The 144,179-nt window shown below is 37.9% G+C and overlaps 2 protein-coding genes and 1 long non-coding RNA gene across 21 annotated transcripts in view; 1 reads left to right on the top strand and 2 right to left on the bottom strand.

The window, feature by feature from the left end:
• Window positions 1-1,509, bottom strand: part of LOC306801800 — a 4,663-nt gene extending 3,154 nt beyond the window's left edge. The window contains exons 1-2 of the long non-coding RNA XR_013774187.1: window positions 1,445-1,509; window positions 813-856 (exon numbers count right to left, since the gene is read on the bottom strand). This is a non-coding gene — a long non-coding RNA (uncharacterized lncRNA). The remainder of the gene's footprint in view (window positions 1-812; window positions 857-1,444) is intronic.
• Window positions 1,510-30,738: 29,229 nt separating this feature from the next.
• On the bottom strand, window positions 30,739-59,982 carry ETNK1 (ethanolamine kinase 1). Of its 2 annotated transcripts, XR_013773993.1 has the most exons (9): window positions 59,668-59,982; window positions 50,440-50,699; window positions 49,589-49,729; window positions 48,748-48,890; window positions 42,437-42,520; window positions 40,629-40,789; window positions 38,598-38,671; window positions 32,429-37,488; window positions 30,739-32,226 (listed from the first exon to the last, which is right to left on the bottom strand). XR_013773993.1 is itself a non-coding variant. In XM_079303845.1 (8 exons), the coding sequence occupies exons 1-8, from the start codon at window positions 59,821-59,823 to the stop codon at window positions 37,416-37,418; spliced, it is 1,092 nt and encodes a 363-aa protein (XP_079159971.1). In that variant the 5' UTR covers window positions 59,824-59,982; the 3' UTR covers window positions 30,739-37,415. The 2 variants fall into 2 exon arrangements, 1 of the variants encoding a protein (XP_079159971.1); XM_079303845.1 differs by having other exon boundaries at window positions 30,739-37,488.
• Window positions 59,983-82,683: 22,701 nt separating this feature from the next.
• C2CD5 (C2 calcium dependent domain containing 5) lies at window positions 82,684-139,037 on the top strand. Of its 18 annotated transcripts, none has more exons than XM_079303407.1 (28): window positions 82,689-82,903; window positions 85,798-85,884; window positions 87,403-87,574; window positions 89,472-89,567; window positions 90,074-90,229; window positions 92,391-92,589; window positions 95,141-95,292; window positions 98,075-98,266; window positions 100,570-100,655; window positions 105,953-106,061; window positions 117,819-117,933; window positions 119,637-119,765; window positions 121,468-121,659; window positions 122,361-122,547; window positions 123,517-123,681; window positions 124,001-124,141; window positions 125,835-125,898; window positions 127,643-127,704; window positions 128,143-128,241; window positions 128,672-128,761; window positions 129,001-129,088; window positions 130,113-130,199; window positions 131,890-131,940; window positions 132,699-132,752; window positions 132,947-133,048; window positions 133,864-134,054; window positions 136,843-136,989; window positions 137,643-139,037. In XM_079303407.1, exons 1-28 carry the CDS (start codon window positions 82,814-82,816, stop codon window positions 137,772-137,774), a joined length of 3,435 nt encoding a protein of 1,144 aa, XP_079159533.1. In that variant the 5' UTR covers window positions 82,689-82,813; the 3' UTR covers window positions 137,775-139,037. The 18 variants fall into 18 exon arrangements, 17 of the variants coding, with proteins under 17 accessions (XP_079159533.1, XP_079159523.1, XP_079159535.1 ...); XM_079303397.1 differs by having other exon boundaries at window positions 82,690-82,903; window positions 119,637-119,825; XM_079303408.1 differs by having other exon boundaries at window positions 82,701-82,903; window positions 119,637-119,732.
• The last annotated feature ends 5,142 nt before the right edge of the window (window positions 139,038-144,179 follow it).

Below are 144,179 nucleotides of genomic sequence, written 5' to 3'. Positions count from 1 at the left end.
AAAAGGGAAACTTCTGCCCTTACTGGCAGACACCTGTCCTTTCAAACCAGGACAGCAACCTGTGCCAGAGCCCCACCACTCCTACAGTAAAGGATTGCTTCTGCATATCTGACCTAAATTTTTCCTTTTTCAGTTTGAAGCTATTACTCCTTGTCCCATCCCTGCAGTTTCTGATGAAGAATCCCTCTATGGCTTCCTTGTTGGCCTCCTTCAGATACTGGAAGGAAGGAGTGGCTTTCATTGGGAGAGCACCCTTGACTCCCTGAGTACAAATACTGTCCTGACCGCAAGAACTTTTGTCTCTTAATGCAGAATTTATTTCTAGGATGTGGATCCAAAAATTGCAGGGAGAGGAAAAAAAAAGCAGGATTAATTTCCTCTGCCTGTACTTCAGCAACTGTTAATTGTCCATAGCAGCATCACTTCACAGAGAGGCTCCTTCTCAGAGCCAGCTCTGCTATGGCCTTGTTTTCCTCTCTCTTTATCCCCACCAGTTATTCTAGCACATGCAAAGGCACAATGTGCTTGTTCTCCTGGGAGACACTCCACCCCTTACAAGTCACTCCCTGTGTTATGGTTCAAGGTCAAAAGCATTTTTATTTTTTCAGTTTGGTGGGCTTTTCCCTTTGCACCTATTTCTAAGCTAAACCACAACCACTGGAACTGAAATCCGTTTTCTTTAAACCAAATGCCATGTACTGGCAAGACATAATATTCTTACAGAAAACTGTGTGTGTAACAGGAACGCTGCCAGACTCAGAAACTATGAACAAGCTCTTAAAATGCAAATCCAAAAGTCCTTTTTGTATTACCTGCAGAGCAAACAAAATATAATTTAAATTTCAATTCGTCATAACTGAAAAAGACAAATGTAGGCTATTATTGTACAGTGCTGGATTAATGGTCTGGTTATGCAATAATATTCTACATGTGTCTCAACTCCCAATGAAGCAACAATATAAACCCATTAAAAGGTTATTTCTATTAAATAAGCAATCCCATAATTAGGCTTACTTTTCCAATTTCTGTTCATTTAAGAGGATGTTTTAATAACTTGGGATTAAGACTGGACATATCTAGCCTGCCAGGTCATGTCATCACCCTCAGAAAATAACTATAACCAGCAGTACTGAGTTCTTTTTCTAAAGGTGTTTACACACTACTTTACACAGTTACTGAATAAACTCAAAGTGTCAGTAAGTTATTTGCTGTATCTGCGTACAATTAGCTCCCTTCAACAGCAAGCTTCAACTTGAGTTTTAAAGAAAATCCAATGTCACAGACAGAACCTGGTTACTTTCTTGTGGGTTTTTTTTTGTTTGTTTGTTTGGCTTTTTCTTTCCCGCAACCAGAGAAAACCTTCTTAATAGGAAATTTTGCAACAGTGTTGCTTGCATTGATGCCCAGGAAAATTTAAGCAGCTAAAGAACTCAAATACCCTTACTTTGTGCTTGCAAGTTGTGAAGGGTTCTTTCAGATAGTGCTGCCAATGCAATGAGAATTATGCACCGGGTTTTTGTGTTTTCCATTTGGGATGGAGGAGGCCTTCTACTCCCTTTTAAGCAGAATATGCTTTTATGCTTTTGGAATATTGCAATATTTTGCCCCATATTCCACAATGTCAATTGAAAACTCATAAGTGTGAGTAATCAGCAGTGAACTTGCTGTTTTTAAGAGGGAGAAAGTTGAAGAGTGTTTCTCCTTTCATAGAAATAATGAGCAGAAGTTCCCAAGAGCTTGGAATAACTTGGAGAAAGCTCAAAGACATTTTTTCCTCCTCTGCTACTGGGGAAAAGTAATTTGCAACTCTGTGAGAAGTTGTGAGTCCCAGCAAGTACCTTGGGCACTACAACCTAGGCCTTTGCAGCTACATCAGTGCATTTAAATCTTCACTCTGCAGTCATAACATTGTCAGCGAGACTGCTAAAAGAGAGATTCTTTTTCTCTCACTTAGAAGAGGTGACCTCAAGGCAGAACTTTGTTTTTATTCACTTCCAAGAATTACTCTAAAATTGTACTTCCAGTTTACTCATCTGAGAAACTGGCCTAAAATACGGGCCAGATCTTTAGCTCAAAATAGGTTCATAGTCATCAATATCTACCTTTGATGACTTGAGAAAAAGCACCATTTTTCACAGAAGAAGAAGAAATACAAGATCACAAACAGTAACCACATTATTTTAAGTATTTTGTGCTGGATTAGTTTATGGCTATGTCCATCATCTGACAGCACAGTTTTTTGTACCTGTGAAGAACAGTTTATTTGGAAGATAAATTCAATAGAATATGTCTTTTCAGGAAAAACTGTGTGCCATAAGCATTATTTTGTAATAGTTACTCCACTAAAATAAGAATTCATGGCAATTTAATTCACTGAGTTAAAGGGGAGAAAAATGTAAATGATGCTGCAAAGGTAACTAGGCTACCAAGAAGCAGATGGCTTTAATTACCTATTTGCAGGATTGTTTATACTGGGAATTTGAAGGAGACATGCAGTTTAGAAACAATACTCATTGTGGGAATACTCTGTACATTTTAATTAAGATGGATTTTAAACGGGAATAAAATGAGATTATTGAAGGCTATCCAAGCTCAAATTGAAACTTCAAAATCTAGTGTGCTTTGCACACAAACATTTTACAATACCAGATGTGTACCAGGATGCACAAATCTGTACATGCCAAGACTCACCCTTATTTTTGCTCCTCTTGTTTCCTGCTGCATCAGTCCTGCCAAGAGGCCAGACTATGTGGGGCAGCATCACTGCTTGCACAGAAGGACAGGCTCACATTTGTTTCTAGAACTCAGTAGAGCTGTCTGAAGTTAATTTAAAGTTCCATTATGAACTTCAGTGATCTGAGCCTGATCCTACTTGCCCTGAACATCCTTTCACAGTGCCAGAATCTGAAGCACTGCCAGCCTTGACCAGGTGACCACCTGCTGGCCTGGCCCAGTCCTAATTTGGGATAAAGTTACATTGAGCTCATCTAGGAGCTCACACTGCTGTCAGTGGAGGAAAAGGTTCCACCCAAATGTGTTATTGACTGTTGTCAGCCACTCTTCACATGGAGCACCAATCAATGGTGGACACATGACTGATGCCAGCATCAGTCCTTTTTATCTTAAAAACTTTCATACCTGTCCCTCTGTGAACTTCCCATGGGCAGCTCCACACAACACTGACTCTCACTCCTCTGCAGGACTGGCTAACTCTTTCCTCTCCCTAGCATGAGCACCTGACCCTGTCATCTGTCTTGCATACATCTTACCCTTTCAGTCCCTTGCACAACTACGTGGCCCTTCCTCCTCACAGCCAGTGGATTCCTACTGAACTAACCCACTCTTTTATAACATCCATTCTCACTGGACATGGCTGTGCCATATTAAGGGGCAAGGCTGTTCCCACTCTTTGGTAATTAGTACAGCTGCTCTGTACTATTTATCACTATCAGGGGTGAGATTGCCTTCAGCACTATGTCTATTCTCTTATAATCCATCATCCCACAATTGGCCTCTCTTACCTACTCCCAGATATTATCCATCTCCCCTCAGTAGGTTGTATTACCCCTTCAAGGAGTGTGAATCACTAAACAGACACAAAACTAAATCGACCAAAATAAAAGGGTTTTTGGTTTTTTTTTGCTGTGTAGCAAGCTCTCATGAGCCTCAGAGGCAGCAATGGGAGAGGGCAGGACCACACACCCCTCTGCACCCAGGCCTCCCTGCAGCAGAAGAAAGCAAAGCTGTTGCATATGAAACCACGTTTTCAAACCAAAATTTGAAAAGCAGTTTGAACAATAAGGCCCTTAAGGGCTGCCCAGTGTCTTGATTAAAGTATGTTTTCCTTCAGATCTTCTGTCCACTCATTCCTCACCAGGTGCTTTTGTGGTGCATACATAGGCACACAGACATGGGCACACAACTAAGTTGACAATAGCTACACCAAACAGCTTGAGACTGCCTAACTTTTGCACATCCCTTAGTACACTAAATTCCACGAAAAAGGTGTTCATTTAAAGCATTTCAACCTACACCACCTCTTACACCTCTCTGAAAGATCAGTCTAAAATTACTCTTTAAATTCAGCTGGTTAATCGATGCCAGGCATTATCTACAGCTCAGGACCAAAAAGAGCACTTTTTTATAATCAAGATCAAACATAAGTAGCATAAACACACTAATAATTTAAGTGAGCAAGTTATATCTGCAAAGAAAATATGCTTAAGGAAGGGCCATTCAGCTTCAGTGATTCAGTACAAACAAACCACTGGGGCAAAGAATAATTATGGTACACTGTCTACAAATGAATAGAATAACCAAGTCAAGACAAAATTCAAATGTATGGCAGAGGCTCTGAGCTGCTCCTAGGACAGAACAAGAAAAGACATATAGAAAATTTTGCATATGAGACAGAACAAGAGCAGCAGAAGCCCTACTTCTTTGTATTTCCTGGAAAAACTGAGAATATTCATGACTCCACAGAGAAAAAGCCTGAGATTATTAGAAAGAGAAAAGGTCACCAAGAATTTCCCTGACAGTTTGCAGTATGACAACATGCCCTCCACATATTCTGCCTGATATGAAAAAATTCCATCAGTCCTCAGAACAGTGGTGCACCACCAGTAAGAGATGGTAATAGTTCTTTGGGCCTTCACAAATCTGCATTGAAAAATTTCTCGTCAAGCTGCTAAATATTCTGGAAGCCATTAGAATAAAATTCAGTTACTTCTGGCTGTTGTCTCAGCAGGATAAATCCAAACTCAATATCCATGAGTTTTTCTGCCCTAACAAACTCTTTGAACACATCTTCATCTCTTCTCTGCAATGGAGTAAAGACCTTAGTAATGACACCACATCTATTTACTAAATGTGTCTACTCATAGACGAGGCTGTTACAACAATATGGATCGGAGATCACCTGCAAATTCTTCACAAATTAGGAGATTTTAATCTCATATATAAGCAATCAAACAAAATTAAAAGAGAAAAATAAGACTAACAGTAATTTGAAGATTAGCCTGGTATTTTTTCCACTGACAATAAAAGTGATTATAGCAACAAGGTGAATGAATTTTTTTCTTTGTCCTGTAAAGTTTGAATGGTCCACCTTCCTCATATTGATATGAAGGACTGCACAATGTGCAAAGCCTCAAACGGAGTCCATTCTACATTGTTAAAAACAAGTTATTGTTCCATGGAACACCGTAAAACTACAATAGCCTACTCCAAATGGGGGCCCATTGCACATGAACAAAAGATGAGGCAGAATTTCCACTGCACAGAGCAGGACTAGATTCTGTCATTAACAGTCTCATCTATTTTTTCATCAGTGACCAGTTTCCAAGGCTTACCTTTATCACACTTCTAGATTTCAGGTACAGGTTTACCATCCCATTTTATTTACAAACACTGGCTTTCTATAAATTTTTAAATATTTTATTCCCCCAGTCAAAACCATTTTTTGGCATACTGACTGCAGCCTTCTGGACTATTCTAATCCCTGAGAAGAGTGAGACACAGAACTAAAATTGTCTTGAAATAGTTTCCCATGCTTTTAATCTATTTCTACTGGCTAGGGCAAGATTTAATCCTCCAGTTATAAGGTTACGCCTTAGATTTTATTTTAAAACGTGTTAGAAACTTTTAAATATCTGTTTTACTGTGTGTATTTTCTGATGAGTGTTAGATAACTTCAAACCAATATAAAATTAGGAGACATGAGTTAGTCTTCAGCAAGCAGAAATACCACATAACTTGTCCTTTCCAGAAGGGTGCCTTATACTGAGTCTGATTATCTTCATGGTCATCCCTGGAGGACATCCATGTTTGTAATGCATGGTCACCATTCTTCTGCATTGTTGTTTATTCTTTCATTTTTCCCCACAAACTGGTTGCCCACAAGACCATTTGTGTCCACCTTATATTACTAGAAAAACCCAAATAATTATCGTTTTTAAAGATAAATAAAATTGCTCAAAAATTTGCTCTAGTTTCTGTTGGCTTTCTGTTCAGCTATGGCCATGGGTGAGAATAAAGATCTGCAGGAATATTTCAATAGCAATGTAATCAATTTTAGGATTATGTGGAGGATAGAGCTATCAAAGGGTATAGACAGTGATAGAAGTTATGGCACTCAAGCCTCTTACTCATATTTAAAAGTGCAGGCTTATTCTTTCTCAATGTCCAGAAGCCATATTTGGTTTTTGTCTTTTGGTTACCAAGCAGTAGCAATTTTGAATAATTTAATGGAGTTTTTAACTGAATTTTAGTGATTAAAATTTTCCCCCTGGACGTGACAGGACTGGATAGACATAAAGCCTATAATGTCTGATACAACATACCGAAAAAACAGCACTTCTACCGTGTGACTGACGTATTACTGGGATGGTGGGAGTGTTTTGTATGGCAGGCCTCACAGAATAGAATCTGGACATAAATTACAAGAAACTGAAATAAGAATTTTGAGACCTGCTCAAGGGCCCCTTACAACTCTGCAGCAGCAGGCAGGGGGAAATAGAAGGTGTCAAATCCACCAGAGCAGCAGCCTGGTCTATCCCACTCCTCCAGTGGTTGTTTGGCCCCTTCCCACAGTCCCCACAGATGCACAGAAATTCAACTTTGCAGGCTCCAGACAACAAAAGGGCATTTGCCCTGTGCCACAGGCCACCTGAGCTCCAAGGGCTGGGAAGCCAAACATCTGGCTTCCCCACTTCTCCAAAGCATTCATCAATGAAATGGTACAAAGAAGGTTCAGTTCCTTTTACTGTGGATTTCAGGATGAGAAATTGTGTTCCATTTAGATATCACATCAGCCTGACCTTGACTAAAGGGTCTTAGATTAAATTTCTGCTGCAGAGAGGGAAAGAGTAAAGTTTGAGACTGTATCTCATGGCTAGAAAAACAGCCCAAATAACAAGAACGTTGGTCTTCTGCTCTTGGCTCTGCACTTGGCTCAAGTTACAAAGCTCAAGTTTAATATACACGGATGTTTTGACCTGTAGCAAGAGATAAAGTTGGTTATTCTGAGCCTTACACACATAAATATCCTTTTTTGAGAGAGTTGTCCTTAGCCAACTTAGTTTTCAGTTCCTCCTCAAAGCTGGGGAGGTAATGCCAGCCTCTATCAGAAGTGTAACAGTGGCTCAATTAATTTTTTATAAATTCATTTGAGATGTCAGAAGTACTGCTTAAATATCAAAAGCTTAGTATGAGCAAGCCTATTAGAAGTGGAAAAGCAATTTTCTCTAGATTTGAGGAATCCTCTAGAAGTGATCCATAGCCAAAATTACGAGACATCAGTGATATCTACACAAATAATATGCAGGCAAACAAGCCCACAATTTTCATTAAATATTTATTAAGGTTTTCTTAATTTATAAGTACATACTCATTAGGAAAACTCCTACATTTCTAACATTTGACAAGCACTGCCTCTAGCATAACACTGTAACTGGGATCTATGATCAAAGATATCTGACTTAAACATATTGGATCCTAATAATAAAGTTAACTATTACAAACAATACCAGTTATTGAAACAGACTTTTAAATTAATCACTTGAATAACAAAAAGTCACTTACATGTAGGATATGCATGAGTCAAATATGTCTTTTTTCTGCAGCTACTTCACAAAATAGCAGGGCTGCTTCTACCAGAGAAGAAGATTTTTGCTTTATCTTTGTGTGGACCCGATTGCAATTTGACATCTTTTTGCAATGAAAATTGTCTCTTACACCAAATTCTTTCTTGTGAAAAAATCTTTTCTTTTAGAAACCTTTTTTCAAGGTCAAGGGATGGAAGTAAAGGTGTTTGTTCAGTTTTAGGGACAATTGATTTTTTTCCTCATGCGTTTTCCATTTTCTTTTTGTAATTGAATGAAAGAGGACTACAAGAAAACTTTTTTTAAAATGCAATTGCACAAAAATGCTGAGTACTTTATTTAATTAATAAAATGAGAATAATTTCATAATTTCTCAAAAACTGACAAAAATATTTGCTGTCTTATTTGCAAGTTCTGAAAGTGCCCCAATGGCTGCTGGGATACAGTTTAATCTGTGGGGTAGTTATAACTAAATATTCTGGAGAAAGCACTCAAAAATAGCTACTAGTTTCCATTTGTAGTAATGTAAACTTACCTGATTATGGAAGAGGAAAGCAACTCATAAAACATATATTAACTTCTAAAATGCAGCTAATTACTTACTAAAAGCAAATAAAAAGCGGATGCTAACATTCGTATGCTTTAGAAATGTCAAGCATTGCATACAACTAATGCCAAGTATAAACTTGACAATATTTGTCAGTTAAAAATGAAATAATAACTTTTATTTTTCCTATGTTTCTTTGTGAATCTTCTCTCATTGTTTCAGGTTGACACACTGCTTGTTTGAAAAGATAGATTGTAAGTAAGGAAAAATAAAATCCCTTCATTGCAACCTTAAAAATATACACATAAAGCATGGCCTCATGCAGGAGAACTTTCTTCACAGTGGATCACTAATAGGGACACACTTGGCATATGTGTTATAAGCATATATTCAAAAATCCATTTATTTTAGTACCTCAAAAAAATCTGATGTTCCCAGACTAATGCACCCATAATGATCCTCCCTAGAAAATTAAGCTCTAATAATTTAATTATTAAACTGAATCTGGAACTGTGGCTTCTAGATTCTCTCTCTTTCCCAGGTCTTAAAGTTGAGAAAAATAACCATTATTTGTTTATAGCAAGTTTCCAAAAAACAACCTCCCCAGCACACACAAACACACACAAAAAAACCCCCAAAAAACAAAAAACCAACCCACAAACAAAAACTTCCTTGTTTCCTCATTGGTTTTAATAAATGCAAAGCCACTTTTCTCACAACACACATTTTTAAACCACGTAATAATCAATACTGTCAGAAGTGACTGGCAACTCTGGTGCACCGACTTCAAGGTGCCTACATGGAGACATCCCCAGGAACTTGGCTTTAATAATGAGGATGTATTTAATCATTTTTTCCATCTAAAATCTTGTCCCAGACTTCTCTTAAGTGTCAATGCAATAGAAGTTGCACCCTGATTTCTTCCTGAGAAAAGATCCCTTTATTCTCCTGTGCAAGCAGGGACTGCATTTCCCTGCTGCTGGAATACACCTTCATCTCCTTCCATCCGTAATTAACGCTGACTTATCTTATGTGGGCCATTCACCTCTTATTTAACAGGAGCAGCCTGCAAAAATAGCTGAGAGGTTTACAGGAAGGAAGCAGTTAAATGATAAAAATGTGAAATGTTATGCAGCAAGCTGTGTACAATTACCTAGAATTCAAATATACATGTTGTTCCAATCCAAGCCATTTACAAGATAAAAATAGACTGCTAGAAGAATGTCATGATTAATGAGGTGAGACTCCAGCTAATTACTGTTTCCTCCAGAAGTAATTAGGTTGGCATTGCTAATCAAGATGAATGAACACTCTGACCCGCTTTTTTAAATGTAAAACTATAAGCTGCAGCAGCAATAACATCATTTAGTTCAAGCAATGTAGTCTTTATTAGGCTTGTAGTTTGATTAAATTCTTTTGTTATACCAGGCTTTCCACACATGAACAGATGAATGCTGTGATGTTCAAAGAGTTTGTCACCCTTAATTAAAGACTGAAAAGGCTTGTTCAATTCACGGGGCAGTACACAGGACAAGTCTAAACTGATAGCTTTTAAGTGGGGATAACTGAGGGAGTCACAGGATTTCCCATCTGCAAGAAGATCCCTCCTCCTTCCACAGTTTTGTCACAGCAGCTGGAAAATTAGTATCAGATATTTTTGTATTGATTCCATTAAGCAAAACTCATTTCATCAGAGCACCTTTTCATGCACAACAGCTTTACTTTTACAGGATGAATCCATTATAAGTTAAGAGAAAGAAAGCTGTAAGAAGTAAATTCAAAATATCAGGTAATGTACTGCACTGTGTCAGACTGTGAACTTTTGCACAACTACCAAGCCCCAGAACAGCCTCATGTCCCACCATATGAGAAATTCCCATAATGACTGAGGGACTATAATTCCCATAATGACTATGAGAAGGAGGCTAAGAAAGTGACATCTAAATGATATAGAGAGACAACATGTTATAATGCAGTTGACACATAAGTAGTTTCCTTTTTCTACCTCTTACTAGCAGATAAAGCACTCCCTTTTAACTAGGATTTATTTCAGCTAAACATTAGGTCCAAATTTTCACCTTAGAATTTTAATTTAAATCATAAATGAGTCTGGGTCAGAAAGTGACCCTCACCCTACACTAACTTGTTGGATGCATTTGTTGTTTGCAAGAAGCACAGCAAGTGAGCTGGGGGGCCTCAGGACCAAGCAATGGCACGGAGGGAGGGAGAGGGGATGATGGCACAGAAGACCTGGCCTGTTCCCTGGCAGCAGGGGCAGGTTTCCTCCCATTCAACATGATAAGTCACTATAAGTGTGGCAACACAAAGGGCTGCCTGAGCTGTCTGTCACCCATGTTCCAGTGGACATAGGCTCACCCAGGCAGTGGGAAGACACTTGGTACCAAGGCTCCCCAGTCAAGCCTTCTCCAAGACATTCCAGTGCACAACGGGAGGCACTTAACCTGAGCAACCTCAGGCCTATCAGCACTTTGCTAAGAAGCCCATGTGAAAGGCAGTTTCACACCTGAGTACAGCACACACAGGCACAAAGAATACTTTTTTCCCCGCTCTGTGAAGCTTCACTCAGCCACTGCCCGCAGCAGATACAATACCTGCCCCAGCAGGTAGAAGTTGCTTGCAGCTTCTCACACCTTCATCAAAACACTTGGTAGGATCAGGGTAGCCCCCCATTAGTCCCACCATAATGGACTGGCAGATAGCAGCTCCTTGAGAGAGCCTAGGCTTGTGGCTGTCCCCCGTACCTTGCTGGCACAGGGCTGCATGGCCCCTTCTTCATCTCCAGCTTTGGCATCCTGAGTAATTTCACAAAAATCCTTACCTAGACAGTAAGAATAATGCCTCTCTCCTTCCTCTGTCATCTGGTTGATGTTTCTGCTCACTAGATTGCAAAGTCCTGTTTTTAACCTGTTCTGCCCAGTGACACTGCAATGCCAGCCAGTGATTGAGGCACATCTGCCTCACACTGCTGCTCCTTCCCTCCACCTGGACTGGCTGGGCCAGTCTCACACATGGCTGCCTCGGGGAGAGAACAACAGCCTGGCCTTCACATGTGCCAACAAGAGAGCTAATTTGGGGGGTGGTGTCTAGGTTATAACCTAATTGAAACCTCTCCTTCCTCACTGCTCCCTGCTGAGGCCTCCTCACCTGCTTCAACTTACACCTAAAGCCCCTCAGGAGACGAAGTGCCATGGTCCTGGTGCTTAAGTGTCCCTTTTCAGGCTCAGGAATGCATAAACAGCAGGACCAGCTGTCTGGTGTGGGGGTATTTTATTTCTAATCTGTGTTACTTCTTTTCTTTGTTCTCTCTTTGTGGCAGGACATCTACATCCCCCCACACACAGATAATTGATGCATAAAGAGATAACCTGGGCTGAAAAGCCCAGCAGGGTGTCATCTCTGGTGCCAAAAGGTACCTGCTCAGCTAAGAATCAACATCTCAGTCTGGAGAGCAGATGTGGGAAGAGAAAAAAGAAATATTATTGACTGAGATACACTGTTTTACAAACTATGAAAAACACGAGTTACCAGAGAGGCAAAACCTCTTACACACACCCTGAAGTGTTTGAGATTCCTCAGTTTGGATACAGATTCTATGGTTACTTCCCTGGGGATTGAGGGAAAGGATCTCAATGTTTGACCCATCAGCTATTGGATGGTAAAATACACTGAATCCCAAGTAATGTTATTTCTTCTCTAGCTGGAACATTAACAGGTACATTTAACCTTGTGCTATATATACCTACTAGTAGTCTCTTTATGTCCTTATTCCTGTGTAGTATTAGTTTGTTTTAAGTGTTACATCTGTTAATCTTCTGTCTATTAAATAAATAATTCATTAAAGAACTTGTGAATGAGAGTAGGTTCTGGGTTGCTGGCCACCAATAAAGCTGCTGCCAGAAGCCTGGGCAAAGGGCAGTGACATATCTAAACCCCCACATCCATTTGTAACACTCTTCTGGAAAGTGTTGTGTGGTTTTGTTAGAATCAAGGCATCCTTGAGTTGGAGCCAAGATGGTGGAACTGCCATTCAACAGCCTTGACTTATTTTTGTTTCACTAACTGAATCAACTTGCTGGTTACAGATTCCTGCAATGATGAACTCACTAGGAAATGAGAAAAGGAGAAACATGTATCATTCCTAAGAGCTCCATTTCCCATCCCTGCAGTGCCCCTTCATGACTGTAGGCAGGATGTTGCATGGTCACCCCTGCCTTACCACTCTGCCTCCTTTCAGTGCTTGAACAAGAAAGTATAGAGTGCAAAAAATGCATATACAGTGCATTTAAAAATGCAAAACCAGTAAAAGACATTTCCTATGGTTGCACACCTTGTTTCTCAGGCAGGCATGCTGATCTCACAAATCACAGAATCACTTAGGTTGGAAAGATCTCTAAGGTCATCGACCATCCTTTAATCCACCACTACCCTTATTCACCACTACACCACAATCATAAGTGCCACATCCAAATGTCTTTTGAAAACTTCTTTGGACAGCTGGTTTCAGTGATTCACCAAAATTTCAGCATAGGAACTTTTCCTAATGTCCAATCTAAAACCCCCTGGTGCAATTTAAAGCCATTACCTATCATCCTATCACCTGTTACTCAGCAGAAGAGACTGATTTTTTCACTCTCCCACCCTGCTCCCCCCCCTTTTTTATAGGCACCTTCCAAGGAGTTGTAGAGAGCAGTAAGCTCTGAGGCTCCCTTTCCCCAGAGTAAGCACTCCCAGCTCCCTCAAATTCTCCTCGTAATATTTGTGCTCCAGATCTGTCCCCATCTCTGTTGTCCTTCTCTGGACACGCTCCAACACCTCAATGTCTTCCTTGCAGTGAGGGAACCAAAACTATAGTCAGGATTTGAGGTGCCCTGACTTTCTCACAACCCAGGGAGAGGTGTGAAAGGACAGACTTTAGATACTCTGCTCTGACCTGTGCTGACCTCACTAAGCAGAGCTGAGAATTTCTTCATTAATTCAGTTGATTCATGTGCTCCTGGGCCATCAATTAACTGTGTAGCCCCTAAAAGTGAAGCATGACACTTCTGAGCTGCTACATGCTACTGAAGCAATTCTAGTGATTTACTAATGAAAGTTTTATTGACCTGCCCAAGCTGTAGGAGTTCATTCACTTTTATTGACGCATCCCCTTAATTCCTGCTTTGAGAACATTGGTTAACTGACTCAAATTAAAAAAGGTGACCCCATAGAAGCAAGTGATTTCTAAATTTATTTTCCCTGGTCACAGCTGTGCCACAAAGGTGTTTCCCTTTCTCTCCACATATTATTTCCATGCACTCCTGCTGGATGTATTCCAGGGGTCTCCAAAAGGCCCTATTGCACAGAGCATGGGCAGCAGCTCTAGTGTTGCTTGAGCATAATTATTTCTATCTCCCCCAGCCTGCTGCTACCACAGTGCAGGGGTTGCATCAGTGTTCTTGCTTGGACTCTTTCAGATGCATCACTGTGGGCTGCTTCTTTCCCTGAGAAACAGTCTAGTATAGAGAGACTTCTGGATATTTTTTGGCTCTTCCCTTCCCTATAATCTGTCTAAATATTGTCATAGTGAGGTGTAATGTCTCCTCAAAGGTTTGCCAGGAAACAAACCTGGATAGACAGAGGGTGTTGAGGATGAAGTCTCATTTTATATGAGATGTGATTGGCTGCTTCTTTTTTTTTTTTTAAGTATTTTTTATAGTAGAACTACAAAATTCTTTGCCACCAAAGACTGATCTCTACCCTAGCAGAGGAAGTAAAATTATTCTTAGCTCCTCTTTTTTTTTTTGGGTGTTTTTTTTTTTTTTTTGGCTGATAAGATCCAAGGGTAGATTAATACTTAGAGAATTAAAGTTTTGGATGGCTAAATGAAAAACTCAAGTGAATAATCGCAAATGAAGTAAGAAGAATTAATAAGCCCATGAGGTCCCTGCTCGTGATCATCTCATGTCAGGAGGCAGGGAACTTGCAGTCATGCACACGGCAGCTGTCACCCAGAGAAAGGAGGGTGAGTTCCTCCACTCTAATCCTACACTTTCCATATTTTTGGAGCACAACTGCTGCTGTTTTAGCAGGAACTGAGCTCAGCCCTGCCAGCCAAGGGCTATAGGGGGTCAGGAATTTCCAGGCTGCTCCTGTGTCCAGCCCACCCCCCCAGCTGATGTCATTTATAAGTCCCTGTACTCTTTCTGCGTAAAGAGAAATCTAGATCCACCTACTCTCTGCACTTTCTGAGCTGTTGATGTATCAGAGAGATGAACTTGGCCAGCCTGGGAATCGGTCCCACACTGATACATGCATCGGTAAAAATTGGTTGTCATGGGTTATGAGTCTGTGGGTGACTAAACCAAAGGGCATATAAAAAAATCAGTCACATTTCTCAGACCCAAAGTGTATTAATCTGAAGTGCAGAAAAACTTGTATTGAGGGAGGCTCCCAGTTCTGTTCCCTACTACCAGCCAAAGATAAAATGTTTAATGTGCATTGTGCATTGCACTCAGTCTGGTTTGGACAGCAGATATCAGAGGGAGCTGGTTTTCCCACCTGCCTAAGCAGTGGAAGAGCTTGTCCCCATGCACAGATAAGGAAGACCAGCTTTTCAATATAGCAGCAGAGTGTACTAAAGTGGAATTGGTGTACAGAAGTGGGCACAAGAAACAACATTCTCTTCCCATGAAGTTTTTTGGGCTGGTTTGGGAGGGATGGCGGGGGAGGGCTTGGTTAGTTTTGGTCCAGCAGTTTTCCAGCCTTCAGAGCTTGCCAAGTTTATAAAAAGAACAGTGGGATCTGAACAAAATTGTTCCTGTTTTTTCTTAGAGCCCCTGCTTATTGATCAGTGATTGAGTGATCAGTGAGAGTACATGGGCACACAACTGCGCTTGTCTGCTGCAGGTTTCCTTCAGCTAATTCAGGTTTTGCAACTCTTGATGTGAGTTTTTCTCCCTGAAAGAGTAAAATAAAAAGTCACTTATGATTTGTTCTTTGGCTCTATTTTGGTGCCAGTGCATCATTTATCACTACAGCAATCATCAATACCCATTCAGCCACCATCACACAACATTTCCCTGACATTCATAACATCATTTAGAAAGTGATAAAAATCCCAGCTTAGAGTAGTTTATTCTTTTGTGGTCCCCTAGTTCCAGCAATCTTTTAAGGGACTGGACAAAATTAGCAATGAATTACTCTATGAATACCAATGCCTTTTGTTGCAGTGTCCTGAGAGTTTGTAATACTGTCAGATTTTAAATAAATGTAACAAAAATTAAGGTGCTGTGTGTGGCTGCTTGCTTAGACAGTGAGGAAATTATATATAATAAGGAGATCTGTTTAACAATTACTCCTAGTCACAGGAACCTCATACCACTATTATGCTTAACATGAAGACAGATTGTTATATTGTTTTGGAATGTGAGAAACCAAAATTAACAGTGGCACACCATGAACTTAATACATAGAGTAGCATTTTTGAAATTGCGGGCATCAGTGAATTAATTGTTACCAATATTTGATTTTTTCAGGGAGCATGGTTTGTACATGGGTTAAAAAACTGTAAAACTGTTTAGTAACTTGTACACTGTTCCTTCAGCAAAAATACCATTATGTCTAAGTTTTTGTTGACCAAAATAAAAATAACTCTATGGGTACTGTTTTTTTCTTGTTTTGAAAGGAGACAACAGCACAAAATAGTCATTGTCCTATCTGTACATCCCAATGAGATGTCATGGCAATAGTAACAACAAACATCTTGGAAGAGATATCTTCACCACTGAGTCCTGCCCCAGCAGCTCCCAGTGCCTTCCTTTAAGCCACTATGCTGTGGGCTAAGATAACTGGATTGTATGCTCCAGTTAATTTACAGTGACAGTGATTTTTTTATTTGGGCAGACTAATAGAAATTGAGACAGATACAATATTTGACACATGGCACAAGGGCTTTTGTTCCCCCTGCCTGAGCAGCCCTGAGGGCACACACCCTATTTACCCCAAAGAATGAAAAGGGAATTTTATAAATACTACTTTAATTTTTTTTCCTGTGTTGGTAAAGTGTCTTGTCCAGGGTGAGAATAAGCAGATCTATTTTGGGACTCCCCTTAACAAGCACATGGCATTTTAAACTCAAGGAAGCAGCTGGAAAAGAAAATTCCACATTCAGTTCTGTTCAAGACTGAGTTTTGAACCTTGGCTAAGTTTAACCAGCCAATCAAAGAATGTAAGTCAGCTTGCTGATCTGTGCCTTTGAAAAGGAAACAGCTCCAGCCTAACCACATAAAAGATAAACAGCCATGCCTTTGAAAGGGGGCAATACACAAAGCTATGAAAGCATTCTCAGCAGAGCAGGTGAAGAGCTGGGAGGGAGGCAGCACCAGGAAGAACTCATTTGTTTCTGAGTGAGTGGCTTCATGAAACATTTGAGACACATTTCAAAACTGAGAGTGAAAACAGAGCAGAAACCTCTCATAGGGCAGCAGCAGCCAAGTCAAGTTCCCAAACATCTCAAGTGCAGCTCCCACGCTGGGACTATGACACAAACCAGCAGCAGAACTATTTGGCTTCTTGGAAATCCAAAGGTCAATCTGTGGGAGAAAGTTATTGGGTGAGGAGGTGATAAGGCAGCCAGGAAAGGCACAAGGACACCAATAAAGAATTTCACTCAGGCACGAATTCACTAGTTATCACGCAGGAAAGAATTTGGTGTTACTGCATAGTGCCAATGGAATGTCAAGCCTGTGCTTCAGGAAGACTGAAAAGGCAAATAAGACACGGAGAGCCATGGGGAAAGGAAATGCAGAGAGAACCGAAAGGAAAATCACTGTGGTTGTGTTTACTTCAAGGCCCTGTTGTGACACTCAAAAATGACACAGCACAAATAGAAATAATGCAGCAACAGCTGGATCACATTTCAATGTAATATTTGTATGGGAAACAGAGGCACCCTGGGACTTTCCAGCCTGGAGAAGAGAAAACTTGTTCTTCCATGTGCTGTGGCTGCAGAAAAGGGCAGGAGGAGGAGATTTGTGGCTTCTCAGTATCTAAGACCTAAGGACATGAAATTAATTATCTTGCAACAGAACTGGAATGAGCGGAGGAAGCACTTTTCCATGTGGCACATAATTAAGCTCAAATACAGATAATTCTGGAAGCCAAAAGTATAGCATGGTTGAAAATGTAATTTGACAAATTCATGGAGGAAAATATATTATGGGCTGTGGAACACAAAGCCACAAGTCTCCAGCTCAGAATGTTCCTTAGTAATAGGGAGGGGAAAGTTTTATGACACATTAGACTCCTTCCTGCACTCCTTTTTATATTTTCATAGGAAGCAGAAAATGTTGTCTGGTCTGACACACTACTGATATTCCAGTGTTTCCAAATCAGCTACCCAACTTGCTGTCACTGGAGTATCCTACGACCCAGATGTATGGCTGGCTGTACCCTGCAGGATCTGTTGGGAAAGCTTCCTATCTCCTATCTGCAAGTACTCTCCCCATGTGTAGGGTATGCCCTGTGCCTTTAATATCCCAGTTGTACAAAAATTTTTCTACTCCATGAGGAAGATTATATAAATTACATTATAGAGTGGAATAAAATATTTGTTTGAAAAGCTTGATCAGGGTCATATCCTAAATTAAGTAGAAGGGAAGATTCCTGTCCAAACTTACAGATGGTTGGGGCTGGCATCCAGTCTGCCTCAGTTTTTAGTCTTATTTTCTTCAAGAGCACACTGAACTCATCATTTCTCATTGAACAAGCTTTAGCAGTGAGTAACTGCTCAAAACGCAGAGAAGTCTGCATGGATAGGAGGCAAAATGCAGTGTTCTTCCCCTGAGAGCAGAGCTATCCACGAAAAAGTGTAGAAGTAATCTAGACTTTCTCAAAAATAAACAAGGAAACATAAAACCCTCCTCTTTTCTTCTATAATAGTGATCTTTATATAATCACCTTTGGATGCAAAGCTGGCATGGAAAATTCCAGTCCAAATGGTGAAAGTTTGAGAAAGTTAGACACATGAAATAGATGAAACCAGGTTTTCAACTACCTCAGGAAGATGCAGTCTTCTCATTGAAGGGTGTGAAATCCATTTACTGAGAAGACAGCACAGTGCACCCAAGCTGAAAAACCCCTTTTCTTGTGCACAGCACCCAGAATATGCACATGCACCTTATCTGACACAAACTGCTGTGCCCACCTTGCTCTTCATCACATTTCACAATTGCAGGGTCTTATATATAGGTGTAATCAATATTTCAGATGGATTGAACTGAAAATGTCCTCTGAGCAACTTTTCACAATGACAGGTAGTAATAAGACATGGGGAATAGTTTTAAATAAAAAGAGAGGAGAGATTTAGATTAGATATTAGGAAGAAATCCATTACTCAGAGAGTAGGGAGGTACTGAAGGAATTTACCCAGAGAAGTTGTGGATGTGCCATCCCTGGAAGTGTTCAAGGACAGGTTGATGGGGCTCTGAGCAATCTGGCCTAGTGGAAGGTGTCTCTGCCTATGATAGGGGATTGGAATGAGATAATCTTAAAGGTCTCAGCCAACTCAAACCATTCTTTCACTCTGTGATTCTATGATTTGCAACTCCTTTCTTCTGTGTTCATCTGAAAATATCAGTTCTGCTTTTACACTGCCCAGAGACTAAGGGAGGACCTGGCAGACTTTCTACTTAGAATTAATTCTATATTACTGTTTCACACATTTTTTTGCTCTCCTTGGACAGAATCAACAGGCTGAAAGGCAGCAGAAACACTCTTTCTAAAAATACAACTGATAGATAACTGTGGTCTCCACAGGCTGCCTGTTGGGTCTTCTCTGATGTAGTAATGAACAGAATGGCCTTGCTGTAGAACAGCATTCTCCTGAAGTTTCTCCTGAATAAAAGAAGAAAATTGCATTTACCTGGTCATGTTACAGTGAGGATAAAGCACAGACTGAGTAATAAAAGAGATTCATATGTTTAATGCTTCCAGGTGTTAATGTGGTCTTCCTGGTTGAACTTCTTTTCTTATATTTCTTCAATATCTCTTGTTACATCACTGGCTTGTTTTGTTTAGGTTGAATGTTTTTTTGATTCTCTTCCACTCTTTGCTTTCTTTAAACTTGTTAGGTATTGCTCCAGGACACAAAATAAGCAGGAAATCTTGTGAGACACCCTTTTTACTTATTTCTGTAAAATGTAGTTTGAAAAACTGAGCTTGTGTCCTCATTTGATAGAGGAACCAGAGAAATGGTACTTGGCAATTATAAACTGCACAGTTTATCACTTAGCTCATGTATTCTGCTATCAGCACTGAATATGCTATCTTAAACACATAAATTCAGGCCCCTATCTCAAAATCTGTAGGTACTTGAATCAAAATCTAATCACTTTTCCTGTTCTATCAGTGTTCTTTACTGTCTGAGTGCTGTAAGCAAAGCATCTTCCTTATGCACCACTGGTATTAAAGGTCCTTCAAGAAAAAGTTAGGTTCTCCATTAAAAATGTGATTTATTTAATTTGCATGGGGGATATAAATAAAGTTTAGTACAATTCTCTTCCTGAATCAAAAGAGCATCTAGGTCAGTCATTGCTGCTGTTGCTCTGCAGTGTTAATGTTTTTTGTCACTTGGAATATGACTCAGAATTAGAGACAGATAATCGACTGATTAGGAAAGGGAGGAGTTGTTAATTTAATTAAGGAGTCACTTAATGAATTAAAATGATACTTTAGATCTAAGTATCTAAGCCTGTAAAAATTTTAGGAACACTATAAACTCTTGTATTTCAAAAGCAGGTTGGGTTAAGATTATTTATCCTTAAGGGATGATATCTCAGCTATGCAGATGGAGAGAGGACTTTGAGTTCTAGAGAGATTAGTCACTGCCACTAACATCATCGCTATACAATAAAGAAAGTATATTTTTGGGTACAATGTTACTGCTACACAGGGAGAGCAGTTCCATAGCTGAAGTAAAAGTTTGTTATTTTAATAAAAAATGTTGACAGAGTAGGCAATCAATTTTTTTTCTTAAATATTCTTTTGTCCAAAATTTCAAACCATAATGGTTTGGACATGTACAAGCTGAAACAATGAAGCTGAAGATAGCATATGCAATTTTTTATCCAAATATTTCATCAGGCTCGATACTTGGTGGCTATTATTAAAGAGTTTTAAAGTTTAACTGTACTTTGGAAATAAAACTTTTCTTTTTAAAGAAAAAAAAAAACCAAACACTTACTAAAAAAAATATTTTTTGCTGTGAAAACCAAAACAGTAACAGATTTAAGCCTTGTTGCATGATACAGAATTGAAAACAGACATTTTCCCTAGAAATGTCCATTTCATCAAATTTTCCACTTTGACCAAGCTGTCGTTTTTCTACACACAAGGTGGGGAAGGACCATTTTCATGACCACATTTCTATTACCTCTATTATAAATTCCTACTATAAATTCATATTATGCCTGCCTTTGAATTGTGTTACGGAGCTGCTGGCTGCCTCACCCCATCAGGTTTAGGTACCTTCCCCGTTGCTGGGAATCACAGAATAGTTTGTGTTGGAAAGGACCTTAAAGATCATCTTGTTTCAACCCTCTGCCATGGCAGGGACACCTTCCACTAGACCAGGTTGCTCAGAGCTCCATCCAACCTCTCCTTGAACATTTACAGAGCTCAGGCTGCTCTGGGCAACATGCCATGGTCTCACCACCCTCACAGGGAAGAATTTCTTCCTAATTTCCAAACCAAACCTACTCTCTTTCAGTTTGAGGCCATTCCATCCTACCCTGTCACTCCAGGCCCACGTAAATAGTTTTCCTTCATCTTTCTTGTCAGCTCCCCTCAGGTACTGGAAAGCAACAATGAGGTTGCTCCAAAGCCTTCCCTTCTCCAGGCTGAGCAATCCCAATTCTCCCAGCCTTTCCTCGTAGCAGAGCTGCTCCAGCTTTCTGATCACCTTGGTGCCTCCTCTGGGCTCACTCCAGCAGCTCCATGTCCTTCCTGTGCTGGAGGCAGCTCTGCAGGTGGGGTCTCATTTGAGCAGGGCAGAGGAGCACCCCCTCCCCTGCTGCCCACGCTGGGGCTCTGCCCAGCACAGGGGGGTTCAGGGTGCCAGTGCACACAGCCAGGGCATGTCCAGCTCTCATCCTCCAGCACCTTCAGGTACTTCTCCCAGGGCTGCTCCATCTGTTCATCCCCAACCTGGGTTAATAATGAAAAGGCTTCACTTGGAGCTTATTTATAACTTACTAGTTTTGGAGCAGGCTCTCTTCCACCACAGCTTGATATAAGCATTTCCTTCACACATTTATTAGCGAGCAGATGCCTTCAGCTCCTCTGCAAGAGTAAAATCTTCAGTCAACTCTTAACTCAATTTGGCCACTTAAAATGCCACCTTCTTCAGAGAGGCAGGTTCTAGATTGCCTAACATCCCCTCAATGTGCTTTTCCACAGCAACATGTTCTTATGCAGAAAGCTATTCCATGAGGGGCTTAATCTGATTTTTTGCAGCCATCCCTTGCAGTGTTGTGTTGCAGTAGAAGAGGTGACAGGGGATTCTTGGGCATCAACTATACCTGATTCAGACTGGGATGTTTCAGTTCTATGAGGGCACTCAACAGTGGAATTATTCTTTTGTCATGGGCACAAGCTCAGCCAGGCTGCAGCAGGGACAGGAGGAGGGAAGTGAAAGAGAAAAGACAGAGGAAGGCAGAAGCTGAAATTAAGAACCTACATGATAGCCTGAAACGGCAGTAAAAGACAGGATTGTGCCTAGCAATCTATTTTTAAATCAGCTGACAAAAATCCAATGTGTTGTTTGGGTAAGGACACTGTGCCAGTTTATAGTGGATCCAGTCATGGGAGGGGAGAATGGTGCAAATCCCCAGTTTTTGCTTCTGCTCATCTCTTCTGCTCAGACTCCCAAGCAGCAACACTGGCCTCCAGCTGCTGCACTGGGACTGAAGTGTCAGGTATTGGAGCCTCAGCTAGTCTGAATCAGTCAGTCTCCAGGGATTTTTGTGGTTGAATACAAGCTTGGCCCTTCGTTACAAAAACCGCTATGCTCTGTTAGCAATAAGGGGAGGAAAGACATCCAAAAAAGAGGGAGGGCTGAGAGGGGATGTCAAGCGAGCCAGGCTGCCTAACATCATCTGGAGCTTTGACACAGGCTCTCCATTGTGCCAGAATATCTTTTAATTTGTAATCATTCATGAAACGGGCTTTGGAAAATCCCCATAATTTTTTACCTCTCCTTACCCACATTTGAACTGCATAATGATAAACACTGTTCAACTTTGAGGTCAAGGGAAGCCTGCAGCTTTTAGCATCCACCTTGATTTGAAAGCTTTTCACTTGTTCCTCTGTCACACATACACAGATTAACAGATCTTTGAGGTGTCAATGGCATTTCAGTATTTCTGTGTCCTGAATGTGATGAGTGTACAGTGGAGCAGCCCAAGTTAAACCTGGGAATATGGACTCAGAATCATCCTGGTTCTGGCTATTGCTGTTCACTGTGCCAACAGAGCTGTGCTTGGAATATTTTTATATGATCTCAGTAGTTCCCAGGAATATTGCCACCTCAGATAAACTAGTATCTCTGCTCCTTCCCAAGAGACTTTCATTGAAAATGAGATCATTTTTCCTGACCTGAACAACTGAGATAAACTCAGCAGGAATTTCTGCCAGGGATACCTTTGGCTCACAATGTCACTACCCATGTCCTACTCAGAAGTCACAGTCTATTGTTGAAGCCTGTAAAAATGAAAAATGTTCAAACTCCTTGGAACATTTCTACCAATTTTATTCAGATCAGGTCCATTTTGTAGTGCTCAAAGAGGAGATACACCATAGAAGATCTGACAGATGGAGAGAATGGGAGCATGACAACTTTATCATGGTCCACATCACAGAAGAACTTTCCCAAAGCCTGTATCTGTGCACACGTAAACACACCTGATGATTAGTACATTGCAGATTTCTTCTTGAAAGATAAGTCTCAAATTAATTATCTGCAAAGAAGAATACTGGAACTTTATCTTTGGCTTCATGTATGACTCTTTTTCCATCTATTTTCTTTCATACCGCCATGTTTAATTTCTTTACTGTTATTCCTTCCATTTACAAGCCTATTTTGAACTCCATTCCTCATTCTTGATTCAATTTATTGTCTCTTTTTTCTTTTCCTCTTCCATTTTGGCCATGGACAACTTGGAAAAATAATTTTTGGACAAGTCTTTCTCTTATTACCCAGCTACTCATCAGAGGATACCTGACTTTGCCACACTGCAGTGTTTCATATTTTGGTGGCCAGGAAGCAGCACAGCAGCCACCATCCAAGTTACAGCCCAAATCAGCCAGAGACTGCTGCCCGAGAGCCAAGCCTTGGTCTCAGTTTTGGATCCCAGCCTCGCACCATGGCTTCCAGTTTGTTGGGTCCCTTGGCCACACCATAAGCTGGGTCAAGAAATGCTCTGGCTGAAAATGAAATGCACTCAAAATTTGACTTTTGATGGTCAGACTTCTCCTGCCCAGGCCTGCATCAACACCGGGAGTCTCCTAACAACCTTTGCTTGGAAGGCTCCTATTGATGGGAAGTGGTGAGTGGCACAGCTGGAGCCTCTGCTGCACATTGTTCATGTGTTTGCCAGAAAATTTGGGAGAGAGCTCCAGGGTTTTACTACTCCAGGTGTTTCACTGTAATGGACCTAATTTTGCAACACCTGGTCTGTAGTGTCTGTAACATGAGGCTACTGCTTCAACCTCTAAAACCATGACCCTTCAAGAGGAAGAACTGTAAGAACACAACTAGAATTGCTAAAACTTCAGAAAAAGAACAACCAAAACTATAAAATAGTTATTATTACAAAGTCACAACATCAGCTCACTTTAGTAGATGGAGTAATGTTATTATTGTAACTAAACCATTGTTGCTGCTTATCATTTACAGAGATCAAGATTGCAAACTCACCTTGCAGAAAATTCAAGGCAGTGGAGAGGAGCTGAAAAGGTTTTGAAATCAGAACAAAATCTTGTGACTTCAAAAACCAGTAATGGATTAAAATTTGCTTTCGGCTTAATTTAGAACAGGGAACATATTTCCAATAATCCATTTGTATAATGTTTATCCATCTCATTTGAGCTTCTCTTATGTTAGATATGATGTGTTAGTGATTGCATTTAATATGAAACATGTTAAAGATACTTGAAGATAGAAAAGAAATGAAAACATGTTAAAATCAAAACAATTTCATTTTATATCAAAAAATGTTTTGATATTATTAAAATAAATCAAGAAAGTAAAAATGAAATGTTTTGACTTCTTGTTAAAAATATTTGTTGAAATTGACACATTCTTGCAAAACATTTGGATTTCGACAAACAGAATTCTTTTTTACAGAAGAATAGTTTCCCTGAGCTTTAATTAAAAGCTGGCTAACTCACAGATCTCAAAAAATAGTTGTCAGTGGTGAATTATTACTGTGAGTCGACTACATGATGAAAAGGATTTGTTCATTGAAGAGTGTAATTTAATATTCTGATCTGTGATCCTGAAATAAATATAAAAACATTTCTGAAAAATTTCTTGGTGCTAAGGAGTTTAGCAGAGTGACCAGGGCCATCACAGTGTGATGGGGATCACTTTGGGAGCTCTGTAACTGAAATGTCAGCTGGTTTAAGTCAGGAATATTCAGATATTGCCCTCACAAACAACTCTGCCTTGTCAGGAGAGGACCAAGGGGTTTTAATGGATAAATAACTGAGCAGTAAATGAAATGCTGGGAGGAGACCAATGGAGGAAGGTGGTGTCCTGCTCTGATACCAACAACAGAAATTGTGAGAGTGGAAAAATACACTGAGGAAAGGATAAGTCAAGTTAGTGCCCTTTGTTATTTTACCCATCAAAGACTGAAAAGTGATGAGCAAAATGAGGATAAAAGGTTAGTGGGGTGTTTTTAGGGACAGATTTTTAGAAAGGAGTTTAAAGCAGACAAGTTCAGGGGAAAAATGAAGCAGCTTCTTTTACTGATGAGTCTGACTGACTGTAGAAACATGGTAATTATCAACAAGGTAAGCTCATCATTTCAGAATGTCTTTAAATCAAAACTTTACTGAAGGCACAAGTTATTTTGGTTCAGCCCAGGAGAAGAAGAGGAAAAATTATCTAACCTGAGTTAGAGAAAAGGACAGAATTAGTGCTTTTAAAATATCCACTGTATGTATAATCTATGGGAGTCTACACATCAATTATTTGCATATGGTGAGTAATCTGAAGATAGCCAAGATTTTTTAACTGAATTGAATTATGCCAAAAATCAGGAATTTGTTATCAACACTGTCAACAGTTGTTGAAAGTGGATGCTTGGATTAAAAACAACCTGGACATGGTTTCACAAAATTATTTCTAACTTGAAATTTTGGTACTAAATCTAATGAGACTGAACTTTTAAGCTTTATTTTAGGAATAGAAAAAGAGAGCTGATCTAGAATCACTGCCCTAGTGGCAGGGACACTCACACAGATGCAAGAGGGATACCTGATTTCTTTCCTAATTCAAAGCTTCCTTGGTGCCTCCTCAGGATCTCAGGATGTTTTCAGCAAACAGAACATTTCACTCTCAGCAAGCACTGTTTCCTTGATCAATGTAATATCAGCATTTAATTCCTGATCATGATACAAAACTAATTGTGGAGAAATAGGTTTGCGATTTATATTTCTATGGGAATCTGATCTTCTACCTTTATATCCATTGTGAAGTCCTTAGGCGGAAGACTTTCTCCCTCTGTGTGTGTACTTACACACAAAGTAAATGAGCATATCAGCTCATTTGTAACATAGATGATGCTTGTCCTTCTACTCTGTATTTATCTGCCATCCATTACTTGAATATTATATATTTAAATAAAATACTGAATTATATCAAGAAATTAATTAATTGCATGCCATGTGTTTCTTTGCAGGACAATGTGACAGTGGGATAATATTTTGTAATTTCAAATAATTTCCTATGGCAAGGAAATTTTCCAGCCAGCTGGCTTCTTTTACTTCATTTAATGCACTCATGATGGATACTGGTTAGTGTGTGACAAGAAATCCTGTTCACTCTAGCTCAACAGAAAGCACTCTGGGAAAGGCTCAGCTGACAGTGAGGTAAAAAGCAGGTCTTCTAACTAGAGAACAGGTTGTAGAGTTGGCATGTGCTTGCCTCATGCTTTTGGTTTGCTACAATAAACTATCTTCTTTGAACCAGCAAGAAGATCTGTGTCTCTTGGTTCCCAATTGCTACGGGTTAGGACTGAGGTTTTCACTAGAACATTGTCAACAACTAAGTCTAATAACTGATAAAGTGATAAAATTGTTGTATCATCTTCTGGTATTTTCAGCCTATATTTATAGATAGGTTTTCATTGTATTTATTTTTTGTGTTATAGTTGTTAAACAGGATTGTATCTCCCATTTTTTTCTCAAAGTCCAATTAATCATTTGCAGCAAACCTCTGATTTAATCTTGCCACTTTATTCATTATCTCTTCCCCATCACCTTGGGTGCTCCCTTTTAGTTCATGCCCCTGTTTTTAAACCCTCTACTGTCTCCTGTGTCAGTGCACCTTTTCATTAATCCCTTTTTTCCATTACCTGTCCCTTAATTCTTTCTTTGTCATTCTCATCTGTAGTGCTAGCTCCTCTTCCCAGAAGTGAGACAAATTTTTCTTTTGGATCCCTGCAAAATGAAGATCCCATATTTCAATATCCCTTGATACTGTTATTATTGTCATCTGTGATATATTAAGAAGTGACTTGGCACCCAGTGCTCTACTTTAGTTGACAAGGTGGTGTTTAGTAAAATTTCGGATTCAATGATCTTGGAAGTCTTTTCCAATCTCAGTGATTCTGATTCCATCATTTTACTCTTCTCCCTATACAACACTACCTCATACAACTCCTCTGTTTTAACCACAACCATTAGCATTCAGATAGGCCAAGATCAGAACAAACCATTTTCTTGGTCTAGCAGATAAGATAGAGAAAATGATTTTTCCTTATGCAGAATTATTAGACAATATTTCATTAGTTTCCTTTGGTTTAATCGGTTTCTGAAATCTTGCTTCTAGTCACCAGTCACAGTGAGAGACTGCACCTTTTGGGTCAGACTTAGAATCTCAGGACTATTAAGGTGGGAAAAAGCTTCCAAGATCATGGAGTCCAACTTTTGACAGAGCACCACCTTCTCAACTAAACCATAAATGCCATGCAGAGTAATTTCTTGAGCACTTCCAGGGATGATGACTCCACTACTTCCCTTGGCAGCCCATGCCAAGGACACACCTGTTAGTGAAGAAATTATTCCTGATGTCCAACCTGAACCTGTCCTGGTGCAGCTTGAGGCCACTTGCTCTTGTCCTGTTCGTGGTTGCCAGGAAGGAGTTGTGAGTCACCATGCATCAGTAGGACACACACAAAGGAAAAGCTTTTATTTCCTGCATAGTTCTACCACTCTGCACCTGCTTGACAAGTTAACTTGCAGAGGTGGGTGAATTAAGTTAGCTCTGTCTTATGCAGAAGAACCATGAAGGAGCTCCGAGACATTTTGGTGCAGATAAAACTCTGCCACTTACTTGTTACTGGAATTGCTAAATCTGGACAAGTGTGCTGGGACAGGCAGGAACCCTCTGTTCCTTCTGCAGCTTTTAAGCACAACCTGTTGCACAATCCAAAAGAGTAAAGACCAGGCAGTAGATGTCCAGACATCAATTTTCCAAACTTATTTTCAAGTTTTACCTTCAAAGCTTTATTGAATTTTGTAATGACCCAAGGGAGCCCAGTGAATCCACCTGCAGAGGCTGGATCAACACTGGGGCTTAGAGCAAGTTCAGAGTTCTCACATTGCCACCACAGCCCAGAGAAAAGTGGAGCAGCAGCTACTCACAAGCTGAAGCTTCAGCCCAACTTTTAGAGAGTATCTTAAGTATTTTAAAGTTTTATGTGTCTCCCTGTCTCCAGTCTTTTCTTGTCATTTCACTGATAAAACCTGGGGAGGACGTTCTGCTGTTCTTATAGTGCAACAGGATTGGCAAAGCTCCACTTTAGAAAAGTGTAGGTTGTAGCATGCGTGACTAATGATTAATGATGCTCATTAAAAAATGAAGTTCTGATGAAATTCATTAATGCTTGGCTTGAGTCTTGCTAAGTTATGCAACATTAAGAGCAAGGCAATTACAGATCTTGGCTGCAACTCACTGAGAGATAAAAGAATATCCTTTTTCCTGTTTAACTCAATGCATGACACACTGTGCTACAGAAAAGCACTGTCTTAAAAAAGCTTTTCCAACAATGAGACACAGCCTGCAGCTCCATTGCCACCTGTGGGTAAATGCTGGAGTCTACCGTCCTGCTTTATTTCCTTGAGCACAGGGTAAAAAAGGTATCCACAGAAAGGAAGGATGAAAAATAAAAGCCGTGTTTCTAACTTTTCCTGGGCAGCAGGCATCAGCCAGAGCCGATTTACAAGATGAATCCTGGGTACTGTGTGACTAATACCATTATGTAATCTAAAAATAGATTACAAGATGCTTATGCTATATAACCTTGCGTAGTTATCTGTGAGAAATGCAGCATTTTAAAAAACTTTTCCAACTGACACGAACAGAGAGTTGTTTGTAAGGTATTTTAAGGGAAATCCTCCCATTCGAGATCTGGTCTCTGGCCAAGCCCTGGCCCCTGCTGGTCAGGAAGCATGCCATCAAATCCAAGAGTTTCTGTGCTAAAAATATAATCAAGCCACTTTGACTTGGTGACTGGGGCTTATAAAAGCTGGATCCACTTTCAGGGTGAATTTGGAGACCTCCCCTATGGGTGGATAGACTGTGTAGGATTTTCCCAATTGCTGGGAAGGGTTCTCCAGGTCCTCACTATGAAACAGGGCTCTCCAGTGACTGCAGACTCTGGATGCTGGTAAGGTATTTAGGCAATTGGTGATGTATCTATCTTTCTCAACCACTACCCTCTCTCTCTAATACTACTGATTAGGTGCATTACCTTGCTTAATTGTTGCTAAAGCAAACAATTTATAGGATTTATAGGATCTATCATTTTACTTCTGTGTTGTCTTTACATTCATAGTAAAATAAGACCACTCTTTCCATTGGCATCTGTGTTCTTTAAATCACCCCCATTAATTAGCAGAACACCTGGTCAAGCCAGAAAATAGTTTCATGACATCACCTTCAGCCTCTCTAGCAAGTACTATTACTTCAACGATTTTATATATTGATCCTTTTACACTCCTAAAAATCTAAAAACCAGATGAGCAACTTTATTCTAAATAGCACAGCAAGAGACCAGGATGAGAGTAAACTGCTGATTGGTTGTAGAGAATATTAACAAGAAATGGGAAGAAAACATTTATAGATATAATTATTGTATCTATATATGTTAAATATATTAACCTATAATCCTAGATATACCCTTAATAACCTAAATCAGCTTTGTATTGTTATTAAGGCTAAATGTGCTATTTTGAATTCACTCAGGAAGACTCCTGGGAGTGCACAACTTTATTTAGTTGACATTTAAATATGTTAGGCACTGGAGTCCACTACACATGCCATTGTTTCCCCTCCTATTTTATGTCTGTACTTTGTTCTTCATCCACAGAAGAGCTAACAAACTATTCAGGACCATATTTTCTGAGGTGGCCTTAAAAACCTCACTGATTCCCATGGACAACTTCTGTATCAGTCAGAGGTTACTCTGAATATTCTGGTCAAACTGTGAATGAAGGATTTTTACTTAGGAAAGAAAAGAAAGATTGCAGTTACTTTGGACTGATTCATCAGCACAGATCTCCTGTCCCCTGAACTACAACAGTGAACAATGATTAGCCACAGATTAGCCCTCTCTATGGAACTTTGAGGATTTGAGCAGTGGATGCCAGAGAAAAACCATCTCTTGACTCTAAGCAGCAATACAGTAACCCCAGAAGCCCAGTCATAGTCTGAGTGTTTCCTAATAATTTTAAATCATAGAATGGTTTGAAGTAATCCTAAAAGGCCATCCAGTTCCAACTCCATTCCATGGGCTGGGACACTTTCTACTGCCCCAGGCTGCTCAGAGCCCCATTCAATCTGGCCTTGAACACATTCCAGTTGATCCCAAGCATCCAACCCTGTGCCACTGGCACTGGATGCAGAGCTTGTTTTCAGCATCATGGATCAGCCTATAAAATGGTCCCCCAGAGTTAAAATAGCACTTATGAGGCATAAATTAAACTTCAGTACAGCCCTAACTTTGCATGCTTTCCTCCTTTTCCTCAATGACAGTGATCCCTCCTGACAGCCATGTTCTATCTAATTCCCGTCTCCCACACTAAATTTCAGCAGACAATGACCAAAGCCTATTTAATATGCAAAACTGTTAACAGTTCACTTTGTGCAAGCCAAATTCTGGCTCAAAATACTTCTTTTCAGCTGCATTGTCAATCCATGGAGAGGTATGCATTCGGACACAAGTGAATAAGAAGTCTTGACTATTCTGTATTGAGAGTTTTCAAACCTGGGGAAAACAAAGTCATCACAATATGTACTAACAGTGCCATTAGAAACCAAGTTTATTGTTGCAGTTTGAAATTATTTACACAATATAAATCCCTTTGAAAGGTACATTACTTCATTTAATCAGTGGTAGAAGGCCTTAGAATAGTTTCAATCACATTTAGCTTAAAACAATTCACTCTAATGAATAAATGATGCACCTAAACACCACAACATACAAGAGGCATGGGGACTCTTTTGGGAGATGACAGTGCTAGAAGATGACAAAGGCTCTTTTATAAACTGAGCTTAATTTACTCACAGGACACAAGTGGACTTGTGTGCAAAAGAACACTGAAAAATCTGCAGTAAAAAAGAAAATGACACAAAATGGAATATATTCCTAATACGCTGTGGCCCTGTGACTGCAAGTGTTCAAAAGGTTTTGGTGAAGAGGCTTAGAACCAATGGCTCTATCCAACCTTAGAAAGATTGGATACATTCTCTGTGCTGAGACTATTCGAAGCACTTGTGTACAAAGCAGCAGCATTGACTACCACACTGTGATACAAAATGGTAAATGGAAACTTGCTACAAAAAAACCCAAACGACTCCGTCACACACAGAAACTGAAGACTTTTCTGAAAACACTTAAGAACTATTACGACCAAAAACTTAGAAATGTATACTTTTTCTCCAGTTCATGCTGTATTTTGTATTATATTTTTCATGTTTCTCTTCCAAGGTCTCTTTCATCTTGCATTTTGCATGGGTCTCTACGTGGGAAAAAAACCAAAACCACTTAATAGAAGAAAAATACAGTTGTAATGCCACAAAAATAGGCTGGTGCAGGACCTGAAGTTATTTCAACATTTAATGTCAAAGTTTGCTTATTAGATTTCAAAGTAACTTGTTTTACTTTCCTTTTTATTTCATTTCCATGAAGTTTCCCAGTGTCATCTCTCTATCAACATCAAATCAAAGATATTTGGCAAGTCCGTGAATTAAATTTCACATGACAGGGAAACTGTGATAGCAGCTTGGCAACTTTTGAAGGCTGCAGAAACAGAGTGCGAAACCTTGAACCAAAAATGTGGTCATCTGGTGACATCTGGCCATCTAAGATCCCAGTGGTCTTCAGAGCCATCCCAGTCAGTTTTCTGACATTTCCCAACAGTAATAAAACCCTTTATGGATGAATTCAATGCAGACCACCATCCACACTATTAAGTACTCAGAAAAGCCCAAAATACAATGTATTGCAAACTAATCAGCTACAAAGGTGCTTCCTTTTTTATAAATTATTTATCAGTCTCTTCCCTCTCTCCCCAGGTTGACAGGTTTCCTAGTTACACAGTCTCTACAGATCAGACTAAATGTGTCACTTTAAAAGAAAAAAAAAATCAAACAATGCCTTTTCCTGTGACTCAGCACTTCACCTGGATGGAGCACCTCCTTATAACCAGCCTGTGCAAACATTACACAGAGAAACCTTCAGCGGGAAGGAAAATAAGCCACAAAGTCTGGAGAAATCCAACACATTCCACCTGGAATGGCATGATTTTTCACTGTTCAGAGCCCCTTTCCTAAAGATCCTGTGTTTGGCTAACAGAACATCTACCTTGCACAAGCTCGAAGGTTTTGGTTTTTCCAACCTTTCACAGCTATTGAAAATAATCAGTTTGCCCCTCAAAGCCACAAAGAGGGAGGAAAAATCATCTGCAAAACTGGTCTATATCAGCTTTGCACTTCCCTTAAGGGCTGAAAAAAATGCTTTCTGCTCCACTACCATAATTACAACCTCCCTGGTGTGGAAGATGACAGTAGATAGCTGCCAAGTGCAGCAGTATTAGAACACAACAAAGAACAAAACCCATGAAAACAAGGAACACACAACCACCTACAACAGACATGTGAGACATGGTCAACCTGCTCTGTTAACTACAGGAAGGACTACCCCAAAGAACAGATAATAGTGTCACTGCAGTTTAGAACAAAGTTTTATTTAGTCAAAAAGTTACCCAATTTTAAGATTTCTTTTGGTCTGAATAACAAAAGAGTACTTGTGAGCTTCTGTTACCTACTGAAAGCTTTAAAAGAAAAAATCTGAACTTCATTCTGAAACAAACTGAGTCAACAAGCATATTCAATACCTTGCTCAGCAAAAACCTGAGCTACCAAGTGAGTGATTTCCTTTTACTTACATTTACCAAGCCCATCCCTCCTCTTGACTAGTACTTCTTGGATAAACTCACTTCCCATGATATTTGTAACCTCAAGTGTCACCACAGGTAAGGCTGAGAGGTTGTACAAACTGCATCAAGATCAATTTGTCAGATGGAGAACAAGATTTGCAAACCAGAATTTTCCAGCTGAGGTATTAAATACACCAGTGAGAAGAATAAGCTAACAGCTTGAAGGACACTATGGAGTTCATAACAGACAATGAAAAGCAACAGTGAGGAAATACAATCAGGGAAAAAACTAACCTTCATTATGTCTCTGTTTCCAAGGTTAAATTACAGGCCTCTTCAGAAAGGGACTTTTTATACAAAAAAAAAAAAAGAGTAGTCATGTAGTCACAAAGCAGAATATAATTTTAATCCAAAAGGAAATAATGATAAACCAAGTATGGAAAGGAAGATTTTAGATTCGTGTTTATCCTAAAAGAAGTAGGGATGTGGGCACAAGGAGAGGGAGGGAATCACACATAAGGAAAATATCTCAGCTATAAGTTTTAAATACTCTAAAGGGGTATCAATAGTTCTTGTGTTGAGGTAAACTAATTGACAGAACCATATGAGTGATTTGGGCATTCAGTATAAGCACTTACAAGTTAGCAACTAATCCTATTAGAAGGCTATATTCACCAAGAGCATTTGAGAGACTCCTATCACAGCTAGCTCAATCAGTGTCCCCAAGGGAGCACACACTTCAGGAGTGCTTCAATCCAACACCCTTGGCTTAGAAGTCAACGGCATTCAATAATGTATAGGAAATTTTTGGAAGTTTAAATTAACAATCTTAATACCTTTTCCTATCCCACTGGTATTGCATATACCTCTGACACATAGTTTACCCTATTATGAGAACTGATTTTTTCTTAATCTAAATCCTGTATAAATCTCTTTATTCCCATAATCATTCCCAAGAGCAAGATTTCGAAAACTAATGGGAGAAAAAAGACACTGGGTGCCCAAGGCTATAAATGGGTATCTTAACATGGAAGTACTATGCTCCTTTATAAATCAATTTAACAAAAGGAGTCCACACACAGAGTTAAATTTCTTCTTTACATCAAGATTTCTATAAAATAGGAGAGAATACAATGCAATACACAAGTCTATAAATGCAAGGTAGAGTACAATTCACACTAATTTACAAATGGTTATTTACACTGTTATATATACATGTACAGTCAGACCTGGTTAATGCAAATTTCGTACATTCTTTTAAAAAGCAAATCAACAAGTGTCAATAAAGGTATTTAAAATTATGTGACAGGAGACTGATGACCATTCAGAAATCTTCAGTGCTTCAGCAACCTAACAAATTAGAACTGGATTAGCCAGATCTGACTGCAGAAATGAGGGGGGGGGGGGAAATAATCACACTATTCTGCTTTACAAAAGCAACCAGGCCACTACAGTCTATTGACTTGATGCTATTTCTGCAAGAATGCCCAGATTAATAATCCTCTACATATTTACAATATAGCTTTAACTACAGCAAGAATTAATAATTTTGGCATTCATGCCCTTAGCTTAACAAAGGCAACAGAGTATCTTCTTGGCAAGTCACAGTCAAAACTACTACAGGATGTTTCTAGAGCTCAGTCACTTTTTTGTCCTACTTCAAATATCTTCATGTTGCTATTACAGAGACCAAAATAATTTAAGTGAAACAAGTACATGTTCTCTAGTACTTAACTTACATTCAGAATGTCCTGCATTCACAGTTTCAAGCTACCTTATCATCTGCAATGCAACTTACTGCCTCCAACTTAATGCATCTGTAGATATTCCTCAGGAAACAAGGATACCCAAGTGCTACTGGCTCAAACAGATGTGGAACAAGGTTCAGGGTAACTGGCATTTCATTTTGGGAGATGTTCTACAGTACTTCCTTAGAGATGATCACAAATGGATTTAGCCGGCATTTCTCTTGAGAGAAAGCTGATGCAGAGCAGTTTTGAAGTGGCTGAAGTGAATTCCAATGTGCAAACTTAAAGCCTTGACCAGTACTGCAAAGTCAACCACTGTAACCTGTGACAGTCCTTGTGCTCCTTCAAAGTGGCTCAGGAAAAGCTTGGACTGTTTGCTACCTGCTTCAAAGTGCTTTTACAGGATTCACTCCACAAGAATGAGACTGAGCTGCACTCAGGAAAAGCTTTGGTTCCGCAGAAGCAAACTTCCACTCCTGTAGTTATTGCTACTTGAGCTATACAAACAAAAATACTACTGACAAAAATTACAGTAACTCCAAACCTAAGTAGTACTGGTACCTGAAAATGGAATGTGTTTTGCCAGCCAATGGGAAGCTTAGGATCTGTCAAGTGTTGGATTTCCCAAAACCAAATGAACTTCACAGCCTTCTTTCAAAATGTTTTGTAAGTACAAAGCAATGCTGTCAGAAATAATGTCACTCTTTGGATGAAAATAGTAACAAAGAGTTCAAAAATCTTTAGCAATCTTAGCTCCAAGGACATCTTGCTGAACTTAAAGGAAACACAGGACAGCATTCATCAAATATCAATAAATCCATAGGGAGAAAGTACAGAAGATTAATGTCTTCAGCGCCTTCATGAGCTCTAGCAACATCCTTGATAACTGCTACAAAGTTAATTATAAATGTCTATTTTAGCTATTTGTTTCAAATCAAACAGAGTTTGTCCAGTATAGTAGCCTCCAGCTAAGGAAAATGGTTACCTCATTTCAAGTTACAAAAAAAATCCCAGTCTCACCATTTGTATAAGGATTTTAAAGGTTTTGACTGAATAAAAATAAAATTGAAACATTCAGAGATTAATATAAACAAGAGGAAAAACAAATCCTAAACCATGCTTTTGTAAAACAACAGGATACCATTGGAAATGGTCTTTATTGGTGAAGATTTGTCATTCACATGAATTTTCTTAGTCCTGAATCACTCCAAAGCTTTTGTAAAGCACATATGTATGTACTTGTGTACATACTATACACACATACACACACTCCCATGTGCCATAAAGCCATTTGAATAAATATCTTTGCTGGAGTCTGTACAACAGACTCCTCATATAAGTTTGGGTTTGCATGTGCTCATGCACATGCACAGACTTTGTACATGTGGGCACTTATGTGACCAAAGTGCAAAGTTTTTCAGAGTATCATCAGTCAAGTTCATCCTGTCTAGCTCCAAACTGCACTGTTGGGCTTGAGTCTTCTGCTATGAGTTCCTTCCCATCTCCTACCCTCCAATCTAACCCTCCTTTTCAGACTTAAAACATCTTTTCCACAGTAACTTTTGTATTGTACCATTAGGTAAACATGTCCAGTTAACATTTTGTAATCCAGACCATTCTCAGTGTAACAGCTTTAAGAAATAAGAAGTGTGTGATGATACCAAAGCCTCATTGCTCAAAACATACACTTTTCCATACTGTCCTTCAAACTGGAGGCTTTAAAAAGCAATTTGCTGACAGGAAAAAAAAGAACCACCAGACATAACAGAATCTGCTCAAATACAGGACCAGGCATTTAAGTCTTAAGAGTCCAAGGTTAGAAGATGACAATGAAGAAAGTTGTCATCAATACAGGAACTATAAACCTGTTTTGCTCCCCAGTGCAACAGGATCTCTGCTCTCCTATCTCCAGTCCAACAGTCCATTCTGTCACTGGAGCACAACAGACATAGACACCAGAATAGTATTCAAATCTAGAATCACGTTTCAAAAAGAAAGATTTGGAATAGCGGTCTTTTGATTTTAAGAGTACACTTGATAAACAAGCAGCTTTCCCACAGAAGTTGGGGATGGTAGGCTGTCCACCTAACACCAGCAATTGGCACAATATCCTCAGAGAATCTTGTGGTCACAGAACCTGAACATTTCTACAGCTCAATCTAGACGAAAAAAAAAAAAAAAATCAAAATGTTGTTTACCATTTCAACAAGCTGCTTGATTCTTGTGCAAAAGAAAAGTACCATCACAAGGAAAGCTACCTTTAAAAAAAGGGATACTCTTCTCCCTAGCTATACCACACTAGAGATCTCACAAGCCTACTGTCACTCCTTTTCTTCAAAGGCCTCTAAAAGAAGAATTGTCTCTGACATGTCTTCTTTAGCATAAGTGAATGCAACTTGAATAAAATAAGTTGTTAAATTAATCCTTTGGAACAACTTCACTGTCTGCACCCAACTTCAACGAAAACTGATGAAAGCAGCAACGGAATCATGTTAAACGTAAAATAAATAATTCACATACAACATATGTTAAATTACAAAAAGGATTAATTTGCCATTTCTACAACTTTTTATAGATTTAGCAAGTTACTAATCTGTTTTATATCAACAGCAGTACATATGTTCTTCATAATAAATTTAACATTGAAGGACAGTCTAGAGGCATTATTTATAAAGCAAGAACCACCAAGTGAGCATTACAGCACTTCAACAAATGTTTAGCTTTTTTTCCAGTATCTGTTCTCAGAAAAGATTCAGGGGTTGTTTATCCACTTGGTAAGAGTCCTCCTCTTCATTACTCAGGAAGAGTTAACATCATGACCTCCAGTTTCATTTTGAAATACTGGTTAAACCGAACAATTGCATACCTGGTCAAAGGGAGAGAGACATTCCAGGTTAGGAACAGCTAACTCTTCACATGACAACAGCAATGCTAAGTAGGACTAGACAAAATTGCACTGACCCCAGCACCCTGTTTCCAAAATTGACTCTTAGCAGCTGCCAAAGGAAGCAATTAAGAACACAGCAATGATATTATGATGCTACTTCTCCACCACCCCCACAACCTCAGCTTGTAAAAGAAATGCTGCTCCAGGATTATCAAAGGTAATAGTGGTTTAGTGCTTAATAGTTCTTAATGGACTGTCCAACAACTACAATGTCACAGAAATTTTATCTTGATGGTTAAAATAAATGTGCCAAAGCTGACAATTTTTTGGGGTTTATCACTGGTGTTTTCACTCCATCTAGTGGTGACTGCCAGGTTCTGTCGCCTGAGATAATTAAGAAATCCACATTGCTCTTATTCACAAGAATGACATAATTAAGCCCAGTAAACAGGCTTAGTCAGTGCAAAAATTCTAAAGTGGGACCTTTTGCCACATAATATAATGAATTTTATCACCTTTTTCAGTCCCCAATAGTGAAATAAATTCCTCTGCTTGTTGCCATGAAAGATCATTTTAAAATGGCCAAATATACAGGTATCTACCTGAAACAGAACTTACTATTCATTGGTGGTACAAAGACTAAAACAAGAATAGCAACTTCCAGGATCAACACTCCATGCAATAAGTAATTAAGCTCTTTTATACCATCTTTGATTCTCACTGATGGAAATGTAGATCTTGCATCTGACAGACAGCACAACTCACTGACCAACTTTGGCTTATACACCTTTGTATCCCTAGCAAAAAAACCACTTAATATGCAAAAAACATTATGTTCCTTGCTTGCAAACCATGTGGTTTAGCACAAGGGCACATAATTTAGAGAAATTTCAGCAACAAAAAACACTGACAGACAGCGTTTACTGCCTTGTTTTCCCTTAAAATTGCAGAGTTTTATTGTATGCTCACAGAGGTCAGGTGTGTTGCTCAGATCTCAGCTTCTGATAGCTGGGGTTTTGGACTAAATGGCCCCACAAGTCTATTCCACCCTCTAGTATTCCATGACTGCACATAGCAAGCACACTTACCCTAGAAAGTCAAAATCAATGGTGGAATATTTGGCTTGAATAAGAGCCCACAATCCCCAAAAGAAGTGTGAAGCCTGAAAGAAAAGAATTTAGCAGCAAAAAATTAACCAGGTCTTAAATCTAACATGTAAACATAGTCTCATAGACACAAAACTTTAGCTATAATAGAACATCAAAAGCCAATCTTTTTGTAATGTTATTTGATCTCTCTTAACCAAAGAGATTTATAAGCAGTATTATAGAATAAATTACTCACAAGCAGACAGGGAAATCCACTGGAGTGTAACTCTCCATGTGTCATTTGCAAGAGAAACAATGTTGGATTTGTAAACTATGTCACCTATTAAGTAGATTGTTATATGACTATATACACCATGCTAAAAATGTGCACAGAAATGTAGCTACCACCTATGGCTGTTAATTAAATTTCTATTATTCCACATGTATTGAACTCTACTGCAAACAGGAAATTCCTTTTGAATTTTCAATTACACCCTTAGACCTCTATAATTACACTCACTTTCACTGCTGACTTGGACAAAGAGGCATGTAATGCTTTAAGAAAACTTCTAATTCACCAGCACTTACACAAATATCTCATCTCCTCCAGACTTGCTTCCATTAAGAGTCCAGTCTGGAGGCCTCTGTGCACTTTCAGATTGGAAGTATGGATTACATTAATGATATGGCTGTTAACATACTTCAAACGTGTAATGACCATAATCCATGACACTGTCTTTATGGAAGACATTTCTGGACATCCAGGTTGCAAGTGACAGACTTGGAACTTCAGTAAATGACTGCTCATATTAATTACCAAGCTTCCTGAAGTTTGCATGCAACACTTGACCAGGAATTTAGTAGACATTCACAGACACACCTGAAAACACTCAAACAGCAACTCATTTGTGTGCATGTGAATCTTGTATCTCTAGTTCAGATAACTTTGCCAGAGAGTTGCAGTTCATCATTTTACATCAACACCCCCTAACTTTATGTCAATTTTCCCTTAGCAAAGCTTCCCACATGAGCTGACAAGACTCACACAGCGTTTGTGCATCAGGGGTAGTCTATAGGTAAGTCCTGACCTGTTCTCTAAACACAACTCTATCCTATTAAACATTATTATGACCATTGTTTAAAGCTGACAAAATAGTGCTATATATTTTCAAACAGACCAGTCTGCTTAATCACAACTCTAACTTTCCTAAATTAATAGGACAGCTGAATTTAACAGTAATAACTAACATTTTAAGAGAATAGCAGCACACAAGCAATTGTTTTTAAAGCTTAATAATCTTCCTGTTAACTACACTTCCTCACTACAACCAGCAGCTTTTGCCAGAAAACTGAGGGTATTACAGTAACAGTGGTGTGCTTAAATTGGTAGGAAAGAAGATTAAAATAAGGCCAAAGTAGCTACTTTAGACTTATTTCTCCTACAAATATCTGGGAATGTTATTCTTCGTAAAAAAAAAAAAAAAAACCACAAGCACTTTTGCTGTAACATTTCCCATCCTGTCATCTAGGCAAAACAAGATCAGCAAGAGACTCTAGAGCGACCTACTTATCTGCAAAACAAAAAATAAAAAGAAAATCAAAATATTCTAGTTTAACAGAATGTTATCATCTTATTTTAAAATAGGCTTTTAAAGCTTATAACTCTTCATGAAGCACTACCTTATTCTTCCATCTTCCTACTACAAGCAAAAGTTCAACAAAGACACATCATCAGCTGTGGCCAACTTAAACTTGCCCAACCAAATAACAGCCAACAGAAATCCTCACTCAAAGCTCATCTCCCTGTTTTCTGAATGTGCAGTGCATTCTTCACTAGGACTATGCTCCAGATAAGATTTAATATACAACAGAGAAGCAAGTTTCCACAGAATAGCAAAGTTTTATTTCTTACAGAAGTTTTCTTTACATGACACAACACTCAATTCAAGAAAATACCAGCTACATTTGTTCAAAGAATATCAGGTTTCCCTGTATAATTTAAAATATTCTAATTAAGTGTTTGTTACTTACCAGTGCAAACTGATTGACTTGGACATACAGAATTTCAACCTCTTTTTCACTGACTTCTGTGCCAAATCCTTTATATTCTTTGTAGGCCTCAAGGTAAGATCTCAGCCATTTCTCCTGTAATTTCCTGTTGGGATAAAGGCTGTAGTCTACCTCATTTACTCCTAGTAAAAAGAAAAGAATCCTATTAGAACCTCATGTTGCATAAAAATATCATTAGAAACTCTTTAGTACTACCATTAGTAGTCTGTTACTGTACCTCATCCCAACCCAATACACAGGCACAGATTGATGTGGACAAATAACCACACTTTTCCCTTGGACCTGACCTTGTAAATTATATGTTGCAAGAATTTACCCACATACAAATCAGTGTTCCATCTTGCAAATTTATGTGTTCAGCCAGATGGAATCTGATTGCATATTGGGATTCAACACCTTGGGCTTTGAGAAAAAGCATTTGCTTTATGAAACAAAAACCCTCACAAATAGATCAAATATTACATATTTTGTAAGAAAAGAGACTTGTATGCCACACCATCCCAAGCCAAATCCAGATGCATATCCAGTTATCACTAAACTCACACTTGAAGAAAGCTTATGAGTCTGTTTCTCTCCTTCACAAGACATTGATAGAATTAGAAGCTCATAACCCATTTTTATCCTGTTTTTCTTCCTATACTGGAAGTGCTTAGTCACAAGGCTTTAGAGAGTCTGCTAGAAGCCCCAAACCTGGATGACAGTTCACTTCCATTATCACTCCCAGTGACTTTGGGAATTCTCATTAATTCTTATATTATGAATACTGCAATCCCCTAGCACCTAAACTCTTCTGTGTGTTAGATACACATAAATTTAGCTTAAAAAATAATTCAGATTTTTACTGGACAGACAGAGAATAAAAGTGAAGCACAATTATTCTTCATATGCAAAAAAAGTATTAGTGTATTTATTCTTCATATCTATGTAGTTACATTTCAGAAGTATAGGATGAAAAATCAAGCTTTCAAATATAATTTTGCTAAATAATTCAACTTGCTTTCCAAATGTTTAAATTGCCAATTACACAACTCAAAAAAAAGTGTGCTTGGTAATTTGAGTTATCTAAACTTAACATTGTTTGTGAAGGAACTGGTAGATTAAAGCTCTTCATTTCACCACAGTGTGTCATCTACCTGCTCTAATCAGTAGGTAGGTTTTCCCTGCTGGCTCTGAAATTATACATTATGCACTTGAGGTCATTTCTCCCTTATGGACAAAGTGAAATGGGCATTCACATAAAAAAAAAATCAACTAGTTAATAAGTTAATCTAAAATCACCATATTCCTAAAATCCCACTTTTTTCCTATAACATAGTCTTAGCCTTTACTTCCCATTTTAAGACAGACTAAGTACTTAGCACACATGTTCAAAACCACCAAGAAACATAATCCTGCCTTTTCGCACTGTGGAATCACACAGAATATTGTCAATAAATACACCTCTAGTGTGATATCCACAATATTTCACTAGAATGGGCTCTCTGCTGTGTCACTCCACAGAAGAACAGGGTGAAAGCTGTGTGTTCTGAACTTTTATAACTATATTAGAACTGAAGTCATGATGTTACCATTTCTGGGTTGGAAGACCTGTAAATGAAGGGCATAACTGGCCTGCAAAATGAGACAACGAGATATTCTGATACCATGAGCTGACAGCTGTAAGCACGCAACTAGAAATACAAACAAACAAAAAAAGAATCCACGAAAATTGGTCTGTTGGGGTTCTTAGTAAAACCAGTCAAGTTTTGCCTCAGAAATCCAATTCTTACCTGCAAATTCATTGAAGTGATTTCCAATATCATAAGCCAAGTAGTTGTACCCAGAGTACTCATAGTCTATGAACTGCACGTCACCTATGTGAGAGACAGCAGCAACATTAGAGTCCAGATCAAAGCAACTAACAGACCTAATCCTTTGGTGTCCTTTGAAGATTTATGGGGAAACCAAACCACAAACCCAGTTGTACCCAGTTGTGTGCACTCACACATTTCAGGGTAAGGCTGTGACTTCTACAATATGAGATTTTTAAGGATAAATATTCATTCAGGAAAGCCCTTAAATTTAGATCTTAAAATTATCTCTGCTTCAAGTCTGAGTAGGAGAATTTCAATTTTAACTTCTACCACACGAGGGCCTCCTTTGCTCTCAAAAGGAGAAGTACAGTAGTATAATCTTGATTCAAACTTTATGTAGAAATAGCAGATCAATTTCTCCCTGATGTAAAAAATAACAGTCCTGTTAGTTCTTCCACAAATATGCAGCCACAGTGGACTGCATCACAACATGCTGATATTTCCTGCTTCCTCAGCCATTCCTACAAAGCAAGATTATTCTTAATTGCTGTTTTGTTAAGCTGGATTCAAGTAGCCTCGAGAAAACATCAAACAATCATAAGGTTTCCAAAGCTACCAAACTATGTAGCATTCTGTAAACAAGGGTTGATAAAGCAGCAAAACACAGTTTCAAACGTTTCCAAATTATGTTTGTCTGCAGTGAAGCTGGGGAAAATGCATTAAAGTCATTCAAGAATGTCTATGGCACATAAAATAGTCAAAATATAAACAAGATGGATTAGGTAATACTAGAGCTCTTGTATTTTAAGGGAAACCAGCAACATTGCTAAAAAAAAAAAAAAAAAAAAAAACAAACAGAAAATTGAGCAATGGAATGCTTCAATGAATCTTAACATAAGATGGGTTTGCATTAGAACATTAAAAAGTAAAATGTTACATTGTCACTGCTACACTGAAGTATTAGTCACCATTGCACTCTCTATACTTTTTTTTATTACTACCTGAATTATTAAATTAACAAAAACATTCATTCCATTATAGTGAAAAAATCTTTTAACATGACTTCAAACTCTAGGCTAAAAAGAAAATCAAGAACAATGTTAAAATTAAGTATATTATGCATTTCCTAGACTAAGGATTTTAATTGTCTACTATACTGCCTCCTTAAGATTTAGGAATACTGTACATTCCAAAGAAAACAGTTTTACCAATGTCCTGACCACCTAAGCACAGAAGTTTGTTAGAAGTGTTCTTTTCAATGCAGTTCATCTTTGCCATTTTTGAACTACTAACACAATTATGTTTTCCAGATGGACGTATCTTTTGGTCTAAATACTTAAAATAGAAATTAAACTCTACAACACAAATATAATCACACAGTCACAAATCTTCCAGGTCTGAGTTCACCCTTACTTCCACTGTAAGAGAGGCTCACTTATCAAGGTTATGATGTTAAATCTTTTAAGTTCTAATAAACCAACAACTCTGCAAAGTGGCAAGCTCATTCCAGGAAATTCTGTTGGCAATGGAAAAATTGAAGTTCTCTACAGCTTTGAAAAAATCTCACAGCAGCTGCAGGCAAGATCTTATTGTCACAGATGAACTACTGACACTGCCTGACTGACAGATTCACAGGCTTGCTCTTCCTACCAGCTCTCCAGTGCTGCTTTTCAAAACAGACACCTCCAAAATTACAAGCCAGTTCAAATTCCAGTCCTGGTTAGACAACTGATCTCCTGATCCCCTTCTGCCCCTCAAACATTTAATATTGCTTGTATTAAGAGAAGTTTTATTTCTTCCTTCCTCACATAAAATCCAAACACAGTAGGTAAATCTGCTAGTAAAATACACACATAAATACTTTAAATTGTTCATGTGCAGATTTTACCTAGAACATTCCTATGTATCATCATGAATTTTTAATTACAGCTTTGTTTTAATAACTTTTTAAAGACTTACTTCCAGATACAAAGAATTTCATATACAAGCAGAATTTGAAGATAACAAGCTATGGATGGGGCTGTTACTAGGCACTGTCCTCACAAAGCAGGAACAACAGCATACCCAGTTCTCAGATAGCAGATGGAGAAAACTCAGCAACCTCCCACTTGCTAAGACAAAAGTTCAAAGTAAAAAAGCTTTGCATTTATACTACAGACTCATACTACTGTGAAATTCAACCTTTTAAGTTAATTTCTGCAAAAAAGCTCAAAATAAAAGATGCACAGTTCTTTTTGTGGAACTGAAAGAAAGCAAAGACTGAAGTTTGCTTTTTCAAAAATGTGCAACATATAAGTCTTTATATGTAGACATACATACAGCTACCCTGCTTTAGAAAAAAGCAGGAAAAAGTTTACAATCATTGTTTAAATAATCATTGTGTATTAAGATTTACTGCAGCTCATATGAGAAAGCCAATCCTAAAAGCTATGGCTTACATTACTGGTTTAGCAGGTGGCTGCTGTTTCAAGGTTTCTAAAAGATATCCACAAATTATACATGCCATCAATATCCCTGAGAGCAGACAGATCAACTAGAGACATTGGTCTAAGTGTATTTGAACTTTATTGAAATTAGAAAATTTCTAAACAAGCTCTGCCACTTCTCTGGGGAAGCTATTGCTATTGTCAGGAATAGACATGCCAGGAGTGTGGAATATTTCAAGTGGAAATGCATTTCTTTTTCCCAGGCATTTCCTAGGGCAGACAACATGTAACACACTCCTCAAAAACCATAGAAAAATACAGAATGGAATTCACTGTGTTCCATATCCCAGAAATCTACTTTTAAATAGATCAAGTAGTAATCAACAAAGCATCTGCTAGATGTCAGGATTCTGACAGGAGGGTGAAGACACCTCTCCTCCTAGCTGCTTTTTCTTTTTAATGGTTTAATAGGGAAAGTAGCTCCCCTATTCATGTCTTGGCTGTAGTTACCACAGCTGAATGATGTATCCTGAGTTCTGTCCCATCCTGCTCATCAAGTGAGCCACTGAGCCCCCAGAAAACACTTTCAGAGACAAGGATCTGTGCTAAGAACATACTTGGAAATTCACAAAAAGATCATGCAGCCAAAGGATAATTTTAGATATAAATACCCAAAAGAGCTCTACAAAACAAAACAGGTTTATAGATCAAAACCAGAAGCCTTAAAAATGCTTCAGCCTTCAGAAGTACTGAGCACCCACAGACTCCTACCAAAGATTATAGAAAACATTGGGTAGGCAGAGGGAATAAACAGAACAAAATTATCCATCTACCTACACACAGCTCCCAGCCAAATGATTTTCATATATGCAAAAAGTGCACACATAGAAACAGAAAAAAGAATCTTGATAATTGATCTTATTGAATAGCAAGTACTTGAATACTCTTAAAATATCAGGTGTTTTTGGAAATGCCCAGGTCACACTGGAAAAAAACAAAAACAAAAAAACACAAAAACCAAACAAATTTAGGAACATCAGAACACGAGCTCTATAAATAAGCAGTATCAAGCTTCAAACATATCTTGAGTAGTCTTGATGTCAAAACTGCAATGAAAAGCGATGTGAAGTGCTGAACTATATTTTCAAAAGGTAGATGACAGCGATAATTGTAAGTTATGTAAAGCAACACTTGCAGATTTTCATATCCTGAGTAACTGAGAATGGACATGAAAAAAACAGCAAGAGGCAGAGCTCCTTCAGCCACAGCAGGAGCAAATTCAAATCAGATGAGTGAAACTCCATTAAATGAAGTTAACACTCAACATGCTCTTCAAGGCTCGTAAATGAGGACAGGAGACTGATTTTTCTTAAAAGCAGTATGTGGCATGACTATGACTTTTCTTTCAGGTCTGAGAACTTAATGTGAATTTAATGCAAAGCACAAGTCTAAGGCAAATCTCAGGAACAAGCCATAATTATTCATACTTCATAATTATTCATACATAATTCTACATACTTCATAGTTCTAATATGTCCTGAGAGTCTGTAGCTTAAACAAACACCCACAAATCCCATTCCCCCCCTCCCGCCACCAACTAATAAATGTGCAAATTAAGCACAAAATTATAAATACAGTATTACTACAACAAATAAATTTGGCTTTCTTTGTGCCAGCTTCTGAAAACACAGACAATACTATCAGTTTTTCACAAATTTTACTGAGGAATAAAGAAAAAAAATAAGGTAGTTAATGTAGAAAATCAATTCTCCCTTGCTCTCAGTTTAGTGTCACCAAGGTCTTTTGGATACACAGAAGCTTTTCTAGATGGAAGAGTGAATTTAATCAGAGTATTGCATTCACCAAAGCCGTTAACTACCTTCCGAAAATGTGATGGCATTCCTAGTGAAGCTCATCCTTAAAAAGATTATATATTGTGCTCTTGCAAAATTATCTTTATACCAAGAAAAGCTTTTGCTTGGCTAAACACAATTCTAGTTATACATGTTTCTTTACAGTTAAAGCTGTGCTTCCTGTTTATGCTCTGTAAAGTGTGCTACAAAAAACAGCCTTCAAATGACAATCATCCTTTCTGCAGATGGAATTGAGGTTTGGTTATTATGAAAATGGTCCCTGCTGTACCCAAATTGCACAAATATTACAACACAGTACATATACACTATTCAAACATAAGTATAATAATATATTTACTTCATCTTTCCAAGTGGTTTCCCCCAGCTGTTGACAGCTTGCTTGAAGCCTAAGTACTTTACACACCTTCTTCCTCCCCACCCAGTCACCAAACTCTAAACACTCACACTTACTGGTTTTTTCCTCCATTCTGTTTACAAAAAGAAAAACACACAGCATTTGCTTTTCAATTAGGAGCTTCAAGCCTATTGCCCATAACACCGAAGTTTTTAAAGGAATTCCTCAGATTTTTTCCTTTTGCTGCATGGTTCTATTATGAAAAGTGACTACAAAAAACACCACAGTGGGTCTGCTATGGAATGCTAAAACTCAAGGTAATTCAGGACTAAAAAAACCCACATGGTAAAAAGAGATTTATATGTTTGGTAGTACAGTATCACAATACCAAGTGTGCAAGACCACAAATCTGGTCTTACACCTTTCATGCTTTCCCCCTTATCTTTTTAAGCAGAACTATAGTCCATCATTAAAAACTCAGTAAAACGACTCAAGCTTGGTACTGAATTACCAGGATTTAAAATTTATGTTAATAGCACTGTTAGGGTGCATACGTTACTAGCAATTCCCTTCAGAGGTGGTATTACTCAGAGGGAAGCTTGTATACAAACCACAAAAAGTTTATTTCCTCAGTTCACACGGTGATGCAGAATTCACACAGGATGCAGAAACGCATTAGCACATACAGACAATTTTCATACTAGAACCTGCAGCAGCTTGGTTTTGTTATTCTTTTTCTTTAGAAGTTAAGGCACATAACTTAGATACCAACAATCTTACTCAACTGGTACAAAAATATTCAGCTACTAGAAGGAATGCGTCAACCTTATTTCAAAAGAAAGCCTTCTAATCTGATTAGTCACATTTAGTTGAGCTGATATTTGCAATGGGAGGAAAACTATTATTACTGCACAATGGTCATATTAGTATCAAAAATTTGCCTTCTTTGTTTTAGTACCTGGTTGATTCACTTCGTAACTGAATCACGTACCACTAAAATCAATAAGCTATGGGTTTATATGGAAGCTTTAACAGATCCTAATAACATGAACTACAAGTTAAATGTATGGTAATAGAAACAAAAAGGTAATTCATTTTTGCCATGATGTGTGCTGCCTACAACTGTTTAAACAAAGCATGTATTTACAAAATAAATCTTTTAAGATGTCTGTGTACTTCATGCAGAAAACAAATTCAATGTAGTAGTGAATATCATTTAGATATTTCATTATGAAAAGGTATTCCTCACAATCACAAATCAGGACAAAACATTACAGGAGACAATTTTCATGTTATTTTCTATATTTTAATGATTTTCTTTTCTTTTCTTCCTAAAAGCTTTATACAACCAGAACACAATTAACATTCAGTTACATACTTTGAAGCCCAGGCATTGGGGATCAACAAATTCATAAGTTCATTAAAGAAAAGCAAGGCACACTGATTTTCCTCCTCTATACAGTAGCATGCAGATGAGAATTAGTTAATTAAGCAACTCAGTATTTGCACAGGTATCTCTACCATTACACTGGGTTTTAAAAGCTCAAAATAAGTTCACCTCAACAAGTGAATAAAACAATACCACTGAGGCAGCACTTGCAATTACAGCACAGATAAAGCCACTCACTACTCACTGTTCAGTCCAACACCCACCTCTTTTCTTGTTGTAAATAATATTCTTACACAACAGGTCGTTGTGACAGAGCACCACTGGTGATCCTAAATTTGACAGTCTTTCTTTCATCCAGGCCATCTCTTCCTGAAGAACTTGAGGACTCGGAATATCACTTAAGAACCTTTTCAGATATAAGGAAATAAGAGTCAATGTTTCCTTTCCTCTGTATTCCATATTAAGCATTTGTAATGAACTACTTTTCTCTATATTGTTCCTGCAAAATAATTCAACAGACCCTCTCCCAAACCAGGGCATTCTTTCCCAAGGCACAACAGCAGTCAAGTTATAACAATCATTTCTCTCTGTCCTCCCCAGAAAACAATTTTCTGAATATTATCTGTGCTGTAAACACAACATTAGTCCAAAAATCAGGAGCAGAACATGAATACACTCCCACACATTTTAAAGGTGCAAAGATTAAAAGAATTATCGCATGAATTTCATTCACATTACAGTACCTCCTCCAAGAAGAATATACAACAGTATTAGGTGCTATTTGTATTTATACTGAGGAAAACACTAATTTTAAGTCTAGTCACAGTGCACACTTAGAAGCCATTTTGTCCTCTACATTTTCAGTTACCTATTCATGGTCTCAGTTTTCTTAAGAATTTGATGTTGTAAAAGTAAAATCACTTTGCTAGAGCATTCTTTAATTACAATGCAGCAAGAAGGGCCTCTATGATTTCAAAGCCACATGAAGAATATTTTTCAGCTGGAGTCTGCTTTCTGAGTGATGCAAAGTCTGACGATATTGTACAAACACAAATTCTAACAGAAGGAATGTGAAGTCTGAAATGAACATGATGAAACACCCACCTTTTATTTACTTCCTCATCTGCAAATTCTGTGGGTATGAGAGAGAAGTATTTTCCCATTTTCAGCCACAAATTTGATTTAGGGATCCATCCATTGTGTGCATGAATAGTATGGATTTTAGCAAGTTGTCTAGCTATGAGTCTAAAAAAAAATTAAAATTAAATTACTGTTATATTTAACTGAAAAATTCTAAAAAATACAGCCCAGGAATTCAAAGAGGGTTTAAACAAGAGCAGCTCAGCCATAGGGTAACACATTTCAAGACTCAGAAGTTCATTAGGATCATTACCTGTGGGAAGGAAAGGGGGAAGGACTGGAGTTCAGTTACAGCAGACAAATTTCACCTGCATTTACAGGCTATTCTTGCTTATTTTTCAAAGTATTAATTTAAATTAGCTGCTATTTTTAGGGAAAATATATTTTAGTACACACATCAAAAACTAAAATCTTAAGACATCAGCACTTTCTGTTCACTGCTAACAGGTTAAAAAAATCATTTCTCAATGGAACTTTCCAGTATCTATTCACAAAAGAAATGTCTTAGAAACAGTTGGAAGTACTTTAACCAAGTCCAGCCCCCTACACAATGACCTCTGTAATGGTGATGTGCACCTGTTAAACACACTAAGCAGACCTCTAATGAGTACAGTCTTCTGTGAAAGCATCAAGGATCATTTGTTCAGCATTGAAATACTGTAACTAAGATGGTGTGAACATAAGCTTAGCACAGGCTTACAGAAATACATATTTCATGCTCAAATTCAACTCAAAAAGTCCTTTAGAGCAGGCAGAACTTCATATATTCACAGCAAAATTATGAGATTTAAAAAAAAAAATTTTTAAAAGCTTACCTGAAAATGTCTGGATTGCACACATGCTCTGGATCCAGTGCTTCTCCCTGCATGAACTCATAGCACAGGCCATTGTTAAAGGTGCAGTAGAGCTGAGGTGCACAGCCATGGGCCTGCAACACACGGAAACTCTTCACCTCCTCATCCCGATCCACCAGCAGCTCAGTCTTGTTCCCATAGATCCGAACTAGAACGACATCATCTGTTATGTCACCCACATAACAGCCAATTAATTTATTGGTGATTCCATCGGTGAACAGCTGAAAAGCAAAGATAATGCAATCAGCAACTCAACTCTGCATCCTCAACAAGCAGGAAGAGAATGCTGAGTCATCCTTCAGTTCCCAAAACAAATGCTTACTACATTGAGCATTAAGAAAATTAACCTTTAAGACAGAGGAATATCATGAAGAAAATACTTGAATATAAACTGGGAGGGAGGGGGAGAGGAGGGGTCTGCATTTGCAGTCACATCTCTTCTTCTACTCTGTGCCCTCAAGACCCTCATTCTTAATTCAAAAAGAATAAACCCTCCTACAAAACATCCTCACAATAAAACAAGCAAGCAGCAAAAAGTAGCTTCAAGTTGATTGACAAACACTTTTTAATTCTTAATAGCAATGAGGTCAGAAAGTCAGCTGAAGAAAGAGAGAAACCTATTTATCAGGGTCAGAATCCCAAGTGTTCAACAACAACTATTTGATTCCCTTATTTGCTCATGCCCAGTCACGCACCCTTTGATATGACTCCTGCCTCAAGCCCAAAGTCAGGCCCAGAACAAAAATACTGACAAATGCAGTGAGTTGTTGTATGTCAGACATTATTCTGAGCCATAATATTTAATGAAAAAGTGTTTTTGCTAAAAACACACATCAACAACAAGAAACATATCTACAAGCATCATAATTCTTTAGAACCTTGGACAGTTAGGGTCCAGGTGGAGTTTCGTTATGGGTTGGAGGGTAGCAGGCGTTTTGGGGTTTTCTTTTGTTTGTTTTATAAAATAGTAAAACACAATTGAGAAAGTTTGACTTCTATTCCCCCTCTCCCTTCATTATAGAGCATTTATTTTGAAAAGTAGTATCACTCAAACACAAGTGACAGATCATTTCCAAATCCCAGGGGTTTCAAAAAATTGATAATTAGGAGCAAATTTTTTTTAATTACTATAGAAAAAGAAAATCTGGAGTTAGATCAAGTCTTCCTGTTTAGGAAAATATAAGATTTTTACAGTAGATGTGTTTTGGCTCATATGCCTCGCTTTCCCCAACACCCCTGATTTGAAGTCAACAGATTCATCAATAAATGCAGAAAAGAAGGGGGGAAGTTCCAGTTGTCATCACAATTCAGAAGAAATAGCTCAAACTCCTGAGAAAGGACACAGAAGATACAAAGGTGCCCTATTTTCCTGAACAGTTACACTCAATCTTGAACAATAGGTAGAAAAAATTACATAACTTTCATCTAGACAGGGTAACCATAAATTCGAATAATGCTGCTTATAAGGCCTCTTTGACATTAAGGCTTTACAATTTATGGGCACATATTAGCTATTACTTTAACTCAAGATGAATAATAAAGAATCTTGAACAGTCTTCACAGTAACTGCTACAATGTTAAGCACCACAACTAAAAAAACTAGTTTAATTTTGCACCATAGATACTGGGTTTGAGCGGTATTTCATGTTTTTGAACAGGCAGTACTTAAATGCATTTCAAAATGCTTGTAAATCACAAATTATACCCTTATACTATAAATGCATCCATTCATAACCTTCCCAGTCATAAGTGTATGGTCACAGAACTGTTCAGGTGAGGAAGGGAACTCCTGTGATCTAGTTAAACCTCCCCAATTAAGGAGGGCCAACTAGAGCCAGCTGCCCAGGACTGCTCAGGGAAATCTTCAGGAATTTGGGAGACTTTATCACCTGTCTGGCAATATGTTCCAATGTTTGACCACCCTCTAAGTAAAAAAGCATTTTCTCCTGTTGAGATTAAATTTCACATGTTTTATTTTGTGTCCATTGCCTTGTCTGTCACTGGGCACTGAGAGAAGTCTAAATATCTCTTCAATTTCCCCTCACCAGGTATTTATACACCTAATATAATCCCTGCAAGTCTCCTTTTTTCCAGGCCAAATATGAAAGATCCCAGGTCCCTCTGTAATCTTCATGAAACTTTGTTGGACTTTCTCCATGAGCATGTGTCTTCCTTCTACTGGGGAGCCAAGAACAGGACACAGGCACTTAAAGATGGTAAATCAACATACAAGTACTGATTCTTATATCTTTAATAATAAACTCAAAATTAATTTTTTAAGTACATATGAAGAGCACTTCACAGAAGTGATTCGTGTTGAGCTGTTCAAGTTTGAAATTTTTGCCTGCCATACTCAAGTAACGTCAAAAATGTAGTTTAAAATTAAAAAATGCACTATGAAAAGACACATCTCTAAGGTCATCAGAAATAGTAATATTATAAAAAAATGTTAATAGTGCTGATGATGCAAAGAAACAGTAACAATTTGAGTTATTATACTGTTATACAGACACTGCTGGGCACATTACACCTTGTGTCATAGGTCTATTATCCCCTTAAAACAAGTTTCATTAGCATTAATAAAGAGAAATCTGCAACAAGGAAATTGGACTCCCTCAACTGTTAATTTAGGAACTCTACTTATTAGCATCTATTTGTAATATGCTGCTACAAGTAATTATTTACACCCAGGAGCATTTTAACTCTTGCTTCTTAAAAAGGCAGAAGGGTTCACTTACTTTTCTAATAACATCATTCAAAGTAGACAATTTCCATATTCCATCCTAAGAAAACATATAGTGTTTACCACCACCAGTAAAAGAACATAATAGTCACTTTATTCTCTTATTAAAAATGTCTTTATCATTTAAAGAATCAGCTTAGAAGGCCTTGCCCAAAACATAACCTGAAATGAAGCAGAACAAAACAGTTCTATAGCAAAAGCATCAGTTGAGCATCAAAAACAGAGAACAGACTCTGATTATGTGGATCAGATAATCAGTAAACTATCAAGGCCATGCACAAGACGATGAAAGAATCTATGAAATGCAATGAAAATACAATAATATAAATAAATAAATGGCAATAAATTTTAAAAAATAGATACAGAGGTTAAGAACACAGTGCAACACAAAAAACCTCTAGCAGCAAGATCCTGACGCTCCTGTAATCCACAGAAGGCTAATTACTGTGATAGGTGCTTAACACAGTTTAATACATACTTTCAGATGTGGTGATACAAAAGTAAAACTAAATTCAGAAACACTTCTGGAAATTATATTTATACCATGCACAATCAGATCCAGGTTGAATACAAGACTTTACAGAAAAAAAAAACTGTTTAATGAAATGCAGATTTAAGAAAAAGCTATGAGCCTAAGTTACTCAAGTCTCAGAGAGTAGCACATGGTACAAACATGACAGGCCAAGGGAGTCCAGGAAGACCAATTTCAACCTAGACATGAAGCATCTTTGAGACAGTTTACCCTAAAAGCACTGTTATTAGGCTATTAGGTTCCTGAAAAGGGCATATGATGCACATGCTCCCATCTAACAAGCAGGTGCTTCATTAAAACTTCTATCTAATCCTATTATTCCAAGTGTTCAAAGGAATGAGAAAAATGAGAACAACATTGCAATTACATGTAGCAAGAATGAATAGACAGAAATAAAAGTGTGATGGGGCAAAGTAGAAAGTACTTATGACTCAGAGGAGCCCATTTTTCCCTTCTAAGCTGCATTATTACATCCATAGGTGGTGAATGCAGGAAACAGTACTGTAGTGTCACAAAAACAGAACCGCGGTATGAAATCACAGCATAAATAAGTAGGAATTCCCCAGATTCTACTGCTGAACCCCAGACTGACTTTGAGATTTGCAGAAAGGAACAGACTTCAATAACATGCTTCTTTAATGCTCACAAAAACTTAAACTTCATATTGTAAGCCCAAATTGATCTTTTTTTCTGGAAAAGTATAGTCTACACAGACACATTCACAGGTATAAAGATCAAGAACCTTCTTCCTTGAAATAAGACTAGTTATTTCTCTCTCTGCAGCCATTGTAGCTCTCTTTCCGTAGCTATTCATAAAAGGAGGACAAAGTACAACTACTTGAAAATGCCTTGGGTAAATTCTCACATGATCAGCAGGGCTTACAAGGAACCTCATACAAAGGTCTCCAGGCTCTAGAGCCATATCGTCTACTTCATCACACTCAACAGGTGAAAGTCACCGTCTGCATGATTTAGGTGGTGAGATGATAAGGAAGATCATTTGGTATTAAAAATATCAAGACAAGCAATTTTACAGCACTATTCTCTGCTAAGTTTGGCCAGAGGCTGAACTAGCAGTTTCTGCTGAACTCTTGGGGTGTTCTGCATGACAGCAGCATGGAGAAAACAATGCTTGGAGCATACATAGTGCTGGTACAACTTTTACATGGATTTTTTGGGCTATCAAACCATAAACACTTCAGCTTCAAGGTGTGTGTGTTTTTTGTTCTGTACAGTTTTGGGTTGAGGGATGGTTTTGATTGAAATGCATGATAACATGTGAAAGTTTTTGGTGGTTTTTTTGGTTATTTGTGTGGGACTTTTTATGCCAGAAAAAAAAAGTTACTTATTTTTCATCTTGTTTCTGAAGAATATTCTTCTACCTGAAAACAGTCAACATTAGGTAAATAGTTAACTCTTGTTATGAAAGTGATGAATTTGCTTTACAAATTTTGTGATACTGATTAAAACAGCTACAGATTTCAAAATAATAATTTTTTTTTTTTTTTTTTTAAGAAGCTAACAGGAAAGGAGCCTAAAATTTTATTCTACATCAAATAATTAATTTGCTGTTTCTCTCCCTGGAAGACTTTGATATGAAATGCCTAGGGGCTGGGGAAGGAGGGGCAGAGGGACACAAAACTGTCTTGGATAATTCCTTCCAAGTATGTAGCATAAATTATATGCCTTTACACGAACTCATCCAAGCTGTGCCTAAACAAATATTGATTCTCTGTAATTTGAACCCCAGACATCAATAAACACACCTCTATCATGCACAGCTTAATTACATCAGGCACATATGGGCATATCACTTAAATAAAACACCACTACGGTTTTTGCCCCACATAGACACCACAAAAAGCTTTAAAAATAGGGGACTGAGCTTCATCAGAAACGTAAAAAGAGTGGAGAAACCAACCCAGCCTCCAAGGACATCCAACACCTGCTGACATTTCCCAGTTACTGTGACCCTGCATTCAAGGCACACCTCAAATTACAGTTTTCCCACAAAACATCAGTAATGCAATCCATTCTGCAGCTCTCACTTTTCTTACTCTTTTCCTTACTTCTCCATTTGGAGATATCAGCATTTCTCTATAGATTCACTCCTTCCTCTATATCTGACAACTGCTTCCTCAACTGCTGAAGTGGGTGATGTGCCAAAACCAGCAGAGGCAATAAACATCTCACTTGAAAAATGTTACAGCACTGAGATACAAAATAAAGCTAGTTTACTTTGTTTCCCAGAGACTAAGGCTTTCAATTATTTCAATGATTTTAAACCCACGCTCAGTCTGTTTAAATAAACAAAAAAATATTCCAACAAGTTTGGAACAGTGAACAAAATTATAGTTTGTTATAAAAAGAATATCAAGATCAACACAAGCATATAAATTAGATCAGCAGCCAAAAAATACTGCCTAAGAAAAGCTATTGAGGGCAAGTCAGGAAGAAAAATCAAAGAAACAAGGACAAAAGCTAATCTGGTAAACATAAAAGTAGGTGGGTGGTGGTTTCACTGGTGAAAGTAACTTTTTTTTATAAGCCTGAGTCCATCCTATTCACATTTCATAGCTACAGGAACAAATCTTTGCAAACTATAAAGTGTTGCAGTAGTAAAATCACGCAAAGTGTTGGTAAGTGCGAAGACACGTAAATCTCAGGGGGAAAAAAATAAACAAAAAAAAAACAAAAAAAAAACCAAAAAAACAAAAAAACAAAAAAAAAAAAAACAAAAAAACAAAACAAAAAAAAACAACACAGCACCAGAAAACAAGCAAATCCCATTTCAGAGAATTAAAAAAGCAAATTAATCCAACTTACTTGGAGATGCTAGTTGTATGCAGGATTTGCAGGGGGGTGTTAGGTGTGTCTTTACAAAAAATTTAATCTCCTTTGCAAAACAGATTCTTTCTACCTCTCCTCAGATTTCATCCCGGACAGGAGCCGTATTTGTCAGCCTACTATTTTCATGATTTTAGATCTTTGAATGATTCTTCAGCAAATATTTTCACATATATATCATTCTGGTCTACTCAAATAATGGTATAAATGAATATTATTAGTATTAAGCTTTTTCACCAATAAAAATAGGCAGCCTTTATTCTCAATCCTAAATATTACTTTGGAATGGTAAGAAATACTGATGGTTTTCCTGCGCTTTAGTATTATATTGCCGAGAAGAAATTGTGTATTATCCTACTGAATCCTTCTTTGCCACCAGACTTAAAGAGGTAGACAGTGGTGGGATAAAAGAACCCTGAATCAGCACTGCTGAAGTGGTAACTAATTTTCCCATACTGTAAGCAAACATTGATCTTGCTTCAATTGCCAAGAAAGAGAAAAAATAAGGAATTCATAAGGTGGGCAACAAAACACCATCTGTATGTTTTTACATTAGGAAGGGTAATACAACCTCTTTGAAAGACTAAAGAGTTAAAACAATTATGGTTTTATATTTCATTAAGAATCACACAGAATATAATAAAAATTGAAATGCCCACTGTCAAAATTCAGGCAGCTTACAAAACTCAGAAGCTCTGTTTTGAGTTAGAAGAGCCTTTTTCAAATGAAATTTTAAAAACTTGTTTCTCGTGTTCATAACAGCAAATTTCTGAATTTAGCAAGCAGTGAGTTTTTCAGCAGAAGCTGGGGGGAGAGAGACCTCCAAAGATGCCTTCCAACCAGAACTACTCAACATGGCTATTACTAAGAAAAACAACCATTCCAGATTCAAAAGTGACTACTGCAAAAAACAGAGAAAGCAAACCTCAAAAATTCAGGAGTTAGAAAATCAAGCACCCAATTCTATACAGTTCCTAGGATCTTGTCAGCTGACAACTGCACAACATAGATGAAGATGAACATTTAGACAGAAAATACTGTTTCTCCCTAAAAGTGTAGAATATCTCAAACATCTGTACTGCCCTGTAAGGACAAAATTCACATATAACTTGTTATAAATGAGATAGCTGCTTCCATTTCAAAAAGTAATGGGTAATGCTTCTGATGTTATAGCCTTTCTGATAAATAATGCAATAAAATAATAAAATAAGCGCTGAAGATTTTAATTATTTTTATCTTCCATCCTACATTTCTGTTTTATGCTATGGTGCAAAAAATTAAATCTTAAAATATATTCCTGATTTTAGGTACTTATAAATCTTAATGAAAGTGAGGATTAAGCATTAACATATACTAACTACAGTTTCAAAGTTGTTTAGCTGACTAAAGAAATTCACATACAACAGTAAACTTTTACAAGAGAAGTTAATTAACTTTTTCAAATCAAACTCTGGACTCTTCAACTTGTTACTAATTGTTCTGACCCAAGAATTACTAAGTTCAAAGGTAGCAAATGGCAGAGTTCACCAGAGGAATCAGCAGTTCATTAAACCTATCACTGTCCTTTGTCCATTTTGCTGTTTCAGATTAGTCAGGCATATTTTCCACATCTAAAGGGAGGACTCCAGTGTATCCTGCTCTTCACAAAACAAGCCACCTTCCATTTCAGCACCTTTCTGTATTTGATGCATGTACAACATGAATCTGTAACAGGTTGTATTGCCATCACTGCTGCTGGAATCTGTTTCAAGCCACATGCATTCCTACTTGTTACACACTTACAGCAGCTTAAAGACAAGCTAAAGAGTTAAAAATAAAAGGCCATTTGAAGAGCTTTGTGAATAGAATGTTCTTCCACTGTTTAAAAGGAAAGTACAAAGCTGAAAAGTTGTGGTCTTAAATTGTTTAAAACTAAACTCAAGATATCTTTTAGACAGAAACCTATAAGAACGGACAATAATCTCCTACTTCACTTCCGTGTGACCAGTCAAAAGAGTCCCTGTTCCACACCAATGGCACTGATGTTTTTCATTCTGTTGTTTCATGCAAAAGGAGTGCCAGAAGGAAGCAACATTTTTTCTCTTAAACCTACTACAACCTTTCCCAAAGAATAGAGTCATCCTTCCTCAACAGGATAATGTTTTCCAACAATGCTGAATTAAAAGAAAAACATTCTGCTAAATAAATTAGTCCAGCAGCTCTCTGAAGAGGAACTTCATTGAAATAAGACACCTCCGTGTAACTGCTGCTGAATAACACAGCTGAGCATATAACAAAATGCTCAACTAACCACAGGCTGAACTGCTATTTTAGCGAGGCAAATTGGCTAAAGAGTTTTTAAGTCCAGGGGGCCATGTTAAGTATATTCTAGAAGGACAAAAGCAGCCAATCCTCTGGCAGATGACTGTTCATAAATACAAATGACTGCTCACCTAGAAGCACCAGAGCGAGCAGCGGTACTTCTGCCAGGAGCAGCGAGCAAGAGCGTTACCGGGGCTGGTGCCCGACAGCGCCCGCCTAAACCCAGCCCAGCTGCGAACGCAAGACAGACATTTATTACATTTTCTATTACAAGAAGCACCCGACAAGGGCTCCACAACCCGTGGGAGCGCCCCAGACCGGCAGCCCGGCGAAATGCCCTTCTCCGATGGCCTGTCCCTTGCCCTTCCCCCCGGTTTACAAACACACCCCAGCCAGCAGAGAAACGGCGAGGGTGACGCTCAGGAACACCTTCCTTCCCTCGCCTCCGGATCTCGAGCTCTCCCTGCCGCTAACGCCGAGTTCCAGCGGGGAGGGCGTGGGAGGAGGACGAACGCGGGTAGTGGGAGGGAGCCGGGGATGCTGCCGCGCCGCCCCGCCCCGCCGCCGGGCTGCCCAGCAAATGGGGCGCCGCGCAGGGGGCTGCGGCGGAGAGCGGGGGAAGGAGGGAGGGCGAGGAAACAAGGCGGCAGATCCCCCGCACAATGGCCGCCCGCCCTCCCCCCTTTCCTTGCCTGCTCTTCCGCTCCCTCCCCGCGTCCGGGCTGCCGCATCCCCCGCGCGAACCAGGGCGCGGACCCCGCCGTACCTGCAGCGTCACGTCCTCGGGTCTCCAGTGCGGGCGCAACCGACGCAGTAACTGCATAGCGCCCTGGCGATACCCGAGCCCCTCCCGCTCGCTGACGGTGATGTCCAGTTTGGGCACCTCCGGCGAGCCAGGCGGGACATGGATGTAGTTGGACATGACAGCAGGCAGCAAGCGGCGCGACACGGGGAGACGAGAAGAGGCAGCTCCCGCTGGCGCTTCCTTGGCGGCGGAACCGATAAGTGACGGGGAAATTTCCTCTTCGGCTACCGAGCAAGCAGCTCCACCTCCCCCGGCTGCTACGCGGAGCAGCCTGGGAGAGCGGGCGGAGCCGGGCAGAGCCCTGCCCTCCGCCCCCCGCCCATTCTCCTCACCTGCCTGCCCCTTCTAGCATCCGCCTTTCCCCTGCCGCGCCCCGCCGTCACCCTCGACGTCCCCCTGCCCGCGCCGGACCCGCGGCTGGGGAGGGGTTTAACTAAATGTGTCCGGGGCTGGTGAGGGAGAGCGGACGTACAGGAATGCGGGGTCGGCAGCTGATCCTCATCGGGCTTGGAGTTACCTGCTGCCCTTGATTTTCTTGTCTTTCATTTGCGTCCCGGCTTTCGGAACCCCTTACCTCGTCTTCCCTTTTGTTTGCCCTCCCCTGCGGGGCGCGCACCTGCTCAGCACCTTGATCCACTCCTTCCACACAGCACTTACATTCCTTCGTTTTTTCTTCTCACTTATTTTATGCTGGAAATTTTGTTGCCTTGAAGTTATTTTCGGCGAAAAAAAAAAAAAACAACATAAAAAAACCCCCACACTACGCCACAGTTTGTACCAACCAGAAGAAAAAAAATAATCCCATCTTTTTTAGAAATATTTCGATGCTCTCCCTAATAGTCCTATGAGTACCTGCCTCCTTTCACATCCTATGAGCTTCCCACGTAGGAAGAAGTTCTTCTGTAAAAACAACTTAATTGAGTTAGACGAAGTCACAAAACTTATGCAAACAGAGTAATGGTCAGGTTCTCCGTTGAAGAGTTGTTACTCTAAAACAGAGCCAGGTCAGGGGATCTTTAATCTTAGTATTCTTTTCTGCCTAAACTTTGATTTGGAACAGGTATTTAAAATCTTCAGAGCCAGGAATATGTCTGTGAGATCTCAATAAATAAATTTTCTTTCTGCTGTATTTTAAATTAAAATTTAATGTTTATGGATTTATTTTATTAGTGTAAGTATGTTATTCTATATTAATAAGATTTTTCTATCAAGCATTAAAGGGAAAAGAGTATTTGGGGTCTGAATCAAATTTCAAATGCCATAATATTTCACCCATTTCTTCCAATAGCCCATTTCACTTTTTCTTCTTTGAAAGTAAGGATATTTTGAAATTTAAATGCTTTGAAGTATAGATTTATTTTAACACATCCCCCTTCATATACTGTTTAGTCCTATAAGTCAATATTAACATAGAGGTAGGACATCACTCTATCAGATCAAGCATGTGATTCATAGTGGCCTCTGCTTCTGCTTAGGCAGTTTGGTAGATGATAAACTAAGATTCATTTATAGATCAAGGCCAAATTGAAATTAAATGGCAAAGGTCAAATGCTTCCAAATGTTAATTTTAACAAGAACTGGTCTAAACAGAGATCCAGTCTTGCTAACACAGAGAATAATAAATACATCTACCAGAAGGTCTCAGTTATTAACTCTGAGAAGCCTTGTGAATTTACCAAGTCTGATTAGATTTCCATAAGTTGTTTATGAGTGTATTTTTAACATAAAAAGGGAGAAGTTGGAGCAGTTGTGGTTCTTAGATTGTTTAGGAATGATGAGAGCTGAACTTCTGTATACTAAATACTTATAAAGTATGTGAAAGAGCCTTGAACACTTGGACAGTAGCACTGTCATATTTCTGGTTATGGTATAAAGACACATCCTTTTGGCTTGTCCTCATGGTGCATTAGAAATTCTTAATTCCTGGGGTTTAAAAAGAAAATTAAATTCCTATTTTTCCCAATTCCTGTTATTTTAATCAATAAATGTTACAGTTAGCTACTCACCTAGTTTCCTTCCTGTTTCACCTTTTGTTTCCTACAAATATTTGCTGTGTCCAAATCAAACCACAAAAAATGGGTTTTCTTGTAATGCTTGATACATTTGCAGGTACACCACACCAAACTGAATTCATTCCAAGATTGGTCAGAGACGTTCACAACAAGGAACTGAAGAAAATAGGATGCTTTTCTTCTCTGCCAGGCCTATGCTCTACCAGTCAGCCTGTCTGACCTGCTCATCCTCCTTGTTCTGCCATTCTTTTCCTTTTCTGCTAATCTGGAACCAGGATGTGCCATTTAATTTATTCCTACGCTTTTGACCTTGCCTTTATGTCAGTGCTGGATGTTTTATAAATGCTTTTTAAAAAATTAAAAAAGAAAATTTAAAAGGGATAAACATAAAGAGCAACATCATGATCAGAACCAGTTTTAACTTCCCAGGTGCAGTTCACCTGGCTGCTTTCCAAAGCCAATAATTCAGTAATTGCTTCAGAAGGACTCGTAGCATAAATGTGACTAGAAATAGGATCCCTTTTAGCCATATTAATTTTAATAAAATTTTGCATAGTAGTGTTTCAAAATGCTTTATATTGCCCTAATCTCACAAATAAAAAACTGAGTCATCAGATGTTTTAAATCTGCCATTAGACCAGACAGTGGGCCTGGATATAATTTTCTGATTTCCAGTCCTGTCCTTTGGTCACAGGATCACTTCAGTGCATTCAAGCATATCATTTCTGTTCATTGTCCTACATGTATTGCATCAAGATTAATCACATCTCTGTACTCTCGGTAAGTTAACTGTAAGTCAGCTCTTATATATTTATTTATTTATTATACTAACTTTTGAAGTGCCTGGTGGCCTAGCATCCATCCAGCAGCATCCAACAACATCCTAGCAACAGCTCTTGACACACAAAGTTGATCATTCTGTTATGTTTATCGTATTCTGTAAACAGATTTTGTTATCATTTTGGGTAAGATGAGCTTGAAATTGTTTATTTTATAAAAATGTTGACAGTTTAGAAATTTCTTGGAGATGGATACTCTTTGGTATGTTGTTGAAATGATAAAAAGTCCTCTCTTGTGCAAGATACTTGACACAATAGTAAGTCATAGCTTTTTCAAGTATATTTTGAAAGCTATATAAAACAGAGTAAAAAGCCTCAAGTCTCATTGCAGTTTTACAACTTGATTTTCTAGTAGGCTCCCAATTACTGACACTCATTGAACGTATTCCACATGACAGCCTAGTTCATGACTAAGTCCTTTTTCCAACTTAGGAGTGGTGTGGTGCATAATGTAATGTGGCAGCAGATATGATTACAGATAAAAGGTTTCCAGTTCCTGCAGCTGTTCAGGATTTCATATGGAAATCTCAGAAGTTTCTAGAGGAAGTCTAGACATCTGTACAAACTAAACAAACCCCTTAACCAGGTCTGTTAATTAAACTCAACACCAGGAAGAGACAAAACCTGATAAAACCTGCCTAAGTCAGTAGGACTAAAGACATGCTTACATTCAAGCAGATGCTGAATCAAAACAAGTATCTTAGAAAGATATTCTGCAGTTTCTCTGTTTTCTCCATGCTGTAGTTTGTTGAAGGCTATTGTTGGGGATTGAGTGTTTTTTCTATTACTGTGTCAATTGAAAGAATTTTTCCCATTATCATGCCAATGGAGCTGGCCGGGTTACACACAGGGTCTCTGATGACTCCAGACAAAAGGTGTCCATTGCTGTGGCTCCCGGAGGGGCCTCTGAGGTTTCCGGGAGGGGACTCGGGTTTCCGGCGAGCTCGGAGGAGGACGCCTGGGATCTTCAGCCCACGCGGCCAGAGCACAGGAGAGCCAGACCCTCTGTGATCACCTGCCCTGCATCTGCCCCATTCCAGCCTCCTGCCTCTTCGGACACAGCTGATCACCCAGACACACACAGTGAGCGAGGAGCCTCTGCTCCAGCCCGTTCCCGCCCAAGACCGGCGTGGCCGCTGCTGGCCCCCCCCCCCCCCCCCCCGCCTGCGCTCCCGCCTGCCCTCTGCAGCTTCGGGCTGTGGACTAAGCACAGAAACAGCGTGCTTGCATTTAAAGGGACTGACACCGAGTTATCTATTCTGTTCTGTTAGCAATTTTAACAACTGCTGTTGTTTTCTGCTTGTACAGCTAGATATATTAGTAAAAGAGCTGTTATTCCCACCCCCTTTTCTCTGCCTCAGAGTCCTTGATTCAAACAATTATAATACTTGGGGGGAGTGGAACCAAAGTCTCTGATTCAAAGGGAAACTTCTGCCCTTACTGGCAGACACCTGTCCTTTCACTCTAGGACAGCTATTTATAAAACAATTAAGCCACTGAGTTCAAAGAAAGAAGAAAAAAGATCTTTGTATTAGTTACACTGTCAAAAAATACCTGCACAAAAATAGGGACTAAACAAAGCAACACAAAATCATAATTAAGGCCAGTGCCTGTATTCATTTTAATAGATAAAGCTATATTAGAAAAGTAGTTACAAGTTGACTGATCCTTGACTAAACTTGAATTCTACATGTGTCCAATTATTTACCATAACCCGGTGTTTTTCTCAAGGGCAACAAGTACACATCTTGCGCAAGTACCCAGAAAGAGTCTGCTTCAGCAGATTTGAGATCTCTTGCATTCAAAAATAAATTCACCCGCAACAATACAGGAGGGAGAGTTGAATGGGTTTTGTGCTTTCTAGAAATTTATGCTCATCTGACATTTTATTAACTAATCAAACATCCTCCTACAAAAGAAAGTTATAAACATCAGCAATTTAAAACACAGTCTGTGAAAAGGACAATATCAAATATGCATTTAAATGTCATGTGAGCTCTAAAAGAAGGCTAGAATACTTTTTCCTCTTCCTAAAGTGCTATCAGAATGGATTGTGTATTCTCTAATGAAATCTCTAATCAATTTTACAGTATAAAGGGGGGCAGAGAGGAGATGGCTGAACTGAATTAAAACAATTAAAATTTGTGTAGGGAGTTATCTTGAGGGACTGAGAGCAGAGTTATCACATATAAATGACTGCCACTTTACATTCAACCTGAGTCAATGAGAAAGAAGAGAGAAACCTCAAGGATTGAGAACTGTCTGAATGGCAGGTCTCAAATGGTTGTGATCAGTCTCAATGGAGGCCTGTAGCTGTCAGGGTCAGTCTTGTTCAACTCACTCATCAGTGACCTGGATGATCACCAGCACATTTGTTGATGATGCAAAGCCAGCAGGAGTGGCTGCTCCACCTGACAGCTGAGCTGCCTTTCAGTAAAACCTGGACAGGCTGGACAGCTGAGCACAGAGGAACCCAGCAAAGTTCCATAGGGACAAATACCATCCCTGCACCTGGGGAAGAAGAGCCTCAGCACTAGCACAGGCTAGTGCCTGTGCTCAGGGATGACCTGCTGGAAAGCAGCTCTGCAGAGAAGGACTGGGGAATCCTGGTGGACAAAAGGCTGACCATGAGCCAGCATTGCAACCCTGTGAAACGAAGGCCAGTGGCATCCTGGGGTGCATTGAGAAGAGCATTGCCAGGAGATCAAGGAGCTTTTATCCTCTTCCTTTACTCAGCCTTGGTGAGGCCATCTTGGAGTGCTGTGACCAGTTCTGGGCTCCCCAGGTCAAGAAAGGCTAGAAAATGCTTAAGACAGCCCAGTGGAGAGCTGTGGAGACTATTAGAGGTCTGGTGTTATAAAGAAAGTCTGGGAGAGCTGGACCTGTTTAGCCTGGAGAAGAGATGACTCAGAGGGGACCTTATAAATTCTTCTTAAGGGCAGTTGTCAAAAAGTGCTGGTGCTATGTGACAGGAAAACAAACAGGCACAAACAAACACAGGAAGATCCATCTGAATAAAACTTTACTTTGAAGGTGACTAGTGCACTAGACAGACTGTCCAGAGAGACCATGGGGTGCCCTTATCTGGAGATACTCAAAGCTCACCTGGACTTGATCCTGTACAACCTGTTCCAGGTGAGTAGAGAGGTTGAACCAGAGGATCTCCAGAGGTGCCTTTCAACCCAAATAATTTTGTGATTCCTGGAAAGGCAAAGAAGGGTGTCACAGAAGAGAGATGAGACACAGAAAGGAAAGAACATGAAATTCTGCATTGCAATTCTGTGTTAATGAGAGAAGAAATTACTAAACTGACTTATATGTCTTCCTCACAAAAACACCATTCCCAGCAGCTTTCTTGGTAGTTTCAAGAAGTCAAGGACTAAAAAAGCCAGAAATTATGCAAAAGTTGCACTGCATTCTTGTGCTTATGACCAGTTCCTTTATATTAAATTGACAGATGGCCAGGAGGACTCTGGGCTAACACCACAACATCCTTTTCATAAGCATTCCAGCTTGTATGCTGAAGCCCATGTGTCCAGTAGACTCCAAACTGGATGTAGTTTTGGTGTCTATGTGCGTGCCTTTTCTCTGGGTCCTACCTTCAACCTTGTTCATAGATCATTTTCTACAGAATTAATGTTCTTGTGTCCAGATTTTCTGTCTGCCCTTGATTAATGATTTAAGGAGCAACTTTAGAATTTCATTAGGTCACTAAATTCCAAAGATAGTTTTAAATCCTATAATTGGGAATTACTGAACAGGAGGAGCCTACAATCTGTAGGTCATCATCTCAGGCTGCTTTTGAAAGCCCTACAGATTGTTATTATTGTTTTCAGGACTATTTCATTATCCACCTTAAAGATTTTATTTACTCCCAAGGCATTGATTCTCAGGGGGCTGGCAAAAGAAGTATCGTGGGCACAAGAGAACAGCTCAGAACAGCCTGATATTTAATCATAGGTTGTAAATATCTTTTACAGACTGGTCTGCAACTGTCACTAAGCATAAAAAATTACTAAATTAGTCAGCTTCATTTATATTTTTCTTAAGGGAGATCTTGGAACATTTGTTAAATTACATTTTAAGGGTAATTAAGCTACGTATTCCTCTTGGAAAAGTAAAACAATATTATGATAGAAAATAAATAAAATAAAATTATAGCAACTATACCAAAGGTAAAGGGCCAAACTTTGCTCAATTCTCTGTCTTCCATTCCATAGAGCTACAGAGTTCAGCAGCCACAGGAAGCACAGAGGACTGCAGGGGAGAATTGCTTCCCTGGCTCCTGCAGCTTGGACAACCAGCATTAAGCAATCAGGAGGGTAATCAAGGAGAAGGTATCAAGAGTTGCTACAAGAACATTGTGTCTTACTAGGAGCTCCCAGTGCTAGCGTAATTCAGAGTTTAAGTTTTATCAAAACATCTTGAATGAGAACTGGAAGTCTCACTGCACTGTAAGCAAACACGTAATCTTTACCAGCTTTCCTAAATTCTGGTTCTCCCTCCTCTTCCCTTAAAATATTTTGTATTGTATAGCAGCTCTGCAGTCTTTGCACTTGAAGATATGACACACTAGTAAGATTTGTGGTTTTTTCGAATCCACCAAGCTTTTAACATGTGAAAAACAAAGAACATTTATTTTGGCTTCCTCTCTCAGCCCTCCCACCTCCCCCCTCCCCCCACCCGCAAAGCACCAGAGGTGTGGAGCCATGCCTCTGATTCTTTCTCACTCATTGGAATTTTGCATTTCTATGTCAGCTGGGCCTCCATGCCAATCCCTGAAGGCTGACATCCCTTAGAGTGCAGAGAAAATCTTGTGCATGAAATTGCAGCTGCCACATTTTGGTTTTTTGCGATCCGTGTATCTATTGCTTCAATGTTATTCTGATAGTTACATTTTTATCTAGTTTTTAATTTTCTACGTTAGGAGAATCTTCGTTTAGAAGATATTATTTTCCCTGGTGTTTGTTACAACTGGCTGCGTTTCGAGTATGTCAGGCGCTTAGTCAGCTGTTCCTTCAACTGAGACTTGTTTTTCTTCTTTTCATCCCTTTCATCCACTGGAAAAAGTTTCCTGCTGCTCTCCCTACCGATATTTGATATCCCATCTCCAGCTGATGTACATATTTAACTTCTAAAGAACAGCATGTCATCTAGCTCTGCTAATTAAGACTCTTTTTGGTTTTTATTGTTTGGTTTCCTTTTTTTGTTGTTGTTGTTTGTTTGTTTGTTGATTTGGTTTGGTTTGGTTTTATTTTTGTTTTCGTTGAAAGATTATTTTGGAGGTATTACTTCACAGAGAAATTACTTTATGTAATCCAGCTCTCTATTTTTAAAAACAGTAATTTTCAAAAATCACTTGCTCATGCTTTGTAGCAATGTATTTCTTTAATCTTCAGCATAAAAGGAATGCTTAGAGGGAGCAAACTAGCCAGTCAGCAGCTTTTTTGAATGTCTGCTGCAAGTCATTATAATGCAAAAAAGTAGGGAACTCGAGCGATTTGCTTTTAGTCTCTCTAGAAGTGTTTTACATTCTAACAGCATTCCTGATAATCATCTTTCCTCCTTTCCCCCCCCCCCGGAAATAATTTTTCTGGCCCCACCAGTAACTACTTGTGGTGGAAAGTAACAATGGAAAGTCATTATTATGTAGTTACTGATCATATTATCAAAATGTATTACTAACAGAAAGGTGCTAAAAGCTGTCCACTGATCTTTTTTATGATGATTAAATGGCAAAAATGCTTCCAAACCATTCTGTGAACACTGAACCCCGTGCTTACCTTTACAAGTATTTGTTTCCCACTGTCTTTGGGAACAGGAAACTCCAGGTAGTAAAAACCCACAAGTAAGCAAAAGCAGGATATTGAAGGAATGTTACAACTGTAGATTGGCTGATGCTGTCATCTCATGGATTAATTGCCTAGATTTATGTATTTATATAAAAACCTGTAATACTGTTCATAGGTCCTCAGTGGTAGACAAGTGGAATTCATGAGATAGCAGCTCTGGGACAACCGCTTCTAGTTCAATAAATCATTGTCTTCCTTTGAGTTGCCAAGCTGCATAAAGTCATTGGTTCAAGGTCAATTCCTGTATGATTCTTAAAATGTTTCCAAACCAGCTCTGACACAGCCTCAATCAGATCCTTTTTTATAAGACAGCACCACAGTGTGATGAAGAAAGTAGGATAAACTCAAATATCTGAACCTTCAGAATCTATTTTTAAAAAAGTCACTTTTAAAATGATGAATTTAAAGTCACAGCTTATTGGTAGTTCACTTTCTGCTGGTCAGGGATTTACATTTCCTCCATCAAGGCAAGTCTTTCTACCATGAAAGTTGATACCAAAACCTAAACCTCTGGCCAAAAATATTTTCCCTATAATAATATCTCCCTTGCTTACTCTTTTATAGGCAATTTCCTTAATTGAAATATTCTGGGCTTCTGATCCTCTCTGCTGTATTTTAATTTGCCCTTTTCATCTTTGTGGTGTTTTTCAGCATTTTTTCCTCAGTTAGCTGCTGTAAAAGTGAGGCTTCTCCTGGACAGCAAGGATCAGAAATAAGAGGTTTCACTTGGTCAAAAGAGCCTTGCAAAATCTGGATTTTGTATTGGAAGAATCACAGAGTAGAATATAAATGCAAGAACAAAGTACACTTTTGATGCTGCTGCCAAAACTGTAATCAAGATCAAGAAAAATGTTAGAAAATGAAATATAATTAGTACAGAGTTTGGGGTTTTGAATACTGTATTGGGAAACCCAATCTTAATTGGACAAGGGGGATGATAGAAAAGCTACATGATAGAGAACTTTAGGCTTGAAGTTCAAGAAGCAGCTGAAATAGGCACAGAAACAGCCATGGAGAAGCACCTCATGCCTATGACCCTCTTTTACAAAACCCCAAAGGTAATTCCAGTTTTACATGAGGAAAAGGGGTGCCATGTAAACACAAGCAGTACAAGCATTTAAAAACTAAGCTGTTTCCATAGGTGCAGTCTATGGAAACCTTTTCCAAAAATTAATTATTAATTCTATGACCCTTATCAGAAAAACAGGGAATTCATGCAATAAAATTTATGTCCAATAAATTTAGAATAAATTAAAGAAAGGTATTTTTAGCTGAGATAGGCATATAGAAAATAGTGTTTGGGGCAGTTTAGGTAAATTGTTTGCTGAATAATTTTAGACCTGATAGTAATATATGCAGTTATTGCACATACTAAGTTATGGATAATTGAGATAAGGGTGATTAAATCTCATTCTCATATAGTATAAATTAAATTTTCAAAAGTCAGGAGGGAATTTTTTCTTCCAAACTTTTTTATTGAACACTGTATATTTTTAGAGAATATTAAAATGTGTTCACCTGTTTTTGGAAGCCTCTGCTTCTTGGATACAGCTGGTAATAGAAGAGCAGATCACTGATATCATCTGGCATTAGATTATTTTTGGTGTCTGTAGTGGAAAGCCACTGGGTCTGGAAACACATCTCTGCAGGAATTTGCAATGAGAGCCATATATTGCATTGTGTAAAATATTCGTTTAGTCATCTTTAGTATGTTTTAAATTTCCTGGTTTGCTGTTCTGTAAGGATTAGAACCTTTTCCTGCATTGAGTATTCAGAACAAGGGCTGCTGCACATTGGCATGGAGATCTGAGGGAAACAGTGTCCTGTCACCAAGTCTTTCTTCTGCCTTAATGAGTCCCCCAGCCCTTCAGGGGCTGCTGAGGAAATCCAGGTCCCCAGAGGGATAATTCTCAGTGTTTTTTTTTCATGCACAAGCCCAGCTGTCCATCAACTGGTACTGCATGTGTAGAATACACATATATTAGGTTTTAGCTTCTGTACTTATGCTTTTATAATTGCACTGTGAATGGGCATTACTCTGGATTTTTAAAGCTGTCTGTTTCACTTGTCAAAACGGCAGAAGGAATCCCAGGATGTATTAGAAAAGGTAGTCACAGCAGAAACTACCTACAAATCCAGAGGTATATGGGCTTAAAGAAGTAGGAGGACTGTAGTACAAACACTGTGGAGACCTCGTCTGAAACACCATGTCCAATTTAGGTCTCATATATTAAAAAAAAACAATCCAGAAAAACAAAACAAGTATGGATAAAGGATAATAGCATAATAAAGTAAATGGTGACTCCCATCCTCTTGTAAGAGAAGCCTGGAGCTTGGCTAGTTCCACCTAGTACCAGAGGAGCTGTGTGTGGACAGAACCATCCATCACAAGTTTCTGCACAGATGCATCCTGAAGGCAAAAGAAACCTTTAGGCTACAAAACAACATTAGTGTGCAAAAAATAAATCAGGCATAAACCGATACTGGACTTCTAGCTGGAAATTTCTAATCATGCACAGAGGTCCTAAAACAGACTTCAAATATGAGCAATGGGGACAAGAAATGTTTCAATTAAACAACAACAATAAACCAACACTAACACACAATACATACAAAACCCCACAAAAGCAACAACAAAAACCAAAACCCCAACCAAACAACAAGCATAATTAAATCACAAGGATCTTAATCACTGTGTCCTCTTTGAATCAAAAATAGCAGGCTTCTTAATTCTGGGTAGTGTAACATCTGTAAGGAATACCAGACATTCCCAGGAATGCTAGAGCTGTACTTTGAAATCAGTATCCCAGTGTTTTCAGTTGTTGCAATTTGGAATGAGGAGAGTTATGCAGAGAAGCATAATCTAGTGTACAACCAGCCCATCCCCAGTTAAGAGTTTTGATACTTCTGTGCATCTGACCATATGGTTATAAGAGAATTATTCTTTTTACAGATTACTTTTCAGCTGCACCAATTTCAACTACCTAATTTTGTTCATCAAAATTTAGATACTGGCAGTTAACAAAGCTTTGAGTGAGGATTGCATTTTACTACATAACAAAGTAATTTTCAGTGGTTGTGTGGAAAAATAAAAATCTACCACCATAAAGAGAAAATGAAACTGACACATATATGGTTTATGAGGTGAAGGTTCCCTTTCCTCTGGGAGCCACTCAGTATCACAGAGAGATTTGAAATACAACTTCTCTAGCTGCCTGATCTGATTTAGAGGCTGGGAATGATCAAAAGTTGCATCTGAAAGACTGAGCTGTTACTTCTCTGCTGCAAGCAGATAACAAAAAGTGTCAATGGAAACAATTTTTACACTTACCTAACAATCTCTGAGAAAAAAAACCAAACCAAAACAAAACAAAAAACAATAAAAAAACCCTAAACAAACAAAAAACAACAACAACAAAAAAAAAAACCCTTGAAAGCAGTGAATTACAAAGGACAGGCAAATATCTAAAATGGCAGGGGGACTCATCATCCTTTCCACCCAAAGATATTTTGCCTCTTAGCTCTCTCCCATGCTCTCATCTAAGGCACCATGCTAAGGATTCCTGGCTCAGAGGAATATCAGAGCCCATGACACTTAAACAGTTTGTGTGTGTGCATTTCAAACACTTAATAATGTATCCATGAAAATTCCTATTCTTAGATAATAAGCTAGACACTCCTAGCAGAGTTTCCCCTAGGCCTTAACTCAGCTCTTGGACTATGCGTAGTCTGACTACATCAACTAGCAACCCCACATCAGTGGCTACATGTAAATTCAAATCTATCCGTAGTACAACTCATCTATTGCTAAGTTCACATGTTGTCTTATCTCAGAGACAGCTAAAAACCAAAACCAAGCCCTACATGTGTTTATTAAGCAAGACTGTACATGGCAGCTATTCACGAAAAATGTGTCAAATGTTAGTTGAGACAGTTTGTGTATTTTTAAACTTGAAGATCAGTGTTATGAAGCTCTTTCCCCACACATGAAAACAAGAACAAGGTTAAAATAATATTAGATCTGTCTTAATTTCAAACAACCCTCCAAAATTAAGTGAAGGTTGATGAAGTGATTAATCTATTGATTTGAGGCACTGAAATTTAGCATAGTGCTTTGAGATAATCTCTGGCATAAATGGAAAATCACTGGAAAGGCAAGCCACAGATAAAATAAGAAATTCCACGTAATAGCAGTTAATTCTTTGGACTCAGAATTAGGCCTTCACACAGATCACAGCTATGCTTTGTAACAAATTCTTGGAATGGTTGTCCTTTGCAAACTGACTAGATACATTTCTTCACTGAAGGGTTCAGCACTCACATCAATAAGATCAGGAAGCCCAGTAGATTCTCATACTACTGAAAAATCATCTGTGAAATATCTCAAGGCTGGGAGTGTAAAATTATGGCATTAATTTAGTGAACATGTTCAAAAATGAGGATGGATGTACTGGAATATTTTTGTTTTTCCTTGCTTTTTTCAGACTGCTAAAATTATCAAAGGATGGTCTGTTCTTAGTCTTTATATTAATAACAGCAAGACAGTGCAGATCTTTCTTACTCCAAGAGCTTAAATTGTAGGATACAGCTCTTACAGAATGGCAGTCATATCATTGTGTACATGAAAACTCTCAGCTACTGTAGAGAAGGATTTTTTGTTACTACTTAAAATACAGTAGTGTGTCTCCTTATTTTGGTTTTGTATTAGGGTTTTTTTTCTTAATTTTGGCAGAATTTTCCCACATGCTAGGTTCTTTGGTGCTGGGAAGACGCACAGTTATTTTGCAGAATTCTTCTGTATAATTAGCAACTTATTTAGCAAGAATTTCTCAAGTTGTGCTGTTAATAATAATCTTGGCTAAGAAAATCAAAGCAGCGTCTGCCTCAGCTGCTATCAAGAAATAATTCCAAGGTGATGATCATAAATCTTCCATACATAAAAGCAGAGAAAGGTGGTACAGGCCTGATGAATGAGAATTTTTGTGCTTTGATGGCAGTCTGAAGACACTGTCCTTGCATTTTAAAAGCCCCATAAATTTCTGCTAAAAGAGTCAAATGCAGTATTGAAGACATGTCTGCCTTGAATGAATTAAGACAGTACTCAAAAAACAAGCACCTATTATAGGTTTCTCCTTTAGCTTGTTTTTTCTGGACAGGAGTTTTCACTAAAGAATCAAGATGGTAAGTAGTTTGAGTTTGTTCAAATGTTTAATAATGAAGAAAGTGAACTGGATTAATTCCTGTTGGAAAATAAGGAATGATCAGTACCAAGACCATCTGCTTTCCACTCTACCTGAGTTATATGAATCCACAGTGATATATAAATTAAGAGTTTTAAAAATGTTTGCGGGGTTATCCTGCAGTTTTTGACCTTTGCTGCTTTGTCTGTAAATGGATATGTCCATCTAACCTCAGGTGGGAATGCATTCAGGAATAATGATAGGCCTAAAATAATTATTTGCTTTGTTATAATATTAATCTAGTTCCATTAACCCATCAGCCATGGATAAGAAGACTCAGAATTCAGACCCTGAGCCTCTTCAGTCTCCCTTGGCTTGGCACAACACAAGCCCCTCTGTATCATGTTTTGACAACAAGTAGGTATCACTGTGTAGGTACAAGCTTGAATTCCACTTTTGTAAGAAGCTGGATGTGAGGCATTACATGCTACTAAAACTAAAACTCAGTGGTTTGCTTTGCTAATGAGTTTTATTTTTTTATATATATTGTACTTTAACATTTAATAACTCACATCACCATGTGCATTTCAAATAGAACACATGAAACAAAAGCATCGCATGGTTATTAATAACTGCACTCACTCCATGTTTTAGAACATAAAGATTTATTATTTTGATTATAATCCAATTTAATGTCTTTCATGCACCACAGAATATCTTGCATATCTTGTGAAGTATCTTGAAGACTATTCTAAAGATAGTTTATGCAGTTACTACAGTTAAAACAATCTCCTTGGCAGCACAGACTGACCTGTGGAGCAGCATTTACGCGCTCTTGTTGTCTGTGCCATAGTTGTTGATGAGACGGGGACAATGGCTTTAATAAGCATTCAAATACTGCAGAATTGCAGGATCATCACTTTTGATCATGACAGCAATTTCAATATATAAATATATACAGTCATTAATATGTCCATGTTTTGGTGTGGGACCTGAATAAATGATCTATTTATTACATTTAGGCAGGAAAAAGGAAAATACCAACATAACATAACATAACATAACATAACATAACATAACATAACATAACATAACATAACATAACATAGCATAACATAACATAACATAACATAATGTAACATAACCAGCAAATATAACTTTTAATAACGGTGGAAATGTCATACATATTACTGACACAATTAAATATCTCATTTGTCTCGGCTCTTAAAAGGGAAAAAGGCAGAAATTCTGAAAGTGTCACTGAAGGACTATTTATTTTCTTTAAATGCTATAAATACTGCTGCTGACAATTACATTTAATTAAATTATTTACTAGGTGTTGACTAATTAACAAGGACCTGCTACATGGGAAGGACTCTAACTAGCTATTATTATTCTACTGCTTGTAACTCAGTATCTTTGCTAGAACATGTGCACATGGGTTTTGGTTCAGTCTCTGTGAACTGATATCCCAATTATGCCATTGCTACTCATAAAAAGCACCAATCTTATATCCCTCACAGAACTGTGAGAAAGAGAAATTACATCAATTTACTGGCTGAGTCCATGGCATCAGATTCAGTTGTTTGATTCCCCCTGTAGGCAATTGCATTCATTCTTTTGTTAGTTAATATTTATTTTATCCAACTAGTTTCAAGTCTAGATGGAAATTGAGACTTCAGACAGCAATGGTATAATGAAACAGAATTAAAATTATTATTTTTACAAACTGCTTCATATAGACAAAACTACATACTGCTGAAGTCCAAAGAAGATTGACATGAGTGGACTGTTGGAAAGGCGTCACATTCAGAAGAATATGAAGTGTTGAGATCTCATTTCCAAAGGAAATAATTTCATTTGATATACAGGAAACAAGGATACGTAAAAAAACAAAAAAACAAACAAACAAACAAAAAACCCCACAAAAAACAAACAAACAAAAAAAATCAACAAAAAACCAAACCAAACCAGAAATATAATTTTAGGTCAATGACATATGGGTTTTATTTTTACCCACTTTAATGAACGCCTTGAAAATAATTCTTTTTTTCCTTAAAGGACAACAAGGCTTTATTCAATTCACTAGATCTTCATGAGAATATTACTTCGAATATTATTGGAATAAGTTTCATTGGGTAAGCTATTTTCATACATATTATGGGATATTTAAAAGACACATAGATGTGGAATTAGGTAATTTAATGGTAGAGTTGGCAGTGTTAGAGTAATGGTAATCAAGAAACAAAATGAAGTACATATTTCAAGTTTGAATTGGTCCTGCTCAGGCTTCCATCCTTCCCTTACTACACTGTTATATTAGATTCTTATGGTTGTTGGGGGTTGAGTGTTTTTCTATTACTGTGTCAATTGAAAGAATTTTTCCCATTATCATGCCAATGGAGCTGGCCGGGTTACACTCGGGATCTCTGATGACTCCAGACAAAAGGGGTCGGTGGCAGCGACTCCTGGAGGGGACTCGTGTTTCTGGGGAGCGGGGAGCAGGACGCCCCGTCTGCAGCCCCTGCTGTGGAACACAGGAGAGCCAGACCCTCTGTGATCACCTGCCCTGCATCTGCCCCGTTCCAGCCTCCTGCCTCTGCGGACACAGCTGATCACCCGGACACACACGGTGAGCGAGGAGCCGCCGCTCCAGCCCGTTCCCACCCGAGACCGGCGTGGCCGCTGCCGCCCCTCCCGCCTGCGCTCCCACCTGCCCTCTGCAGCACCGGGTTTTGTTCCAGCAGCAGGACTGGGACCAAGCACAGAGACAGCGTGCTTGCATGTAAAGGGACTGACACCGAGTTATCTGTTCTGTTTGTTAGTAATTTTAACAACTGCTGTTGTTTCTGCTTGTATGGTTAGATACGTTAGTAAAAGAGCTGTTATTCCCACCCCCTTTTCTCTGCCTCAAGAGTCCTTGATTCAAACAATTATAGTACTTGGGAGAAGTGGAATTAAAGTCTCTATTTCAAAGGAAAACTTCTGCCTTTACTGTCCTTTCAAACCAAGACATGGTAGCAGCATTTTGTTCCAGTAGAGAATAAGATATATTAATATTGCTCTAATCTTGTGTCTAACTACAGCAAGCTCCTCTGGTGTAAATCAGAAACCACAGGAATGAAGCCTTGTTCATAATAAACCCCATCTCTTCATTTCAGGGCAACATTTTCATATTGCTGATTTTATTGAGAGAGGATTTCACTCCATCTTTTAATCTAATGAAAGGGATTAGGGTTGCAATGTCAATCAGATACTTACAGGTAATTATAAACAGAAGTGACTGGGATTTTTCCCTTATCTCAGGATTTGCCTACCCACATCCCTGCAGTGGACACACAGCACAGCGCATACAGAGCAAAAGGAATTTATTTTTTTTTTCTGGGATGCAGAGGTTCTTTATTAAGGATCCATGACTCTAGATACAGAACTCCTATGAGCACCATTAAAAATATTTTTGGTGTCCACCAGATTTAAGCTGGATTGAAACATGTGATTAGTTTTACAGAGAAACACAGGGATTTTTCCAGAAACCAGAATCTGACACTACAATTTCCTGTGTTGATGGTAGGTAGCTGAAAGATTCCTATTTCAAAGACTACTTAGGAAGAGTAACTGCAGTAGAAATGGAGCCAGTATCTTCTGTAGACCATAGATAAAGAGTATTTTTTTCAGTGTCTCAACAAACTAAAACCTCTAAAAAGTTTTTCATTTGTTTCCGCTTAAATCAACTGAAGGCAATCTAAACCAAGAGCACTTTTCCCTGTCAATAAGAGACAACCCACCACATCCCAGCCCTGCTGTAACCTAAGGAAAACCTAGACCACCACCTCCTAATCTGTATCTTGAAGGATGGTAAACCAATATAATTGAAACCTACCCTGATGTGATGGGTCAGCAGACTGAAGTTACAAGCAAAACCTTATCTTTGAAGTATCAATTTCCAAACTACGGGTACAACATGCATATCTATGACAAACTCTATCTTACTTAAAACTCAAAAAGAAGGAACACATGGATAATTACATTTAAATGGCAAAATCACACACAAAAACTCTCCTATTTTTCTGACACTCACTGTTCCACACGAGATGTCTTTAATGTTGTAATTAGCAATATTATTGGTTGTTCAGTTTAATTTAGTTACAATGCCATCTAATACATAACAATACCTCCTCAAGTAAGATAATGCTGTTCTTTAAGCATATAGTAGTCGAAACTACTTCAGGACTTCTGCTGTTGTGAATTACTAAAACATCACTTCTAAGAAGGGAAAAAACTCTGCAAAAAACAATCAAGATGCTGAAATGCAAAGTCAGATATCACATTTTTTTCCTTATTGTGAAAATACATCTTTTAGTATTTTCTGTGGAGTTCTGGCATACATATTACTGAGCATGTACATAATATAGCTTTAGTTTCCAGTATATCCATTATATTTGCCAAAAACTGATGGAAATTTAATGCTATTTTGGAAGCCTGAAGTAGTTTATAAATTCTAGGGGTCTGAGTATACTTTCAGCTGAGTCCCTGCTACCTTTCACAAGTCCCTGCTGGCCCTAGAGAACTGGAATGCTATTGGCAGGAAATGTGGGAAGTAACATGCTAATTTATGGAAAGACAGGTCTCATTCCGCCAGTATAGAAAATCCTCAGCCCCAAAGTAGGTCTAACACGCTGAGCAGGTTTCTTTATACATTAAATAATACTTAATTCATCTTTCCAAGTACCTAGAAACCAGATTGGAACTGATTATCCAAAATAAGTGTTTCCTGATTTCTAGTCCCTTGACTAATAGAATCTTCCATTGAAAAACCTGGATCCTCAGAAATATTTCAAGAAAAATATGCATTGCATTAATCCCTGTATTTCATAATTTCAGAGAACAGGAGATGTTCACTAGGCAACATTTACGAAGCCAGTTGGCAAAAGCAGCAAATAAGCAGAAATAAAGAATACATGACAAAGATTACTTTTATGTCGTTTTTACTTGTTTGAAGTCCAAGAATTTATTTTACATTCCCTCAATCTCGGGCTCTAAAACAATGCACCGGAGATGAAAAAATGCCAAACAATGCTGAATCTAACATGGACAAGGAATGTTTGGGGTTTTTTGTAGTCCCATCTGCTGGTAGTTTTTTACTGTCACAGAGAAGTTAAAAATGGTTGTGTTCACAAGTAGTCTAGTGGATCAGTGCCCCGATTTTTAGGGTGAAGCAGTGCTGAGGACCCACCATCCAGACCACAGCACAGTTCTGGTGCGTTATTTAATCCTGGTTTAGTTTGGGGCCCCCACGCCACAAATGCCCTAAAACACCTACACAGTGTATTTGATGTACTGCTACCTTACACTTTTCAGCTCATATGCTGTACAACTGCCTGATTATGTGAGCCATAAGAACATTAAAGCTGGCGAGATCAGGAAATTCCACTCAAAAAGTTCATTTCTGGTCTAAACGAAACCCTTAACATTAGTAGCATGTTTTCTGCTTCTGATTTCCTTCCTGGTTCTTTGTTCTTCACAGCTCTTTGTCTTCACTGCCGTCGAGATTTAGGATTTTTCCTTTTGTTTCCTTCCCTCGTGGAATTTCGTCCAATCAGTCGCTTCGAAACCATAAGGATCGGTACTTGAGAGAGACAAAAGAAGTTGCCACGGGCGGGGTGCGGCTGGCTGTTAGCTTAGCTGGGGGGTTTCTCTTGGAGGAGCAGGGAGACAGCGAGGTTAGCGCTGGGGAGAAGTGCCTGTGTGCAGCTTCTTGCTGGCTTCTCCTCTCGGTCGCTGCGGGGACATTTGCCCACCACTGCGGGCTTCCGTTTCCTGCCGCCTTCTGCCGTGAGTGGAACTCTGCTTGTGGGAACGGACGTTGCACTGGAACCTTATTTACACCCTACCTCACTAAAAAAAGGACTCTTTCACCATCTGCTCGGGTACCTCAGGGAAAACCCCGAAACCCCGGGCGCTTTCCCTCTCCTCAGGAGCCTCTCTCGGCCATGTTCAGAAGCCAGGCTGCCGCTGCCCAGCCCCGCCGTTTCTTTGCCACGTGTCCGGTTTTTGGTACACTGTAGCCACGCGGCTCCTGCCACCTCTGCCGAGTTTCTGACGCCTCTTGTTTGCTGTCCCGGGTGAGCGGGCCCTGCCGTTCTGATCGCCGCTCCGAGCTTCCGGCCGCAGCCCCTTTGTGCTCCTTAGCCCGTCCGCCATTACCACATGAGGGAGACGCAGGCGAGCCAGCGCCGCAGCGCCCCCTGCAGCCGGGAGGAAATCATCGCACCTCTGCCCCCAGCGCCCCTGCCGGCTGCGATCGGAACTGCACCGAGGGGAAACGGCTTCAAGAGCGGGTAGAGGCTTCCCTGGGGCTTCTGTTCTTGTTCGGTGCTGCTGCCTTTGTTGTTTGTTTCTTGTTACACACACACGTACTAGTAAAAAACTGTTAATCTTTTCCCCATGTCTTTGCCTGAAAGACCATTAATTTCAAAGTTATAATAATTGGAAGGGACGGGGATCATATTCTCCATTCCAAGGGAGGCTCCTGCCTTCCTTGGCAAAAACCTATCTTTCAAACCAAGACAACTGCATTAGGAGTAGTCTCGAAATCACAGAACCATTTACGTTGAAAAAGAGCTCCAAGATTGAGTCAAACCTTTAATCCATCACCACCATGTCAACTAGACTGGAGTATTGAGTGCTACATCCAGTCATTTATTGAAAATTTAAATTCCCAGGTATAAGGACTCCCTCACTTCTCTGGGCTTCACAATCCTTCCCATGAAGAAATTCTTGATGCCCAAACTGAACCTCCCTCAGCATAGCTTGAGGGCACGTCCTCTTGTCCTGTACCTGGTTTCTTGGGAGCAGAGCCTGACCCTCACCTGGCTGCACCCTCCTATCAGGGAGTTGTGGAGAGTGAGAAGGTTCCTCCTGGGCCTCCTCCAGGTGAAACACCCCCAGCTGCTCCTCATTGGACTTGTGCTCCAGACCCTTCCCAAGCTGTTTCCTTCTCTGGACACACTCCAGCCCCTTAACATCTTTCTTATCCTGAGGGGCCCAAAACTGAATGCCAGGTTTATGGTGAGTCCTCACCATTGCCAGGTACAGGGGGAAAATCACTGCTCTGGTCCAGCTGGACACACTATTCCTGATCCAGGTCAGAATGCATTGGCCTCTTGCCATGAGGGCACAGCTGGCTCGTGTTCAGCTGCTGTCAACCAGCACACCCCCAAGTCCCTTCCTGTTGTCTCATTACAATATTCTATTTAAACATGGATGGATGAGTTAAAAAAAAACATTTTACTTGGATATGATGAATACTGGCAATAGTATAGATTGTTCCAAGGGTAAATTCCAAGCAAGCCCAAGAGACAAAGTGCTGTGTTGGTGGGACTAACTGCAGGTAGTCAGAGGACAGCCAGACAAAGATCCACTATACCTTAATTCCCTATGCCATACACTGCTGCATTTCAGTCACATGATTTGTTTGGAGTATCACATTCCAGCCCATAACATTATTTAGTCTTTTTGTAAGATTAGAAAGAAGAGAAATAATCCCAGCAGATCTACTATTTGGCTTAACACCTGGCAAGTGCTTAACCAAAACACAAGGGCTCTCTTATGTTCCTGCTCCTGACCACACCAGCAGCACAACACACATCCCACAGAATCTCATACAATCCGGTTCCATAACCCCACTTGTAGGAGCATATCTGATCCAGCTCCTGGCCCTGCTCCTTTGCTTTTTGCCAAGCTCCCACAGTGCTATTGCCTAAACAAAGAGCTTTTTCAGGCATCAGAAAGTTACAACCTGGTTGCAAGAACCATATCAAATCCTATTTCTGATAAATAAATTCCATTTAATCTATCCATAATCCTTCAAATACTGTAAATGTTTGTCTTTCGATTAAGAAAACAAAGTGAAACCCACGAGGAGGGGGGGTGGGGGTGTTGTATTTAAACCCTTTCCAGGACACTCTCACCGAGTGTCTGGGGATGCACGCGTGCTCCAGGCTCCCTTTTAACCGGTATTTATGGGAACAACTCCTCCCTTGGGGAGGCAGAGGATCCCGAGGGTGCATCAGCTCCTTTCTGTGGAAGGCAGAGCATCTGGAGGCCACTCCAGGGGACACAAGGCGGGATGCGATCCCGGTCCACCCCACCCTTGTCGGGACCGTGACTCCCGGCCATCGATGACTCGGCGCTCAGGCTGCCCTGGGCAGCGCCGCACTGCCGAACCCATCGAGGAGCAGGAGCGCGACTTTAACCGGCGGCGTTCCGAGGCCGCGGGCGCCATCTTGGAGCTTGGCAGAGGCTGTACGGGGGCTTTGGTAAGGCCAGGTTTAGTGTCCGGACCTGGGGAGGGAGGGACAACCCCAAATACCAGCACAGGCTGGGGGTGATCTGCTGGAGAGCAGCTCTGCGGGGAAGGACCTGGGAGTCCTGGTGGATGACAAACTGACCACGAGAGGGCGGTGTGTCCTGGCAGTCAGGAAGACCAGCGATATCCTGGGGTGCATCAGGAAGTGCGGCCAGCGGGTCAAGAGAGGAGATCCTGCCCCTCGGCCCCGCCTGGAGTGCCAGATGAGGCTGGTGGTGTGCCGGTGAGGCCACATCTGGAGCGCTGTGTCCAGTTCTGCGTTCCTCAGGGCAAGACAAACAAGGAGATACTGGAGAAGCTGCTGCGGAGGGGAATAAAGACGATGAATAGTCCAGAGCATCACTAACGAGAAAGGACTGTGAGGGCTGAGCCTGTTCATTCTGGAGAAGACTGAGAGGGGATCTCATTAATGCATATAAATATCTGAAATCGGTGCCAAGAGGACGGTGCCAGACTTTTCAGTGGTGCCTAGCGACAGAACAAGGAGCAACGGCTATGAAATAGTTTAACCTCAAAATGAGGAAGCGCTTCTTTACACTGAAGGTGGCAGAGCCCTGGAACAGCTGCCCAGGGAGGGCTTTTAGTCTCGCTCTCTGGAGAAAGTCCAAATCCCCTTGAATACGTTTCTGTGTGACCCTGCCTGGGCAGGGAAATTGGACTGGGTGATCTCCAGAGCTCTCTTCCAGCTCTTGTCATCATTCCCCGATTCGGTAACTCCTTTCCCGTTCCCCGCTCCGAGGGCGGGGCGGCCGCGGAGCCCCGCGCATGCGCAACAGCCGCACCCGCCTGTCCACGGCACAGGCGCGGTCGCGCTGTCCCTGCAGCCGCGGGAGGAGGGGAGGGGAGGAAGAAGAAGATGCCGGGGAAGCTGAAGGTCAAGATCGTGGCGGGGCGCCATTTGCCGGTGATGGACCGCGCCAGCGACCTGACTGATGCCTTCGTGGAGGTTGGTGGCTGGGGGAGCGGGCCAGGCGCGCCGGGCCCGCTCGGCGGAGGCACCTGCCGGGCCCGTCCGGCGCCTCGGTGCTGTGGGGAACCAGCGGCGGGGCGAGGGGATAGTGCCCTGAGCTGCACTGTGGCGGGTCTAGAGGGGACATCAGCGGGAACGTCTACATGGAAAGGGCGATCAGACATCGGAACGGGCTGCCCGAGGAGGCGGTGGAGTCGCCGTCCCTGGAGGTGTTTAGGGCTGGCCGTGGAGCTCAGTCTCATGGTGTGGTGGTCGGTCATAGCTTGGACTCGGTGATCTCAGAGGTCATTTCCAACCCTAATTGATTCTGTGATTAGACAGACGTGTTGCAAGGAGGATGGAAAAGCAATACAACTATCTTTAAATAAGTTGTATTGCTGAATGCATGAGTGATTGTACAGGTTTTATTTTTAAGGCAAATATTCATATTTCCTTTTAAAATATTTGAAATATTAAAATATTTTAAAAAAGGGCTTTTAGTCAACAAATACTTAATATTATTTGCGTGTTTATATCACACTATTGCACCCAGAGTATGTAACTTCAACCTTTTTTGCGGTCATGTAGTTAACAAGCAGTATGTTGGGTCTTTTTAGGGAAGGGGTTGTAAAATAAGTTGAAGTGCAAAATAAGTGGAACTATTTAAGGTCCAGGTTGGATGGACCTCTGAGCAACGTGGTAGAGTGAATGACTTCCCTGCCTGTGGCAGAGGGGTTTGAATGAGATGGACTTTAAGGCCCCTTCCAATACAAGCCTTTCTATGATTTCTGTTACATGATCCTTATGTTTTTTGTTTTATTCTTTTTTTCCAATATGAATAACTTAGAACATTTTGAAAGCTTTCTTTAGATTCAGGGTTCATACTCTCAGAAAAATCAGAGCTATTTAAAAATTATGTGCTATGAATGTGTGTCTTGTACCACAAATAGTGATTGAGGTGTACCACAAATTAGTGGTTGATGAAGGTATGAAGACAGAATGTCTTTCTAGCACTGTATACACTGAAAAATATAATATTTTCGTTGAAAATATGAAAGTTTTGTTTGGCCTGTTTTCACTTTATGTTAGGAGAAATAGCTCTCCTCTTCTGCGGGGTTGCTTGTTTCCAACTCTACTGTTGGTGTAGCAAAGTAGACTTGAAATTCATATAGAAATACACAGATGGGGGCCTTGCTTTTAGGATTGTTACTTTGGAACAGTGTAAAATAACTTCCCTTTCCATGTGTGGACTAGGCAATACAGCAGGTGAGATTTATTTCAAATTAGATTGAACTTGAAACCATTGTTTTGTTTTCTGTGTGGGTTTGCTGAAAAACTTTACAATGTGTTTTTCCTTAAATGAAAATGAAAAGCAGATGCTAAGATTCTAGTTGTTTATTAACCTTAAACTTCCTTCTTACTACTGTAATATAAACTTAGAACTAGAAAATAAAATGAGAAAAGACTTAAGAGCTCTTATTTGGCTCAGGTTATGCAAAGGTTGGATTTCACTAGCTTGAGTACAATGATCCTTGTCCCAACTCAGAATATTTTGTTACAATTTCTTTCATAAATGTGCTTTTAACTTTGTGCAGTGAACGGTAGTGTGGTGTTTTATTATCTCTACAACCTTCAATGAACTAGCTGGAGTATTGAGGAAATTCGGTTCTAACTGCCTGAGGCTCCAAGGGAGCTGATTTACTTCCAAGATAACGCATTAAAATAGGTTGGGTGAAGCTCAGGACTGTTGCATCTTGGCAGCTTCTGGAGTCAGAATTGTTATTCAGTTGGTAGCTCCCTTACAGCCAGTGCTAACATCACTTTATTGTACTTAAGCAAGATGCAAAATCTCTTCAGAGTTGGGTTATGCACCGGTGCAAAAGAATCACTATATTATTGAAATGTACAAAGCAGTCACTTAATAGTGTCTTGAGCAGAAGTGTTAGAGTAGTTGCTATACAGTTTTCAAATCCAGGCCTAAATTTAGTTTCCAAAATGTATTTAGACTTTTAAAAGATAAAATCTGTAAAAATCTACACACTTCTAACTCCAGCATTCCTTTTCTATCAGCCTACTCATTATTTTCCTTAAGAATCTTGAATAAATTTAAAAATGTAACTTTTAGTATTTTGTAAGTACTGAGGTGAAGTGCTCGTTGTTTTGAGAGGAAGCATTCAGAGAACTGCAAGTATTTGTAAATGGTTTGGAATGAAGTCTGCTGTGAAGTAAAGGCTCTTACATGGTCCTGTGTGCCTTCCTAATGTACGGAGCATCACAGGAATTCAGTTTCACTTTAAAAAAGCAAACAAGAAACCCCTAATGGGCTTAGCCTGAAATAGATGCCTGTGGAGATCATATGGGTACTGCTGAAGTGGGTTATTATGTGGTTGAAGGTGCAATAAGTAACAAAAGTATGGAAAATTAATTTTTAGTAGTCCTCTTTCTACTAATAGTAGTCCTATTTGAAATCCAGTGTGTTTTTGTATTTATTTCATCAGTTGTCTGTGAAGCTGATTGAAAAATCCTAGAAAGAAGAGTAATAGGTTATAAACTATCAAAATTTAATATTTTTCCTTATAGATGGCAAGGAGAGTATGCAAAGTGACTTTGAATAGCCAGTATAGTGGTGAGTGATTTTTTTTTTTTCCTCTCAAATGATTGAGGAGGAAAAGAAACAATTTTGACACTATGATAGGATGAGAGAGAGATTGATTGGAAATGTCATTGCTAATGGATACTGATATATTTAAATTGATTTTAAAAGCCGCTCAGTGAAAAGAAAACAATTTGTTGAAATATGTATTTTAAATTATTTGCATTTGTCAATTCAATGAGTTTCAAAATTCTTGTATTAATATTTGCAATTGATAATTGAATGTTTGTATTTTTAGGTGAAATTTGGAAATACAACGTTTAAGACAGACGTGTATCCCAAATCACTTAATCCTCAGTGGAATTCTGAGTGGTTCAAATTTGAAGTAAGTATTTTTTTAAAGTTTGCCTATATAGACACTCTGGTTTAGGTGCCCTTAATTAAATAATTGCATTTCAAGCGGAAAATGAGTTTTGAGCACTGAAGCGTATTTGTGTTTAAATACACAAAGCCTTTTCAGCAGACCCAGCTCTAGTCAGACTTTGTTTGCTAAGGGCGTCTCATTGACTTTTTAGGAGTGTTTGTGAAGATAAAAGCTTGCCAGGTTGAATCCAGCTTAAATGTTGTTCTATTAGAAAAGAGAATGCTACAGTGAAGGTGAAGGAAATGTAGCAGGGCCTTTCAAGACAGGTATCAGTACAAGTATGTACAAATAAATACATATATATGAAAATACAGGTATTCTTGTAAGTTTTTTGTGTTTTGGGGGTTTTTTGTTTTTTTTTTTGTTTTGTTTTGTTTTTTCATTTAGCAAGGAAAGTTAATTGTTGTTTGAAGCCTTACATTTGGTTGCAAAGATAATACACTTGTTAAGGGAGAAAATGGAAAATTTCAGTGGGAAGATAACAAAATGAAGAGCTTGGACAACAATTATTGGACACTTTCTCTTCCTGTTTCCTTAGCATTTTCCTGTAATTGCTTCTTGCTTTCCAGGATCTAATTTGTTGATGTCCTTTGACATATGCCCTGAACAAGTGTTTACATGTTCCTTTTTAGTTACTATGTTTTTTTACTACTTAGAAAATGAGAATTGTCTTTAGAAGAAATTAATTATTGAAACACTTAAATGTGTAGTTCTGATTCATTTACTTTGCTGTAAGGCAATATCACAATTCTGCAAACACTTACATGAGTCATTCCATTGCAGTTAGCAAACTTAATTCTTGGTTTGTGACACTGAATACAAAAAGCTTTGGATGTCTCTCTCAGTCCTAAAAGAAAATAGTTGTTATCTGTAGATGGATTATTGCATTTGTTTAGGAAATTGCATATGTAGAATTACTGAATTTTTACTGCAGGCTGTGTAAAATATCTTTTTTTAAGCCACTGACCAGTGATGAGAATGCCATAATCTTTAGAGTATAATAGTTCTCTGAGGTATTTTATCTTAAATTCCCTTCCCCTTCCCCTTCCCCTTCCCCTTCCCCTTCCCCTTCCCCTTCCCCTTCCCCTTCCCCTTCCCCTTCCCCTTCCCCTTCCCCTTCCCCTTCCCCTTCCCCTTCCCCTTCCCCTTCCCCTTCCCCTTCCCCTTCCCCATGTATTGTGGAGATAAGTGAACAATCTAGGAAGTATGACTTAAAATATTGTGGGATTTTAAAATGAATAATCATTGTAATCTTGCTTTTCTGTTCTTCTCCCAGTGGTAGCTCTGTTTTCAGTATCTCGCCAGTCTCTGAAGGATAAAATCAAAATAGTGTATATGTTGTTTAGCTTCAGGAAACTGAAATTACAGATTTATCTGTGTCAGGTCACTGTTCATAACTCTCTTCTGTGTTTGTTTTTCAGCAGTGTTTCCCTGCACATTTTTAAATACTCAGATTCCAGGTTAATATTTGTTTTCCAGGTAGATGATGAAGAGCTCCAGGATGAGCCTCTCCAGATCACAGTTCTTGATCATGATACATACAGTGCCAATGATGCCATTGGCAAAGTGTACATAGATATTGATCCTTTGCTCTATAGTGAAGCAGCAACGGTTATTTCAGGATGGTTTCCAATTTATGATACCATTCATGGTAAGATTTGCTAATTTAAAACAGTCTTTTGAAATGTTATCTGCTTCTTATAATCTTGTAAGCTGTCCTCAGAAATCTGTAATAACTTTAGCTTTGGAGTTGAAAAACTACTTTTCTTGGCTTTTTTCCCCCCTTGTTTTCTGACATTAGAGAATTTCTGGCATAGAAGTAAATTCTGGTGCTTGGCAGAATGCCTTCCATAAGACTTGTGACAAGTGGGAAAAAATCTTCACTGGTTACTGCAAATTTCAGATGTAAAAAAAAAAAAAGACTCAGATATAGTTGTCCAATTACCACATGTGTGCTAAACACATGTAATTTTGCTGAAGTTACTTGAAGTGTGCCTTCCTGGGATTTGGATAAACTTCAGTTGAGATGAAGGGACAGGATGTGAGATGCTTTCAACACCATGAAATTCCTTTTTCCTGCAGTAAGTGCTCTCAGTGCTAGGTGGATTTTCATCAGAATGTCTTGAAGCTATGAGAAAATAAAATTAATGAAATTTTTGCTTTTGATTTTTGTGAAATAGCTTTTGTTTTAGGGAGCCAGTGTTAGTTTAAAGCAATTAACTTGCTGCTTGAATGCCTTAGTGCGGAGCATTTGTTGGGAAATAATTAATGGTGATCAGCAGATGCTCATCATAACTGATGCAAAGTATTTTTTGCATTTAAATCAGCTATAGTGAACAGATATTGAGAAATATTGCATGTGTTTTTTAAATTACCGTTTTGTCCTATGCACATTTTCCTATCACACGCTTTCTTCTGGAGCTAAATGATGCAAACACTTGTTTCAAGATGTGTACAGCTGGTAAGCTAGAGAGAGTTAGATTTCTCTATTTTTTCCAGATATGTTGGTATTTCACAACTTTTTTCTATTTAATTTAAATTGGAATTCTCCTATTTTCATGCTCATAGCCCGGGATTCTAATTATCTTGACTCTTGGCAAACATTAATTGATGCTGCTTTAAAAAATAATAATATTCATAAGTTTGTATTAATTTTTTTTCACCTTGACATGATTGTGAAAATATATAAACCTGAGGCGTTTTCTTTTATAATAACTGTAGGCCTCTTTCTACTGGCATTCTGGAAGGGAGATGCGGCTGATGTTATTGCAGTAAAATTTGAGTTGAACAACAAATCCAGTACTGCTCTTTCAGTGTCATATGCTGATGTGGTAAAGACTTCTGAAGACAGTAGAGATCAGACTCATCAGGAAGTTTAGTCCTCAATATGTCAGAACCTATATGTGAAATGATTTTGTTACTGGGCGGGGAAAAAGAAGAAAAAGCTCAGAACAGGAAAGTAGAGAAGTCAAAAAGGAATGGTTCTGTGTTAGAAAATAGTCCTTTTCTAGTAAGGTTTAGTCATAGTTGAAAATTAAGCTTTGTCTAAAAGGTCTACAAAACCTTATTTTTTATATATTTCTTGTTACAGTTAAAGTATTTTGCAAACACTTCCTATGCCACTTTGTGGTTCTAGAAAAGACCTTAAATCTTTCTCTTTGGGTTGAACTTCAGAGAGGAGCTTTACTGCAATTTTGAAAGAGTTTCATGGAGGAAATTGAGCAGAGAGGGCACCCTGCAGCAGAGGCCACTGCAGCATCAAGAGGCTGATGGCTTCTTTCCCCAGTCCCATCTTTCTTACAAAGTTCTGTTTAGTGCAAGTGGGCATTTGAGGAATGTTGCTTTCATGACTTCAGCCTCAAAGGCTTGGCAGAACTAGAATCTTCCTCTGAGTCAGTGTCTCTGCAGCAGACTTGTGAGGCAATGATATGGCTTCTTGCTCCTCTGGCATTAATTACTAATGATAGAAAATAGTTTATGGGCCTAGTTTTGTATTGATACAGTTATATTGTTATAACTTCTGGTATTTGTTTGGTTTTTATTGATAGGTATACGTGGGGAGATTAATGTGGTGGTGAAAGTGGATCTCTTCAATGATTTGAACAGATTTAGGCAGTCATCCTGTGGAGTCAAATTTTTTTGCAGTAAGTAGAGGAAAAAAGTTTATTTGAACAAAAAACTTTTTCACTCCCTTTCTTTTCCTCTTCTATTGATCTCGCTTCTCTTACCAGCTCATTGCATAAACCTAGTAGAGATAACATTGACATAAATTGCTTTTCCTTTTTAATATGTTTTTATTTTTCACATTTCAGAACAATGTAATTAAATGATGGGATTTTTTAATGTCCCTAGGTTGCATTTCAGTGCCTGTGCATACACACATGGTGTTATTTTGGGTCCATACCCTTTTAAAAAGGTACAAAGTGAAAAGGCTTCACAATGGTACATGCTGTAACTGGTACACTGGACAGTTTTCTTATCAGGGTTCCATGATATCATGAATAAAACTTCCTTGGTATATCCACATTTTCGCAGAAAATTGTCTGGTAAACTTTCTGAAATCACTTTTATTTGTAATTTGATGTTTTTCTTGCTATCCTTGGCTCATAGACCTATATCTTACATCTTTTATATATTTTTTTTTTAACAGCTACATCTATTCCTAAGTGTTACAGAGCAGTAATTATTCATGGGTTTGTGGAAGAACTTGTAGTTAATGAGGACCCAGAGTACCAGTGGATAGACAGAATCCGCACTCCCAGGGCATCGAATGAGGCTCGGCAAAGACTTATTTCACTCATGTCAGGTATTAAACATGGGCTTTAATGGTTATTACTACTTGTAAAAATGTTCAGGATTTAAATAATGCAATATGCTTAAGATTGTGTATGAGTTTTATTGTTAATTGTGTCTTCTGTTTCTGTGGATTATGTATTTCTAACTTATGGACAGTATGACTGATTCTTATTTTTTTCTCACTTCTTGGTGAGGCCATGCTTCTGCCTAATTTTTTGGTTGCTTTTAGCAAAAGGTCACAAAAACCTGGGAAATTTTTTTGAAGACATTCTTAACCCATGTGAGGAGTATCACTAGAATTTTGACTCAAACAATTAAAGTAATGAGCTTTACCCTCTTTGAGCCTTTTAAAGTATGTGAACAAATATGCACTTTTTCAAATACAGTGTGCATCAATACTTAGGGTACCCATCCCATCTCCTTGAAGTCAGGCTTCGTTCATTGTTTCTCAAGCATGTCCTGTGAGGAAAGAATTGGACAATTGGAATTATTCAGCCTAGCATAGAGAAGGCCTTGGAATGACTTTGGTGGCCTTCCAGTGCCTGAAAGGAAGCTACAAGAAAGATGGAGAGGGACTATTTGCAAGGGCCTGGAGTGATAGGACAAGAGGAATGGCTTAAAACTGACAGAGAATAGGTTTAGATTGGGTATCGGGACAAAATTCTTCCCTGTGAGGGTGGGGAGACCCTGGTGCAGGTTGCTCAGAGAAGCTGTGTCTGCCTCATCCCTGGAAGAGTTCGAGACCAGGTTGAATGGGGCTCTGAGCAACTTGGTCTAGTGAAAGGTGTCCTTGAGATCTTCAGTAAATGGGACAACATAAAAAATTATGGAGATGTACCTCCCTTGGGAAGGCCAGCATGCTGTAAGGGAAAAAGTGAAGTAAACTGTCGTCATAACTAACATGAAGACTTTTTTTTAGTATAGCCCCCATACTAGTTTACAGAATTCATATTTGCATATTTCTTGCCGTGCATAAATAGTGCAGGTGGAGAAAGTATTCTGCTAGAGTTTATTCATGGCATAGATAAGAGGCTAAAAATCCAAAAGAACTCACAGCAATACTGTTTAACCTCATGTGTGATATACAGTGCAATACTGTTATTGGTGGTCACATGTAAAGAATCTTGAAGAAGTCTCTAACATCTGAGAGTGAGCCAGGCTATTTCACAGATCTTTGTCATTATGTGTTAAGTTAAAAAGAAACTTTCATACTCTATCTCAACCATAGAGTTTTTTTCAAGACCATACAGGCATGGTTTCAATTAAGAAGTTTACAGTATTAACCTGTGCTGGTAATTTTAGAATCAAACTTCAAGAAAGCAATAGAAACTAGAGCTGGGAGTTAAATGATCCTTGTGGGTCCCTGCCAACTCTGGAAATTCGGTGATTTTGTGCCCATTTCATTCCACATGATTTCTCAGCAGCAGTGTCATTAGGACTGTTAGGCCATCCTTTGTGACAGTGAGGATTTTTCAGTTTGTTAACTGAGGATTTTGGAAATCTTCCATTTTCATAAGAAGAGAGATGATATTTTCCACATTAGTTATTACCAAGACAATCCAGCTACATAGAACAATTTTCTAATGATGTCCTCCTAAAAAAACATCAATGGCAGACCATAGTTTCTTATAGTCAGTCTTTCAGTCCTTGTGTGCTGTTAATTGAAATGGTAGTGTTTCATTAGCAGTAGAGAGGCAAAAAGTAGGAATTAAGTTGACATATGCTTAAATAAATTGGTAAATGAAGAAATTATAGATGCCTGTTTATATAGATTTCAAAGATACTGCGTTGTTTTGAACTATATGAAGTATTTAGAAACTTATGTGAGTTGCAGAATGACCGACCTCTGTCTCTGAAAAAGTAGAAAAAAGATTTTAAAAGCCTACTGAAAATAAAGACTAGTGGGAAAAAACTGAAAAAACCTTTGAAATGACAAGTTTTGGCAATCACAATGGATTTGGAGAAAAAAGAAAAGAAGCTGTGTAAGTCCTTGGTATCACACAGTGTTGTAGGAGACAGTTGTGACTGGCTCCTTGACCTAGCTTTGTAGGATTGGATTTATTACCTCTTCTTCTGACTTGGCTGGCACTCCAAAAGTAGAGGTCAAAGACGACAAAAGAGAATAGAAGAAGTTCATTGTGACTATGACCTCTTTACCTTTTGTTTTGTAGGTGAATTGCAAAGGAAAATTGGCTTGAAGGTGCTTGAAATGAGAGGAAATGCTGTTGTCGGTTATTTGCAGTGTTTTGATTTGGAGGGAGAGTCTGGACTCGTAGTGAGAGCCATAGGAACAGCCTGCACATTGGATAAATTAAGTAATACATCAGCATTTTTACCTGCATGTAACTCCCCATCCAAAGAAATGAAGGAGTAAGTATGAATTAGTAGCTTGTAGGGAAACAAGTTTCACCTCTCTTCTTTTCATACTCATTCAGTTTTTCATAACTGGTGTGATTTCTTTTTTTTTTCCCCAGAATTTGTTTTTCTTTTATAGTTTTATATGTCTGCAACCCAGTTTTATATTCTACAATTCTGAAATGTTTTAGGTTGGATGACTTGTTATTTCAGTAGAAGCTGGAGTGGTAATTTTTATTTAAGATGATTTTCTTTGTATTTATTTAACAATAGTGCTACATATCCTTGGCTTGTAATCTACCAGTTTAACTATAATTGGTTCTGCTTTGATGCTGTGTTTGTGCAATGAACATTTTTGTGAGGACTTCTCACAGAATACCTTTGGTTCAAGTTTAAAAGTTTAGGAGCTTATAAGAGAAGATAAATTTTGAATTCTGATGGTTCTGGCAATGATTTAGACAATGACCCCAAAGAGATCTCATCTTTTATCGTGCTTTGATTTTCACTGTTGTAAAACAAGTAGGACTATGGCAAGACAGCTTGCAGAGAAAATCTTTTTACAATGAGAAGTAGAATTTTGTGATTATTGTCGTATGTACTACACCACCAAACAGTTTGAAGGCAGTATTTTGATATGCATACAAATTAATAGAAATATACTTTTGGTCTTCTTTACATGCAACTGTTGATACTTTTTTGTGTGGATTATTATTTAGTTATTTTCTGTTGGGTAGAGCAATCCAGGAAGGAAAAAACTGCACCAAGAAGTGTATTACATATCCTGTATTTCTAGATGTATTAATTAAAGTAGCCATTTTCATTAACTTGAATTGTTGTGTCACTGCAATAGAGATGAGGCATGTTTGTTGTGCAGACATCAATTGTTCTGCAAAATTTTGCAAAATATGAACTGACCTTTAAAAATTACTGGTTTCTATTTCATGGCATGGCTTGTTTGGCTTGTCTTGATTTTAAGAAATGGCTTTTAAAAGAACTTCTGGATACAGTGCAGCATAGAACAGCAGTGTCGTGGTTAAAAACAAAAAATACCTGGTAATTATCAACTTAAAAAGCACCCATAAATAAACCAGTGGCTTTTCACTCTGCAGCAAAGTACGGAAATTCCACCTCCCAAATTATCCATGTTCAACTCAGTGATGGATATTGTCTCAGTTCAAAAGATGGGACCATTTCTCTAAGGCAGCAAAATCAACTAATTTGATTCTTCTTATTCTTGGCTTTACTAACTTAATGGCCTGTTGCCAAAAAGCAATAATGCAAGAAAGTGCTTAAGCTGTTCCTTTTCCTCCTTTTATTTCATCTGGACTCTTGCATGCTAGGAATTGAAATTCTTAGAGTCTGCTTAGAGTAAGAGATCTCCTCTAGCTAAACTTCCCTGAAATCATTGATAACATAACTTTGCAACCTGTTTGTATGTATTGTTTTCTTTTCTTCCACCTTGGCTGCAAATTCTCTCAGGTCTCCGCTGGTTCATCCGCCGAGCCATGGATGCCGCTCGACTCACAACAGTCCAATTCACACTGCTACTGGCTCACGACTTACTCAGAACTTCTCTGTGTCTGTTCCCACTCTCATCTACACTGGTATGAGACTGCTCACACTCCAAAGTTGGGGAGAGGCAGCCCACAGGCACAGTGGTCCCAAAGGGCAGGCAGGCAGGCAGTGTAGGCAGGTACCATATTTCTACCTTCATTTCCTTGTGGACACACCTTCTATTATCAGGGAAGAAGCACCCAGGGTACAGCAGTTCAAGCAAATGCAGAATAGTTTCTTGGAGATGCCTTGGAGTCTCTTCCACAAAGCCACACTCTTCACCTTAACATGCTCTTGCTTCCTCTGAAACTAAGTAAAAAAATGAGGTGATGTAACTGGGAAACATCGATTTGATTAATTGCTTTCAAACATAATTCAGATACAGTGGGTTTTAAAATGGTTCAAGGAAGGGTCTGTGCCATTTGTGGAAGAGATGGTTTTAGAGAGCAGGTAAGTCAAGCTGTGCATAAGTAAACTGTTTGTCAATAGAGTTGTTCCCATAAAGATTCTCCTCTTTGCTCTGTTTTTAGCTGTGGCATGCTGCTGATGCTATAGGATAAGGAAACATATATTTTTTTTACCTTAAAATGCATATGTGTATATACATAAGTGTATAAATATGTATAAACACAGCTATAATTTAAAATCATTTTTTCTTTATTAAACTAACTCAAAACATTGTGTATTGGATCAGATTTTTAAGTCATAAACTTTTCAATTTTTTTATTTTGCATATATATATATATGTATATGTATATATATATAAAATTTTTTGTCACATCTCATGCCTTTCATTTGGCTTAATTGTTTCATTGTAGATGACGAGCATCTCTCTGTAGGATGCTGAGAGGGTAAAACAGCATTTCTTTGCCTCTGGCCTCATTCCCAGCCTCGCACCTAAGGAATAACTGCTGGCCCTGCCCCAGTCCCATCCTGGTGTTTGGATCATGCTGCTGTCAGCCAGGTCCTTTGGCACAGGATTACTGAATATGTTTCCACCTTCTTCTGGCAGGATTCCTTTCAATGAAGATCCCAATCCCAATACATATTCATCAGGACCCTCCACCCCTCTGAAAAACCAAACCTATTCCTTTTCACCTTCCAAGTCCTACAGTCGACAGTCCTCTTCTTCTGACACAGATTTGAGTTTGACACCCAAAACTGGTAAGGCACTTCCACCCACTTTTTGTTTAAGTTGTGTTTCTCTTTTAATATTTTCATTCAACGCCTTTTTGCTTTTTGGCATTTAAGTTATCAAAATGATGTGAAAATTGAAGACCTCACACAGCACACCTCAAGCTCAAAAGTATTTCTGCAGGGTCAAAATTTCAATCCTGTCGGTATTTCCACTGTCCTGGATAACATGAAAATTGTTTTTGTACCACAACTATATTCAAGTCAAAACACTTCAGAGCATGAAGAGAGTCCTAAGTAATTACCTTTTTCTTATTTCCTCCATTTCATATCACAGATCATAGGAGTATATTTCTCACCACAGTATGTTAAGGATGGTGTTATTAAAACTATGCAGCCTTCACGCCTATTGTGTTGTACCCTAGGTTTACTTCATACATTTGTCTAATTTTTAACTCTTTTGCAAATTCAAGACTAGACATGTAGCAGCCACTGCCTTGTTATTCTCTTGGTATATGGAAATAGCTTTACAAACACAGTATACACTTTGAAAGCAACTTAAATTACATTAGAAGTAATTCAGCCATCTTCAAAAAGCATTTTTCTTTCTCCATTGCTTTATCATAATTTTTTCAACTTGTTTTTTTCTCCCTTCTTATTTTTTAGTCTGTGGTTAGAATCATGTCAGCAATAATGTCAGCACAGCTCAATTATTGTATGTTTATTTTTCTTTGTATGACCAATGTTGTGAATTTTGCTACCATAGGACAAAGTATTTTGCAGAATTGTTTCTAGAAGTGTGATTAGTTTTTAAATTGTGATATTTGAAACTCAGAACATTCTTGCTCCATCTAATTAGACAATTTTTAAGCATATTAAAATAGTTGGTTCAGCTTTACTTGATAGCACTTCTTTCAAAAATTTTTCTCAGCAGATGAGTTGAATATTGCATTCTAATGGAGTTGTATTAAATATTTTGTCAGTTTATTTCCCAGCTGTGTTAAAAATATTCCCAGTTAGGAGGCAGTCTTTCTTAGTCCTGTCTTCTCTGTCCCATTTTTAAAACACACAAGCAAAAAAAGTGCACTTGATGTTTTTTGACCTTTTTAAAGGATGTCTGTCCTATGAGTAACATATCATAGTAGTTTATTTAAAGAATCTGCAGATATAACTGGATGCTTATTACTTAGGGGCACCCCAAATTCATGTCTTTAGTTTACTGAGTATTAGAAAACCTGTTTCTTTTGATCAGATTTTCCATGGTAAAGATCATGTCATGTAAAAGATTTAAATGTAACATAGGTGGGAATCTTTATAGATGTAAGTGCTGTGAATTTAGGCATTTGGCAACTCACTGTGAATGTGTTTAGGTTTTAAAGCAGCAGACTTATATATTTCCTGGCAATATTAGGTAGGTGAATGAACCCTGTTGTCTTTAGTCAGTTCCTTCATAACTGAAACTGGTTATGTAATTGGTGCCTCTTATTTGTAGGGATTTTTCAAGTATGTAAAGATATTTTTTAGCTATCTTTCTAGTATTAAAACAAACTGGGCATAATTTTGCTTATTAGCACTGTCTTTTTGGCAGTTTTTAACTCTGCTACTGAAACTTGTCTAAAGAGGATTTGCTAGTTACATTTAAAAATTCTGTATCTTGTTGTGATAAACTCAAGTTTGAATCTTAATAGATTAAAAAGACAATATCTCATGAGTCATTTGCTTATCATCAAAATTTGATGACATCCAGAAGACACTTCCGTAACATACTAAATTCAGTATGTTGTTCTTAACAATTACTGTATATGTTTAGACCTCTGTTTTAATTTCCCAAGGCTTTTAACAAGTTCAAATATCTCAGTATGTAAGTTGGTGATCTTAGTTACACAAAGTTAAGAAATGCAGACTTTTCATGTGACACATCAAACTTTATGAAATTTGAGATGCCCATCTCTTCTGCAGTATATTATATTCTTCTTTATTTCTCAGTTAGGTAGGTAGTGTGCTGACATGTCTGACATGGAGATTAACCTGAGAAATGGTGCAGAAATCACAATTTACCAGTACAAAACACTGGAGTTTGAAACTTGGATCTTCTAAAGCATCTAATTTGCAATAGCTCCAAATTCTCCAAGGAGAACGTTACCTTGATATCTTCTGTGAAATACAGTTGTGCTTGTGTTATCCATTCTGGTCTATAAATACATTTGCTGAGTTTGGATTTGAAGTTACAATTCTGGGAGTAGGGATATGTTTCATGCCACTGCAAATGAACAGAGTCAGGCTAGCAAAAAGCCTGATGTCTTTTAATCAGATGATACATTCTGATGTGCCATAGCATATGTTTGGAGGAAATGGAGAAGGTAGGAACTCCTTTTCTTGGTGGGAACTTAGAATTCTACAAGATCATTACTCTGAAAAATCATAAAACAAATCCATGACCTCTTTGGAAAATAAACTTTTCTACCAAGATATGGAAGTAATTACATTAAATGTGTGCAAAGACTCTGTTGTTTACATTTTACTCCATACTATTTGCTGTCAAATTGTTTGACGTTTAAAATGTCTAATTACCATGTCTCTAAAAAATTTAATTTCAAAATAAAGTTGATCAAATAATGATTTTTAAAAACATGCTTCTCATGCACATTGTGGAGCTGTATTGTCATTCCATTTCTTTGTATGCAGAGAAATAATTTGCAGTAAGTGTTGATTCATTCAGAGAAAACAAAAATGCTTCATTTTGATTTCTTTTGTCCGTTTCTTTAGTCATCTTCTGAATCTACATCTTTGTCTCTATTACTTTCTTCCACAGCACCTTCCCCACAGGGACCTAGGATTTTCCTGTTTCCCAGCTCCCCTACACTCTCTTGTGATTCCCCACATCTTAAGTCCTGTCTCCTCCTCTCGGGTTCTAGCATTAAACCTCTACACTCTAGCCATGTCAGCCCAGTTGTTCTGAGGAAAAGTGTTTCTTTCACTGAAGAGCTGCTTCTGGCTGCTTCTGGTAGGATCTATCTATTATGGCCTTTTAAAGAAACTTTTAATGAAATGTTGTTATTTGATTAACACACAGATGCTTCTATAACCCTGGGTTTGCTCAGTTAGCCTCTGAAAACTGCTGGCTACATGACTATTCATTCTATCTCTCACCTCTGCCCCAGAAGCTTGAAACACCTTCAGAACTTCTTAGACGATTTGAACAATGTCATTTATGCTAAAGAATTTTTTCTTTACCCTTGAAAAATACCCTTTGCTAATTGGACTGAAGTAATTTACTTCATTTGTAATCCCACATATTCTCTTCACTTTGTTGTTCCTGCATTTTGCATGGAGTAAATGATCATTTCACTTGCTTGTGAATTCATTCATAATTTGCTGAAATAATGGTTATCAGATGCTACCAACTCTACTTTTTAATTTAACCTCTTAAACAAAGCCCATGGTTTTTGCTTCTATTGCCCTCTTTTTCATTTCACTGACATGTATTATTTTCATAGATTTCAATTAAATAGTTGATATTATTGTGCTTTTTTTGTAGAAACTCTTTTGGTTGTTTTGTATTTTTTTTTGAGTTTGTTTCATATGTAGTATTTATGCTATGTTTGTCTGCATTTAATATTGTATAGTCCCTGACAGTGATGTTTACAATCAATGCTAAATAGTAAAAGCAATTTAATCATGTTTAATGGGACTATGCAGATACTAATATTTTTGTTTCCTTATCCAAGAACAGCTAAAAATATTCGTTAAAAATTGTAGTGTTTTTTTTATCTAATTATATGGTAATTGTAGCTTAGTAACTCTTAAAAATGAATGAATGAGTTTAGGAATGAATTTGCATACATTATTAAGTCTAGTATTTTTTCTAGGTCTTCCGGTCTTTGGTTAAAACAAGTAACTGCACTTTGATGTGTATTTACTTTTGTTCATCCTTGTCATATGATTGATCAGAAGAAAAATAATAGTAGCAAGAAATTATTATGTTGAATTAGTTACAAATTCTGGAAATGTAAATCTTGGCTTCATTGCTAACTGTTTGCACTGTAGTGTTTGTATTTCATCCTGCTCCTGACACCTTTTTTTTTTTATGCTCTGCTTTCCTGTACTACTTAGGAGCTTATTTTTGCTTTGTAGTGTTAGCCCTGATGTCATTAGATATATGGAATAGCAATGATAATGTGTTTTTAGGCATGACATTACCAAGAAAATCTGATTCTCTAGCATTGTGTTTTCTTTAAGAAAAACACAATCTTGGTATGTGTTTACTTCAGTGATTTTTAATCACAGAACTCATAATTTCCTGTCAGACACATAACCTGCATCTCAACACGCTCTCTTAAGGGGACATGTCCTTCATAGCAAATAATTCAACAACAATGATGTTAGTGAATCTGATAAACTTTCTCTGCACAAAAACTCCTGTGGTTAGGGGGTACGGGGCTGTAGGTAAAAATCTGAAAGAAAGAAAAGAGAAAATTATCATATTACATAAAATTGGAATTTATCTCATATTTGTTTGCAGAAAATTTGCAGGTTATGTGTGTGCAAACACAGTAAACAAATAAGTGTAGTTTTAAATGCTAAGCAGTAGTAGCCCTTAACTTATTTGAATGAATCTGATGAGTATTTCGTTGCATAAAGTAATTTGTATTTTTTTCAGAGTTTATATTTCAAATCAAAGGATATGTATTGCCTTTGTATTTTCTTCTTGTTTTTAATCATGCATTATGTAACTGCCGCTGTAATTATGTGTACAGTCTCCTACTAGTAGTTAGGAAAAGTGGTTTAGTTACCTCAAACTCTCTGAAAACCAGCTTTTCATTGCTTCTGTTAAATAAAAATATTGTAATATTAGTGAGAGATACACAACTATAGAGTAGTCTGACAGAGAGACTTTTTGATAAGGGCAGATAATCTGGTTATGTAAAAACTTTATGTGTAAAGTAGATCTACACTTAAGTCTTAGGCCTAAGACTTTACAAGAAAATAAAAAGAAGTTACATGTCATAGGAAAGAATTTTAAAGTCACATCTTTAAGTTTTTATATTTAAAAGTTGATTTTAATTCAGCAGGAAAAGATCTTAGATTGGGGGGTTTGTACAAGTACTGAAAAATCACTGCTAGTCATGTGAAAAGGAGAATCTAGAACAACTCTCAATCCAAAATTAAATTTAGATTTTTTTTTTTCTTAAATGGGGATAATTTGACTGTTTTCAATGACTCATTTTTTTCTATTTTGAAATCACCCTTTGATTACAAATTATAATGTATGTTTCTTTGAATGTCATTTGTACTGATACTCTTCAGGAATGGGCAGTGGGAGTGCTGGAAAAGAAGGGGGGCCATTTAAAACTCTTTTAAGACAACAGACTCAGTCAGCTCTGGAGCAAAGGGTAAGGCATTTTATACTTCCATTTCTGGTCTACTGAAGTGAAAATTTATCTTGTAGTATGTTAGATGTTTGCTGTTACTTTCTGTTTGAAAACGTGTAATTTTAGGTTTGAACTTACTACAAGTGTTGACTGTTTAAAAGCCTTTTAATACACAAGTTTTTTAAATACTAATATATTACTAAAGCATTAGGAAAAGTGGAGCAATTAACTGTGCACAGCACTGAAGTAATTCCGGTGATATTAAGAAGTTAAAGGAGAAATTACTGTTGTGTGGTCTCTCTAAGGTACTGATGCATATTAAGTTTAATACTTAAGTAAACACATGATGATAAAGTTTTTGCAGAAGCCAAATTCAGAAATATTGCCATAGCTTTAAACAAGTTGAAAATTCCATTTGGAATTGGGGAAATTTTCAGTTTTTGGAAATTGATTTGATAATTTGTGCTCCATTTCATGGAGTAGAATGTAGCCTTTAATTGGGAACTTGAATCTGAATTACCTGCCAAGCAGTAGAAGACACTTATAGATTTAAACTTTTCCTCTCTTGGACTAAAAATGCCATCTGTCTACTGAATGGACTATATATTAAAACCAGTGTTTTTAATTAATTGTTTGCATTTGGATGGGTAACTGCAACATTTTTAATAAATTGTATTCAGCTTTGATTGAAATGTTAATAATGAGGTGTCTTGAAGGAAGAAATGTGAGTATGTTCCTACTCAGAAATAAATTGCAATTTATGACTACCTAAACTAGTGACATAGGAGCATATGTGTTAGTTGGGAACAAAATGACTTGCGTCTGTGAAATATAAGTACTCAGCTGGTATTATGAGTAAGTGGATGATTCTCTTCTCATTTCTTGTGTTATCCATGGCTAAGGGAGGATCGCCTCATAGGTTCTATAGAAGGCGGGTATGTTGAAAGACACTAAGTGACTCCTTTCTTGTTGTATTTTGGATTTCTAAATCATTATCTGAAATATATATATATATTTTTTTTTTTTTGGTGAGGCTTTGCAGATTTCTTTGTAGTTTTGTTTATGCAGAAATTTTTTAATTTGTTGTTTTGAAGAGCGTTTTTTAGATCGGTATATTTTGCATGTTGATGCATTTCAGTTAAAATTTTTATTTAGGTATGAATACAAATCCATGGCTTTTTGCTTTTAATTTTTTAATTTGGCTGAAGGAATGCTTTAAAACAAGCCTTTTTTCTGTTTGCCGTTGATTTTTCTAGCATTTCAGACTTTCCATGGCTGATCTTTTTATTTCCCTAGGAAGATTTTTAAAGACAATAGATATATAAATGAAGAGCTCTTAGTGTATTTTTAGAATTTAAATGATTTGTCCATTATTTTGGTATGGTCTTTGTGTTGCCTGGTAGAAAAAAAATTCTGTAAAATCAGCTGGAGACATGTTGAGTGTTATTGATGACTATTATAGTGTAATAGCAAAGCATGTGGACAGTTGATTGACAAAAATATGTTTATTCTGTCTTCTGAAAATTTTGTATTGGATGTGTTTTTGCTATGGTGTTACCTCTTTTGGTTACCTTCAAGTTGAGTTAACTAGAATGAGCAACATTTATAAGTTATTTTCTCTGTTTTGATATGACACACACAAACAGTGCCCTGCACTTGTCTGGATTAGTTAGGATAGCAAGTATTTGGGAAAACCAGGAATAAATTCAGTGTATATGTAATATAGTTTTACATGTATTAGATAGGTAATAAAATCCAAATTACTTTGAGCTTAAGAAATCTTAATGATCATCTTATTCCACCCACCCTGCCATGGACAGGGACACATTCCACAAGACCAGGTTGCTCAAATAGTTCTTTTGAGTCTTAGAGTATTCGGGTATATGGTAATGCTAAGGCATCTTAAAATAAGTTCATTTAGTTGCATGTCTCAACAGGGTTTTTTAACCATAGGTGTTTTTGGTGTATTACTTAACCCTAACTGCACGCCGAACAGAGTTTGTAAGAAGGGTGATATTCCTATTTCTTCCCTGAAAATAAACTTGTAGAAAATATAGCTGTGGAAGACTCATGTACGTGTTACACTGTACCTTAATAACTGTTAGCACTTCCCTGGACATCTGTGGATAGCAAGAGTAAGTGTGGCACAGCTATCTTTCTGTATATTTTGAACTAAAAAATAAATGCTATATTTCCGTCAGTACGAAAATTTGAGGTTATCTTACTTCTAAAAAATTAGCCTATGTTTTTGTAGAAATGGCCAAAAGCTGCTCTCAATGGTATTTTTGTGTCTCTCACTTCCACTTGGCCAAATTCTGTTTTCTTTTTGTTTTTACATTCTACAAGTGCTTGAGAGATCTTTTCTGCTGCCTTTTCAAAATGGGAATCTGTTGGCCTTAATCTCTGAATGGCACTGCAGGAAATCTGTTGTGTTAAAGTGCAATTCTCTGAGAGATTTGTTTGGCTGAAATCCTGACTTAAGCATCTTTTCTTTCAGTGACTTTCTACCCACCCTCAGTTCAGGTCGAGAAAAACTGTAAGGTTTGGCCACCCTGTGAGATGGCACAGTAAATGTTCTTAGAATAAAAATAATTAACCAGGAAATGAGCAATATCTTGATGTGGACCAATTCCCTACACTGGTTTAACTCCCAACTTCTCTGTGAGCATATCCCCTGATCATTACCTGAGCGAGTGGATGGGAATGAGTGAATGACTGGAAGGGAATCAGAGAACTGGTTCAGCTGGCATTTACACAAAAGGATGTGTGTGTAGCCTTGTTCCATGTGCTGCTTCATTGTTTTGTGCATCTTGGAATTAAATGTACTTAAAAAGGGAGAGCACTAGCAATACATGTATGTGTATACATTTTTAAACATTGTATTAAGCAAGTATTTGAGGATTTGATTGTAACTTTATCAAACTTTCCCCAAACACCAGCTCTAAAAATCTGTGTAGTTTTGAGGATTAGAAGTTACAGTTCTTTCATGGTCTGTGCAATCAATGACTGTGAATTAGTATTGGTAAAATGATTGACCATCTTCAGTTGTAGCTTGGAAATCATCCTAGTTTGTCATATACTGAAATACTTTGTGATTACATTACCTTGATGTTAAGGAGTTCTTTGCAAATTGCAGTAATATAGGGGATTTATAAATTGGAAACTGCATCTAGTTTTCCCTGAAATTTCTGTTTTACCTGAAATAACTGTAGATTTTTAATTTTGAACTATTATAGTTTACATGTAATTGAGGCTGGAACTTGTATTTGAGTAATATAACAGTAAAATTTAAAAAATATCTCAATGAGATAAAAAAAGAAAAAAAAGTCATGTGAAATGATAGATGATCTGTGTCAGAACGAATGAGAGATTGTTAATAGAATTGTGTCAGAATGGTTCAGGGAGTCTGTTACCGGATTTATCTGTGGCTCAAGTTAACTGATAGAACACCTTATTTTGTCATATCTCATAATTCAGTCTTGGGAGTGTTGAGATAAAACCATGTTGTTATTATTTGAGGTTTTATTCCTGGTTTCTAGTGTAGGGAATCAGGTGAACTGGAAGTCCGAACATGTTAAAGTTGTAATACACAGTCTTGTGGAAAGGAACAGAAAGTGGAAAAGCTTCTGAATTTCCGTATAGATTAAAAAACATTGGATTTGTTTAAGCTTTGGAACATGGAGTATTGTTTAATTTGTTCATTCCATACTGCTTCAACACAGTATAAATGTGTGTGTGTATATATAAAATGTAAATGTAGTATAGGCTTAATGGAATTTCATATAGGTGGCACATTAAGAAAACTTCTTTATTGATTTCTGCAGTCTGCACATATTTGGGTATTTTGAATATTCTGATAACTTGCAAAGCACTTTACAATCTGTTAGAACTTTCTGGGGGAATTTGTACTGTATCTGTCTCTAGAATCCATTGCTGCTCCTGAAGACCTATCAGTTAAGAAGGTTTGCAGAATCCTGGGGTGAAATCTTTCTACTTTTAAATTGCATCATATGGCAAAACTGCAGGGTTTGGGTTTTGGGATTGGTTTTCTTTTTCTTCTGGTTATTGATACTGTGATTGCTGATTTCAAAGTTTGCCTCTTAATTTTGAAATTTTGAGCCAAATGAAAATCCAGAAAACTTGAAGTTTGAAGGACCTTTTAAAAGTTCTAAGAGTTCTTACAATAAGGTGGCAAGAAACCTGAAGTAATAATTTTTAAACTATATTGGGCTTTAGTTTAGGATGACTTTTAATGCCATTTATTGCTGGAAGAACCTGATCCTTGCTAAATCTGCAGCATGTGTGCTCTTCGGGTAGAAGCTCCGTTGAATTGTACTGTTTCCAAGTATGTGAGAAAGGAATCTATCCTATACTTTCTCACATATAAAAATATGGTATTTATTTTTTCCATTTAATCAGTTATGATTATACAAAACACGACTGCATGATTTTTCTTTTTTTTTTTCACTTTCTGCATTTAGAATTGCTGATTGCCTTTCCCCCTTAAGTATGCTATTATGCATATATTAGATATATCACAGAACAATTCTGGAGAAATTAAAATCTAGTTTTGGGCTCAACTTCTTTGAATATGACTTCTATTTCATCATTTGTGTCTTGAAAAATTGCTGCTATTACTTTGCTTCTTTTATGAATTTAAAGCTGGCATAGTTGCTGAAACCTAACTCTTCATTTTACTTATGAACTGGAAGTGAATCACCTTAGATTGAGAACTTGCAGTTGTGTTTCAGAACCTATGCTTTATTTTAAAAGATGGATATTTACTTAGTGTATGTAGAGCTTATGAGCAAAGCAGTCCTTTGATATTTTTTAGGTGTGCTTTTTTGTAATATGACATTCCTCATTCTTGCAAGACTTCAGTTTGTTTCACCTTGTGCTTCAGAATCAAACTGCAGTCGGTTTGTAACAAGAACACCTAATAAGAGAGAAAAACATTTGTTTTTTATCAGCTAATGAAAGAAGAATTCTGGTGTTTAGCACCCATGGTAGAAGTGGATCAATAGAGGTTTTGTTAACTTCTAAACATATGAAGTTTTGATTATTTATCGCTGTTGTGCTGAGAAACAACTCTGTGAGGGAAAAGTATTCTCTCACTGTGTAAAAACCTCCGCTTTTCTGATACAATGGGTCCATGAGGACATGTGATTCTGAAGTGCTCAGTAAGCCTGAAGGACATGTCTGGCCCAGTGTAACTGCTTTGCTTGTATTTCAGAGAAGGGATCAAATAATTGCATGTTATCTGGCACTCAGCAGTGGTTGGAAAGCAGTCATTTAATGTTTTTTTTTAATCATAACAGGAATTCCCGTTTTTTACCTTGACGACCTTCCCACCAGGCTTTCTTGTCCATGTTGGGGGAGTGGTCAGTGCTCGTTCAGTGAAGCTCCTGGACCGCATCCACAATCCTGGTATGTCAGCATAGGATTGACTTCTTGCACAAGGCCTGTCATCTAACCTTTATAACATATCAGTGCTCGAATAGACCTGTTCTAACAATGTATATCAAAAGCAGAGTATTTCAGATAATCATTTAAGCTTGAAAAGTAAGTTACTCAAAGGTTATGTTTTTAGTAAGAAACATTTTAGCAAATTAAAGTATTATCAGTAGAATCAGTAATTTTGCATTGAAAACTAGCTTTGAATGATTGAGCGGTTAATTAATTTTTTGCCACTTTTTGTGATTAAAACTTCATGCATGTTTTCTTTTGAAATAAAAATGAGATTAAATGCTTGATCTTAACTATAAATGTTTTCCCATTTTCAGCTCCTTGAAATCCTTAAGGACTAATGCCTACAATTTAGCTCACAACATGGTTTTTAACCTTTACAACTTTGTTTCTGTTCTTAAAAATCTTTACTGAACCATACTTCAAGGTTTTTATATATTATTTTCCTGAGAACCCCAGTAAGAGAACATGTATGTTTTGCATGTCCTAGTTCTAATGTTAGAACTGAGTGACTTTTGACTCTGAAGACTTGATTGGTTTAATAACTGAGACCAGATGAGGAATGTTTTGGAAAAAGTTGGAGTTGGCAGTGCACTTAAAAATGCAGAGGAGGATAAAAATAGCACCTTTAGTGGTTTTGCATGCACTAGTCAGGAGTAATAAAAGGAAGTTTATGCAAATACATCCTTAAAAACAAGTAGAAAAAACTAGTATTTTCATTTTCTTCCTATGGCCTGAGGCAAGCAATTCTCCAGGCAGGTATATCAGATTGTTGCTGATCTAAAGTGTCTCTAAATTTGCAACATGAAATTAAATCCAAAACTTAATCTGAATTACATCTTCCTACTTTAAGGGATTTTTTCAAGTACGTTAGTACACAGTGTTGCTCTTTTGTTTTCCTATTCTAAGATCTATGTACACAGTGAAGAGAAGATTAAAGAAATGTCAAAATATAATTAATATGTGAGTTTTTCTTTGCCATGAAGTTATTGTAGTATTCTACATTTTCAATAGATTTCTGATACAGGTCTCTGATATGCAAAATTTACTATGTGATAGATGTCAGACGGAATGGAAAAGAAATCCATTTTGCTCAGAAATTTTTTTAAAACTAATTTCTTGCATTATGCATGCCTTCATTTTTTATCAGCTGACTAGAAGCAGTATAAGACATAAGACAAAATAGAGATACATGTTTGCACATCTGCAGTGTTCCTGTGAGACTTGCAGATTGCTCCTGACGAGTGAATGTAAAATATATTATCCTTGGAACTTGTATTGCAAAGTAGTGGGAATAAAAGGGGGAAAGAAGACACGTGGCTGTGGGAGGGAAGGCGGAGAAGTAGAAGCAAATTCTGATAGAGTTGTGATTGTGAAGTATTTGAGTCAAATAAGTCTGTAAAATATTAAAGTAAGCAAATTAACTGGCAAATTAATAAATCAGGAGAACATGGAAGAGGAGAAAACATTTGAAGGTGGATTAAGAGCTTGCCAATAAGACAAAATTGCCATATGCTGTCCACTTTGGTCACCTAGTGGCAGATTGCTATAGCATGCTCCTTTTTCTCTTTCTATTTCAGCCTCTTATTAACTCTGCTGTCTGTGTCTTTCCAGTTCCTGTGGAGTGGTGTTGTCAATTGTGTTCTTGTTGGTAGTTTTTTTTTACTATTCTGCTTCTATAACTGATCTACTAATTTGCTGTTTTGAACTCAGCCTTTGTCGGAATTATGGGTAACACAAGATCATACAAACTGCTAGACTGGAATAGTTTCAATTCAGGTATTTTATTAGTCATTCAGTACTACATATGCTGACAGAAATTATGGCAGCTCAGTGAAGTTATTAGAAATGCTCTAGGATGTTTAGGTTAATGCTTCAAATTTAAATTTTAATCATCAAATGCCTAAATGTCATGTTTTCATGTTGTTGAAGATTTTCTTTAAAATTATAAACCATTGTTTTAGTATAAAGTAGTATTGCTAAGAGTATTTTAATATCAATCTGGAAAGCTGAATGTTTAGATGTTTGTTTAATAGATATTTTCAGCTCAGCATCCATGAAGGAAGTAATTTAGTGTTAGAGGGATTCTTCCTTACACAGTTGGGATCATTTCAGGTGTGATTTTTTTTTTTGTTTTTTTTTTGTTTTTGTTTGGTTTGGTTTGGTTTGGGTTGGTTTTGTTTTTTTTTTTGTTTGTTTGGTTTGGGTTTATTTATGTAATGGATTTTTGGGGGTTTTTTTGCCTATTGATTTGATTTGGGGAGACTGTTAGTTATGTTTTGTTGGTTCATAAAATTGTATTGTAAAATGCAACCAGTTTCAGGACTTAAAGCATAATCATTTGAACTTTTTAATCCTTCATTACCTAGCTTGAAAAAAACCCCAATATTCTTGTATTTTTATTCAGACTTAGTGTAATCCAAGTGTGTAACTTACACAGCTGTAGAAGGTGAGTTGATGCTATCTGGATGAAATGAAGACTTCTGTCTGTCATTGTTTCACCTCTGGGGAGATAATGTGCTGTGGGAGAGAGGCAGGCATAACTTCTCTACATGCAGCATCCAAGCCAGTAGACCTTGTCAGGCTTTGATATTTTTAAAGGCGGCACAATAAAAAGGTACAGAGCTGACCTCTGAGGGCTTGTTTCCCCTAGAAACTTTCCTTCTTGATAATTTACTGTTGCCATGCAGCTCTTATTATGCTCTAAAATTCAGTTTAAATGTACAGTTTTTAAAAGCAGACATTTTTCATTTTGCAAATTGTTCAAAAGTAGGGAGAGACTAAAACTATTGGCTCATTTTGTTGTTCCTTGTTACAGTAGGCATCCTTTAATATTATGATTATGAGCTTTTCTGATTTTGTTGGTTTTCTTTGTTTGTTCTAAAGTGATAATCTTTTAAAATTAACTTTCATTATGCAAATAACATTATAAAATTCTCAGGTCTGTGGCTGGTATAGCATAGTCTGATCCAAGGTGTTAAAAATGTGTTGAAATTTTTGTAAGTTGTGTGTAACCTTCAAAAGTTGGAATTCATTGTAGCTTCTTCCAGATTGTTTAGTAGGATGCTTTTATTGAAAGAATTTTATTAAAATAAGGGAGTGAGTTTATGTGCAGACACTAAACATGCCTTGAATTAGGCTATAAAGTTATGCTCAATGTAAGATTAGGAAGTGAAGTCAAAGTCAGGAGTTCAGTTCTGAATATCCAAAACTGTCATATAAATATGCCGTCTAAATTTTTTAGAAATTGCAGGAAAATGAATGTGTGTGTATATACACACATATGTGTGTATATATATATATATATATATATATATATATATAAACAGTTTACCTAGAGGTGCTTGTTACCTGAAAGTGTAGGTTGGAGTAGAGAGGTCTAAACCACACAGTAGTTGTAGAGTTAATACCTCCCGGAGAACTGGCTGTGTTTCTGTATCCTTGGTGTGTCCAGTAGGACTGTAGGAAAAGCTGATTAATCCTACTGGTTTGGGATTGAGCAGGTTAGATTAATATTCCTGGAAGTATGGGATTTTTTGCAGTGCTAGATGTGCTGGTGGACAGAGAACGTAATCATAGCCTTAAGTGGGCTAAATTTTTTTTCCTTTTGAAAAAATGTTCAGGCTTCATTTCAGCTTTCTTAGTAACCTAAGCGCAGAAGGATATTTCTTTCTTTCTTTTTTTTGTTTTCTTGCCAATGGTTTAATTGTGTGTAAGATACAGCAGGAGCATCCAGTGGTAGGGAAACATCAGAGATTTGAAGGTGCTTGAAAATTAAACAGGACGTAAAGACTATTTCAAAATGGGAAAGTAGCTGCTTAAATTTCTGGAAATTACATATAGTTCAATGAGGAATTGTTTAAGTGTTTGTAAAATATGAAAAGGTGGATATGAAGATGAGTTTGCAAAATAAAAGTAGGGAGTTAAGCAAAAATTCATAGAAAACAGGGCACATAATACAGTGAAAGATACCCTCTGGTGCTGTCTCTGAGAAAGAATGAATTAGAAGTATAAAAACATGCAAGGAATCCTCAATTCAGAAGACTGGATGTTTGTTAAAAGTTTGGCACTGAGGTTAAACACAGACCAGAAAGGTAGGCAGTGCAAGAATTTGTTGAATAGAGGCTGCTTTTCCATATGAGTATTTCATAGTAGCAACATATTGTTTCTCACATAACTAAATTTTAAACTCCTCATTCAGGAAGCTGCTCCAGCAGTGCATCTCCAGCTCCGGTAGTCAGAAATGTGGAAAGATAAAAGCTTATTAAGAACTTCCCCAGCATTTCCTGAGTTCATTGTGTGATATTCAGACTTGCTGTTGGAGTGTGAAATTCTTCAGTTAGTTTTGCATAGGAGAAAATGCAAGAGGAAAGCTTGGCTGTGTTTTGCTCCTGTAACTGAATGGTTTTTCTTCCATAGAAGTACACAGAATGTGCAAATTACATTTCAAGCTGCTTTCTGGGGCGTAGGTGTGGCCCATTTGTAGGAACACAGCAGGAAATGTCAGATTGTTCCTGTTGATGTCTGGTGTGGTTAGATCAAATAGTAAAACCCCCAATATTTTAAGGTTGACCTCTTGCCTTTTCTTGGGAAATTTCTAGGTTGGCTTGTTGTCCATCACTGTGTGTTGAATGAAAATGGGAGGTTAAGACAGTTGTCAGAGATTCATAAATAAACTTGCCATTTAAAATCTTTGTTTAGAATTCTTTGCCTACCTGAGTAATGCTATTTAATCTGTTCATGCTGCTTTAAAGCTCTCCCTAAATTCTGGCTGATGGTGTGGATGCCAGTATAAACTTTTCCTTGCACAAGTGCTCCAAAAAAGCCGTTGTTTATTGCACAACTACACTTCATGGTATGTAGTCTGGTTTTGAATTGATAGTGCATAACAGAGAGAGAACATTGGTCTTTAAAAAATCGTATTTTTGCACATAACTCATCCTAATTTCAAAATACAGCGTTTGACTAAAACTATTGTCTTCATAAAATTTCCTTCATGGATTGCATTCAGTTTTTTCAGCTTCTGTTGTTGCAAATGTACAGTTGTAGAACTATTTGCCTGGCTCAAAATATATCATTGTTAGAAGAAAACCAGAATGATTCTGGTTGAATCAACACCTTCCTAAATGCTACATAATTACAGCTACACATGGCATTGTAAAATGTCTATAGAAGTTTTGTAGGAAAATATGCAAATAGAGAACACAAGTTCTGACTGACTGTGACAGGATTATAGGAGTAATTGATAAATGTCAATAGATAATATGAAGCACAAGAGATTTTCTTTCTAAGTCTCCTTATATCCAGAAGTTAAATGAGGCTTCTCTGCCTAGTTTGTCCTAAAACAGAATAAACAGTTAGGAGTGTAAGAAATAATGAATGCAGAGGTTCTGCATTCCTGAGGAGTGCAAACAAGGAAGAGAAAATTCAGAGACAGTGTCATTTCATACCAAATAATGCAATCCCTGCCCTGCAGCAATAAAACAGATGAAATGTGGTTTAGAAAGCCTTGTCTTGTTACAGCATAGTGTATCCACAGTCACTTTGGTGTAGTCATTTGAAGCTTTTCTTTGAAGATTTCTCTTCAGTCAAGTAGGTTGTATTTATTGTGCCAAGGTGACAAAGCAACAGAGACATAAAATAGAATAAGTAGTTTCTTTATTACCTGCTGAGTCACCATTCTAGGATGAATGACTGAAATAATCAATAAGAGCTGGAGTAACAAAGGGACTCATTTATTCATGGAACTGATTTTTGAGAGGCAAGTTTATTTCCTATATTTAATGTTTTCTAATTTCTGGGCAGCATTTTGGAGCTTTTATAATGCTAAATATGATCCAATTTAAATCTTCACTTTTAAGTATTTTAAGTGTTATTTAATAGTTTATATATTCTGAATGTTATTTTTTCTTCAAATGTTTTTTATTTTGACATTATAATTTTCATTTAAGTTGTATCACATGTTTTCTTTTATCTCTACACTAAATTATTACTGCTACTTTGACATTATTGCAAGATTTATTTTTTTTAAGACTATCCATTCTTCAGCTTGTACTCTTCCTATCAGACTTTAATCTACAATTAAAAGTTATAGCCACTCTTGTGGCTGTATTAAGCCATGAGGGGAACAGCCTTTCTGGCTTCTCCATCTTGGAGTATATTTTGGGATCAAAGCTAAAACTCCTCAACAGTGAGCTGTCTTTGAGAATGATGTATGGAATTTTCTATATGGTTTCTCCTGAAGTCTTGTAGCAATTTGACCTGAATGACCCAGTAGAGAACTGCTCTGCACATGGAAGAGTTTGTGTTTAATCAGCCAGCCAATATCTCATCTTGTAAATGCAGTTTTAATCCTAATGTTCTTAAAATTGTTTCCTTAGTAATTGAAAAATTTCTTCAACTTTTGAGTCTTGTCTTGCGCATCCAGCAGTTTGGGCTTAAGAAGTGCGATGTGTGCTGCTCTCTGACTTCATCTGGCAGAAAAACACTGGTTATCAATAAGATTTTGCAGTCTAGATGTTTTATTTGGAGTTTATCTCTGTAAGAGTAAGTGTGCCTGTTCTCTTTAGGTGTGGTTGCACTGTTTCCTGTTAGTTTAGTGTATCCTAGTTTTCCTTGGATATATTCCGATAATCTACTTCCTTCACTTTCTGTTTTCATTTGTACATCTTTTAGTCTTAGAAGATGACTACAGGGAGTAGTATTTTTAAACAAGGATAGAATGGCTTGGAAACTTTTTTGGAAGTTTTAGGTTAATCTGCTGTAGGTTTAGTTATTTGCTACGTGAATTTTGTGTTCATCTTTATGCCAGAGGATTTGTTTTTCTGTACAGTTCTTGAGTTGTTGATATTTGTATCTTATAATTTTAGATATTTCTATATGTATTTAAATATTTTAGGAAATCTATAATGTCAATGTTTATGGGATAATCAGAAAGGATTAAATGAAACTTCAGGGTCCAGGGAAGTTTGCTGATAATCTAATAAAGGTGTCTGTTGAAAAAAAAACCCAACCAGCCAAACCTACAGAAAAATACCACATTTCTTTCTGTCTGGGGTGTTAGTAGGTTTTTCATTAAGAACATACAAAAATAAGGAAATATTGGATGTGTGGATAATGGCTTTGGCTAATGAAAGATTGATCTGAAAGAATATTATTAGCCTCCATTGCCATTTTTGAAACAACAGAACAATGAGTCATTTATAGATCATGAAAATTTTCCTTGGATGATTGTCCTCCTCCGGTCAGAGTATTGTGTTATATGTGTAAATATTTACTAAATTATACAATGTAAAACTGGTCGAAATGAATCAGACAGTTCTGCTTTGGAGTAATTTCCTTAGGATATCTAAAGATTCAGCTTTAAGGATACAGCAACTTTTGATTATGAGCTGTGTTATCAGGAGGCCATTCTTCTTAATCTGTCTTCCCTTTTAAAAAAATTTGTGTGGACTAGCAAAATGCAGCTTCTGGCTAAATCTTGAAAGAACTCATGCAAGTGAACTACAAGGAAATAACTTGGGAAAGGTGTTGCTTCCTATGAATCAGAAAGTGATAGTGTCTAGGTGTGAGATTTATGCAGTATATTGTCCCATGGGTAGTACAGCTAAGTCTTGTATTTTAAAGGCGATAGGTGACCTGGTGGTTTGTAGAGCTAACTCAACATTCCGGGTACAGAAGTTTGTCTTATATAACTGCTGAATAAAATCAGTTTGGAAAGTTTCAGTTGGAGGAGGTTTGAGTTGGCATAATTTTGATAGAACATTGTACTGTTGACAGCATTGTTTCTCAAGCCCTTAATTATAGAAACAGTGTGCTTTGCTTCCACTTGGTTATTAATATCCTGTCAATTTGGAAACATTAAGAAAGTAAGTTTAATATTCAGCCTTTGGTTTCCAACAAAGGGGGCATAATTAGCAGCGGAATTTCCTGCAAACTTTCCTGCTTAAAGTTGTAGAGAAACCTTGATCCAAACTACTCGGTACATTTGCTAGAAAAGCTTGTGACTGAGTGCTCTGTATGCTTGCCTTTTTGCTTCCACCTAGAATCCAGGGCCATTACTTTCTGTAACCATTTCAGTGAGCTGCCATAGTTTTCAGTCTGTACTGTCACCTGATCCAAGCATGCGCCAAAGTACCCACCGTTTCTGGCTCCTGTCTGCTGAATCTGCTTTGCAAACCCTTAGTTCTTAAGCTTTTGCCTTAGCAAAAAAACCAACAGGCACTCTCATGGAGTGTGCTGGACACATGCCATCCTGCTTCCCTATCTCCTCTAATTGTTTATGTAAATCCTTAGCTTTACTAAACTTGTAAATGCTACGACAGCATCTCCATGTGAAATTGTGTGGCTCATGTGTCAAAAAAGGCTGCTTGTGAAAATATTTGTCAGAAGAATATGAATGCTACACATTGCACTGCATTCAGTGTTTTGTATCAACTTATTATTGCAATGTCATGGTGTTTGATTTTAATTGTAGACAATTATTTTATGTCTTAATATGAAAAGGTAAGTTCATGTTAACTGTGAATGTGCAGTATGTATATCTAAACACAATAATTGTTATTTTTTGGCCTCTTTCTGGAACAAAATACAGACAAATACCGTAAGCAGAGGTCCCAGTCTTCTTTACAGTTGTTTATGCATGACTCTTACAGAAATATTTGTCCTTGTGCAATAAGAAATTGTTGGATTCTTTGAAAGATAATTAGGCCTGATCCTATTAACGCTGAAGACAATGGCTGGAAAATATTTCTTACTTCTAATTAGAGTGAAAATGATCCATTAGATTTCTATAGTTAATAGTTTTGTTAGTTCAGATATTGAGCGGATTCTTAGAATAAAGGGTTAAATGTTGATTTAGAAAGACACAGTATTGAGCAACTTCCAACAGTATGTGTTTGCCATAATGGTATTTTTGTAGATGTTAGGTAAGAGAATTGTTAACTCTTAACTTCAACAGTTTAAACTGTAAATTTTTGTGGAGGAAAGTTAAATGTTTGCATAGAATTTGGGACCCGTCACTATTTCTACCTTTTATGTACACTTCAAGGATCCCTGTTTCCTTTTAGCATCTCGTTCCATTTCATTTTTCGCTCTGGCTAGATTCCTTTTCAATGTCGTTCTTGTCTTTATCAATCTTTTTATTTCACAGCACATTTTGTATTCATCCTCTGTCACTTCATCTGTTGCTAACTCTCAAATCCTCATTATGACTTCCCATTTTCTTGCACGTTGACATAGGAATGTCTCTTGATAAGTAGAAGCAGTTTTTGCCACATGGAACCGAAGGTGTAAAAAGTTATTATTTTAAAAATTGGTGCTTTTTGCCTAGAAAAAAGGCTATTTCATTATGGGTGTTTTTCTGTGAAGTAACAAGAATTTACGTGGCTGTTTAGTCAGTGTTTATAACCAGCTGCCTGTGATCCAGTCTCATTGAGCAGGTGTTTTTCTGCATGGTCAGAAAACTACTTTTGTTGCTACCTAAGGCTTTTCATCTATATGGAGAAATGTATTCCTTATAAAAACAATCTCTGGCCCATGACTGGAGGTGGAAAGAGGAATTGCTCCCAAGATCGTTGTCCATTTCACCAAAAAGAGTTAAGAGAGAACTTTCACAGAATGTGCTTGTGGTCTCATGTCTTCCATATACTCTGAATTTGTCAGATGTTGTAGCCTGGGCCTTACCATCTATTTCCAAAGATTCTCCCTTGATTCACATACTACTGCTGCTGTTACCTGGTGGCATCAGAAGCAGCCTTTGTCCAGAAGTGTACATGCAAAGAGAAGACATTTCCCACTATTTGTACCACAAATGGTTCAGAGAGCTGAGCTGGGGAGCTCCAGCCCTGTGTTGTGATGGATTATTTCTGTAGGAACCTGAGTTTCCAAAGCTGAGAAGAGATGCTCCAGGAATCTGAGTCAGGATTGCCAAGTATCATCTTAAGCATTTATTATCCTGGTAACTGAGAGGGTTTAAACAGTGTTTTCACACTGAGAGTTAAGTGTAGCACCTCAAGATTCTGCCAGTAAGGCACTGCAACCTGCTAAAGGCAACTTGGATATAACATAACATTATTGATACAGTTAGAGAAATCCCTTGTTTTGTGTCTTAACATGTACATTTTTGTTGATTACAGAGAACATTCCTAAGAACTCTCACTGTAAGTTTTTTTTCTGTTCAGTGTTTTTTTTCTTCAAAGCAAGTTTATTCAACCTTCACTCTGAGCATCCAGGCTGCTGCTGGTCAGTGTAAAGCTATGAGTTACACAAGCATTGCCATCTAAAGTTAGGTAGAATTGAATATACAGACCTCTGTGCTCTTCCTTTTTATTAGAAAATGATAATTAGTTTAGTTTAAAAAAATTAAAGCCTAGTTCTAAATGCAAAGTTGAGGTAAAGTCATGAATGAATACATTTTATTGTACAGTATTTCTGTTTCAGTAACTTTTAAATGATGTGTATATCTGCATCTTGCATTTTTGTTTGTCATGTTGTCAGAGAACCAAGTGTGTGATAATATCATACACTGTGTTGGTAAGTATTTCTGGTAGTACAAAATTGGTTCCAAAGAAATTTCAGGGTTTGACCTTAATACTTAAATTATGATTCAGCAAGGAGAATGCAGTGGCCAGAAATTTGTATCTGTGCTAAGTTCAGTTAATTTCAGGGAAATTCCATAAGAATCTCTGTACTCAGAGCCCTTGGTAATATCTAAGTGCTGATTGTTTGTTACTGGTTTTCCCTTTTTGTATCAATAATTAACACAGTTGCCAACTACATTCATTGAAACAGGTAAGTTTTGAGAGAAGAAACAGCTGACAAATTTTAGTTGTAAATTCGATATTTGCTGGCTCTCTATGTAAGAAGCTTGCAAGACAAGAATTTTAGTTATGGGAATTAAGTGCTGAGCAGTTAAAACAAATGGATTGCATGAACTTATTCTAGCAGCACACTTTTTTTGTATTTTTGTATGTTGTCGTTTTCAAGAAAAGCAGGCAGGATATATAACCTTGAGGACAATAAAGGTTGAATTCATAATTTGAATCCATTTGTGGGCATGGAGGGGAAGGTGCAGTTTCCAGCATACTGAAGCAAAAAAACACTGACAGCATGCATCCTGTACTTCTTCATATTATATATGTAGAAATAGTTTCAAATCCCTATGGCTTCTCACAGTTAGAAGTGCCACAGAACTGTCAGATTAGTGATACAGTTTTGAACAAATATTTTTAAACTCTGGTTAACAGAACTGCTTCCAGCAGGAAAAACTATTGGGTTATTTCAAAGGTATTGATTGTACGGTAAAGTAAAGTATTAGTTTACTACTACAAATACCATTTCATTACTCTTAGTTTTCCAGTGTTACAGAGTATCTGTGATGCTTTCTTGCAAGTTAAACTGCTATTGTGTTGTCCGAAACTGAGAGTGTGGTTTGGAACTAAAAATGGGTAGAGATTGGGACAGTATCTACGGATTTTAGTGTTATCTGTCATATGGACAGCTACAAGAATGCAATAATTTGTGAGAATCTGCTCACATGGGAAGAAACAAGATAATCGGTTAAAAAGTCCCATTAGTGTTCCCTTGAAGTGCAATAAATAGGCAGTGTCCATATTCAAAGCACTTGAATATGAAAAACTCAGCTTTTCAGGTTAATTGCATGAAGTTTTGTGTTGGCATAGTACAGAACAGTGAACTGATTTATACTTTGTCTTTCAGATGAACCAGAAACACGAGATGCCTGGTGGGCAGAAATCAGACAAGAAATAAAATCCCATGCCAAAGCATTGGGTTGTCATGCTGTAGTGGGCTACAGTGAATCAACCAGCATTTGGTAAATCATGATGATGATTTGATTTTCAAAATGCCACAGAAAACTTATTTCATCATCAATGGATTAAAAATTAACTATTCCAGTGCAGTTTTTGGTGCTGTCTATTCCATAATTACTTTACGGAGTTTAAGTGAGATTATGAAATTTCAGTATTGGGTGTTTTTTATATATGTTTTGATCTGGGTTTTAAGTTGTTTATAATGAATGTTACATTTTTTTCTTTTAAACTAAAGCATACAATTTGCTTTGTAGCAACAATATTAATTTATCCATGAAGTTTTCTAAACGTAATCTACCTAAATAATTAAGACTGTTCCTAAAAGTACATGTATTGAAGTTTCATTATAACAACTGGCAGAGCAGAACTTCTATGGAAAACTTCACATTTCAGGCCCAGAAAAAGCTTGCCCTGGAGCAAGGTGTGTCTGATCATATGAATCAGATAATTACTCTGGTTCACTATTTTAAATTGCATTTGGGAAGTAACGAGCAAATTCAAACTTCTGAAATTACTTTCTTTCAACTTGATTTTGCCTAAATATTTTAAGGTAAAAGCACTAAAGAGTTGGTTTTTTAAGGAGAGAGTTGGAAAGTTTTGGTTTGCCATATTTACTTCAATTACACCTTCACTAAGGGATGAACACACCAAAATGAAGCATTTATTCCTTTGCTTGTCAGTCTCCATGTAAAAGGCATGAGAGTTTGTATTATTTTTTCTGCCTTAACTATGGCTGGTTAAGAATGTACAGAACATAGGCAGTCAGTTATTTGGTTATTTGATGTTTGCATTTCTCTAAAGGAATTCAATGTGGTAGTGTTTGATTATTGATAAAATATTTATTGGAATCCCCATACCTATTGCCAGTTCAGCTTTATTCCATGCTTAAAGCACAAGCTTGTGTGTGTAAGTACTGCCAGACATGTTATGTATGAAAAATTATTATGGAAAGAGAAACAACAAATTTTAAAAAATGGGACATGTATCATTCTAGAAAATGTGGGAAAGATTTTCTTTTTTTTTTTTTTTTTTTTAGTGTAGTATTTTATACTGAATGGTAGAGGTTTGTTCCTTATTTAACAACTTGAGAATTATTAAAAGCTCTGTGGTCATTCTGAGAGCTTTTACTTTGCTATATCCTAAGTATGGTTGGTTACTTTACATGCAAAGTGTACCATTATTTCAGTTTTTCCAAATAAAATTTTACTGGTTTGCCACTTCTTATCCTTCAAGAAGCACCCTTGTCAGTGTTAGGTTCTAACTTCATTTTCAAAAATTCAGTACTAATAAGATGCTGAGGCTCTCAACTTCCCTTTTACTTTGGTAAAAAAATAATGCGTTGTTTTTTTTTTTTTTTTTAATATTTGTTTGGTTTGCTGTATTTCTTTGCATTGTTAACCATAGAACTGAAAACTATGCTTAAAGTTGGTTAGCCTTTCTGTTATATTATTTGTAACATGAAGCAAAGCTCTTAAGTCTTGCCATTCAATCCTTCTTCATTTTGTATTTACTTAGGGGTTATGGTTTAATTAGCAGAAGAGGATTGATTGTGAGTTTTAATGGATAAAATTGCACAAGTGCACGAGAGTCATGGTGATGCTGAAATTCATTGAGATTTGTACTAGCTTTTTAATCTGATAATTTTATATAAAAGCACTCACTAAGTAGTAGGAATTCACTCTGTTGTTATTCTTTTCTCTTATAGTGAAGAGGTCTGTATTTTGTCCGCATCTGGCACAGCAGCTGTACTGAACCCTAGGTTCCTTCAGGATGGCGCCATGGAAGGCTGTTTGGAACAAAGGTTGTCATGGCAGCCTGGCTTCTTTTCCATAGGGTCAGAGAAGGGAGAGGTTGATTTTTTTCCTCAGAGCCAAGATAGTTCTTCTCTATTAGGGTAGGTTACAGTGTTACAGTGCAGGATGCGGGACCAACCACTTTACTGCTTTTCACTAACAACCACCACCGCAGGAGTAATGGAGCTCTGCGCCAAATTAGATACTCTGTTTTTATTTCTAACAGTCTCAATAAGGTAACACATTTGACTACTAACACAGATAACTCAGTTTTTTCCTTCGCTGCTCTTCAGGTCTCTTTTCTCAGTTTCGTATCACACAATAAAAAATTACAGATGTTTGATAATTTACATAGCCAAAAGTGGCTGTGTTTGTAATATGTGTATATATGCTCTATTAGATACTATTTATGTGTGGGAGATAAAACATGTGTTGGTTATAAAACAAGATTTTCCCAAAATGTTTATGTGTTTATTGAAGTTGGTGAACAAAATCATGAAACTGAAGGCCAGACATGAAGTTTCCCTTTATTTCTGCTCTTGTGAATGAAGTTTGAAGAATGAATATTGCCACAAAGTTAGTTTTGGGGAAGAAAAGATTAATTAATGCATATTTGTAATTTATCATGTAATCATAATAATATTAATCAAATATTTGAAGGGATTATTATAGTTGTAAGCAAGGCTATTTCTTACACTTTAGCCCTTGCATTGCTTTTTCCATAATAAACCAGTCAATGTAGTATTATTTATTATTCTTTTACTTTGTTAGCAGAAGACCATTGTCTTCTAGTTTAGATAGACTTAAAAACTGTAGCCAGAACTAAAATACTTGTTTTTGTAATCACTATATGATGGAGAGAAAGAAACACCATGTTCATAATATAAAGAAAATAGCACTTTTAGGAAAATATGTATTTTGGTGCTACTAAGAGTCTTGGCTTAGATTAGAAGTGCCAGAGGGAGGTAAAACAGGTAAACAGACGAAGCTCATGCTCAACACAAAATATATTTGCCATAGTCTTATGATAACTAATGTACCAAATCTGTCAGATTTGCTTATAGACCTCTTCAAAATCACTGAGAACTATTTACGTGACACAATATAAATCTGCATTGGTGCAGTTGGCCTGTGCTTTTCTGGCTCATATATTTGTGGTGGTCAATGCTGAGTGTTGCTTATGGGAGGAGAGAAACTATGTATTCTAAGCAAATAATAAGTTTAATCTGGTACCTTATCCTGGGAAACAATCTTGCAGTTCTCACAATGTTAATATAAATTACGTTGCTTCTCAGAAAGATGATTGGTCTGTTGTTTGTATTCTGCTTTTATGGGGTTTTGGACACAATGAATGTAAAAGAGGTTTTTTTTGTTTGTTTGGTACAGAAAATTCTTTGTACAGCTCTTGTATCCTGGATCATATTTAGAAGTTACACTGCCTAAAGCCAGTTCAGTAATGTTACAGTTTTATATGAATTGTTGGCCACTGGATGTCCTTTTTCTCAATCCCTGCATAAGAAGTTTCAATGCAGGTTTTATTGATAGCATTTTAGCAGGTAGTGTGCAACCTTTTCTTCTTCTAGTTCAAATATTGTAATACTTGTCACATTGCTATAATGGAGCAGAGTTTAGTTGTGTATGATTCAAGTTGGTCTCTGTAGGTGTTTATACACATGTGCACTTACTGACCATGGTTAACAAGATGCAGATATTTTAAGTATTCTATCCATAATGTATTTTTAGGATTGAAGAAGCTTCACCACCAGGTTGTGGATTTTGCCATATTCCATATGATGAATTGAACATGCCCTTTCCTGCTCACCTCACTTACTGTTACAACTGCAGGAAGCAAAAAGTTCCTGATGTCCTTTTCACTACAATTGACCTTCCTGTAGAGGCAGTAGTTGTTGGGAAGGGATGTCTTATTCAAGCCAGGTATCTGTCAAAATGATTCCTTAGTCTAGTAAAGTTTTGGTGATCTTAGAAAGAATTCCTTGTTAAAATTCAATGTGTCCTCAAACCTTATATTATATATCAAACCTTATACAGAACATACAATTGGCATGTGTTCTTGAATAGAATTACTCTCTGAAAATATCATTGCACTGGTGTGGGCTTTGAATTTCAGCTTGTAGGGCCTAATGGAAGATGACTAATGTATAGTCAGGGATGGGATTGCTATGCTCTTTGTTGTCTTCTTTTCAGACAAATATGGTTAATGCTTTAGCTGTGAGGGCATTTGGGTTTGGTTTGGTTTTGGGGCTTTTTTCTTCCTTCCAATGTGTGCCTTGAATAATTGTATTAATAGGAATTTTAAAAGTTCTGTCACTAGAAATTACAGTAGTAATTTTCTGCACTTGTGCCTGAAATGTTGGAGGCTTGCAGCAAGAGAAATAAACATTTGCATTGGGGGTCTTACTAGACGAAAAGCTGAAAATAGAAGTTTTCAGGTGACACTGTCTCAAGGAGTTCTTGTAAAGAACTGGAATTTTATTTTCCAGTTGCAGCAATCTAAAATGATTGACAAGAAGCTGTATTAGGTTCTACAATGAGAAAAAAAAGTCAAGATAACTTGTGATGCCTTTCAGCCTTCACAAATCCATTGAAGCTCTGTCTGTGCTGGTTTGTATTGCCAGGTTGTGCCGTCTGAAGAAGAAAGCTCAGGCTGAAGCAAATGCAACTTCTATCAGTAATCTCTTGCCATTCATGGAGTATGAAGTGCACACACAACTGATGAACAAACTCAAACTGAGAGGAATGAATGCCCTCTTTGGGCTGAGAATTCAGATTACTGTGGGGGAAAATATGCTGATGGGCTTGGCAGTAAGTACAGGGGATTCTGGGATTCTTTTGCTTTCTTACAGTATTTTTTCAGGAAGACATGAGTGTTGTGGGATTTGGGGTAACCAGACATATTAAACCATCATTTTAAGAGCAAGGTGTCTTAATTATTGTAAAATCAGGACAGACTTGTCTTTCATAATCAGTAGAAGAAGATTTAATTTCTTGAAAATGGTAGAAGACGAGATGATAAAAAGGAGATGAGAGGAAAAGAAACTTTAAACAGTTTAATGGCACAAATTGTAGAAAAATGAGGGTATTCTTCCAAGGTCCTGTCAAAGAGATCACTGTTCTTCAAATTGAATTGCAGTTCCATGACAATAAGGTCAATTAAGTCGGTAAATCTTTTGGTTATTTGGCAACAAGGGAAAGTTCTGTTGCCTTTTCTTTGATGAAACTGAAGAAATAAATGATGGATTTGAGGAAGTCAATAAATATTCATTAGCAGTATTTTCTAACCCCTTTCTTTCATGCTAGGATAGAATAGTGAAATATCCTTCCTGCATCAGAGGGTGCTTGGGTAATTCTGGCTGGCATCTTCTTTTGTCCTTCATTATCTGTTTCCTGTAAATAGAAATAGGGTTGTCACAACCTTACTGATGCTGTAAATGGTTTGGCCAAATTTTAGATCTTCAAAAACTGTAAGAAACTATTTGCTTATGCAAAACATATTAGGGCAGAGGCTTGAATTTTTAGTTTGTTTAGAATTTTTAGACAAGTTTCAGAGTTCCACCATGAGAAATGAAAAGGAGGGAGTTTTTTAAAAGAAGAGTAAAGTTTTTTCATAAGTGAACAGAGGAGAAAGATCCATTTATTTATTTTCAAGGTATATGCTTCTGTAATTTGCATGTTACAATGCTGTTTTTGCATAAGCATTATGGAAAGCTTTATATTAATATATTAGGAATTTATGCTTATATATTTGTCTTTTTCTTTGTGACTTCTGAAAAGTCTGCAACAGGTGTGTATTTAGCAGCTTTGCCAACACCTGGAGGTATTCAGATTGCTGGGAAGACTCCAAATGATGCCACCTATGATCAGCATATATCCCATATGCAAAAGAAAATAAATGATACAATAGCAAAAAACAAGGAACTTTATGAGATCAATCCTCCAGTAAGTAAATCTTTTATTGTTAAAAATAAAACATTCTGATTGAAATATATGCACTATATACCCATTTTTTCCTACTGAGTCATTCAGAATATAATTTTATTTATGAATAGAGATACAGAATATTTTGACTGTATTTTGGAAGGCTGCTGGAATTTTCAGATCCCTTTAGTCATATAGCCAAATCATAATTTGGTATTATTTAGATATATTTAGAATAACTTTTAGAATTATCTAATTCTTAGAAATGTTAACAAATTGCATGGAGTTGAATTACTTTTAAGCTGGGCAGAACATCTGTTAATTCTTTTGTTCTTTTTAGGAGTTACCAGAAGAAATTATTGGGTCTCCCGTTCCAGAGCCAAGACAACGTTCCAGGCTATTGAGATCTCAGTCAGAAAGCTCTGATGAAGTTACAGAGCTTGACCTTTCACATGGGAAGAAGGATGCTTTTGTCTTGGAGGTGATAAACATTTTCACTGCTCATGTTCATATGTTCCTTCTCCTGGAATAGATATTAAAGGAAAAAAAAAAAAGTTTTCTTACTCATCTTCAAAAACAGTTCCTAAATTGGGTGTGATTTTTTTCCCTTCTGTACCAACAGAAAAAATGAAGTATTAAGATTTTGCTTTGTGTCTCTTTCTTGTTCTATTTGCTTAAAGCACAGCTGTCTACAGACTAGCTGAAAAAAATTGCCCTGCTGTTCATGAATGTAGGAATCTCTAGAATAATAATAAAGAGCTGTTAAGAAATGTCTTTCTGCTTGCTTCAAGTAGCAGATCAGACTAATAAAAAACTTTAGACTATTTTTATAAACACTGAGGTTCTATATTGCCACACTTTATATTTAGCAAATAAGATTGTATTTTCTTCCTGTTTCAAAGCTCTTACTGTTGTAGATGAACATTCAATATTATTAGATATATATATACAGAATTGCAACCCAGAATGGGTTGTATTCAAAGCATTCAAAAAACTGCATGTGCCAAGAGAGCACATAAAAGAAGATTTTCTGAATTTCAGCTATTGCTTTTCACAATTTAAGAATTCACAACTTCTGACAGTACCTTCCAGTTCTTACTACAGCTGTAAATAGAAAGAACAACACCTACAGATAAAGGACATAGATTTCTTTTACCCCTCTATTTACTAAAATTCAAAGATGTGATTGAACATTGTCTGTTTTGAAGTCTTTAATACCAGCATGTTGAAGAAGGGCTGGAGTTTTGATCCTCTTGTAGATACAGTTAGTACAAATAACTATCACTGGTTTAAAATCCACTTCAAAATACAGCCTGTAATTGCAACCTAAGGTACATTTAAGGCTTTGTTAATCTTCACAAATCACATTTTCATAGAAGATAATCTGGAAGAAGGGTTGTAGATAGGAAGAATATGGGAGCACTTTAACAGCAGTTTGTTTGAAAACTGAGGTATGAAAGGAGAGTGAAAAAAGAACAGTTGGGGGAGTTCGGATAATAAATTTAGATTGGTTGGTGCTTTTGCAAAAAGGGTCAAATACCTTTATAAAAAAATGAGGATTTTGTAAGGTATTTTTAGAAAAAAAATACTTATCTGCAGAATAATTTACTACTGTTTTATTTGAGATATTGGATATTTGATTGATGATTATTGAATATCAGAAACAATATTCCAGAAGATTTAGTTAAACTCCCAACTAAGCTTTCTGGAGTAAAATCATTGTTCACTGAAGCTATGTAAGAAAAAGTAGTAAAAATTTCATTGCGATGAGGATATGCTCAAAGAGGTGGAGAAGGCAGTTATGAGAGGTTATCTGTGTTGGTTTTGTTTAGTTTTTGGGTTGTTTTCTGAAGAAAACAGAGAGAGCCCCTTTTACATGGAGAGTGAGAAGGAGACACATTACTTGACAGAAAACCCTTCAATAGTGGAGTTAAATTATAAACCATTTCTAGAACACTTGGTAAGAAAATGTTGGGAGTTAGAGGTAAATTTGGATCTCTTGCAGGTCAATAAGACAGGATGAATGTAAAAGACGCACCAGAATTATTTACAGATGGTAGCAGGGCTCTCAGTCTGATCTCAAATAAGAGAGTTAAAGGTTCAATGAAGTAGTGGTTATTTTATTTTTCTTGAGTTTCTTACTGACACAGCAACATGATTTTCCCTTTTTGCAGATTGATGACACAGATGCAATGGAAGATGTACATTCTTTACTGACAGATGTTCCACCACCTTCTGGTATAGTTACAGCGACATTTTTCTAATTTATCCTGTGGGCTGCAAAATGACAAAATATGACTTGGTTTATTAAAAATTATTTTAAAAGTTTGAAGAGAACTGGCAATATTACTGTTTCTGAGTATTTTTAGACTGAATTATGAATGTAGGTTCCAGGTAAATGAAAGCAGAGTAGAGAGCTAATTATTGCCTGGTATCGGTTGTCTTTATGCTATTTATCATTGTATAGCTATGTCATACCTTCCCCAACAGGTCTGAATAAGAGGCAAATATAGTTGTCCATTATATAGAAATTGCTCTGGACATTTGATTTGTCCTTCTCCTTCCTCTTGTCATGGTGAATTTCTGAGAAAGTCTTAGTTTCCTTCCTAATAACTGATATTAGTGTTAATAATTTTGAGTCATGTTGAGCTCAGAACTATCCTTGTTATCTGTTACTATCACCAAATCTTTTATTCCTCACTGATTATCTAATTCTGCTGCAGTTGATTTTATTGCCCTAAATTAAGGCTATCAGCAATCATCTTATTTTATCCTCTTCTGAATGTAAGTTATAAATGTGTTTGAAGCACAAAATCCAGAATTACAGATGTCTTCACTGTGAAAATTAAGCATTTTTGTCCCTCTTTTTCTAATCTTATATTTGCATTTCATTTGATGATGCTTCATTCTTAGTTTCTTAAAAGAGGCCTTGGTGAAGGATCTTTCCAAATGCTTCCTGATACCCAAAGTAGGTGGTATAAGTCAGGTGCCTTTTGTCTGTATGCTTGTTGAGAGCTTTCTTGTTTTTCCATCTCCTCATGAACTCCCTTTTCTGGAATAGTTGCTATGGATCAATAATAGAGATATCTGTACTAAGTAGATTAGTAGGACCAGTCACTTTATCACCTTATCACTTGAAGATTAAAGAATGTTCTTCTCTGGTTGTGGAGTAAGTTAATAGCTCAGTGTGAATTAGCTGTTTGATCTCTTGCCTATTCTGTGGTTTATAAGAATCTTCCTTTTCATTTGCCTTTTTATTCAATATCTCCTTCAGACACTTGTTCAGGACAAAAAAACAAGGGACTTGTTTTCTGCTGTTATGGAAAGCTCTTGTACACTGCTGTAAAAAGAAAAGCGTGTTTTCTGCTTTCATGTTATTATTTCTGCATATCCTTTCTAAATCTTATTTGATTCTTCAACAGAATTTCTGCTTTTGATGTTCTAAAAGATAGTCTATTAATATTTATACCCTCTGCAAGCTCCTACACAATTTCTTTTCATTTTGTGCTTTTATATAGACTCTACTGGCCTCTTTTCTGCTTTTTAACTGTGTCTTCAGGCTTTCAGAATTGCTGATTTGCTGTTAGTAACTTATTTTACTCTGCTGTTTAGTCATTATACTTCTGATTTTTATTTGCATTCAGTCACTACTGTAGTTCCTTTGCAGCATTTACTGTGCTCTTTATTAAAGGTTGGCTCTTTAGCTTTTCATATCACACCTTTTAAAAAAAACATGTCTCATTTGTACATAGTTTATCTAATAGAAATAGGTGGAGCGGTTGTGGATTTGGGGTGTTGGCCCCTCCTGCAAGAATTCTGTATTTGTTTTTTGAATGTTGATCTCATTTCTGGTGTATTATTCAATATTCAAAACCACATGAGGGAAAATACTTGCAAAGCTGTGTCACATATGTTTTCTTTACAAGTATTTTTATATTGCAGTGTATAAAATAGATTTTTTTCCCAAATATTTTCTTCACAGGTTTTTACAGTTGCAACACAGAAATTATGCCTGGTATAAATAACTGGACACCAGAAATTCAAGTAAGGTTATTCAAAACTGAAACTTTTTGCTAAATTGTATTGATATGTAAGGTAGTAATTGAAATGTATATTTTGAAAGATAAATTAAAGGACAGAAATACAAGCAGTATTTTAGTAAGAACAGTAAAGTAGAAGAACCTGTTTCTTTGTTGGTTTTTTTAATGCTGTTATGTAACTAATAACCTAATACAGAAATATGAAAGTAATTACAGTAAATATGAACATCAAGGTTTTGGCTTTTTGAAAGGTTTGACTAGGTTTGAAGCCCCTTAAAGGGAACAGATTATTGACTGTGTTGCTTAGCTGACATATTTTGTTACTTAGTTAACATATATGTTAAGACATTTTACATTGTTTTCCTTCTTTCTTACTTTAAGACACTGGATAAAATATGTTGGCATATGTTGGCAAAAAACCCCATGTTTGTTTCTAATTCAGATGTTCACAGCAGTTAGAGTGTCCAGATTAAGCAACGTTAACCCAACAAATCAAACACTCAATAAGAACTTTAATGATCTCTGTGAGAATCTATTGAAGGTAAGAATCTTATTTCAAATACTTTAGGTGTTCAAATGGAAGCCAAGTAAAATTCAGCTATATTGAAAATAACATGTGTCTTGTAATATTGAAAATAGACTGCAAGGTGTCTGTAATTAGCTTGTGAGTTTCTGTAAAGATAGGCTCAGCCTTTTTTAGTGTATTTCCAAATAGTGTATTTTTAGTGTATTTCCAAGGCTTTTGGAATCTGAAGGAGTCCTTTGACTGACAGTATACTCTAGAAACAGAAAGACCGCACTACAGTAGATTGCATTCTGTCCTGACTTTTCACACATGTAATTCTTCTCCAAGAAAAAATTAACATCATTAGATGACTTCTACTATGAAAAGAGTTTTGATCCTTAATTTCTCTAAAATAAACCACACTTTTTTTCCTGAGTAACACAAAAGAATTTCCTGTCTTCAACAGAGTTTGTATTTTAAACTCCGGTCTATGGTTCCATGCTGTCTTTGCCATGTAAACTTTACTGTTGCTCTGCCAGAGGATGAATTAGTTCAGGTAAGTGAATTGCTGCTTTTAACTTCCAGTACATAGGCATGGCCCTAGAGTTAATGTTTGCTGCTCAGGGTAAACTGGGTTGGATTTGTTTTACTGCTATGTCTGGTGAATTCTTAGATTTTTTTTTTTTTTTTTACCTTATTATGATTCTATGCAAAGAACTGCTTGTTTGCAAAATTACTTTTCAGATTGCACAAGAGATCAACTTACCTAATATGCCAAATATTTCTGATTTGCAGATTGCAGTCACAGCTGTTGCTATTACATACGACAAAAACCAAGCACTACAAGCCAACAAAGCACCTACTGAAAAATCACAGCAAAGAGGTAAATATTGTGAGGCATCTTTCCTTTTTTTTAATCCTCAGTGCCTAATGTGTCTGGGTTTTAATTTCAGTTACATATACAGATACATATACAGACCACAGAATATTCTGAGTTGAAATAGACCTACAAGGACCATCAGGTTCAAATATACATATTTTTCAGTGATATTCTTTCAACACATAGAGGTTTTTTTAGAGTTCATGTACTTAACCTCCCGCATGATGACTTGCTTATCAAGTATCAGGTATTTGTTTTACATAATCAACAAATCTATAGTATTTTCTTATTTTGTGTATGATATTACTTGGATTGTTTTTCTCTAAAAGATAGATGTAACAGATGATGACATTTCTGTTTTATTTTGAAGCATGTGGTGTAAATCATCAGAGAATACTTGTTCTTATAAGTAGAAATTTTGTCCATACTTTAGGAAGGTGGAAAATAAATTCATAATACTTTTAAAAAAACCCAACCTTCTGAAAATCCTTAAGCAGGGCAATAATAGTTTTGGAGCTCAGGGAGGGAATAGAAGAGACTATTGTGATCTGCATATGTCACCTTGCTAATGAAGTACCATCTTATGTTAGAAATGTGTGCAGTCTGGAAGTAGAATTCAGACAGAACTCTGAGGATACTCAGTTCTTCAGAATGGAATTAGTAGAACAGAGCCATGTATTTCTAAAACAGTAGTTACGACTGACTTCTTCAGTAGTAGCAGTGAAGTGTTTTCACGTGAGAGAAGTGCCTATTTTTATTATAATAGCTGACTTAGATTCATCTGCAGAATCAAAATAAAAATTCTTGAATGGACTTCATTTTTTCCTAAAAATTTCAAATCTTTTAGTGGAACACAAGTTCTGCTCAGTGTTGCATCTGCATTTGTTGTCAAACAGCTGTTTTCAGAACTGCATCATTTCATGCAAATGCAAAAAGCCTGTTCAAGTCAGACCTGATTAAATTGTAATTACTAGCAAATCTTATTTTGGGGATTAATTATCAACTGGCCATGCTTTCTTTTTTGAAGCATCTACAGACAATGAAGAACAGCTACAATTTCCCTTGGAACTTTGCTCTGATTCCCTTTCTTCTCAACCATTCTCTCCAGCTAAAGGTCAGTTAAGGGGAAGAGTGTTAAACTGTTGTTTTTTATGGATTTTAAGTTATGCTCTTTCATAGTTGTAGAGGCTTTAAAATATCTATACTTTCACAGGCTTTAGATGTGCTTTGCTGCCTAAGCATAATGGGTATGTTTACTCCTGTTGTCAAATATTTTGAGAGGCACAGAAGATGGCATGGCTGATCATTCTGTCTGTATTTCCTGTCTTTGTATTTAGAATACTGAAGATGCTGCAAACCCACTGGATGTTGGGTGTCATTTGACATAACTGTCAATTACTTAATAATTAGGCTTGTCACATACTGTAAATGGCCAGTTTACTGTAAATGTAAATATAAAGTACCTCCATGTTTTCTCAGCCTCACATAATTAATCTTATTGTTTTCATGATGGGAAATACTGTGTCTACCAAATACTAGTTGCATGCAAATTTTCTTTAAGTGAAAGGAGCCTAAACTTGTATAGTAAATAATCTGTACAGTGCAGCACATCATAGCTATTAAACAGGTGCTTTATGTTCTGAGATAGAACTGTATTTCAAGAATGGTTGTCACAGTTCTTCTATGACTGCATTAGAAATTTCATTTATTGAAATCAGCACTCTTTAATTCGTTTTCCCTTGTTGGATTATCTACCAAAATCGTTACTGAGAGGAAATTAAATATCTGGGAATTACTGTAAATGTTTGAGCTCCCTTTTTTGCCTGTTATATCAGTTGTGTAAAGAAGGGTGCCTACCGTACTTTTGTATTTTCAGAGGCCAGATTAGTTTGAGCAAAAATATTCTTGCTGTTCTTTATTTTTTTAATGCATAACTTTCAATTTAACTGCTATTTTTTTTAATTTTAAAAAAGAGAAGCTATGCAGAAATTTCTGCTGGTGTCTCTCTACCCATTACTGGACTGTGCTCCCTGTGTGCTGGGCATTGACCAGTGGAGGGCAGCTTGTTCCCATGTTCCTCTTTTCCTGATAATTCACATCCCATATCGTGCTGTAGATAGAGCAGTTCAGCCAGACAATTATTCCATCTGTCATTTCTTCACATCTTCATTGTAGTTACATTTATTTAGCAGGTTATTTAATATATTTTTACTTCTGTAGGATTGTTGTTTTAAAAATATTGGTTTACAGTCTTATACAGGAGTCATCTTTAATAAAGAAACATATTAAAATTGCAAGGTAGATTTAGTAAAGTGAATTATTTAAAATAACTTACCTAAGTACAGAGTATACTATATAGAGGGTGGGGTTTTTTCATACTTGACTCTAAAATCTTTTATAAGGGTCATAGAATTGTGGAGTAGTTTGGGTTGGAAGGACCTTAAAGATCATCTCATTCCAACCCCCTGCCCTGGGCAGATAATAGATAATATTGCTAGATAATGTTGCTCACTAGATAATATTGCTCAGAGAGCCCCATCCAACCTGGCCTTGGACACTTCCAGGGATGGGGCAGCCACAACTACCCCAGGCAATCTCTGTCAGGGCCTCACCATCCTCAGGGAAGAATTCCTTCCTAATATCAAATCTAAAAATACTGTCTGTCAGTGTGAAGCCATTCCCCTTTGTCCTGTGACTCCAGGCCGTTGGAAATAGTCACTGCCATCTTTCTTGGAAGCTGTTGTCCTGTGCTACCTGACTCTGCTTAATAGATTATCTGAACAGAATTAATTTTGTTTTATTAGAAGTCCTGGAGAGTGCATGTTCCCACACAGGTATTCCTGCTGCTCAGAGAGGTGAGTTTCCTTAATTTAGCCATCTGCCAGAACAGAATGAGCATTCTTGGGATATTGGTATACTCTTTTTGGATGTGTCTTAATCCAGGAAGTGTTTACAACTTAACTGAGAATGCATGCTCTGGTGTGGCTTAATGATATCCTAATATTTTGATGTGATTTTTCATTATAAGAATTAGATTTGCTAATAACAGCCTCTCTGTCAGGTACATTGATATAACTTTGACAGAAAATAAGTCCCTGGGAAGAGAGCTGTTTTGCCTGTGTTAATTTGAGGTTAGCATGTGTTCCTCCCGTTTCTTCAGGATAATGAAGAAATGGTTTGCAATCCCCCGTTCCCTTTGTTTTTTTTAAAGATGTGCAAACACCCTACAACTAATACCAAAAGTCATAGCAGAAACAACTCATACTTCTTGTAATGATAATGGGAGGGGTGTTGGAGGGAGGATGTTGGGGCAAGGAAGACTGTTCTGTAAGGAATATTCATTTGTGTTTAAAACAGAGGTGTTCCGGTTTGTGACTCTTATCCTCATCACCAAAGCTATTTTTTTTTTCAGTCTGTAGGTTAGTTATTGATAAAGACAGTTGGGAAATTGAAATCCTTATCAGCAGCTCTTTGTAAGGAAAAAGACCAATGAAAATGAAAATTAAAAAAGGCTTAAATTAAGTTTTAAAAGCCATAATTTACAGCCTAAATTGACATTAAAAAAACTAATCTAGTATAAGTCCCTAATGACTGTATTTGCATGTTTTTTCAGTGCTGAAGTCCCACTCAGGCAGTTGGTTCAGAGCTGGGACATCACCAGAAATCGGTACTTTGGTTTGGAGAAGTCCAAACCTATTCTGTAACTTTTCCTTTTAAACAGACCTGCAAAACAGATGGTTGTTCTCTCTCAGACACAAATCATTGCTTCCTCAAAAAGGAGCATTGAGATGAGCAAGAGACATCATCCATATATTTTTTTCTGTTTTTTTTTTTCTTTTGTTTTTCTGTCTGTGTTTCCAGCAACGTCAGTTGATTACAGTTCCTTTGCAGACAGATGCAACAGCTGGATAGAGCTCATTAAACTGAAAGCTCAGACCATAAGGCGCGGATCAATTAAGACAAGTAGGCGGCTGTTTCTACCACATTCTGATAATCTGAGACATATCTCTGATTTCCCAGTGGTGATTTAGTGGAGTGCCCTGCCCAACAGTAGCATTGCAGATCACGGGGAGAATGAGTTCCCAAGTGTGAAAACTGCTGACATTGTTCTGTAATCTTACGTAGGGTTGATGAACCAGTAGCATAAAAAGCAAAATAAAGTTGCTGTAATTAGTTCTCCATACATGTGTACGCCTACTAATTGTATAACATCCACTGCATGGATGTAGGTGTGTGTGTGATCTTGGAAAATTGGGGGTGAGAAACAGGAAGCAATCACCAAGGGGACAGTCAAGGCAATGGTCACTAAATTAGCAAGTGGTGAGTTGGTTTTCAGTAGTACTTTCGCCACAGGTCTGACTATCTTGCTTAAATTAGCAGAGATTAATACCTATTTTAATGGAAAATGCTGCACTGGGGAAACAACAACTTTCACACTTCCTATAATTTGTTTTTCCAGCAGAATACATTTTTCAAAATGTTAGCACTTTTTTCCTTACCTTCACATTATAGCTGATGGTTGTATGTGCAGCTGCTCGCCTCAATGTTTTCCTTTTGCAGGAATGCCACTCTTTCAAATAAATGCCATTTCAGCTTCTTGTCTCCTTTTGCATGCTTTGCATGATGATTTCCTTTCTCACGTATATGGCTAAGCATCACAGGCAGCTGAATGTTGTCACCAAGCTATTTGGAAAACCATAAAGAAGAGTTTTTGTGTTTTGAGGAACAATGATGCATCTTTATAGTTATTTTCTCCTTGTTTTTTCCCCATTTTTCAGCTACTTCCCTTGAAAAAGCAAGTCCGTTGGCTGAGGGATACTTACGGCACCGTTCTGCCCCGTCATGCACCAATTCCACTGTCTCAGTTGTTAAGATGACACCTCTTTCCTTTCTCCCTGGAGCAAAAATAACCAAATATCTTGGGATAATCAACATGTTTTTTATACGAGAAACCACTTCTTTGCGTGAGGTGAGCTGTTTGGCAGGGATTCATTTTTTGTCAGGGAATAACTTTTTATTAATTGTAAGAATCAAGGCGTTTGAGTTGAGGTGTGGCACTGCCAGGGAGTAGAATTTGTGTCACTTGTGCTGCTGAGTGCAGAGCAAATTCCATTGTACTGCTTTTGTCATGGAGCACACAAAGCTGTTTTGTGTTTGGCACTGTTAGGAAGGTGTTAGCAATTGCCATTACTGTTTGAATTGGATAGAACACTAAACCAGCGAGTTCTTAAACAGAACTATATGGAAAAAATGTGTCTTTGACCAACAGTGGTATAAGTTTGGATCATTTGAATCCAAATTAAATGCTAAAGAAAAAAAAAACTACTCTTCTCTCATTCAGCAAGCCCAGTGGTGAACTTTCGCAGTGTATTTGGATTTTAAAATTCTTTGGTTAATATAATATTGCCCATATCATAGATAACATTATGCTAATTTTTAACACTGCATTCTGTGCATTCTCTGTAACAAAACTTCATCTGATGAGCATCTAAAATTACACCATGAGTCGGTGACCACACAACCAGCTTAGAGGTGATGTTCAAACCCTTATCTTCAGTCTTCATTGGGAAAACAAATAATTCTCTGAGCATGTCAAAATGCAAGCCAATGTTCCTTAAAATTTTCCTGTCATTTTGGGAATTAGCTTTATCTTTGTTTTTGGCCACAGAAATAGAGTGTACCTCTTGCCTGGTTTGTCAGTGCTGAAGAATTTGCTGTTTTTTCCTAATTACACATTGCTAGAATTACAGACCATATGTTAATAAAAATTGTCAAGCTTCCTGAAAATGGGCTGTGACCTCTCTAGAGAAACTTGTATCAGACAAACATTTTGTTTGGATCTTACTAGTTGCTTTTAACTTCCCCTTTCAACTTGAGAAAGCCATGTGTGAAAAGGACAGTGTTTTCAAAAGGATGTCAGAGCAGGGAAATGGTTACAGGACATTCCTGTACTAAATGCAGATTCTGTAGGTACAAACTCAATAGCTGATAAGCTTTGGTATCTGTGACAGGAAATCCCAACAAGGATTTGTGTTTGATTCAGCTCTTCCTTGAAGATGGAATGTTGCACAGTCCCTGGAATGCTGTCACTGTGCTGTTTCCAGCACCTAGGGGAGCTAATTTAAGTTATTTCAGCTATATAGGCAGGGTCACAAACTACTCTTACTACAGGATTGCCTTGAGTTATAATGGAGTCAGCACAGAGCTGTCATTATATCCATCTCCCTCTCTGTGGTTCAGGTCCTCCAAGAAAGTAATGACCAGCATTTTTGTTTGTAATGCTTTATGTTTTGCTTATGGTAGTGGTGAAATACGTATCAGAAGAAAAAATAAGTGATAATTTTAAGTCATATTAATCCGTTGTTCTTAGGCTTTGCTGTTTACAGGTATTACCTCTTGCCATCCAATGTTGTGTTAGGTTTATAAGACATATTTTTTTTTCCCCCATCAGTTGCTGTACCTTTAAAAGACTTGAACAAAATCAAAATTCCATTAGAATTATGAACTGGTATTGCATTTTGATTTCTTGCTGCAGTCGACTTTGTTCCAACTTTATGCTGGGTTTGATAAAATTGTATCTCTCCTTTTTGTTTGTAAATTTTCATCCAAGATATATTTTTTTATGCCTTTATGAGTCTATTCAGGGAACACTATACTCTCAGGAATGAGCACAGTCCATGGAAATTCAACTTAATTTAATCTCTTCTTCTACCTGCCTCTTCCATTTTTCCAGTGGCACACACACACACACACAGAGTTATGTGGGAAGTCTAGTGGTCTTGCCTTGCTTTCACTTGAATTCTGAAATTTTATATGTATATTGAACCAACAGTGGTCTCTGTTTTGATCAGTTTTTTTCCTCAGCATTTTCCGTGGATTTTTATTACTTTGATTGGTTGCCTGGTTTGCGTGCAGCAGATTTTTCCCCACAATTGTTGTTGCTCATATTCTTTCACAAGGATTTTTTTAGAAAAATCCATACTTGGTTGTTTTCCTTCTCCTTTGACATCAATTTAAATTCTTCAGTTTTACACCAAAGAAGTAAAAATGCCCCACAAGCACCATCAAGTCAAAATAATTAATGAAATAAGATGGCTAGAAGTTCCTTTGTGCTTCAGGGGTGAAAATAATAAAAAAAAATAATGGCTTGAATAGCTCAAGTCTTTGCCTTATTCCTTGCTTCCTTTTTATTTTGAGGGATCATTTCTTTAGTTGAGAACTAATGACAGCCTTTAACATACATGAAGTTGCAGTGATCAAAGGTAATGGTCACTCCTTACTGGGAATTTCCAAGAATTTCATAGAACCACAGCATGGTTTGGATTGGAAGGGACCTTAAAGACCACCTTGTTTCACTCCCCTGCCATGGTCAGGGATGCTTTCCATTATCCCAGAATGCTCCAAGACCCATCCAGCCTGGCCTTGGGCACTTCCAGGAATCCACGGGCAGCCGTAGCTTCTCTTGGCAGCCTGTGCCAGGGCTTCTCCACCCTCCCAGGGAAGAATTTCTTTCCAATATTCAATCTATTCCTGTCACTTTGAAGCTATTCTGTCGTGTCCTGTCACTCTAGGCCTCTGTAAATGGTCTCTCTCCATCTGGTTTGTAACTGTGACTCATTAAACAGTGAATGGCTTTGAAGTTCTCCACACCATTTAGGATTCACTAATTTATTCAGCTGATAAATATGCAAAATAAGTACTCAGCATCTTGTAGCTAGACCTAATATAATATGTAATGTATATTTTTTCCATTCTAGGAGGGTGGTGTCAGTGGCTTCCTCCATGCTTTTATTGCTGAAGTGTTTGCCATGGTGAGAGCTCATGTTGCAGCTCTGGGAGGGAATGCAGTTGTGTCATACATAATGAAGCAATGTGTTTTCATGGAGAATCCCAACAAAAATCAGGTACATTAGGATGCAAAATAACATGTGCTTTTGTGGTTAGTATGATACAAATACACATTTTATGTCTTTAAAAACCAGCAGTGCTGTAGAGCCATACCTGCACAATATTTCTTGATATCTTGGTATAACGTTTGAAGAATCCAAGAGTGTTCCTGTATTTAAAAAAAAAGTATGAGTATGCTTCATAAATATCCAGATTGACAAAAAAACCAAGTTTGCTAGAATGAAATAAATTGCAGGAAACAGTTGCACAGTAGTGCAGAACTTACTTGATATTTCTAATGTTGCAGTGTAGAATCTCCATGTAAAAATACCTGGAGCTGCTGATGTAAAATGCTCTATTTGTACATAAAGGGACAAATCTTAATTTGTAAAGACAATAACAAAATATCCAATAAATTAAATATATTCAAAAGCAAGTGTAGATATCCAGATATTTCATCTGTGGTGGTCTTTCAAGAATACATCTGCATGTTTGGTAACACACAAGTGAGTGGATAGAAAAGAAAATGTGGCACAGGTTGCCTCACCAATAAATTCTAATAATTTGTCCTTCTCCCGATCTCTGATTGTTCTGTGTAGTTATATTTAGCAGATATAAGTAAACATAATATTGTTTAATGTTTGGTAACTGGGTATTGTCTTTTTTCCAGGCTCAGTGTTTGATAAATGTCAGTGGTGATGCCGTCATCTTTGTCCGTGAATCTGAGCTAGAAATGCTGCCAGTGCAACCTTCTACAGTTGCTCCTCAGCCCACAAGTTCTGCAGGAGATGTCACAACATGAAGGCAGAACAAATGAAGTAGTCTCTGCTAAATATAAAGATTATTTAAAATGTGGGAATGTTTAGGTTTGCATCTTCAAAGTCAGTATTTCTCCATTCACAACCAAAATCCAGGACAATCATTTTTTTTGTTGTTGTTATATAACTTCCATAAGTCAGAGCAATGAACTGGCAGGTGTGCTCTGGTTCTTCTGTTACTATTCCTGGCCTCTGTAAAACCAGGCAGCAAGTGAGGCACTGAAAGGAGAACATGTAACTGTGGAAGGAAATACTCTGTTGCATTTTGAGCTGTTCAGTGGCACTGTGATAAGTTGTCATTCAGAACCATTTCTAAGTTTGAGTGTTGTCTGAGCTGATTCTCAGGTCAGGGTAGGAGGGAGGTGCCTGTGTTGGAAACTTTTGATGAAGAAGGGAGAGATTTGTGTGTAGGCCAAGAAAACATGGGCTGGACTCTGAAATTGCTTTACACTGTAGAGTATGAAGAGAGAAAAGCAGTACCAAAAAGTTACAGTTTGAATTTCTGCACGTTAAAAGTATTTTTTCTTGCTTTGTTGTTGTTTTTATATTTGGTTGCTGGGGGACGTTGTTTGTTTTTTAAATTGCCACACCACAATGCTGTGATCCTGGGCACCCTTGTGGTGGGACAAAACAACCCCAGAACACAATAAAAAGTTCCAGGGTATGTCTGATACTATTACAAGATGTTCACTTCAGTACTGACAAAGCAGGTCTTTTTGTTTTTTAAGACTTTGTGAAAGAATTGTCCTGAGGTTCATTTTCTTAAGGCAGGATCTGTCTCAAGCATGATATAAACAGTCCCCCAAAAATCAGTTGTGCAGAAGTTATTCTGCAGCCTCCTTCCTGTTTAAATGCCTGACTAATTGGAGATCAATATATGTGTGTGACACTGGTTCCTGCAGGTTGCTTTTGTGTTTGGGGTTTTTTGTTCTTTTCTAGTGCTGTAACTGGGAAATAAGGGTACTGCAAAGACAGTAAATTTGTCATTTCCAGTAGAAGTCTGAAAGGTGGTGATACTCTGTCGTAAAAAACAAACAAAAAGCCAAACAAAAACCATTTATTTGAAGATGCATTCTTGCTTAATTCTGGCAATATTGTACTTGGAACTTGAACAAGATGTAAACTTGAATGTAAATATTCTGTTTAATGTTGAAATTAAGCAATGGAATGATTATTTGTTAAAACTAATTATTTCATAAATGAGCATGAAAATCATTCTTGCACAATAAATATCTTTATAAAATTCACTGTCTTAATACATGTGCATTAGGTAAATGTATAAGTACTAAATGTGTACTTAATGTCCCACCCCCATTCTCCTTAGAGGAATATTTTTTGTATAGCATGTTACAACTTCATCTGTATCCTGGACTGAAAATTGTATCCTGGGCTGCATCCAAAGCCCTGTGAGCAGCAGGGGAGGGGGGATTGTGCCTCTCTGCCCCACTCTGGTAAGGTCTCACCTGCAGAGCTTCTTCTAGCCCAGAGGTCCCAGCATAGGAAGAACATGGAGCTGCTGGAGTGAGTCCAGAGGAGGCTCCAAGATGATCAGAGGGATGGAGCAGCTCTGCTGTGAGGAAAGGCTGGAAGAATTGGGATTGTTCAGCCTGGAGAAGAGGAGGCTTTGAGGTGACCTCATGGTGGCCTTCCAGTGCCTGAAGAGAGTCTGCAAGAAAGGTGGAGAGACTATTTACAAGGGTCTGGAAGGGGAAATGGCTCCAAATTGACCCAGAGTAGGTTTGGATTGGATATTAGGAAGCAATTCCACCCTGTGAGAGTAATGAGGCCCTGGCAGACATTGCCCAGGGAAACTGTAGTTGCCCCATCCCTGAAAAAGTTTAAGGTAATGTTGGAGGGAGCTCAGAGCAATCTGGTCTAGAAGGTGTCCACTCCCACTGTTCCCAACAACCCCTAAACACTCTCCTCAACACCTCCCCCATCCTCCCAACAGATGAACTTTTGAAGCTGTTCCAACCCTAACCATTCTATGACCCTGTAATTCTGGTATTTTGGGAGTTAATCGCCCTTTATATTTGAAGTGTTTGAATTTAGCACTTACCAGAACACATCATTTTGCTAAATTCTGTAACTCTTAAAACCAAAGCTGCCATAAATTAATTGGTCTGTAAATAGTTGTGGCTCTTGATTATTTTGTGAGGCAAAGCTTGTTTCCCTTTGAAGCTAATGGCAGAATGTGAATAACTTCAAAAGATCTTGGATCTGGCACAAAAGGTTGTTTCCAGCATAAGTATTCAGCATGGAATATCCGAAGTAGCGTGCTAAAGTAGCTGGTTTTGATTATTTTTCCTTTTGAAGGGTGGTAGTTGCTTCTATGGAAGCATTAATGACATCTTTTAATTTCTAGTTGTTTAAATGTCACAGCTTCCTCTAGTGAGTTTCTTTAGACATAGAAACAAGCCCGCAGCAGTGGCAGGAGCAGCGGGAGTCCAGGCCCGTGCTGGGTGTTAAGGTGTAGCAAGAGCCTGACTCAGGGGCAGAAAAGAGCTGGGCTGGGCACTGGAGCCAGGCTCCCACAGGCAGCTGGGACGTGTTCCCTCCGGAGAGGCCCTGTGCATCCGGCTTCCCTGGAGGCATCCAAGCGGATGGTGAGAGTTCCTCCCCGTGGGGACAGGTGTTGAAATAGTCTCAGCTCAGTAGCTGCTCTTGCGAGAAGAGGTTCACCCTCGGTAAGGAGAAGCAGTCGAGGGCAAAACTCCGCAGTGCAGCAAATCCTCTGGGCATGAGCACTCTGGCACCAAACCATGGAACTGTCTCCACTGATCCCAAGAGAGGGCTGAGCCCAACCCCTTACTCCCAGCCAAGTCTCTCGGTATCTCTGCACTTCCCGAGGGAAAATCCCCCCCCAGCTACTAAACTCACTGCCCAGCTAAGAGACTACAGCCAACTGCACCCCTTAACCCCCCCTCCCCTTCCTGGCCACATATTTTCTCTCTCTCTCAACTGCCCTCATTCCCATCTCTTAGGCAACAAATGGGAGAAAACTTCCCTGAAGGAAAGAAGAAAAAAAAAAGAAAAAAATCCTAACCTCCAACACGTGAATATTGCTTTTTACAGTCTCCTGTGCTACAAATAAACTGAGATTAATTTTAATAATGTAAGTAGAGTGGCATCAAATTCAACAAAGTTGGTGTTTACTTCCTTTGAGGAAAGGTTTATTATGATTTGTCTGAACTCATTATAGAGTTTAGACTTTTAAAAATCCAAGCAGGCTCCTCTGAAATAAAAGGACACAATTAAATCAGCATCCAAACTAAATGGGAATGTGAAAATAACCTGGACAAAAATTTGCTCAGTGCAAGCAATAATTAAAATTTAACCTGATTAATTTTACTTGATAGTCTGCAGTAGAACAACTACATTGTCTCTTTTAATTTAATGAACCACAAAATCCTTAATTTCTGCAATTAAAGAGATGTATGGGACAAGCTGCTGATCTCTCAAGCGCCCCAGCTGTACTTTAGAGACAAATTTGACAGGAACTGATGTGAGATGTGAGACTTCTCAGAGCAGTAGCCCAAGCCATTAAGAAGTCTGACATTAGAGGCTGAGAGTAATTAGTAATTGGGTGGGTGTCCTGGTTTGAAAGGACAGATGTCTGCCAGTAAAGGCAGGAGTTTTCATTTGAAATAGAGATTTTAATTCCACTTCCCCCAAGTATTATCATTGTTTGAATCAAGGACTCTGAGGCAGAGATAAGGGGGTGGGAATAACAGCTCTTTTACTAATATATCTAACTGTACAAGCAGAAAACAACAGCAGTTGTTAAAATTACTGACAGAACAGAATAGATAACTCGGTTCCAGTCCTTTCTCAAGCTGCAGCCACTCTCTCTGTGCTCGGTTCCGTAGAGCAGGTGGGAGCGCAGGCGGGAGGGGCGGCAGCGGCCACGCCGGTCTCGGTGGGAACGGGCTGGAGCGGTGGCTCCTCGCTCACCGTGTGTGTCCGGGTGATCAGCTGTGTCCGCAGAGGCAGGAGGCTGGAACGGGGCAGATGCAGGGCAGGTGATCACAGAGGGTCTGGCTCTCCTGTGCTCCATCGCGTGGGACTGCACACGGGGCGTCCTCCTCCGAGCTCGCCGGAAACACGAGTCCCTTCCGGAAGCCCGAGAGGCCCCTCCAGGAGCCGCTGGCACTGACCCCTTTTGTCTGGAGTCATCAGAGATCCCGAGTGTAACCCGGCCAGCTCCATTGGCATGATAATGGGAAAAATTCTTTCAATTGACACAGTAATAGAAAAACACTCAACCCCCAACAGTGTGTTAAGCATAGATTTGTTTGATAGCAAAAAGCTACTCTGGGGAAGATACCAACAGTGTTTCATTAATTTCTTTGCAGCTTGTTCTATTACAAAATTCCACAGCCAAATGGTTTCAAATACCTTCTGCAAAGTGAATAAGTGTACTGGATCCTTGTTCTGGTTTAGGGCAAATTTATGGAGAAAACCTCTGAATGGGGTCCCTCTAGGAAACATATTCAAGCACTCCCTCCCCAAACTGGTGGGGGGAAATATTTTCCTCAGAGAGAAGTGGAAAAAAACCCTGTTTATATAACAGGCAAAACACTTCCCAGAACAAAAATGAACAATACTAAACAACAAAACCTGTTGCTGCTCCGAAGAGATGACAAATTCAGAAGAGTCCCTTCTGTGGGTCACAGCCCAGCTCACTCAGGCTGTTCTCAGTCCCTCTGTGGGTCACAGCCCAGCTCAGTCAGACTGTTCTCAGTCCCTCCAGCTGGGAAATGCTGCGGCCCAGGCCAGGTGTGAGCTCCCGGTGCCCTTCTGGATTTTCAGTCCAGAGCAGGTTCAAACAACTTCAAGAAAAAGGAAAAAAACCCCACAATCCAAGGAGTTTCTCTGCTTCAGCTAGCCAGAAACTAACTAAGAGCAAAGGAGAGCTCTCTCCTGCTGTCCACTTCAGGCAACACAGTCTGTGTGAAGGATGCTGGGGAGCAAATGCAGTCTCTGATAACAAACTCTTCACCCTTCTCTCCCCCTTCACACCTGGAGCCAGCCTTAAAGTTGCTGAACTCAATATTCAACACCAATAGAGCAGACGACTGGGGATACAAGCATTATAAAGTCACTCCAAGACACCTTTTTAAGCACCATCATTTAACTTTCTCACTGTAAGGAAAATTAATCCACAAACACCAGAGGTTTTGTCCAAAAAGGAGACAGAAGAGTCCTTTTCGCTTTATTCGAATAAAGGGAGAGGCCACGGGGCATTCCCCTGGGATCTCTCAAATTTTGGAGGACGCAGCCTCCCTTTTTATCCTGTTTTCCCAGCCGCTTTTCCCTCTCTCTTTCCCCATTGCCTGAGGTACTTGAGAGGCACAGACTTCCTGGAACACCTGACACCTGACATTCCCCTCTAATGTATAACCCTTCCCTCTTAATTTTTAATTCTTGTAGAATTTATATTTTCCCCCCCGTTGCTTCTTTCATCTTCTGTTACCCAATTTCATTTACAAGAAAACCTACACTTTGTTTGTAAAGGCAAATCTCTTTTTCCATTCATCAATCAGTGTAATCCCTTACATAGTTTCTTTTATCTCTAGGTGCTAACTTTGTCTACAAGTTGTCTTACAACTTGTTTGTAAAGACAAATGTAAATTCCTCTCATCACAAAATATTTATTCTGATTTCCTTAAAGCTTACAGAAGGTGTGACACTATTCATCTTGAACAAACTAACCAGACAAGGCACTAAACCTATGCAGTGAGTGGCAGTGGCTCTGTGGTACTCAGCTGGTGGCTGGGGTTAAACCACAGCACTGTCTTACGATGCTACTGGAGAAGGAAAAAATATACACTCCAATGACAACCACAGATATTTTTGGCTGGCTAGACACAGATTTAATTCATATGATTTGCTTGAATGGTATAATTATGATATTAATTTTCATCATATTTCCTATATACAAATGCAAGTGCAGAAACAGAAAACTGAATTGGCAGCCAATGAAATGCTGTTAACACACAGGAAATATCTCAGACTAAAGTAATTTGCAGATCATGAGAATAGGTGGAAGTGAAGCAGCAAGAGAAAAGGAAAAAATGATATATGGAGACGACAAGAAATCAAATGAAATACAAATATTATTTTTATGCATTTTACCAGCTATGCTTACTTTTCCGGTAAGAAAATCTCATATTATATTAGCCCTGACTACCTTAATGACAGGGAATTCCAATATTTTTTGACTGTTCTCTGGCATGGTGTCCAAAAAAATTCTAAGGTTGCTAAAAGGTGGGGACTGAAGGCACCTGGAGCTAGAATTAGTGGAAAGAACTAGTGGAAAAAAATGCAGTCATGCAAAGAATAGAAGTATGTATGGGTGGAATGATGAGGGGAAATACCCATGGACT

Source organism: Erithacus rubecula, assembly GCF_903797595.1.
Source record: "Erithacus rubecula genome assembly, chromosome: 4".
In the NCBI taxonomy this organism is placed as follows: Eukaryota; Metazoa; Chordata; class Aves; order Passeriformes; family Muscicapidae; genus Erithacus; species Erithacus rubecula.
This window is presented reverse-complemented; position numbering and strand designations above follow the sequence as displayed.

Bases quoted from the DNA above. Each gene is read 5' to 3' on its own strand.
- ETNK1 (XM_079303845.1), bottom strand. From the start codon at position 59,823: ATGTCCAACTACATCCATGTCCCGCCTGGCTCGCCGGAGGTGCCCAAA. The intron at 40,790-42,436 runs GTAAGAATTGGA...TCTTTTTACTAG, and splicing joins TCACTTCAATGAATTTGCAG to GAGTAAATGAGGTAGACTAC. The intron at 38,672-40,628 runs GTAAGTAACAAA...CTTTTCTTTCAG, and splicing joins AAGTCAATCAGTTTGCACTG to GCTTCACACTTCTTTTGGGG.
- C2CD5 (XM_079303397.1), top strand. From the start codon at position 82,814: ATGCCGGGGAAGCTGAAGGTCAAGATCGTGGCGGGGCGCCATTTGCCG. The intron at 122,548-123,516 runs GTAAGTACAGGG...ACTTCTGAAAAG, and splicing joins ATATGCTGATGGGCTTGGCA to TCTGCAACAGGTGTGTATTT. The intron at 127,705-128,142 runs GTAAGGTTATTC...TTTCTAATTCAG, and splicing joins ACTGGACACCAGAAATTCAA to ATGTTCACAGCAGTTAGAGT.